This window comes from Drosophila yakuba, chromosome 3R (genome assembly GCF_016746365.2).
Source record: "Drosophila yakuba strain Tai18E2 chromosome 3R, Prin_Dyak_Tai18E2_2.1, whole genome shotgun sequence".
Classification (NCBI taxonomy): Eukaryota; Metazoa; Arthropoda; class Insecta; order Diptera; family Drosophilidae; genus Drosophila; species Drosophila yakuba.
The window spans coordinates 2,935,534-3,076,697 of record NC_052530.2 but is presented as its reverse complement, the minus strand read 5'-3'; the positions used below and the strand labels follow the sequence as shown (position 1 = coordinate 3,076,697).

The following is a 141,164-nucleotide window of genomic DNA, read 5'->3' as shown; positions in this document are numbered from 1 at the left end:
AACGTCGGTCAGATGCCAAATATTGAGCCGATAGCGTTCGGAGCTTTTGTGGCCAAGTTAAATGGTTGTGTCACGCAACTGGAACAGTTCCCCGTTAAGGTACACGACTTTCCTGCCGGCCCTGGAGGAAGGTCCAATCAGAGTGCTTTGCGTTTCTTTAACACCCATCAGCTAAAGGTTAGTATGGGACAATTTATACTAATTACATTTATATTTGCAATGACATTGGTAGTTGTAAATGTAAAACTAAAACAAATGTATGATTTCTAAACAAAATAATTTTTTCCTTAGTGCAACCTGCAACGTCATCCGCAGTGCAGTAATCTACGTCAGTGGAAAGGCGGCACTGTAAAGATCGACCCCTTAGCTATGGTCCAGGCCATCGAGCGTTACTTGGTGGTGCGCGGCTATGGCGGCATCCGTGCAGACTCCGATGACGACAGTGAAGAGGATATGGATGACAATGTGGCAGCAGTGGTGATGACCCAGGCGGGCTTCAGACACAAGCTGCAGTTTACGATCGGGGATCACGTGTTGCCGTATAACATGACGGTCTATCAGGCGGTCAAGCAGTTCTCGCCGCTGGTCAGTGAACAGCCTGAGACCGACAACGAGTCCGAGACTCTTTTAGGAAACGCCACTATATGGGTTCAGCAACATACTATTTACTATCGTCCTGTGGAGGAGGATATGTCTTCGGGAACAGCTGCGGGAGCAGCATCCAGCAGCGGTTTGGGTAGCAGTGGCGTGCAAAAGCAACAAAGTACTTCAAGCTCCGCTTCCAGCTGTGGAAATGCTACCTCCTCGTGCTCCTCATCTTCAGGAGTTACAAGCGGTGGCGGGTCTACAAGGAAGGCTCATAAATCTAGCAGCAAGTTCATGCGCAAGAAGACTGAACTATGGCACGAAGGAATAGCTCCTGGAGTAATTTCAGCTCTAAAGCCTTTCCTTAGCAACTCTCTTCCAGCTGATGTGGTGACGGTACAAGACGCCTCATTGGATGCATTGTGTATGCTGCGAGTTATCCATGCTCTAAATCGTCACTGGGAGCATCTCTACGGTTGTGTGGTGCGCCAAAACATTATCTCCCAGGCGGAGTTTATACATCCTAAAATCATGGCCAAGGCGAATCGACAGCTGCAGGATCCGCTTGTCATCATGACAGGCAATCTACCACAGTGGCTTCCCCAGATAGGCATGGCCTGTCCATTCCTTTTTCCCTTCGAGACTCGTCACCTGCTTTTCTACGCCACCAGCTTTGATCGTGATCGCGCTCTTCAGCGTCTGTTGGACACTACGCCGGATCTTAATGCAGCGGAGTCTTCAGAAAGAGTAGCTCCTCGCCTTGATCGCCGCAAGCGAGCAATTTCCAGGACAGAGATACTTAAGCAGGCAGAGCACATCTTACAGGACTTTGGGCACTCGAAGGCATTGCTAGAAATTCAGTACGAGAATGAGGTGGGAACTGGTCTGGGACCTACACTGGAATTCTACGCATTGGTTTCTGCGGAGCTGCAACGTACTGATCTTGGGCTGTGGAATGGCAGTGATAGCTACAAACAGAACTCTGTAACAATTGTAGACGTAGTCAAGTCCAACAGCACTGTGCTACACATCGAGGATGCTCTTGAGGCAACCACCATGGACCAGAACCCCCCAGCATCAGGAGCGTCGCTTGTGAGCAGCACCACTACTACAACCACAACCACCGCACACCAACACCAGCATCCACCCACCCGCGCTAGTAGCCGTTCGCACGTCTTACGTAGCGGAGCAGGCCAACAGTTGGTGGAGCACAGCTCCTCTAGCCCCGGCGCTAATGAGAATGCTTTAAATATGATTATAGCACAGCAATTTAGTGATATTAATTCTCCTAACCCAGTAGCAATGGAAAATCCTATCAGCACCACTATCGCATCAACGGTTGTAGAACAGAACACCAATACAAATAACTCTAGCATTACCACGGCTACAACCACGACGAGTTATGTGCATGCGGTGCATGGCCTGTTCCCTTTGCCTCTCGGTAAATCTTCGAAGCTTCCACAAATGACCAAGGCCAAGGCCAAATTCAAATTTCTGGGAAAGTTCATGGCAAAGGCAGTGATGGACAGTCGCATGGTATGATAATTTTGCAAAAAAAAAATTAATTCAGTTTGATTGACATTTTTATAATGTTTTAGTTGGACTTGCCTTTTTCTTTGCCATTCTATCGCTGGTTAGTCAGCGAAGAGCATTCAATTGGCTTGGCCGATCTTATGCGTGTGGCCCCAGAGGTCCAAAACACTCTAGTGCGACTCCAAGACTTGGTTCGCCAGCGGGAGTTCATTCTATCCGATCCAAACATCGATGCCATGGAAAAGACTGAAAAGGTAAGTTACTTTTGTACCAAATAAAAAATACATTTAAGTTAATTTTAGTCCGTAAATTGCGTAAATTTATATATCTATTTTTATTTTTTTTTTAAGATTGAACAGCTAGACTTGGATGGCTGCCCAATCGCAGACCTAGGCTTGGACTTCGTATTGCCCGGACATGCCAATATAGAGTTGTGTCGAGGAGGTCGTGACACACCTGTTACTGTCCACAACCTTCACCAATACATCTCCCTGGTCACATACTGGTTCCTTATCGAGGGTGTCCAAAAACAGTTTGAGGCTTTACGTGAAGGTAAGTCGAAGTTCAACACACTAGCTTATTGACCAAATTTGCAGCTTGTATTTTGTGGCTTTTTCTGTTTGCATCTGGAAAATTACTGACAAAATGTGTACTTTTACCTGCAGGTTTTGATTCCGTTTTTCCAATCCAACGGTTGCGAATGTTCTATCCGGAGGAGTTGGAGTGCGTCTTCTGCGGATCGGGCAGCGAGCAACAGCAGTCGCAATGGGAAACGAAAATGCTGCAGGAGAGCTGCCGCACAGATCATGGATTCCACCAGGAATCGGAAGCTATCCAATATCTGTATGAGATCCTGGCCTCTTACAACCGCGACGAACAGCGTGCCTTCTTACAGTTTGTGACTGGATCACCACGCCTTCCGACTGGAGGATTCAAGGCCCTCACACCGCCACTGACAATCGTGCGCAAGACGTTGGATGAGAACCAAAACCCAAACGATTATTTACCGTCTGTGATGACCTGTGTCAACTATCTAAAGTTGCCAGACTACTCCAGTCGTGAGGTGATGCGCCAGAAGCTGAAAGTGGCCGCAAACGAGGGCAGCATGTCCTTCCACCTCTCATAAGGAAGTATCGGACCAAAAGCCAGCCACAACGGAAACTCCAAAAAATAAACATGGAATATATTAATACGGATATATTCCGAGCACTACACAGCTTCTGCAGCATGTATTAATTGGATTGGTCCTATTTGCATTTTTTTCTTTCGAATGTTACTTTCGTCGCGCCCGTTTCCCTAAGCCCCTCAAATTTTTATTTTTGGCAAGCGCGTGTCATGCTAAATTTCAATATGAATATATAATTATAATATATTTTTTATTACCAAGTTTTGCAAAAAAAAAAACAGAAACGGATAACATCGAGAAAGAAACTAATGATGGACCTCTCCCTCAAAATGTTACCTTAAATAAATTGAATAGTAAACATCGATTATTCAATAAATGACCATTTGTCCACCCAACAACGCACAAAGCGGTTAATTGTCGATTAAAGCTTTGCATTCGTTCTAGTTAAATTTGTTTTAGTTTGCTTTTCCCATTCTTATTATTCTCAAGTTAATTCTAATTTCTAATATAATCAAACAAATATTTTATTACGTTTTTTATTTGTTATGTTGATCATATTTCCCTGGCGTTTAACTATGAGTTTAATTAATTTGTAAGCATAAAATGTGCATAAACGCTTATTAGAAAGAAACGTGAATGAAACTACAGTGATGATGAAACATTGGAGGAATAATTCATGTTTTACAAATAGCTCCCGAAATAAATGATCTAAATAAATTAAAACGCCCACCCTTAAAAGTTACATATAAAGATTTAATATATTTATATCACGTAATTATCTATCTTGCATGTCTAAAAGAAAATTAAATGCTTATTTAGCAAGCTGTGTTACATAAAGAAACAAATGCCATCATTGGGTGTGTGTTTAATTAAAGGATGAGAAATAAATTATCGGAAAGCATATAAAACGAAGTTTGTGTTTAGTACACATCCCATTTACATATTCTATGCTATTAATATAAAATTATATAATAATATATATAATAAAAGTTATGTAATGTATATATATAAATATATATATCTTTATTATATATATATATATGTATAATATAATAATATATTTCAACTGTAACATTACATAACTTTTATTGTACTTGATGCATACGAAAATGAACAGAATGCTAGTAAATAAATCAAATAAAAATTGTTTAACATCTAAACTGAAAAGAGAAATCGATCTAACATTAAAACTAGAAACAAATATTTGCAGTACTGAAAAACTGATTACAGAGATGTGGTATATATAAATATAACTTTAAATTCATATATACATAAATATAACTTTAAATTCATATATATATATAAATATAACTTTAAATTCATATATATATAAATATAATTATATTTAACTGAAATCATTGGCTTATGGCGAGATGGTCAAGTTAAAACATAAAACGTTAGAATTAAATTATGAAATAAAAGTAATAACCATGTAGTTACATCAATAAATAAATTTGCTCTACAAAAACAACAAAAAAGTAAGACAATTAAGAAGCAAGCAAATAAAAAAAAATTATATTAAGTTTATGGTAGCACTTTTTGTTATCGTTGGTGGAGTAAAAGGTAAATTACATACATTAAAAAGTAGGTATTAGGTCGACTAAGCGTCTTCGTTTATCCATTGATCATTGATCATCATAATCGCCAAAAAGATCTAGACATGTCCGACTGTCCGTATCAACATCGAGATACCGCGAATAATATATTTTGTTTAAAAACTAGAAAGTTCTTATAACGCCTAGGCAATTCTCCCTTTAAGCTAGAGTTTTGGAAAATTTTTTACTGAAAAGTTAAATATTTCTATAAATGAAAAGTTTATATAAGATGCAGTTTGTTTTTATAGAGTTTTATTTATATAAAACTGAAAACAATCCATATAAATGGGTAAATCAAAATGGGATCATCAGGACAGCGCCCCTTACGATAGTTTAAGTTTGTTCGATTCATTTAAAAATAAATCTGATGATTAACACTTAAAAATTTAAATTAGAATATATTTTAAGGAAATTAATAATAAGTTGATCCTCCTTTGTTTTCAATGACTTCACACATGCATCTGGGAAGTTGGTAGGTAATCCAAAGTAATTGTAGACCAAGTGAGATTTATTCCGGTGATCAATTCTTCTTTAGGGTCATATTGTTTACTACCCTCGTATACCTTCCTAGCCAACCATCCCCACACGTTTTCTATTATATTAAGGTCTGCGAAGTATAGTGGCCATTCCAAAACTTTTACATTATCGCTTTGAATCCCTGTTTTACCGAAAGTGCCGAGTTGAAATGCCTTCTAGAATTCCAAAGTAAGGAATTCCTTTTTAAAGTAAGGAAATGTTCTTAATACACAATTATAATCTTTCGCGTTTATTTTTATTGTTAAATACTGCAATTCCCAGGGGCCATAATAGGATACTGCGCTCCATACCATCACACCTCCAACCCGACTGTGTAAGCGATCCAAAATGTGCTTTACGCAAATCATGATAGTAATTAATATAGCCTCCAGATTAAATTTCTTCTCGTCCGTAAATACGACTTAAATACTTTTTATACACGTTACTCGTAGAGTAAAAGGGTATACTAGATTCGTTGAAAAGTATGTAACAGGCAGAAGGAAACGTTTTCGACCATATAAAGTATATATATTCTTGATCAGGATCAATAGCCGAGTCGATCTGGCCATGTCCGTCTGTCCGTCCGTCTGTCCGTCTGTCTGTCCGTATGAACGCTGAGATCTCAGGAACTACAAAAGCTAGAAAGTTGAGATTAAGCATACAGACTCCAGAGACATAGAAGCAGCGCAAGTTTGTCGATTCATGTTGCCACGCCCACTCTAACGCCCACAAACCGCCCAAAGCTGCCACGCCCACACTTTTGAAAAAGGTTTTGATATTTTTTCATTTTTGTATTAGTCTTGTAAATTTTTATCGATTTTCCAAAACACTTTTTGCCACGCCCACTCTAACGCCCACAAACCTCCAAAAACTGTCAGTGTTGAAATTTCTTCTTCGCACATCCACTAGTTGAGTAACGGGTATCAGATAGTCGGGGAACTCGACTATAGCGTTCTCTCTTGTTAAGATGTTAAATGCTCAGCTTTCTTAGTCACCCTTTGAATCTCGGTTTGATCGCGCTTACACGCGAATTTCAGAAATTCTTGAATTTTGGCGGAGGAGTCGTAAGAATTGGAAGCTATCGAAGTATAGACCTAAGATCTGCCGCGGTAACAACATGGTCTTTGCCACATTTATCGTTTTTTCCATAAGTTTCCTAGTTTTTAAAAAAGGTGGCTATAGTTTTGCGATGTCTGCCGCTTTTTTTCTGTAATTTTATAAAAAGAAAGAAAGCTATAATTTTGGATTTCTCCCGCAATTCTATATCAGGCTGTCAGGCCATCCCACAACTCGCTAAATCGCTTTTAAAATTTGGAATTTTTTAAATTTGAATTTATTTGTTAAACACACAAACCGCCAAAAACTGCCTCGCCCACACTCTATAAATATGTAAAATTTTAAAATATTTAAAATATGTTAATATTTATTTTTTTATTAGTCTCCTAAATTACTATCGACTTGCCAAAAAACGGTTTGTCACGTCCCTTCTAACGCCCACAACCCTAAGCTTTAAATTTTGTTATTTTTTACCCATTGTTCCGTTTGCACTTCCACTAGCTGAGTAAAGGGTATCCGATAGTCGGGGTTATGTAATGCTATAAGCCAGTTACAAATTACATTCCAAAACTGGAACTACGGAACTGTAACCATTAGTGTAGAGGATGTTCTGGGTGGTATCGGTAACTTTAATTAAGATGAGGTAGAGTTGGCCTTGTAATTAAGGGGGGAGGGTTGCTTAATGCCTAACAGCATTAAGAAATCGGGTTTTAGTCTGGCCATGTGATTTTGTTGCAAATAAAAATAAATGAAATTCAATTCAAAAACTACATTTTTTTTGGAGATAAAGATAATGCTGGAAAATAGTAAGGTATAATATAAGGAAAGTCTTAGGAACATCACATTTTAGGAGGGAGTTATAGAAGAGATGGTTACCAGGATTCGCAGATAACATTATATTTCTCATAAAGTTTTTGACGCAGATAATAATTTTCGGCCCAATTTACTAAGCTCTTTTTATTAATTGTTTTGAGAGGTGTTTCTTCTGGGAAATGGATCTGGAGGCTGGATGGTCTATAAAAAATTTAAAGTGTTTTGAACATTTGCCTTTCGTTGCAAAATTGGCTGTTGTAAATGAAACGCTTAAAACGATTTATTCAGGTAACGTCAAGCGATGCTCCAAAAATTGTTTAGTAAATTAAAATGTCTGTATATATGTATATCCCCTCGCAATACTAATAACTGAGAAACGGGTATCTGATAACCCAAGAGCTCGACAATAGCAAGCTATCTTGTAAATTCTTAAAAAAGTTCTTTCCGACCATTTTTTTAACCGGCTTTCCCATGTAACGGCATTTGGTTCTCATTACATTGGACTCTAACTTGCTTAATTTTATTTTTTAAAGAAATTAGTAAGTCTATGAAGTAAGTCTATTTTCATGATTTTCATAAAAAACTGGTTGTTAAGATTTATACCAAAATATTTGTCCTATAGAAGCTCGAAAATATTGATATTTTCAGAGTTGTTACTTTGTTCAATAGAAGTTGCTATGGGTAGCTGGTTGTCTGTCCTGGTTGTCATTGAGACGGAAAGGTGCTTAGGGTGCTCTGAGTTGTTTTCACATTTCAACATCAGAAGCCATAGTCGAGATATCCAATTTAATTCGGCCCAGCTGACAGGCTAATCTCATAACACGATGAATCGCACCGACGACATGAAGAGTGCCTCGCTAAACGACTACAAGCTGGAAGCCATGGCTTCCGTGGGCTGGGCGGTAGACTCGGACATTCCCATGGCGAGTGCCGAGAACTTGGCCATCCTGAAGGAACTGACTGCTCTGAGGGCGTTAAAGCTGGAGCTACAGCAGCACATGAATTCGCTGGACGAGCGCGAGATGGCAGTGGAACGGCATACCCGCAACATTGAGGGCACTATTCAGCAGAACCTGGTAAGCCTTAACTTGCTATACGTTCGCTCTGCTGCTTGTCTTTATTTCGTACCACCATAGACACTGTACAGCTCACTGAAGGATGATGTTATCAAGGAGGCGCACAATGTCCAGCTTGTAATACTGGAGCGCAACAAGATCAAGGAGGATCTGCGGAAGAATAACAAGGAGCTGGAGGAGTACACTGAATACGTCAAAGTCACTGAGCGTAAGTAAAATTTACGCTGTGAACCAAAATGGGACACGTAGAATGCGCCAAATTACAGCCATCTGTTGGAACTAAACCAATTTGCTGCTAATGAGCTCTCTGATACTTATAGCTCCATTTCATTAATTATAATGTTTTAAATATTTGCAAAAATTGGGGCGTTGCAGTGGGCTTGGCGATTTAATTAGTACACTAGAGTTAAGTAGCCGTACCTAAGACCAAGTCTCTAGCTGTTGTATAACATTCAATGATATATTTATATCATATACTGAAGGTAGTCATAATGACTATGCGATATATGCGAGTAAAAAAACCTGTAAATTACTGTTGGTTTCTTATGATATCAGGTAAGATTTGCCAGAGCAAGCGCGAGATTGATGAGCTGACTTCCCGCATCAAGTCGGCCAAGACTACCTTGGTAGAGTGGACAGAGGCCATGGAAGACGGAAACAAGGGCTACCAGCTAATCGAAAAGTACTACCTGGATGACCAGCAGAAGGCCCGGGAGCTGAACACCAAGCGGCAGCTTTTGCAGGCGGACATCGACAAGCGGCGCAAGCAGGTGGTGCTCCTTTATGACGAACAAATGACGTTGGAAAAGAATCTGGAGCGGACTGCTTGTCTCTACAGGTCTGCCCACGCGGAACGCCGCCAGATGGTGGAGACGTGGAAGAGCGCCGTGAACCAGATGACCCAGCGGGAGCACGACATTCAGCGCAGCGAGGTGGAGTATGCGGAGCTGGCCCAGAAAGCACAGCAGACGGCGCAAACCTACAAGGAGCAAGACAACCAGCTTAACGAAGTGATTGAGAACAACCGCCAGGTGGAGCTTGCGATCGAGGCCCTGAACGAGGAAAGCTCCGACATGAAAAACCAGATCCAAGTCCTGATTGATGCCACATTGTTAAAAGAGCGCGAGGTCGATGGCCTGCGTCGGGAACTGGAGAACCTCTCGAACCGGGTACACCTGCAGCGCATGGACAACCGCAGTCAAATGAAAAAGCGCGATGAGAAAGCCAAGGAGTTGGAAAACTTCGCCTCGGTAATGGAGAAGGTTAACGCTCGACTGAAGTCTGTACAGAACAAGGCCCTCAATGCGGAACAGCGGCTGCATATTCTGGAGGAGATGATGCAGGCGGAGGAGATGGCTCTGCGAAACCTGGACAAGGAGCAGGAGAAAGTCAACGAGATGCTGTACCGCACCCAGAGGCAGGTTATCGAGCTGCAGGACGAGGAAAAGGTCCTGAAGGTGCAGAACGACTCGCTTAACTCCAATCTGGCAGCCATCAAGCGCAATCAGCAGCAGGTCAATAACGAACTGAATCGGCAGACGGAGATCCACTACAGCCTGTCCTTTAAGTGCTTGGAGGCGGAGCGGCGTCTCGCCGAGATCAAGGGTCTGGCGGATGACCCCGAGGTGGAGGCTACTAACATGGCCCGGCTTAACGCCCTGGAGCAGGAGTATGAAAAGTTGCAACGCCTTATAGCCACCACAGAAGCGCAGAACAAGAAGCTAAACTACAACATGAACAACCTGGTCGTCCAGTACAACGCCGACGAGAAAGAGCTTGAAATGGTCAGGTTTAAGATTAAGGAGGCTCAGGTCTACTGCGAGGGCACCGTCAAGAGACTGCGCCAGATTCGTTACGAGAATTCCGAGCTTATAGTCGACCTCAACATGGTCAAGATGCGCTGCAGTGACCTCGAGGTTGGGATCGGGGGCTGCGAACAGGGCACCTACGACCTGGAGCAGCACCGCCTTGCCTTCCGTCGCGCCATCAAAGATCGCAACGTAGAGCTTCGCAGCCAAGAGGATGTGCTCCTCCTCAAGAAGAAGCATCTTAACGAGGAGCTCAGCACCTTGCGAGCCGACCTCGGAGAGCGGAAAAAGCAGATTGAGGCGATGAAGGCGCGCTTTGAACTTACCGCCCAATTGCTCGGCAAAAACGAGGACGGCTCTATCATGACCAGTACGCAGTTGAAGGTGGTCAGCGCCCAGGAGCGACAGATGTTGGCCGATGAAGGCGACGCCCTCAACAAGAAGGTTCTCAAGGCTGAGAAGGAAGTGGTCGCCCTGGAGAATACACTGCGCCAGTTCGACAAATCGAACGACAACTACCGCAAAACATTCCGATCTGTGGACGAAAACTCGAAGGGTGAGTAATTTTATTTTTTTGTTAGCACAAAAACAAAATGAAATACTCAATGGAATACTTATGCACGCTAAAACTTCTTCGCTCACTTTGTGGATCTTTTTATACCCGTTACTCTTAGAGTAAGAGGGTATACTAGACTTGTTGTAAAGTATGTATTAGGCAGAAGGAATCGCTTCCGTTTCAGGATCAATAGCCGAGTCGATCTGGCCATGTCCGTCTATCCGTCCGTTAGTGTTGTTAGTGTCTGTTAGTGTTGAAATATCTCCTTCTAGCTGAGTAATGGGTGTCAGATGGTCGGGAAGCTCAACTATATCATTCTCTGTTGTTTTTCTTTAGAAAAAACTAAAGTATACCCAATAAGAACTATTTTGTTTTTCTTTTTCTATTATATACCGTTTCTCGTAAAGTTAAATATTTAATAGGTAGAAAGAAGATGTTCCGAATAGGAGTTATTTGATATATGTAGATATTCTCGTTTAAGATCACTATACGAGTCGATCTGATCATGTTCGCCCGTCAATGAAATGACGTTTAAGCGACAAAATCTCGGAAACTGTAAGAACTAGACAACTGAAATTAAGCATTCATATTCTAGTGACGCATACGCTTTGGAAGTTTTTTCAGAACGTGGGTACGCCCACTCTAATGCCTACAAGCCGGGTGGCCTAGAATCGTGGTACGCCATTGGATATTGGGTGATAGATTTTGTTCTATTCTTTTAAATTCTAGATCGCGAGCGGGCCGAGTTGGAGCTGAAGGAGCTTGAGGCGGCCTACTGCCGCGAGCTTGAAAAACTAAAGGTTCTAAGATGTAAGGCGCAGCACTACCAGCAAAGGCACGCTGAGCAGCGAGCGGAGGAGGAGGACCTGATTATTAAAATAGAAAAGGCGAAGACCAGTCGGGCGGAGCACTCGTCAGTTCTGGAGAAGATTGAGCGCGAACTGGACGACCAACGACTGAAGCTGGATAGGGCGAATCGAGAGATCCGGACGCAATTGAGGGAGATCAAGGCTCGCCCCTTTAGCGAGGAGTATTTGGCGCAGTTCGAGCGCGATCTAAATCTGCAAGAGCTAGAGGCGCGAAACACCAAGGCGCTGAACATGATCACCGATCTGGCGAACAGCGACGAGGCCGGGACGGATATAATTGGAATCCTGTTGCGAAAGGGAATCAAGTTGCCGATGCACCTCAAGCGCACGTGCAGCCGTGTGTCATGGAACAGCAGCTCCTCGGCCAAGTCCTCGCAAGGCAAGGACACCGCCTCCTATCTTCGCGTTAAGGGCAAAAAGTTTCCCTGCGAGGAGGCTAGTGCTCGGTCCTCCGTCTCCGACATGAGCTCGTTGAAGGACGACACCTCTTCCACAGCCTCCCATTCCAGCCTGAGCATCATATCGCTTGAGTTGCCCTTGCCGAAGAAAAAATAATTTATTGTAATATATTTATTTTTTATTCCGTTGGATATCCGATTATTTCAACCCGTATGGCTGTATCTTCACGTGCTGGCCATCGCAGTGTTTACAAATTGACCATCTAAACGATGCAGCGAATAAAATGCGTTGCCAAAGCGGGTCAAAACAAGAGAGCATTGCGGCAATAAAAATAGCTCACAACGATTCCGTGGGGGTACAGCACGGTGTACATACACCAACGAGTGTGTGTCTAGCGGACCGTTAGTTCAGATCGTTGAATAACAAATACTCTACAATAATGCACCACAATATAGCTATCACCTTCGCTTCGGGGCTTTTTCGCTGAAATATTTTTAAGCTTCGTGTTTTCCTAATAAAATGATAAAATTACAATATTTTCGCAGTTCTTTTGTCAGCTTTCTCATTTTAAACAGGGCAATCATTGAATAAAAAGGTTAGAAAAAGAAAATTATCTTGTCTTGAGTAAGTATGTTAACAGTAACTATAATCAAACGGAGAAATCTTCAACAACAGTAGTTACTACAAAAAAAACGAATATTCCAATTAGATATTGGCTGAAAGCCAATTAGCCTGGCCATAATGATGGATCGCTAGAAAAGTCTTCATACATATTAGGCGGATTGGCCCCTAGTCGTCGTGCGTTACAAAGGCTAGAACGTAGGCTATATGGCCGCCACTGCAACATATATCGGCTAAGAATATTTCTACATATAGTATATACCCGTGCTCAGAGCTATATTTCGAAATGAGCTACCCAGAGATACGGAGAAAAGAGACTGCCTTTTTCGAGAGGTGAGTTTTCGGTGCTGTGAGTGTTTCCGAAAGTCTTCTTGGCCAATCGACGATCCGCGCCGGGCATTTCATTCTTTTTCATTATTTCGTTAGCTGGCATCGGTGTCGAAAACACAGATTGCTGGGCCCAAAAGTTTTTAAAAATCTTCACTTGCTGATATTTTTAGAAAACTGTGAATGCAGAAAGACTGTACAGTCTGGCAATGGACTCCTGAATATATGATCACTGACTGAACAGGAGGATTATCCCAATAAGAGGTAAAGAATTTGCATTAGATTCGATTGAGTGCGCTGGCGGGAATGTGTTCCACCTCGTTGCTGTGTCCGCTGTGCGCGGTGCCCAGTTTTGGCAGTATTGATGCGCTGCAGCAGAGGCTGATCAAGGCGGCGAACGGTCCACTTGCCTGTCCCTTTACCAACTGCAAGGAGCTCTTTCTGGGACTGGACAAGCTCACCATCCACCTGTTCTCGCACACCAGCCTGATGGCTCAGGAGAAAAACGGGAGTCCAGCGAATGGCCAACCAGCTTCCCCCTGCGCCTTCGTTGCCGCAGCTGCTCCCAAACGGAGGGCTAAGCGAACAAAGTCCAAGCCCGTCGTCCCACCCCCACAGCCTGTTCCTCCCACTCTTCCCGCCCACTGTGACATTTGCGAATTCGGTTTCCGGAATAGCGAGCTAAGGGACATGCACATCCGCTTAGTCCACGAAAACGCAGAGGGAGTGCCGAAACAAAAGGAGCCCCAACAGAAGGAGCTGGTAAGTATTACCAATGTTTTAATATTTACTGCTATTATCCAAAGAGAAATTTCGTAAAGCTGTTGGATTACGCGTTTTCTCATATCTCACTCATATATTCTATAGTCATTCTATACATTTGATTTAGCGCTGGCTTTAATGCCCACTGGCATTACATCTATACCAAAATCTTTTATACGCTTGCAGTAATTATCTACTTTAAGAACAACATATGTATATGTTCCATTACTTTCAATTAATTTTACTACGGTTCCTATGACAGCTATAGTCGTCCGATTTTGATAACTTTTAAATTGTAAGGTTATAATAAAATTAGTCATAAAGCAAAAAGTGACATCTTTGATAGTTACGAAAATGAAACATTGTGATTGTCGTACATCGATTTTAATAAACGTGTGACATTTAATTAAGTTTACGCGAAAATAAAGTGCATTTTTTTTTAATTTAATGGGCTTTATCCTATTCCTATTGATAAATGAGTAGTTATAAGCGAAATTCCGATTTTTCTTTCATACAGGACCAGGAGCCCTACAAATGTCATCTCTGCTCCAAGACGTTTCGTATGAAGGGCTCCCTTCGAATTCATCTAAAGGTAGTGCACATGATGGGAGTGCCCTTCTCCAATCCCAGTCCCGCGCCCACCACCATTGCAGTTTCGCCAAAGCTGAGCATTTGTGATCGCATTCGACACACAGAGCCTGGAGCCCTTGGCTCCAACTCCATGTGCACCACATCCCAGCCATATGCTCTGAGTGGGGCGCTGAGCATGCTCCAGCAGTCCCCCAGCTCGCCGGAGTCGGGTACGCTCACCCCGAAGCTGTGGGAGTGCGACGTGTGCAGCAAGTCCTTCACCACCAAATACTTTCTAAAGAAGCACAAGCGGCTTCACACCGGCGAAATGCCGTACACGTGCGAAATCTGCGCAAGGACCTTCACTTTCCAGCAGTCGTACCACAAGCATTTGCTCTACCACAGCGAGGTAAAGCCTCATGTCTGCGGGGTTTGTGGACGCGCCTTTAAGGAACTGTCTACTCTCCATAACCACCAGAGGATTCACAGTGGCGAAAAGCCCTTCAAATGCGAAGTCTGCGGTAAGTATTGATCATACTCTTTAATTATGCAGCTACACTTACCTATTGCGATGAAAAAAAGAAAACATTCTTTTTATATCTGTTATTTGGTTAACCAACTTCAAAATAAACATACACCTATGCCAAGTGCACTTTCTTTACCCGGTCACTTTTCTGTATGTCGGACTCATCCACAGGCAAGAGTTTCCGGCAGCGAGTGTCCTTCCTTGTCCACACGCGCATCCACACAGGAGTGATGCCCTACAAGTGCGAGCTTTGCCAGAAGACGTTCAGGTACAAGGTCAGTCAAAGGACCCATCGATGTCCCACTGAGGAGGCCCAGACACCGGAGCAGCTGATAGAGGCGTTCCTCGAGGTCAACGACTCCCCCACTCAGCCCTCCCCAGCTAGCGCCGAAATAACTGCCATCAACAGGAGCTCGATTGCAGATCCGGAACAGGAGGCACTGCTCTCGCAGTCAATCGACGACATTGTAGTGGAGCAGTGCCAGAAGCTGGGCATCTGTGGTGTGGAGACAAGGAAGGAGGGGCAGCTCATACCCCTACAGCCGGTTGCGGTTGTACAATTTAGCGGGAACGGCTCTCCACTGCAGCAACTCCAAAACTTGAGAATCTACTCGCCGCAACAAACGGAGCTACCCAGTTCCGATGGCGAAGTTTTTCAACGCTTTTTGATGGACGCCACGTAGGTGGAACGAAGATATATGTACATTAATACCCTTTCTATCATTTGGATACGCCCGCATACCGCAAATAACTGTTTCTAACAATAACATAGGAATAATTGAAAAGGATATTGATTACAATGTTTGTAAAACATTCTACATTGTTCGCCTATAGGCGATCTAATCAATTTCCTGTTATTATTAATTAATAATTAATTAATATTATTTTAATTAATTAATTACTATTTTTGTGTGGATATTATTTGCTTTATCCCAGACAGTATAGTGTTGAGATGGTAAGGCCAAGTGTAAATCGCCAAGGACCCGACTTGGTTTCATTACAAAACAAGAGAGAACGCTATAGTCGAGTTCCCCGACTATCTGATACCCGTTACTCAGCTAGTGGAAGGGAGAAGGAGAGTCCTAAACACAGTTTTTGCTGGTTTGTAGGCGTTATAGTGGGCGTGGCAGAAAGTTTTTTGGCAAATCGATAGAAGTTTACAAGACCAATACAAAAATGAAAAAATATCAAAACATTTTTCAAAAGTGTGGGCGTAGCAGCTTTGGGCGGTTTGTGGGCGTTAGAGTGGGCGTGGCAAAAAGTTTGTTGGCAAATCGATAGAAATTTACAAGACCAATACAAAAATGAAAAAATATTAAAACATTTTTCAAAAATGTGGGCGTGGCAGTTTTGGGCGGTTTGTGGGCGTTAGAGTGGGCGTGGCAACCTGAATCGACAAACTTGCGCTGCGTCTATGTCCCTGGAGTCTGTATACTTAATCTCAACTTTCTAGCTTTTGTAGTTCCTGAGATCTCGACGTTCATACGGACAGACAGACGGACGGACAGACGGACATGGCCAGATCGACTCGGCTACTGATCCTGATCAAGAATATATATACTTTATATGGTCGGAAACGCTTCCTTCTGCCTGTTACATACTTTTCAACGAATCTAGTATACCCTTTTACTCTACGAGTAACGGGTATAAACATTTAACTTGGAATTATGTTTAACTGCCGATTTTATTTAAAACCACAACAATCCTAACCTCCGAATTGAGGCGAATATTATATTAAATCAAGTTTATTAAATTTTCAAGTGTAGACTTATTTATCTGGAACGGCATTTTTTGTTATTATTTATACTTCTGAACCGCTTCCAGAACTGGATCCTGAACCAGAAGGCGAGCCACTCCGTGATCGGCTGGGCGAATGCGAGCCAGATCTGGAGCCCGAACGGGATCGGGAACCGGACTTGGATCTAGATCGAGAACGCGACCGAGAGCCGGACTTCGAACGGGATCGCGAACGTGATCGCGATTTCGATCCGGACTTCTGGGATCCTGCCGGAGAATTTGTGCGAGATCTGGAGCCGCTACCAGACCGAGAACCAGACTTTGAAAGACTGCTGGCCCGCGAACCGGAGCCAGATCCTGAACCTGAACTGGACCCACTGCGACTTCGTGTCCGAGAACGTGACTGTCGATCGCGGGTTACTTGGGCGGGTGAGTTTTCTCCAGATGCTACCTGTGCAACACCGGCGGTATCCTCGATCTTCTTCTCTGTCTCGCCAATAATTTGAGTCTGCTCCTCGTCTTCCAAAACTTCATCCTCGATCTCCTCCTCTTCCTCGCCGGGAACTTCTAGCTGGCGCTCGCGATAGCGCTGCATACGATGTTCCATGCTGTCTAACGGGCGATGCTTGACAACCTGGAAGAAAACAGGTTAAATAGCCACTTTTCATTTTATAGAAGGACAGACCCGCAAACAGATCGACTAGGCAAGTGATTCTGATCAGTTCCTTTCACCTATCTAGTACCGAACCTAGTACGAGGGTTACTTTTTTTATTTCGGGAATGGACAACCCTAGGGTTTTAATCAGTCGACTAAAAAATCTATCGTACATTCCTGTTTTTTCGGGAAAACTTTACATAAACAACGCACTAATCAGAGAAATCATAAAAAACCAATCGCCAAAGCCGGATCACAATTCACCAATACGACACAGTCCCACACATTGGCTTAAACCACTGCAATTGTGAGCACTTAAAACATCATTCACCGTATAGTCCTGACTTGGCACCGAACTTCTTCTTCCCGACTTTTTTTGATTCCCACACGTAAAAAATAAAATGAGAGGTCAACGTTTTTCGACACCTGAAGACGCGGTTGATGCGTTCAGGTGTTGCATTTGGAGATATCTCAATCAGAGTGGCAAAAGTGCTTTGACACTTGGTAAAAAAACAATTCTAAAATATTCCCGAAATATAAAAGGCAACTCGTACACAATTTTACACTATATGTACTAAAATTGTACCTTATTGGACGATATAGTTCGGTTTCAACATTAATAATACAAAAAATAATAAATTAACATTTTTATAGAACGTAGTGAAAGTTTCGGCTATGGGTTCAGAAAAATAGCAATATAGGAAATATACTTACCAGCTTGGTATTGTTGGGTTGCTGCCCAACCTTAACGCGACGCTTGTTAAGGCGCACACGGGTTTCCAGTTCGTTGTAGTAGATGCCGTCTTGCCGCATTACGAAAAAGTAGTTTTCTTCATAACCCTTGGAAGCTTTAGTCTTTACGTTCCAGTTGTACTCTCGAGCGATCTTGTACTCGTACTCCTCCTCGTCTTTGTAAAGCTCGCCAGCGATGAAGTCGGTGCGGCGTTTCTCCAGAGTCTGCTCTGTGGGCAGGAAGTAGGCGACAAACTGTTCGCCGCTCTCGTCCATCACACCCCGAATCATGGCCTGCGACATTTCCTCTAGCTGGGCAGGCACGTTCTTTCCGACAGGAGCCGGATCACTGTCAAAAATGACCTGGGCGCACGGGTACTTCCAATTAGTGAAGTCGGGGAAGATAGGCAGTACCTCCACTGGTACCACATTGGGCTTGGAATAGTGCTTGGTAATTTCGCTCTTGGTGTCACTGAAGGTTTTTTCGATGGCTTTGATCTGGGCGTCGCGGTCCAGGTAGAGAGTCTCCTCCCTAAGCGACTTCTTGACGTTGTAACCGACCTTGGCCTCAATGTTCTCCAGGTTCTGGGGCTGGAAGCGCGTCTGCTCGGTGGAGATGTACTCGGATTTGCGCAACCATGACACGGTCCTCGAATGCTGACGCGAACGCACAGAGTCTGTGGGAGTCAAGGTCTCCTCCTCCAGCAGTTTTTCATCGGCGGGGTCCAGCATCGTCATGGAGTCGGCCTGATAGAGCTCCCGGTTAATCAGGTCCACCGTGACACCCAAATCGTGCTCCGTAAGAACGTCGTACTTGAAGTTACGCTCTAGCGACGTTGGATTGTACTGCACGAAGCGGTGACTGTCGAAAGGGTACTGCAGGAACTTCAGATCGAAGGGTATATCCGGCAGGTTGTTTCCATACTTCACGCGGCAAATTATCTCGGATCTGCAAGGTAATCGTAGGTCTCGTGTCTGCTTAGGGATCTGTCCACTTACTTGCGCTCCGTTTGCCGCTGGGTTCGCTTTTCGGCGGCACTGCTTACCGCCGAATTGTTAATCGTAGGTGGCATTGTGACTTCCAACAAGTAATTCTGCTTCAGTCCTCTATATTTTGTGTGTGTTTAGTCCATTTACTGACCAAATCTAAAAATCCTCACAATTGCGCTTGGTAGTGTGACCGTACTTGACCGGTAAAATTAGACCTTTCGTTAAAAAAGTACTAGATTTCCGAGGACTTAAAAACAGTAACATCATACCCAACATTCTGCAGTTATGACACAAAATCTATTTTAATTACGATTCCACAACTAAAACAAGAGACAACGCTGTAGTCGTGTTTCCCGACTATCTGATACCCTGTTACCCAGAAATGTTAGCACTGGCAGTCTTTGGCGGTTTGTGGGCGTTAGGGTGGGCGTAACAAAAAGTTTGTTTGCAGATCAATAGAAATTTTAAATACTAATAAAAATATGAAAAACTATTAAAACATTTCCCAAAAGTGTGGGCGTGGCAGCTCTGGGCGGTTTGTGGGCGTGGCAAAAAGATTTTTGGCAAATCGATTAAAATGAAAAAAAATTAAAACCTTTTTCAAAAGTATGGGCGTGTTATCGTCGATAATAATTTACAAGACTAATATAAATATGACTAATAAATTTATGACAAAAAACTGAAATATTTTTAAAAAGTATGGGCGTGATAGTTTTGGGCAGTTTGCGCGCGTTGGAGTAGGCGTAACAAAAAGTTTTATGGCAATTCGATAAAAAAATTACAAGCCTAAAAAAAAAAACAAAAAATTAAACTATTTGTCAAAATTGTGGGCGTGGCAGTTTTTGGGCATTACTTAGCGGGGACTACACTCTTTTTTTCTTGCTAATTTTCATCGATTTCATCCCTGCCGACCATAACGCCCCCAAGCTGCAGAATACTGTCACGCTCTACAATGTAGAATTAGGAAAGTTCGTGGTTTTTATACCCGTTACTTATAGAGTAAAAGAGTACTTGATTCGTTGAAAAGTATGTAACAGGCAGAAGGAAGGGTTTCCGACCATATAAAGTATATATATTCTTGATCAGGATCAATAGACGAGTCGATTTGGCAATCCGTTTGTATGAACGCTGAGATCTCAGGAACAACTAAAGCTAGAAAGTTGAGACTAAGCCACACAGACTCCAGAGACATAGACGCAGCGCAAGTTTGTCGATGCCACAAACCGCCCAAAGCTGCGACGCCCACACTTTTGAAAAATGTTTTGATATTTTTTCATTTTTGTATTAGTTTTGTAAATTTCTATTTATTTGCCAAAAAACTTTTTGCCACGCCCACTTTTACGCCCACAAACCGCCAAAAACTGTCACTGTTGAAGACTCTCCTTCGCACTTTCACTAGCTGAGTAACGGGTATCAGATAGTCGGGGAACTCGACTATAGCGTTATCTCTTGTTTGAATTTACAATTTTGATTTTTTATATCTTCTCGCTGACTAACGGGAACCTAATAGACGGGAAAATCGATTATAGCGAATAGTGATATAGCGACTATATCGAACGGCTACAATAGATTAGAACGATTTGTGTGAATAATTCTATCACAATCTGCGCATCGATCAATATAAAAATGTGCTCAGTGTTTTGAATTATCGCCCCATTAGCCGTAACCTAATTAATTTTCAATAAGTCATAGATCATTATAGCCGTTTATTTTAAATTGTTCAAAACTGTCCGATCTGTCGCTAACCAAACATGTCTAGTTCATTGTTGGCAATTTTCATTTTATTGTTGCTTATGACTGCCAATCTGGTTTCTTCATCTACAGGAATCACCGAAACACACTCAGAGTCTTCTGAAACTGAAACCCCGGTCAAGCAAGGAGGTGAATCACCTAACAGCACGAATAAGGATCAGAAAGATATAAGCTTTGAATCAACTAGCTATACCAAAGGCCTCGAGAAATGGAAAAAGGAGCGAGGTCGGCAGAAGAGATTCATACGGAATCCAAACTATGTGAGGGCTAACAAATTCTTTGATAAGGTCTTTAGAAATGAATTGGTATGGAAACGGTTTAAGGATCTTCCACCGCCTCATCCGGGATTTGGAGAGGAAACAACCGTCAGCCTGAACATATAACCAGTGGAATCTGTGAAATTTTCTTGTTTGCACTTTACATTATACCCCATATAAGGGAGACCATAATGACTGTGAAATTGCCAATGTAAACAACTTCAGCTCCTCGGATTCCCAATGCAAATAAACACAAAGCACAATAAATTGAATTAGCGGCAAATATTATCTCTCTCTTTTTTTGTGGAAAAATATGATTGTCACCTGTTTTGTTGTGGCGTTTGTTTAATAGGTATCACTTAGATGGAAGCTGCGACAATCCGGGCGGGAGTTCAATAACAAGGTTAAGCGCGGCCCACTGGGGACGAAGTGATAGATATTTGCGATTTTCGTAAGTTTATTTACATCGGGAATCAACGCTGAGACGGCTTTGCAACAAATCCGTCAAATAAAATTAGCATACATTTGTTGATTGATAGCATAGCATGGAAAGAAAATTATGAGGATATTGGCCATCGTGAGCATAGATTTTGGGGTATTCAGAAAGTTACCGATGAGTTAAAGAAGAAAAGGTTGTTTCTAGAATTGCTAAATTTTGTACCCTTTTAAAAAGTTTACATTAAATTGCTTAACTGAATCGTTGTTGTCATTACCATGTGCTAGCTTACATATAGCTACTTAATGTACCCTTAAAGAAACGATGAATACATTTCATTTAAACGTCTTATCAATGGAATATGCATCTTAAATAAAAATTGTTTATGATTGAAGAAAGTCTTTGCAATATTTCAAACTGGTGCAGTGCTTTGAGTTTGGAAAATTCAAATCGGGACTGTGAAAACATTTAAAACCACAAGTTTTCTAGAATAATATAAGAACTTATAGAGATATGGTCTTTCATATCGATCGATATACTTTTGTACGTTTTCAGTATTGTTAATATTAATATAAAAAAAAAAAAAACAATCTAAATATCGAATGTCGTAGGTATCTTTTTAAAAGGCATGGGAACTGTTGCCTACGTCATCAAACAATCAGTTTTCGAGGAGTTGGCCAAAAAAACGTGTCACGCTTTTGGCCTTTTGTTTGTTCGGCAATTATTGATTACTGACAATTAGTAATTATTGTTTAATTAATCCATCACATGATGGCGAGGAAAGCTAACTGCTAAACCGATGCCGAACCAGTTAAGCCAAAAGTTATGATGTGAAATTAGCTCGGCAGAACAGCCGGTAAATCAATTTGGCCAAAGCTAGCAAAAAAGCTGCAAATCAATTGAGCATGCGCAGCGTGCCGATATAAAAATTTCCGTGCTCGTTACTACTGTATCTGAGCTTTGTGATATGCGAGAATCGGGATCCGAGTAGTACATATATCTCAATCCGGAGCGAGCGGGCGCGCGACTTCAGTTTGAAAAACGGCTTTCATTTTGCAACAAGCGCTAAATTGGTTGGGCAAACAGCTCGGGCTTCATTCGCAGGTTCACCCAGTTCGCCGTTCGCAGATCTCAGATAGCAGCTTGCCGCTCTTTTGATACATTGTTTATTAGCACACATATTTGCTTAATATATATAATATTTCTGTTTGCCAGTTGGTGACATGTGTCTGTGCGAGTGTGAGTCTGAACTACTAGAGTTTTTGGCACTTTAAGTGAAGTGTGAAAAGAGCAATGGATCTGCCTTCAGATCAGTATCCGTTCAATATTCACAGCGAGTAGGAGCCACAACGACCAGGAGATCCCCAGATTTCATTATCCAGTGAAAAATTTCATTTGAGAATTATGATTACCAGAATAGGAAAGCCCTTTTGTCAGGACGTGTATCTCAAATAGGTGAGTCCGGATCTGCTACAAGATGCAGAGCATTTTTCCATCAATATATTAGTGCAATTGTAAAAAAAATTAAGTGCGGGCCAAAGCTTGTAAAGGCTGAACATAAAGTTTTATCTCAGCAAATATTTTACAGTCCTGCTAAAAAGATAACATCGTGAGTTGGCCAAAGAAAATATTGATTTAATATCCCCATATCGCGCTCAACGAAAATTAAAGGGATTTAAGTAAGGTCAATTTTATAAGTCATAGAATCAGATTGTTATTATAACACAAAGATATTGGAAGCAGTCCATTTCAAAGTATCGTTAAAGACTGTTAGAAAAGAAAAATGTTTTCTTGTTAACAACGACGAATAAGTAATATCATTTTAGAAGAACGCTATTTTAATCAATAAATGATATTAAAACACCACTTCTAACTTAGATCGAGTAGTTTCTAAAAATAATTGAGTGCTCCGTAAAACTAAACGTCATTAAAGATTAGTGCGCGCCGTCGGAAATCGGATTTAAATCGCTACTTTTATTTTCGACATCATAAATTCTGGATTTAACGCTGCTTAGACAGAAGGCACGTGTAATTAAAATTGTGAGAGGGCTGTTGGAAATTACGGAATTACGTATCCCGACTTGAAATTTTTGTTTAGTATTCATAATGCAACTTGAAGTAAATATGCATGGGGTCAGTGGACTACTGCCTAAATATAGTAGGTATTTCAGAATACCTAGTTGTTGGAAAAGTATTACCTCTTAGGGGTTAATCGTCGTAAAACAGCCCAATATTACTATTTAAGGATTGCTCAAGTAATAGCTATGAAACTCGTATTGAAATTATTTCTTCTCCAAAGTAGCCAAAATAGAAAATACAAATATTGCCTGCAGCAAATGCTTTGTACTTAATGGCACATTCTTGTTAAATCGCACTGAAATTACATAGAATTACAGATGAGAATAACCCGCAACGTCACTGGAATTATGACTTTTTCTACCAGGCACTGAGTCAGGCATTCCCATTGAACTACAACAAATTTGCACTCCATTTAAAATGGAAATCAATTAATACCAAGTTGTTCTATACAGAGGAACTTACAATTCATTTCACTTCGATGTGTGGGAAAATTTATAGATGGGATGCGCACAGACTATGTGGCTTTTTTTCTATGCAAATAAGAATTCCAACAGGTTGCGAAGGTTTTCGTGAGAAAATTGTGCGGACATGGAGAAACAAGAAAATGGACATGGACATGCAAGAAAAGTGCCACACTTACATATGTATGTATATTGAATATATAGGGTATGGTTTTACGATAGTATACATGAGAAAGCCAATTTCGCTTGTTTACGGCCCGCCACGTAGTATTCTTGAAGTATTCTTTACTCGTAAAATTTATATTGAACCCTAAGTATATCCTTGTCAGATCAGCTTACAGCTTGATAGCCCCCGTGTCCGGACTTCTGTTTCGGTTGCTAAAAACAACAAGAGAGAACGCTATAGTCGAGTTCCCCGACTATCTGATACCCGTTACTCAGCTAGTGGAAGGGAAAAGGAGAGTCTTAAACACAGTTTTTGGCGGTTTGTAGGCGTTATAGTGGGCGTGGCAGAACTTTTCTTGGCAAATCGATAGAAATTCACAAGACCAATACAAAAGTGAAAAAATTTCAAAACATTTTTCAAAAGTGTGGGCGTGGCAGCTTTGGGCGGTTTGTGGGTGTCAGAGTGGTCAACATGAATCAACAAACTTGCGCTGCTTCTATGTCCCTGGAGTTTGTGTGCTTAATCTCAACTCTCTAGCTTTAGTAGTTCCTGAGATCTCGACGTTCATACGGACGGACAGACATCCTGATCAAGATATATATTTATATGTCGGAACGCTTTTCTGTTACATATCAATCTAGTATTTTATCTAAGTACGGGCTATATCGGTCGACACGATAACAGCGTTTCTCTTGAGTCGTGGCCAAATGCAATAGATAAAAAAAAAAAAAAAAAAAAAAAAAAAAAAAATACAATTAAAAAAAAAAAAAAAAAAAAAAAAAAAAAAAAAACATTTCAAAAGTGGGCGTGAGCTTGGGCGGGTGGGCGTTAGTGGGTGGCAAAAGTTTTTTGCAATCGGACAGGACGGACGGACGGACAGACGGACGGACAGACGGACATGGCCAGATCGACTCGGCTATTGATCCTGATCAAGAATATATATACTTTATATGGTCGGAAACGCTTCCTTCTGCCTGTTACATACTTTTCAACGAATCTAGTATACCCTTTTACTCTACGAGTAACGGGTATAAAAATAAGTAAGACAACAATTAAGCAAATAATATGACAATGATATGGAAAGGAAATAAAAAATAACACTTAAGCAAATACACCTGCAAGCGAAGGCGAAAGCAAAATGAATTGCTTCGTGACGCGTAGAACGAAGACTTTTGGCCGCCTCGCTCATTGGCAAGTGTACAATGGTACAAGATTTCGTGCGTAGCACGATGTGTATGTAGCAGTGAACTCATTTTGTCGCCACTCTCGGCGCCCTGATAAACTTGAACTTGACTTTGGTGAGAGCCAGGAAACATATCTCACAGGTTGGGGACACCCAGTGCAGTTGCCAGAGAATCGACGCGAGTACTGCCACTTGAACACCACACCGACTATTAATAGATACCCTCGCGGCGCTCCTCTTCTTCCTGTTTGAGCGGAATCCGAGCTAACCCAGCAGATTCTGCGCTGCGAATTCTTTCGTAGTTCCAACCTGGCCCTTGCCACCTACACATTCTGCAACTGCGAGAGCTCTTCTCGGTCTGATCTATTGAATCGGGTCGCATCGTAGTCGACCCGTTGGGTTTTACCGTTTTATCCACTTGGATAAAAGTCCATTAAAATCAGCACTTGGGATTTTCCAATTCCCAATTGTTTGCCCGCCAAAAAAGTCGAGAACTTGGTCGATTTGATTTATTAAGAGCCATTGTTCGTCGGTGCCGTGATTATATAAAAAAGAATTGCACAACTAAATCGACGTAGAAGCATGAGATCGCAGCTGAATAGTTCATTTTAAATTACCAGATGCCATAAAAATGCTAAAATGAGCTTTATCCATCCCGATGCTAGTTTAATGGGGTCCAATGGGAACACATCCAGTTCCATGGAGGGATCTGTATCGAAATCGGAGGATGGCACTCGCAAAAGTCCTCTCACTGATCGGCTTGAGATAAAAATCGTTATGCTTAACGTTCAGGTGATTTATGAGAAGTACACCTAATCTAAACTAATCATTGTATATATGTGGTTTGAACAACTAAATTCAAGTGGCCGTAAGACATGAAATGTAGGCAAGGTTTCAACAAATTCAATACCATTAAATTTAAATTTAAATTTTTGTAATATCACTTAATACCTTATTTTAATATCTTAACTGAATAATAATTTGTTTATCTATTTTTTTTTTTAAGTTTCTGAGAATTCCTATTGAAAGTATATAAATATAAACATACTAATGAACGTACAGAAAACTCGCCTATAATTTTCAATTGTTATAATAATATGTTAATATAATAATAATATACAATTTATTATAGTAATATGTATATTATCATTATATTTTTGAAGCATATGCCGCTGGCAAGATAATAGTCAGAAAACCGCAGCATGCTCATTATATTTATACCTTATCTCCCCAAAACTTTTCGAATTGCCAATGTTCTTCGTGCCACACGGCGTAGGCGAAATAAACGCAATATCCCCGCGACAAAAGGGAACTTTCTGGCTAATTTGTTTGCTGCTCGTGCCAATCGCATGCTTTCTTAAAATGAAGGTACACGCGTGCTGAGTGCATCCCCTGCCTCCAAGAATCCCCTTCCAACAATCCATTGTTTATGCCAAATTTTTTTGTAAGCAAACAAGCCAACATTTAGCTCACTTGTGTATTACACCAACTATTTATGCTACTGCTACCAATCGCAGCCTCTTCATGTCCCATTGTAAGAGCTGTAAACGATTTCACAGCTCTGTACTTGGCTAGCAACAGCTTACTAATAGAAAATACTAATAGGATGGGAAAATATAGTTATACGGTTATCATAACAGTTTTAAATTAGAAACAAGAGATACCCGTTACTCAGCTAGTGGACGGTTTGACGGTTTGTGGGCGTTAGAGTGGGCGTGGCAAAAAGTTTTTTTGCAAATCGATAGAAATCTACAAGACCAATACAAAAATGAAAAAATATTAAAACATTTTTCAAAAGTGTGGGCGTTAGAGTGGGCGTGGCAAGATGAATCGACAAACTTGCGCTGCGTCTATGTCTCTGGAGTCTGTGTGCTTAATCTCAACCTTCTAGCTTTAGTAGTTTCTGAGATCTCAGCGTTTATACGGACGGACAGACAGACGGACATGGCCAGATCGACTCGGCTATTGATCCTGATCAAGAATATATATTCTTCATATGGTCGGAAACGCTTCCTTCTGTCTGTTACATACTTTTCAACGAATCTAGTATACCCTTTTACTCTACGAGTAACGGGTATGTTTAATTTATCCCCATTTAACAAGTTTATTTTATATTTTATTTTATTTTATGCTTTTATTACAATTTTTATGGAAAAAACAGTGGGGATAGTGAAAAGCACGCAGTGTCACGTGCGTCAGCACTTTTGCTTATCCTATTATTGTCAGGACTCCAATTAATAAAGTCAATTGGTGGAATATTTATATTTAATTTTCCGAGCGTTTATTGCCTTCCAATTGCGCTAACCAAAATGTATGTATATATATAAGAGGCACATTCGGCTTCGCCTTCCGGAGAGCCCTGTTCACGAGAGGAGAGTCCTTTAGCGGCAGCTTCTTGGCTAAATCGGCTCAGTGGCACCCTGTAGCCAAAGCTCTGGCTCCAGTTTCGTCCGGATCCATTGTGCCTGTGGCCTGTGGCCCAAGGACAACGAAAGTAAAATTGGGCAACACGTGACCGATTCCACTAAATTCCTGCTCGGGAACGAGAAGGCATCAGAGAAAGCTTCTGCTTCTGCTTTCGTTTTCACTTTCACTTCGTGGCTGGGAAAAACGAACTCCAGTCGGAGGAGCTTTCCACCGCATTTCAGCAAATCAGTTGCGCGTTGGGCGAACGCCAGCACCAATCGCCTCAATTTGTATCGCGGACACAGTTTTTTATATTCGTACAAACAATATTCGCATATTTGCATTTCTCGAGCGGGCCGAGACTTGTTAGAGCTATTACTTTGGATTTTATTAAGTTTATCAAACAATCAAAATAGATTTTAAATTAATTACTAAAATCGTATCATTCGACTAAAATGAAAACCCACTTATCATGTACCTACTTATAAATACCTACTTATAGTACCAACTTATAAATAAGCTGAATCCTATTTGATAAAAAATCGGTATAAATTAACCGAATAATACAAACTTAAAGCGGATCTAACCAATAAAGTGTGTAAAGAAGTGAACAAATTGGATTCAATGATCTAAGATTTGTCAAAACAACGCGAGCAACCCCTCGCACATTTCACCGGTTTCAGGCCCATTATGCTCACAAACATTGGCAGCAGTGCAATAACGGGTAATGGAAAGTCCACCAGTGGCCACAATAGTGGCTATGGTCATGTCCTAGTTAGCGGACTTTACTCGAACGACTCCTCCAGCGGAATCAGCAGTGCGAGCAGTAAGAAGTTGGCAACGGGCAGCGATGAGGCCAATGCCCAAAAGACGAGCAGTGCCAAAGGAGATGCCTATGAGGATGGCGACGACGACGACGAAGACGAAGACGATGAAGATGAAGATGAGGACGATGATGAGGATGAAACTACGGTACATGCTCCCAAGCAGTCGAGTGGGCTTTGCTAGGCGTTCTGGCAGCATATGCATGCGTAATTTTATGCTTATAATTAACCCTCTGCCGCAACCAGATATCCTAGAGCAAATTATGCGTGTGACAGCGAGGGGCCGGGCCTTTAGTTAGGGTAGGATAATTTGTAGCGGACGGAAAAAAGCACCATGGGACTTCTTCATGGATATTCTTCTACTATAGTAGCTTTTTCATTCTTGAACTTTAAAACTCGCTAGCTCGTAAAATAGGTTTTCTTTTTTTTGGGTGATATACAACTATAATCTCAAAAACTTTTAGTTCCTTTTTATTAAGGTCACAATTTGATAACGTCATGTATTTGAAACACTTAAGTCTGCGTATTAAATAATATACATATGCCTCTAGACTTAACCTTCTTTCGATAGTTTGAAACCCAAACTTCAAAACCCACACATCCTGTCTAATTTGTCTGCCTGGACTAAAACTGTAGGCGAAGTTCATTTAATTATCGGAGCACTCCGATAAAAAAACACTGACGATTCCTTTGAGTGCGAATATGCATATTAGGGTATAAGGGTATTAGGGTATGCGAGTGAAGGAAAAAATATACAAAGCCACCAAGAAAATGAGGCAAATGGCCATTTTGGATGGTCTTTCTTAAGAAAATAAATTTCCTGCGAATGTTTGCCTTCGAGGCGCTTTGTTTTTGCTGAAAAAGACATCTTTTTGTCGTCATCAGCAGATATTTCACATTTATGGGAGCTGCTCCCCTGGCGATTTCAGTGGCAGGACTTTAATTAAAATCAGCCACCGGCGACTCAAGGCAGTCTGGCTTGTGGAAGTTAAGTTTTCAATCTTAACGTTCTCGTGGGCCTCCAAGTGGCTTTCGCCGGGGACTCTACTCATTAGTGAGTCTGCCACACGTGCGTGCTGACTTTGGGAAAGAAGAAGAAGAAGCTGAATACGGCACTGTTTAGCATGTGAATGCCGATAAACCTGAAAGTCAGAGACGTGTATTTCACATTCTGCCCAGATTATGTACATTTTGTACTTCTTATTTTACTTTCCATACAATACGCTACTCGTGTCAGAAAAATAATACCAAGATATTATTACAGGAGTGTAGTTGATAAATTTATTTATTTCGCCTTAGCATGCTACATTGTGGTTGATTTGAATCATGAAATCAAACTGTTTTTTATTTTCTTAAGGAAAGAAAACTTTGTCATATCATAATCTGTCCGTTAGCAAGCTGGAGCCTCTTTATTCAACCAGACTGGTGCTGTTGTTTGTTTGAATAATTTTTATGTGACCCCACGCCCAACTTGAGTTCTAAACCTTTCCAATTAGCCATACTTATTTCAGGTTATTAGCCAGGTTATTTCTTCCAGGCAGACACGCGAGTTTAGCTGCGGCAATCAGCAGAATTTTCAATTCGTTTTATAAGGTCGAATACAAAGGCGCATGTCTCAATTAGACACATTTTCCCATCCCAGATGCGTTTGGCTTAACTTGCTCAATCGTTTGAAATCCCGCATGTAAGCAAACCAATTTCCATCGAGCTGAGAGATACCTTATTTGCATTTTATCTCTCTGATCTCCTAGCTAATGAACTTTCTACATATCAATTAGAAATGTAATTTTACATACATGCAACTGGTTTTGTCTGCTGATAAAATAAGACAAAAAATAATAAAAATAAATTCACCAGTGTCCTCGTTGTCCGAATAAAACTCCTGATGTAGAGACACAGCATGCCAGAGTAATCGTAAAATTAAGGTGAAGATTTGTCGACAGTCGAGGACCTATGAAGTTCGCCTCATTTCCATGGCGAACCCAATAAATGGGCCTGAGGTGAGTTTGGAAAGCTAAGGTTCTTAGATTCAGTGCAAGGGCACTGAACGCCTTAAAACAAGGGGCAGCTGGCCGAAAAGTGTCATAAGACAAGGGCTGCTCATAAACTTTTCAGGCGCCCAGGGATGAAATAATTGATTTTCACTTTCATCTCCAAAACATTTACTTTTAGTCGCACAATTCTTCCGGCACTTGGTTCATTTTTCTAAGTTTTTTTTGTTATTCGAAATTCTCAATAATCAGTAGTATTGTAGGTCGCATCATTATTTCGAGGGCTCATAGGTATTATCCCACCTTTTGCATATATTTTTCTTTGTCTGGATTGTTTGAGACCACCTAAAAATTCAGAGTCCTTTACTTTTCTGTACGATTTCCTGTGTGTTGTTTGTGTAATTGCAGAACAGTACTCAACGCAATTACTCCCAATATGGGGAAAACACAGCAACGGAAACCAGATGAGTACCCAAAACAATAGACAGTTGCGTAAATACACTAAGGAAATAGCATCACTCACGGGGCGGGTTTGATGGGGGCTGTCCTGATGAGTGGGGCTCTAACGAGTGTGAAAAGAATACTAATTCTCAGTTGGATGGAATTTTGTTCAAGTGCTAAAAATGAAAAGAAAACGTATACATATACATATATATATGTTTTTACATTATGTAGCATACATTTCTACTAGATAGTAATAGATAATATTGGAGTTCTGCAAAATATACCTCAAAAACGGGGTATAATATAGGCTTATTATTCCGCTCGTTTGGCTATCGCTAAACTTTAATTGTGAATGCATTTTGTCATGCAAGGTGAAAATTTAATCTTAATCTTAATCTTAAGTGGCCAAGCAGTTTTCGTCTTTTCTATAGCCACCTACGCCTCATTCCCGTTTTCGATTTTAAGTTTAAGGTTGCCCTGCCTTGCAATATTGCCCCTCACTTTATGAGTTTTGTATCCAATCAAAAAATGTTCAAACAAAACACAGTACCATTGTGAATAATTTAACACACCAATTTTTCATTCGTATGAAAGTCCATCCGAAAGAACACTTTAAACGCTGAATGCTGTTTATTCGTCTGTCATATTCTACTTTTCCCTGTCACCAAGTCATCCACACAAATCTGAACTGAGATGCGTCGTAAAACAATGGAAAGCTTTCATAGCAATAGAAATATTGATGGAATGGAGGAGGAAGTAGAAAATGGAATCAACCCCTCACAACATGTATTCGTATCCTTCATCTAAGCATTCCAAGAATGTGACAAATTCCAGTGAATCAGGGGCAAAAGCCTACAATTCCAGGGATCTTGTGTATGGGATTCGTCATTTATCCCACAGCCAAGGAAGACAGAATTTCAAAGGAAGACGACCCGGCCCACATGCATTCAGTGGAAGAGTTGTCAAATTCAATTGCTGGTACCCATAAAACGGAGACAAAAGTGAAAAGGAAGCAAGTCATAAATCGTGGCCAGAAATTGGTGAGCTGGAAACAGGATCAAGGTCTTGAGCAGGAAGAATTTTATTTACTTTTAGATTCTTGGAGTTTTATATTTCCCAAAAAATTATAGTGTCATATTTGTCTCCTTGAAGTTATCGTCTATTATTGACTCACTTTAAACCTTTTGGACTTACTATTGTTCGGCAATGAATGAAGTTAGAAAGCACTTGATTAAACAGAAGGCGACGCTAACTTAAATAACATTACAACAGTTTATGGACCAGCAATAAACGAAGCAATTAAGCCGATTATCAAAGGGTGGGTGATAAAACTTTGTTGGATACACACTCCCCCAGTTGGCTAGTGGCTTTAGGAGCTCCTTTAATCCTTCAATATGCCATTAGAAAAAATGCCCACGCCTGGGATGTTGGCATAAAAACAATATGCAATACATAACGCATACGCCACGCTGCGCCAAATGGTTTCGATAGTTCGCCATGGAAGGCGTACCTTGCAGGGGAAAGATAGGGATGCCGTGGCCTGGGTTCTGTATTCTATAGGTTTTGGCCCATTCTGGATACTGGCGCAGTCTGCGGGGCCAGCAAAACTCGTCAAATATTTATTCCAGTTTTTGTCTGGGTCTGCGTCTGGTCACAATGTTGTGACACCGCTAACTCGAAAAGGTCATATAGGCTTCAATAGCCCCAATAGCCGCAACAAGTTTGACAGTTCACAACCCTGAAGCTCCTTTGCATGTCTTCATGCCTGAAGATAATGGGACTAGCCATTTCTATTAATTGAGCATCTATTTTCGGGACATTAAGTTACACATTTTTTACGGCGGAGAGCTGCGTTTTCATAACATTTATGTAACAAATTTTGAGCTGTCAACCTTTTGGCTTAGAACTAATTATGTGAGTTCAGTATTTTTCGCTTAGCAAAAATTCGGAAAACGGATTGATTAGGTTATAATCCTTTCTCGGAAGACTTGGTGTCATTATGACATCTGTTTCCTGAAAATTCTTAGGGCAGGCAATTTAGTAATTATTGGTCAAGGGAAGCAACTAATGGTAAAGAAAGCTTCACTTGATGCCTTTGTAACTTAACAATCCTTATCATATCTCGATTCACGTTGAAATGCTCTACCAACTTGTTATCGCAATAACCAGAAAACTTAACTAATTATAAGTTAACTTAACTTATATTTCCGAGAAAAGGAAACTCATCTTTCCAGAATCAAAGCCAAACGAGCCCTCGTTTTTGTTTTAATTACAAAATGTCCTTTCTGGCAAAGAAAATATGTATCCCCTCACCACTCTCATATGTATTTCATACAAGTATATTTATACGCCAGAATACCCATTTTGGCGGGCAGCGTTTTCAATTTAATGGGGAATTGCAATAAATAAGCTATTATAATATTCAGGAGGTGGTAATCCCTCCAGGAGATAAAATAAGATTGGACTGAAAAAAAAACAATTTGCCGACTAGTTGGGCACCTAAGTGCTCCTCATCTAGTAGAAAATTGGGATACGTTGTGGGCAACAAATTGTGCAGTACGAAGCAGATTTCTGGTGGCTGCGGGAAATATCCTTAATTATGTCTGATAGGGCAATTTGGGAGAACTTTGTGCGTTCCATCAGTCATCTTGCAAGGACCAGGCGGAAATTCTTTCTGTGCACAGCGGTGGGGGCTTGTGAAGAAATTATCGCTGGATTTTCTTTCTTATTTATAAATCGATTTTATGACACCGGTCTCTGAATATGAATGATGTTTTTATTGCGTACTGTGTAAAACTAAGGGCTCTTTCAAAACGATGTTAATGATATGCAATCGCTGACCAATTCTATCCAATAATGCGCTGAAAAGCTTAAAAATTTTAGCAATTACCTTGGAAGCGACTTTAATGAACCATTAGTCACGTGACGCTTAAAATTGAGTTTGCCAATACTGATAAAAATATGAGCCTTAAACAATCGGCATTGACCTTAGCGGTATTTGCCCAGCTGCTGGCAGTCAAAAAACAAAAATTAACCGAAAGAGAAAAAAAATAAAGATACAAAATTAATTCATTTAATTGTCGCATAAAACTAGACATACGTCGGTGTGGAGTCCATCGAATTCTTCAGATTTTTAGGAACGGCTGTCGAAGGCTGTTGTTTTGTAAACTCGAATGTATATGCATTATGCATAATCCTTTCCTTGCCTGCCTCGGCTTTTCCATCTGAAGATCACAGTTTTTAATGAACGCTTGAGGACCCTTCTGTCTTTCGATATTTAAACTTTCTTTGGTACGGTCCATGAATATAAAAGGTTTTTTTAAGGATGACAACTCGCGAAAACAAAACTATATGACGACAAACACGGACGGTAAAAAGATGGGCGACAAACCAAAAAACCCACGTATTGTTTGCAATAGTTGAGAATGAACATTTTGCAATTGTTGAGAAAGACCATTTGAATAACATACCCAGTTGGGTTGTTTAGGTGGGATTCGTTGAGAACATTTTTATGGTCTGGATGATATTTGTCATCCAAAAAACTCAACACTAATTGAAAAGTAAAATGGTTAGAGAGAATGTACTTTCCTTTGGTCTGTTTTTTTTTCTGGCCTGGCAAAATACGATACATGATGGCATTTAATAAGGGAAGACTAATTTAAAAGAATAATGGTTAAAAATATATTATGCCAACGGCTTTAAATAAATTTGCTCTAAAAATTAAAATAAAATAAAATAAATAAAATATCTTGTTGGATAATTTAAAAGCTAAGTTCAGCTTCCGTTAAAAACGGTCCTTGTTGTTCCTTAAGACTTTTCATACCCGTATACTAGATTCGTTGAAAAGTACATGTAACAGGCAGAATTAGGCGATTCCGACCAGAGTTCCCCGACGGAGTATAAAAGTTCTACATATTCTTGATCAGGATCAATAGCCGAGAAAAATGTGTAATTTCTTGTTCGCACTTTCTCAAGCTGAGTGACGGGTAACTGATAGTCGGGGAACTAGACTATAGCGTTCTCTATTGTTCTCTATTCTCTATTTTTTATATTTTGGTTAAATTTGAAATGAACAAGAAATCGTACCATAGAACGGTATGCAACTAATTGAAAAATGCCTGTAGGAAGGAACTAAATAAATATAAACAATGGAATTTAATTAGATCCATCTAAAGAACAAGAAGAGCACTCCGATATATAATTCCATAGCAATCCCGCTGCAATTATGTTCATTAAATTCCCAACTGCAGTCCAGTGGAAAAATGTGTGTGGGCATTTTGTGGGAGCCAAAAACATAGGCCCAGCAAATGCTGAACTTAAATTACTTAAGTCTGGCATATGATGCAAAAGAATATTAATGAAATGGCGACACAACGAGAACACATTCGGAATGCATTTATTAAACCAACTTATACTTGGAAACCATAATAATTTGAAACATAATTTTAAACCATTATAATTTGAATTTGAAAATGAATAGCAAAATTTATTTAAAAAAACTGTTTTGGGTATTCTAATTTCAACGCAACTTAGTCATTGTTAGTTGGTCTTAGCCAAAAAAATTCGAATTAATATCTATATCCTATTATATTTTCCTACGCAGGCGGAATACCCTTTACTGCCCCTAAGCGACGGCGCGCCATTGCCCCCTCAAGTCCACAGTTCCTCGTACATATCAGCCAGTAGGTCGCCCCACTTCGGCGCCCTAGCTGGGGACCTTGAACCAAAGTACCTCCCACTACCACCCACTTCCCCGTCCAACGAGAAAGCCAAGTGCGAAGCCAAGGGTCCCAAAGGAGAGACGAACAACAACAACAGCACCAGCAGCAACCACAATCGCGAGGGTACCCATAGGCGCCAGCACGAGTATCAGCTCTATCCCAACGACACCTTCGCTCGACTGGAGGGAAAGTCCCCGAAGCCAAACACCAAGATGCAGACCAAGGTGGATGCGGTGGGGCGGATCACAGGTCCGTGGGGAAAGTGGCAGCTGCGCACGGTGCTACTGATCTTCTTGTGCAAGATTCCATCCTCCTGGTTCATGGCCTGCATCATTTTCACGGCCCCAGCACCGAGACATGGCGAGTTCTTCTGCAAGCCCCCCAACACAATTGAAGCCCAGAATCAAACGCAGTGGATCAAGGTCTCGCATCCGCAAAAGGAGGAGAGCGACGACCAGGAGTTCAGCATTGACTTCTGTAACGTTTACCAGGACGCCCAGGAGCACGCCCATCACTATTACAACTACGAGAACAGTGACCAGGAGCCGCGCGTGTGGGAGAAGCCCCTGAATCGCAACTCCAACGTAATTCCCTGTACGGAGTTCCAGCACGAGTCAGACTACCACTCGGTGGTCACGCAGTACGACTTGGTCTGCTCCCGGGACATTCTCGTTTCCGTCACCCAGTTCTTCCACCTCTTTGGCGTGCTCACCGGCGGCATTCTTGCTAATCAGCTGCTGAAATAGTAAGTAAGGGTTCAATTACCTAATGTCGAATGCGACAGTAGTAAGCATTAAAACTGTTAGTGTTAGTCATTCTAATAGGTGATAGATAGTATAGGAAATATTATCAAAAAAAAAAAACTTAAAATTCAGAAAAATGCATGAAATCTTTATTTGAATCGATAGTAGGATCCATATTAATAAATTTTTGAAGATTATTTTAAGCGAATTTTGACCGTGACTGCGCCTCAGATGGTCCGTCCGCTTAGTACAATTTTTGACATACTCTTTCCAAATTTTCGGCAGTATAAATGTACTGGGTTTGTCTGTAAAGACATGAGCATTAGCATAGCCCTACGAAAAATAGTCATAAAGCGTTAAGTCAAACGATCTTGGCGGCCAATTGACCAATCCCGAACTTGAAATAAAAGGTTTACCGAAATCTCCTCTCAATAAGTCCATTGTTACGCGTGCTGTGTGGCTGACACTGTCTTGTTGCAACAAGAAGTCATGCAAGTCAAGCTGTTGCATTTTGGGCAATATAAAGTTGGATCCTCACACGGAAGCGCTAACCATTCACAGTTACGTTACGATTAATGGCTCATTTTGACTCCAAAGTCGAAACTTATGCTTATTTACGAACCAATTGAGCCAAAAATTATATTTTTCGATTAAAAAAATTGGATCTTTGGCACGCATTTTGATAATAAAATTCAATAATTTGCAAGCGTATCGTGCGTGAGCTGTTTAAACCAGTGTTGCAAAAAGATAATATCAACCTTTACCTCTTTAATGAACATAGTCCACCCTTTTCTTTACTAGTGACGGATATTAATACTATTTATTACTTGATTACGGGAAGACCTCCTCTCTGATGGAGAGCATTTCGAACTAAAAGGCTTTATATTATATAAACTACAAAAATTATATAAAAAGATACTCGTAATAATTAAAATCAAAATTTGTGTTTCAATATTTCTCTTTTCCACATTTAGTTTTAGCCCCCGAAATGTGATGCTCTTCGGCATGATCACACAGATATTTTGTGGTAACCTCACGGGGCACGTGGCCTCCTACGAGCTACATGTGTTCTTCCGGTGTCTCTCCGCCGTATGCTGTGCCCAGATGTACACGGCCGGAGGCCAAATCAGTAAGTGGCATGACTTGGTTTACCTATAAGTGGTAAGTCTAATGGATTTTAAATTGTTTTCTCTTTACAGTGGCCGACATAACAGGGGGAAAGTACCGAACGTGCGTCTCCACGCTGTTTGAGCAGTTCTGGTCTATAGGGGTAATGATGTTGCCCGGAGTAGCCAGCTTTTGGTCCAGCTGGTCCCACCTCTACATGGCCATCTCGTGGCCAACTGTGATACTAATTTATCTGTGGCAGTAAGTAATCAAACGTATAAGTAACGTATTACCTTCTGCCATGAAGGTAGGACTACTAGCCGAGTCGATCTGACCATAGCCGTAATGCCATAGATGGTCCCGTCCACTTTTACGCCCACAATTCTGTTATTTTGGTACATATTCAATTTTTCCATGTGCCAAAAGAAATGTTTTGTATGTGTATATATACCCGTTACTCGTACAGTAAAAGGGTATACTAGATTCGTTGAAAAGTATGTAAAAAGCAGAAGGAAGCGTTTACGACCATATAACATATATTCCTAATCAGGATCAATAGTCGAGTCGATCTGACCATTTCCGCCTTACCGTCCGTGTGAACGTCGAGAAAGACTAAAAATAAATAGAAACAAGATAGAATGCTATAGTCGAGTTCCCCGACTATATGATACCTGTTACTCACCTGTGGAAGTTAAAGGAGAAATTTCCACGCTAACAGTATTTGGCGGCTTGTGGGCGTTAGAGTGGGCGTAACAAAAAAAAATTTTTACCAAATCGAGAGAAATTTACAAGACTATTTAAAATGTGGGAAAATATTAAAACATTTTCCAAATGGCAGTTTTTGGCAATATGTCGATGTATCGATATACATTTTTAAGACTAATAAAAATTAAAAGATATCAAAACTTTTTTTAAAAGTGTGAGCTTTATGCTTTATGCGGCTTGTTGGCAGCAAAAAAAAGACAATAAGTGGAACACATGGCAGTTCCATTCATCATGTACATCAGTGTACATGTAGTATGTACACTCAACATATTGTGGCCCGTACTGACACCTTCATCTTGGATCCTTTTTGCAGGTGGATTCCCGACTCGCCGCGATGGCTGATCGCCCGCGGACGCACTCAGGACGCCAAGAAGATCTTGCTGGAGTGCGTGGAGGTAAATGGGACGGGCTACAACCTGCCGCACGACATAGACCAGCAGCTGGACCTGCAGGCACAGACCGCCATGGACGCTCCTCCGCCGAGTGGGTGGTGGTCCATTTGGAAAGGAGAACGAGCGGTGAGACACATTGTGTGTGTGCACCTGGCCTGGTCGCTATACATTGTGGTCTACTACGGCATGCTGCTCAATATCCGCTCCTTCAGTCGCGACCACCTTTACATAAACACCTTCTTCGCGGGCTTTAGCGAGATGATAGGCACTTTTTTCGGGCTCTTCCTGATTCTTAAGACCACCCGCAAGTGGCTGTGGACAGGACTCTTCAACATCGTGGCAGGCTGCATTGCCTATTGCGGCTGGCTGGTTCCGAAGCCCAGCGTAATTGGACTGGATCCGAATGTAGCCCTGCTGATGTGCTCGGCCATGGTCTCCAAGATGGCCATTTCCACTACGCTCAGTATACTGACAACCTGCACGGTGGAGCTGGTTTCAGATGACAAAAAAAAGATCACTTCCTTCTCCACAATTTGCTGGGCCCGCTTCTGGCTGCTGGGAGCGCCCTTTATTGGATCCACAGTGGTCTTCGGCCAGCTCATTCCCCAGACGGCCTTTGCCTCTCTGGCCATTCTCGGTGGCCTGTGCACGTCTCTGATCAGCAGTCCAAGGACACATCCCATCTTAAGGCCTTCCTCGCCTGCTGCACAGGGAACCCAGAACATGACCTCACAGTTCACAGTTCACAGCATGGACAACAAGGCCTACACGCCCACCTCGAAGACCATCCACTCGAACAGCACCATTTTAAAACTTAACACGCCGCAATCGAATCTACCTCCTCAACTAATGCCCGGCATTTGGACGACCAAGATAATCGAAGATGGCCCACCTATGTGAACAGCTTTCAGAAAGTGTGCATTAAAAAATTAGCCGTGTGATTGGACTTGAGATATAGAAGCATTTCTATAACCCAGGATTGAAGTCTTTATGATAATAAACTAGATGTTAAGGTGAAGAAGCAGATGTTCAAAGTTAAGATAGAGCAGCGTTGGTTCACTTTGGTGGTGCAGTGACTTCTAAACTATAGTCTATAAAATATACCTTTAGCCTGCTTAAGTTAAGAGTTAAGGTTTACTGTAAGGCTACGGTTTTTAAGGGGAAGAATCAAGATAGTAATAGAATTTTCGCACATGTTAGTACTTTATTGGAGTGCTCAAAAAAGAGAAAGCCTTGCGCTTTTGAAAACAAAAGTATCTTACTAAGTAGGCAACCCTTAAGCTTTATGCTATGGAATAGAATATTCGAGCAAACTATTTTAAATGGATATTTACGCTCGCCAACAAAACCCAAAACCCATATATATATATTTCATTGCACCTTAAATTTTATGGCCTAGTTTATTTGAGTCTGAGGTAAGCTTCAGAGCAGCCATAATTAGTAGTCTTTAAAGCAAGTAAGTCAGATGTGGAGCACACCTTGGGAAAATGGGAAAAGTCCAGTATTATGCAGTCTTTATTAAAGCAAATCCTTTTAAAGGCCTGTGGTTCCACATTAAGTGATTGTGTTGTAAACACCTGGAGAGAATTACATGAAAAGACATAAGAGTAGTTACACAATATTTACCTTAACCTTATTGATTATTACTAATTGATTAGCAAAAAAAGTATATTAGTAATATTAGCCTACCCCTTAAATAATTTACTTCGGTTACGTATTACGTATATAATATTAGCCTACCCCTTAAATAATTTACTTCGGTTAGGTATTATATTTATCAATTACCAAGCTAATTTAATATAAATCAATTAGTAGTTTTCAGGCTCTATCATCTAGTAAATACGCTTAGCAACTTGTTGAATGTTTTCTGATATTGGTTACTACATGAATGGTAATGTTATACATGGGAAAAGAGCAATATTTTTCTAATAAAGTATCACCATAAAAACGAATTGATTTATCTTTTATCATGGCTTGGTCGATTTTAAAAGTGAACAAGCGAGAACGCTCGTCTTTTAGATAGCTGTTACATAGCTAGTGATAAGATAATAAAAAAAATAAAATTTAAAATGTCGCGACAGTTTTGGGCGACAAATAATTAAAATTAAAATAGGGGTAAACAAATTTTTTAAAGTTTGACAGTTTTAGTCGACTTGTGTGTCTTAGAGTGGGCGTTCCAGTTATCTGAAAAAGACTTGCACTGCGTTGGAGTAACCAAAATTGCCATGCTTAATCCCGAGATCACAGCGTTTTTACGGACAGGCGGGCAAAAAGACAGACATGGCAGATCGACCGGCTAGTGATACTGAAAGGTAACGCTAAAACTAAAAGGATTGGCTCAGGAGAACAATCGGCGAAAGTGTAACAAGAGAAAACGCTATAGTCGAGTTCCTCGAACATCTGATACCCGTTACTCAGCTAGTGGAAGTGCGAAGCAGAAATTCAAACACTGACAGTTTGGTGGTTTGTGAGCGCTGGGGTGAGCGTGTCAAAAGGAGAGAAATTTACGAGAGCCTATTTATTCAATCCAATAGAAAATAATTTGTTGTCAAAAAAATGTAATGATAACTTTTGAATGTTTACACTTTTAATCATTTTACTTTTAAGTGTGTCAATGTAAATACAGTGGAATCCGGTTATAACGACTCCGCTTATAGCGTCAGTCCGGATATTGCGACGGAAACTCGATGGCTTGATTGGTTCCCATACGAAGTAATAGGAAAGGACCTCCGGTTAGTACGTCCCCGCTTTTAGCGGCAAACCGCTTATACCGACGAGATTTTTCATAATTCAACCGGATATAGTAACGTGCCTAACAAAAAATACAGCAAAATAATACCTCATGCCTATATTCCATGAGAAGTCCCGATATATTTCTAATTTTTTCTGCTTTTTGCTTTTTTAAAACCATGTTAATTTTTAAAATTTATTACATTTTTTCGTTGAATAAAAAATTCATTTGTTTTACGTTAAAACATATTACGAACATGGCAACCATAAAATAAACAAAAAAAATATTTTTTTCCACCTTTCTGTTAGTGCGTCTTCCGGGTAAAACGACGTAAAATCATCGATTCTACTGTATATTTGTGTAAAAGATATACAATATTATTCGTCGAAAAGTATGTAACAGGCAGAAGGAAGCGTTTCCGACCAAATAAAGTATATATGTATGTACATATATATATAGCCATGCCCGTCTGTCCGTCCGTCTGTCCAAAGACATTATAATAATATTATTCTAATGTCTTTGGTCTGTCCGTCCGTATGAACGTCGAGATCTCAGGATTTATAAGAGCTAGAAAGTTGAGATTCAGCATACAGACTCCAGAGACATACACGCAACCACGACCACGCCCTCTCTTACGCCCACAAGCCGGCAACACTTTTGATAAATGTTCTCTTCTTCTCTCTTTTTAGGACTACCACTAGCTGAGTAACGGGTATCAGATAGTCAAGGAACTCGACTATAGCGTTCTCTTCTGTTTCGTAGTCGAAACGTGGTAAACTGCAATGATATGTTAGTAGTTACACGCAATTGCATGTATAAAACAAGAGAGAACGCTATAGTCGAGTTCCCCGACTATCTGATACCCGTTACTCAGCTAGTGAAAGTGTGAAGGAGAGTCTTCAACACTGACAGTTTTTGGCAGTTTGTGGGCGTGAGAGTGGGCGTGGCAAAAAGTTTTTTGGCAAACCGATAGAAATTTACAAGACCAATTCAAAAATGAAAAAATATCAAAACATTTTTCAAAAGTGTGGGCGTGGCAGCTTTGCGCGGTTTGTGGGCGTTAGAGTGGGCGTGGTAGAAAGTTTTTTTGCAAATCGATAGAATATTACAAGACCAATACAAAAAAGAAAAAATATCAAAACAGTTTTCAAAAGTTTGGGCGTGGCAGCTTTAGGCGGTTTGTGGGCAAAAAGTTTTTTTGCAAATCGATATAAATTTACAAGACCAATTCAAAAATGAAAATATATTAAATTATTTTTCAAAAGTGTAGGCGTGGCAGTTTTGGGCGGTTTGTGGGCGTTAGAGTGGGCGTGGTAACACTTGCGCTGCGTCTATGTCTCTGGAGTCTGTATGCCTAATCTCAACTTTCTAGCTTTTATAGTTCCTAAGATCTCGACGTTCATACGGACAGACGGACAGACAGACGGACGGACAGACGGACATTGCCAAATCGACTCGACTATTGATCCTGATCAAGAATATATATACTTTATATGGTCGGAAACGCTTCCTTCTGCCTGTTACATACTTTTTAACGAATCTAGTATACCCCGTTACTCTACGAGTAACGGGTATAATTAAAGTTTTTTTGGTATATTATTTTGGCCTAGTGGTATTTTTCCTTGTCAGCAGTGCAGCCACACTGCCAATTATGCTTCTTCAAATTGTAGCGGCATTTTCGACAAAGGAACGTAGATTATTTGCGTCGCTTATCTGCGATAAATAAGAATATTTCCCGAAACATATAGCTTGTAGAAGAGTGCTCCCTGCCGGGATATACATAAGCCATGGAATTCGACGGCGCAGAGAACGGCCTGGGAATGGAATTTGGCGGTCGCGGCGTTCTGCGGGAGATCAACAAAAACGATGGCGGCATTAAGGTAAGCTAATAGCTGGACATAGGGCGTGCCCCGCCTACCGATCTTGTGCGATGTAACAATGTGCAATACACTTTCGGCATCTACAGACAGGCACTGGCATAATGCAGCTCATGCACTTACATATGTGTGTGTGTGGTTATGTACTTTGTACATATGTATGTACATACGTGTGGGCATGCTGCGATCGCAGGCTGTTCTGCTATTTTCTTTATTCGCAATTGTTCATCGTATATATGTTCATAAGATTTGCCATTATTAGCTGTTATTAGCTTTGTGGCAGCTGTCGCGGGCGAGAGTTCTTCAGTCGATCGTCGTCCGCCGGACATTGTCCATTTCAGGTGTTCAGATTGCCCGCTCTGCCATAGCTATCACGAAAATGGGTAATAAGCCGGGCAAGACAAGGAAATCGGGAGCCTCATCCGACAAAATTCCCATAGAGGTGAACGGCGGACGAGGGAATCTGGTATGCCAAAGGAAAAATGAAAATTTACTTATTCTTGGCGTTTACGCTTTCCAGATGTTGCATTTCAAAACAAAAATGTTAATGTGAATCGCTATAAATCGGCGATAAATCTGATGATGCCTAATGTAGTTTAGAGTGCGATAACCAGCCATGGAAGGATTTTGAGTTTGACTTATTGTCATTCAACTCCATCTCCCTTTTGCCAACAACGCTGCTCGTTATAGAGCATCTACAGATGGTTTCCACCATTTTCCACATTTGTCGCCTATTTTTAGTTTATTTTGTAGTTCGCTTTTCCTCAAGGTTTGATTCTTTTTATTTTCCTGAGTTTTAGTTGCCGTATAAGGTTACTATTACACATCTTTAATTCTAGGAACAGCTGGCCCCTCGCATAATATTAAACAACAATTGCACTGTAAACTTACTCATTTGTGCCAACAAATGTCGAAGTACTGTTTTTCTAGCAAATCTACAGACTTATTCAAAACATATTAGTGAAGTTTCTGGGACTTATGTATCTATTATGTTTTACTCCTTTGTGACCAGTCTCAGATTTGGGGTCCCACTCAATGGTTCAACACATACATTGTTTTTGAATTCTCACTGATCCGGGCGCCGTGTGATATCTTGTCACCTGTCGCGCGCTGCCTAGCTAAGGCTAGAGCCAACATCTAACTATTGCAACCTCGTCATGCCCCATCGTGTGGGATTCCGTTTCAATGCTTACATTTTCTCGCCAAACATGCAAAGTCAGCCGTTGGGCAATGTGGAGCACTTCTACGGTTCGAATTGTCTCGACTGGCAGAAAGTGCGCCATGATGCGCAACAATGGATGTGGGATTGCATGTCATTTCGCACCAACCAGGAGTACACTGGAAACAATGTAATGAACATAACCAACATATGTATATATTACACTGACACTAATGGTATTTGCATTTTGCAAATAATACTTCTGCGAAAATCATGAAAAATTGGAAAATAATGCTAAATACAGAACTTTGTATGTGCACCGAGTTACTCCAGCTGACTTTCGATTAACAGTCGGCGGTTGCCCTATTTACGTATTCCCAGTTTTCTGTCCCCTTCTTTAAGTGCTTCGCCTTATTTGCGGTGTCTTGCATTTTCACTGCTGTCTTTCAGTCTGAATTGCGTCTGTGTCGTGTCTTAGTTTTCCACTGCAGTTCAGTCAAAAAGGTTGTCCACGACCTCGTTCGTTCCCAAAATGTTTTTCATATATTGCAGACACAACTGTGGTCTACCCATTGTCTTTTTAAAGCCCATTCTATTTACTCGAGTAAAAGGGTACCTATTCCAATCAAATACAAATGTAATGTTTATATTTAATTGTTGTTAGAAATATTGCTGCCTACAAATTCAGAGTAGCTTATCAAAACAAAATCAAGCCTATGGATGTTTTTAAAAGAATTGTTCTATTTTGGCAACTCAGTTACACGAATCATATAAAAAAGAATTATTCTTTTAAATAATTAGTGACTGTAGCCGTCGTCTAACATCTGAAAAGTATTTGACAGTATTATATAAGGAAGAGATGACCGTGCTGATAAGAGGAGAACGCCGTGAGAGCTAAAATGATCCAAACATATAGAGAACAAATACATCCGGATCGTTATGTGGATGCCATTCAAACTATTCCTTCTCTCATTCGGTGTGTCGATCCCCCGCACTCTCGCCGTGTTCAAAATATTAGTGTATGTGTGACGCTGAGCAGAGCAAAGCAAATTGAAAAAGAAAATATTTTTAAATTGATTTTAAAGGCAGACATGATCGGGAGGCAGTGAAAAACGCGCACAACAGCGGGTCGTGTGAAACCCGGCGGTATTACCCAATATAATGAAATCACTGTAACAATTTTACCGAGTAGGCGAGTCCAATCTGTGTCACAACGGAAAACCCGAAAGAAAAAAAACATTAAAGATCAACCAAGAAATTCTATAGATCCATTAATTCATGAAACCAAGTGTACCGTATCCCGTCTCAGGAGTTAATCGTGTGTAGAGAGGCATGGACTTCCTCGCAAGTATCATCAAAAGGCCAAAAAGCATCGCTACCACTGGCATCACCACCAACCAACCAATGACAATGGAAGCCTTAAAAGCTGATGGTCCCGCTGATAATTACTCTACACCAAGGGATAAAGAAGGACTTTCACTTGTATCCCAGGACCTGGACACGTTAGTACAGTCCGCCTCTGAGAGTCCGCAACTGAAGGAACCGCACTGTAATCTAATTAAGGAACCTATCTCGAACCCACTCCCAGCCCCCGAGGACATCAGTTGTAGTAGAGAAACAATACAGACATTTTTAAGCGAAATAAACTTCAATCTGAACCAAGTTAGTGATAACGAAATGGAGCACTTGCAAGCCATGAGCGGCGAGGTATGTCTCAAGAAAACTAGGATTATCTTTAGGTATAGTAGTATACATATGTTTTAATGTGCATCCCTGCATGGGGTATTCTGGTATTATACAAACTGCATAAATAAGATGCATTATGCAGTCCCATTTGGTTTCGTAAACTTATTACGTCGCAGACAAAATTTTTATTATTTAAGATGGCGTTGTATCTAGCCATTTGTTTTTGGGTTAATATTTCACTAGAAATGTGCGCATTGCCAAAAAATTAAGACATTTTAATTGTCTACTTAATGTATTTACGAATTGCCAACCGCGGAAAACGTGGCCTTTTTATACCCGTTACTTGTAGAGTAAAAGGGTATACTAGATTCGTTGAAAAGTATGTAACAGGCAGAAGAAAGCGTTTCCGACCATATAAAGTATACATATTCTTGATCAGGATCAATAGCCGAGTCGATCTGGCCATGTCCGCCTGTCCGTCCGTATGAACGTCGAGATCTCAGGAACTTCAAAATCTAGAAAGTTGAGATTAAGCATACAGACTCCAGAGAACATAGAAACAGCGCAAGTTTGTCGATTCATGTTGCCACGCGCACTCTAACGCCCATAAACCGACAAAAACTGCCACGCCCACACTTTTGAAAAATACTTTTTCATTTTTGTATTAGTCTTGTAAATTTTTATCCCATTTTTTAGTGTCCCGTCCATTTTCCGGCCCTTTGTTCTCCGATGACGTTGGCCTTGCAGCACCGATTTTACTATAATGTGCGCTAATTAAATTCCGCGTCTAGAACGATGCTCCCAAACATAAATAGACATAAAACATGACCGCCGACCGCATTAATTCCGCAGCATGGGTATTTCTCACTGCACAAAAGCTAACATCGACCCGGTTCCACGTGCATCTCCCCACCTTTTGCTTCTCAATCCGTTTCCTTGCCTCTTCCCATATACCCGATTTATGTACGTCTCGTTTGACTTTTTAATTAATGACATTTGCTTGCCGACTGACCTTTCAAAAATATGATTTTTTTTGAGAGAATGGAAAGTATCCATTCGATCTACAGATGAAACTCAGATCATAATTTCATAAAAATGTATTCCTCTAACTATTAGAGGCATTATGCCGGACCTATTTCTTTCGATAAAGTCTTGGCAAAGATTTCCCACGTTCTGCCGAAATGCGCTTTCTATTAACAGCGTCGTTTGTATAATGTGTCATCTTTAAAACCCAACCCCATCATCGGTTGTTTACGTTATTCATCTGGCAGTTGTTTGGATTATGCCTATTTTTCTCGAAGAAATTATTTCTTTAAAACTATTTAAATTATAATCGTGATGCCCACCTTGTAAATTATGTTCTTACATTTCGCATCTCTCGTTTGGTAGCTGAGTCCACTGGCGGTGAAGCCCAGTCCCAAGCCGACGAGCATGGAGCAACAGAAGGCAATGGCTGCAGCTCTGGGACATCAGGCGGCAGTAGCCGGTAGCCTTCAGCTAGACGCAGTTAAGGTTCCAAAATTTGGAGGTCTTCCCGAGTTCGATGAAATGCAAATACCGGAACTGGCTCCTTTAAGTACCGATATAGACAGTGAGTAAAACTAGTTTGTGTAACACAGAAATCTCTTCAGGTGGAAATAATATATTATATAATGTACGTAAGAATTCCATACGAAAGAGCGCAATGTTTTCTACCATTTGAATACCAGCATTTATTCATAGGAAAGGTCATAGCTTGGGAAAAGAAAACATTTCCAGGTTTATAGATAGATTTCAGAGTCGGTCTTGTTATGATTTGTCAAATGTATTTTATAAATAATTTTAATATACTTAAGTACCGAATAATTTTTTAAAAATTAATTAATTAATTTGTCGTCCTTATTCCGCACTTAGCTCAATTGAAATGCAACCATTCGGATTCTGATGTTTTTGTCGAGTGTTTATCGCTTCATAGCGAGCGCTATACAGGAGATCGATCGGAGCTAGAGGCCTATTCAAGTGCCCTTAATGATGTTTTGGAGCAGCAGCTGTCTATGACCTCAGCTTCTACACTGGAAGCTGATTTTAAAGATCCTTTGGCGGTTAGCCAGCACAACAACGTCAGCTATGAAGCCATGGATGTGGATGACATAAACGAAACTATGGAAATGTTAAAGGACGTTTTGGACCCGGAAGACCATCAGCTTATGCAAACGCATATTCTCAGCGTATCGCAGCCTAAAACGGAGACTATTTCGGTGCAGTATAATCAAAATCAGGAGCAAAAGAGAATAGAACAAGACCAGTTAGCTAAATACCCGGAATCGAATAGTGATGCAACGAAGCCATCATTATTAGAATCAGTATTCCCTGATCAGCCTGTTACACCATTACTTGAACCGAATCTTAACTTAACTGCCTTAGACTACACGAAAGAGCTAGCTAAGCATCGTGATGAAAACCAAAAGGATACAAAAGATGAACCTCAGAAAGAGGACCACCAACCGATTTGTAGTGCGCAGATGGAGAACGCAAATTCTGAGGAGCCCTTAAATCTCAATGAGGCTACAGAACCCTCCACATATCCAGCAAAAACTCCAAAATGTCTTAATCAAGATATGCCATTTGCAGTGGCAGTAGAATCAATGGAAAAAACATTCACTCCCATCAGCCATGAGCAAAATGCGTCCCCAGCTATGGAGGCAACTGAAGACAGGACTGTGACGGAGCTTGAGCACATGGAAGTGGATGACTTTATGAGAGTGAGTGAGGCTATAGTGCTTACCTCATCTCGGCAGGAGCAGGTTAATGCTCATTCACCCGTTTCAAGAAAATCTTGTTTAAACCTCTGCGGGAAAAATGATATGGACTTTCAAGATAATAAAATGGATCATAAAACTGCAGGCCTGGAAAGTCAATTGAAGATGACTGAAATAGAGCTACCAGCAGCACAGATATCGACGCCCATACCGACACTTCAAACCAGAAGCAAGGAACTGCCCTTTTCTCCGCCCATACCTACACATCGCCCAAAGGCAGCGGAAGAACTAGAGTTCCGGACTCTGAGGGAGTTGCCCTTGCCTGATGATGTTCCGTCGGGAGGGAAGGTGGGAGTAAAGCAGATTTCACACGGCCGCGCGCCCTTTGTGGCAGTCACACCAACGCAGCTGCGATCCACGACACATAATTCTTTGGATCTAGATGGAAAAACAACCTCTGCAATCTCTCCAGAACCCACTTCGCCTAGTTTCCCTATCAGAGGACCCGCTGAAACACAATCCCATTTTCCACGCTCACCCCGTGCTCCGCTCGAGCAAAAAGACATGCCCTATTTGGAAGAAGCTGTGGTAGAACCTTCTTCAGATCGCAACCAAAGCGTCTTCGGAGCTGGTGTCATCGAAAAGTCCGCAATTGTCTTTCAGTTGACACAACCGAGTCCACAGAAGCAGAACCTCAACGAAACCTTACCCATGAGTGAGATGTCTCCCACTTCCTCAAATATGGCATTTGACAGCGAAAACATTTCGGAGAACAAGCCACAAAACGATACAGACACATTCGCCGTAAGTGTGGGATCGGTCGATAATAAACAGCGCCGTACTTTCTCGGTGATTCAGTCTCCGACGGAAGAGGAGGAGTCCAAATCGCGTAGGATTTTCTGCATGGAAAAGGAGAACCCACGCCACACCTTCTGCATTCAGCATAAGGCTTCTCCAGCAGTGGGGGCCACCGAAGATACCGGGGCTGATGACGTTATGGATGTAGATGTCTCCATGAGGGCATATGATGTAGCCGTATTGAAGTCGCCTCAGCAAACTTGGAAGGAACCTCAAGCACCAATTTCAAATTCACCGCCTATTCCTTCCCACCAACATTTAAAGAGACCCCCTATCCATGAGACGAATTCCCCGGTGTCACCCTTGCGTAATGGTACCGTTGCGTTGGAGGAGCAGGCTCTTTCCGCCAAAGAGCAAGCCACGCTAAGCGCCAGTGATGAGAAGGACGATGTTTTCTTAGAACACTTTGGCGCCATTTCGCCAGTTTCGGATGACATGTTCAAGACCATAAGTGGTTCCAACAATCAAGAAAAGATTAGGGTCAATGCTAATAGGGAAATCGAAGGAAAACCCGCTCCTGCGTTGAGCAAACAGAGGGGTGGTGCACCTGGCGAGCTGGAGGCGATCATTGATGCCGAATTCCACGACGGCGCCAGCAACCAAAACCGTAAGTCGATGACCGCTTTTATTGTTTGTAAGGAATATGCCATTACATGTCAAACTTTTTTAACTGCTGTTAGCTGTTTTCATTCATATATTCATGTATATATTTTGTCAATGTTACCGCAAGTTTGAACACCCTTTCCCTTCCAAAGTTGTACAGTACTTTGGTGTTGATTCTATAGGCAGTTATGAAATATACACGTATGTATATACCCTTTGCAGTGGCACTTACAATTTTTTTTTAATTATGTATGAGTATTAATATCATTTAAATCTCACGACTAAATACCATATTTTCAAAGCTTTTCGGATGAAACATACATACACTGGTAGGCACAATTATTTTGACAAAATGTTGTTTCGTGTTTCTCAGTACTCTTTGATCAGCTTGAACTAAAATTCTTGCTATTTTATTTATATGCTATTTATCAACTTTTGCGCACTATTTGAACGCTGCTGATCAAAGAGTACTGAGGAACACGAAAGAACATTTCGTCAAAATAATTGTGCCTACCAGTGTATGCTCATTATCAAAAATTGTTATTATTTGGTAATATTATATTTTTACTCGTAGAGTAAAAGGGAAAAAAGAGAACGCTATAGTCGAGTTCCCCGACTATCTGATACCCGTTACTCTGCTGGTGGAAGTGCGAAGGAGAAACTTCAGCACTGACAGTTTTTGGCGGTTTGTGGGCGTTAGAGTGGGCGTGGCAAAAAGTTTTTTGGCATATCGATAGAAATTTACAAGTCTAATAAAAAATTAAAATATATCAAAACATTTTTCAAAAGTGTGGGCGTGGCAGCTTTGGGCGGTTTGTGGGCGTTAGAGTAGGCGTGGCAAAAAGTTTTTTTTGAAAATCGATAGAAATTTACAAAACCAATACAAAAATGAAAAAATTATCAAATTATTTTTCAAAAGTGTGGGCGTGGCAGTTTTTGTCGGTTTGTGAGCGTTAGAGTGGGCGTGGCAACATGAATCGACAAACTTGCGCTGTTTCTATGTCTTTGGAGTCTGTATGCTTAATCTCAACTTTCTAGCTTTTGTAGTTCCTGAGAGCTCGACGTTCATACGGACGGACAGACGGACGGACAGACGGACATGGCCAGATCGACTCGGCTACTGATCCTGATCAAGAATATATATACTCATTTTTGCATTGGTCTTGTAAATTTCTATCGATTTGCAAAAAAACTTTTTGCCACGCCCACTCTAACGCCCACAAACCGCCCAAAGCTGCCACGCCCACACTTTTGAAAAATGTTTTGATATTTTTTCATTTTTGTATTAGTCTTGTAAACTTCTATCTATTTGCCAAAAAACTTTTGGCCACGCCCTCTCTAACGCCCACAAACCGCCAAAAACTGTCCTTCGCACTTACACTAGCTGAGTAACGGGTATCAGATAGTCGGGGAACTCGACTATAGCGTTCTCTCTTGTTTTATTTTTAATGGCTTTGTCGAGTTCCGAAACTGATTTTTTCCTTGTTTTGTTTGCATGCTCTTATGCTGTTTTCTGATGAAACGTACGGCTCGTTGTTTTTATTTTGCCGCTCTCCTTAATTGGTACTTTCATTTCTCTCTGACATCTCTCTTAATTCCACAGCTATCTGTGTCTCTTCTGACGCCCTAATCTGCAAGAGCGAAATGTAAGAAGAAGAACTTCTATAATTGTGAAGTCACTTTGTTTAATTGAAGAAACACTGTCAGTTTATTATCGTTTATTAACTTCTTTTCGCAAAATATTTTTTGATCAGTATAAAATTTTAAATAGGCAAAACAGTGGCGCCTAAAAGTATCGTTATCGCTGACTTGGAACACTATCTCTAAAGCTAAAACAACCCTACATTGGAGCAACAGCTTAGATGAGAGACTTCCTTTTTTTGCTCTCTTAATTGACAGAAATTGCAGCAGAGCACAGTGTTGAGTCGCTAAAAAATCTTTGTGTTTAAAAGATAAACATATAAAACGATAAAAATATAAATATTTTTTTCAAAGGCTGTTTTTGTCAAATCGACTTAAGTTTACAATACTACAATAAAATTTTTAATTTTTAAAATGTATATTTTTTAAGAAACAATTCGTAGGAAATTAAACATTACAGTGCATTATTGCTATTAGTCAGTTAATAAGTTTCTAGTATCAACGTCTTACTGTTATCTGCCGTCTCCAACTGTTCACACACACTCGAGAGCATGGTATTTAGCTGAGAACTCTCCGTGTTTCATAGTCCCCGTCCCGAAAACGTTGAAGTAGAGCGAAAGAGACAGTCTGTGGTGGCAGTTCGATTCGATGGTAATGGATAGAGGGGGTGGGCATAACTCCAAACAGACAACGTGTACACAGCGCTAGCGCTCCCTGTCTCCCACCTACTCTCTTTGCGCATTTGCTGACTGCTGAATACGGTTCCGCTGTCTCACACTCCAGTCAGAATTCAGACTCGTTCGTTCGCTCGCGTGCGTGCGCTGAGTTTCTTATTGGACTCATAGAGAGAAATGTAAGCAACAAGAAATTCCATTTCAGTTAGTTTCCTACATCTGACGTCGCTTTATCCATCGGTACCGTCCTGCTGTTAAATCTTGGTTTTGCCAGGCTGCTAAATAGGAAAATGTAACTTTTAAAAATGCAAAACTAGCATTTTTTGTTTGTTTACTAAGGCTCACGAGGTTCTCTTTTAAAATAGACCCGCAAGAAGGACTAGAAAAAGAAAATGTAACTAGCAGCTGTGCTACAGAAAAACAACAAATAGGCATAAATAATGCCAGAAGACAGGTCTCTGAATCGCTTAGGAAAAATAGTATGTGAGAGTGAGAGCGTGAAACTTCATTGTGCGGTTATACATATATGTACATATGTACGTGTGGGTGTTATTCGGGTGCCTTGTGGTCACCGTTATTATGTGAGAATCTTAAAAGTGCAAACCTTGCAAGACAGGCAATGAAAATGCAGCGCAGTGAATGGCCGCTCTTTCTCTCTTTCGCTTCTTCGCTCTTTAAGTATACGCTTCTGTTCTCCTTCACTCAACCCACTTTCGGAAACCATTGTCGATTGCATAAAATGACTCAGAAGTCGTCGTTGGCCTTTGTTTTGTTTTGGTTCGGTGTTTTGTAAACTTAGATATGCACAAAACCCGAGCTAGTGAGCGGCCTTAATGGTGACCTAAACATAATATCTGGGTCTGCCTGGGGTTGTCACTACCGCTGGGCTTAGCATTTGTTTATGTGTTCCCCCTTTTATTTCCAAATGCACTGAGAAAAAGGGGTTTCTTCTTGGTTTGTACCCGTTTTATTTGAGTTCTTAAGATTTCAATGATTTCAAATTAAATCCTTTCATTCTTAAGTTTGCTGGGATTGTTGGCTCCAAGAAAGCCTAACGCTTAAACAGATCGCTTTCCCTAAAAATTTCTCAAATTCCTTCGTGTGTTCTGTAAAAGTAACCATGCTGCTTCTATGCAAAACAGACACACCTCAATTTCGTGCCTGGGTTTGGTGTTCAGGGGGCTGAATAAGGAGGGTCTTGAGTCATACATACCATATCTTATTTTATTTTTTCAACGAGTCAAACAGAACGAAATTGTTTTTAAAACAGTTTAAATCAAGCCGGTAAAGGGAAGGAGTAGAATTATTTGGGATAAACAAAAAAAATAATTATGCATAGATTTCTTTAAAAAATTAACATTTACATATCTCCTGAATTATGCTTATACTTGATTATTTCATTTAAAAAAGCTTATTATAGTTATATATATCTTTGAGCAAAACTAATATTGATTTAAGCCAAGCATGTGTCATATCATATGAATTGTATTAATGGTAGTATAATTAGTCCATTGAAGAAATAGGAATGACACTAGTTTCAGCTGTAAATTGGAGATATTGCATTAAAAAAATATAAAGATGAATTTACGAGCATGATACAATAAACGTATACCCAATCCGTTGTATCATATAGCTCAATTTCCAGATTGGGATTTAGGGGGCGTATTACCTTCCCGCTTTTGATTTGGTTTTATGTGGCATAATCTTTGCTTAAATGGTAGAATTTCGAATATAGGGAAAGGTCAAGGGGAAACCCCTTGACGTTGACATTAATTTAAATATAATCTTAAAAACAGCCGGCGCTTGGGACTAACTACTAAATGTCTTTTTTTTCTTCTTTTCTCACAAAACACAAAAATGCACGCGCATGTACTCATGTAAACATAACCATATAAACCAACAGTAATACTGAAATCATCAGATTTTGATTATTTGTACACGAAAGGCAGCAATAATGCGCCTATCGACCGCAGTTCGCTGCTGCTGAAGTTTGATCCCCTCCTTGGAGCCCCTGTTCCCGTTAATCATCCGAATCAGCAGGAGCAGGCGCTGCAGAATATTCTTGGTTCGAACCAGTATCAAAACCGTGTTCTGAGCCCAACATTGGAGGAGCACGAAACAAGTGACGGGAACCAGTCTTTTGGATTAATATCGAGTTGCAAAGATATATCAGTGAAATGGGATTGTAAGCCACCTGTGGATACGTCAAAAGTAAGCTATACACCTTCTGTTTGCGAGTAAACTATAACAGAATTCTCCATGCACAAAGTTAAAATAGTATTATTATTTAATGTCATTTTATTATTACGACTAATATTTACGATTTATTTTCACAGAAGCATGTTAAAATGAGTGTAGACGTCATTGATAACGATTGCAACAAAACCTTCGATAATTTCAAGTAAGTAATAGGTGAATCAGTTTGTGTGTGCAATGTTACTACTAATGCTTTCTTTACATTTAGCGCTAATACGGAGGACAAAACGCACAACTACAACAACATGGATGAACTGGAGAAGAAAATCAAAAATGAAGTGTAAGTAGACCTTATTTACAATAGATGCCAACTAATTTTGTGTTACGATTTAGAACGAGGTCCGAAGACATTGAAAAGAAGCTCAAAGAGGGAGAGCAGCGCGAGGAAGCACTGATCAAGCGTATTACAGAAAAGGACAAAACAAATGCAAAACTAAAGTAAGCCTCCTTGCTATTTGTTTTATGACGAAGGTGATTTTTTAGTTTCTGTAACCTGTAACCTGGATCAACACCACTAGTTGAGCGCTGACGCGACCGGTTCTATTAGCAAAGGAAACCCCGTATCATAGATCTTAAAGGGTTATCTTGTACGCCTTATAATAGGTAGAAAAAAACCGTGGCATTTCATTTTTAAGTTTTTTTTTTTTTTATTTGCCAATACCACAAAAAGATTTAAACGGATTACTATTTGAACAGGTATAATAAGAAAAGACGATATCATTTATTTTGTGTAAACAATCATCAATAGTTTTTTCAAATGTCAAATCAGGAATTGGCATTCGGTAGTCTAGTCACTTGACTATGGCGTTCTTTCTGTTTATAATTTTTTAAATGAATCAAACTTATTGTTTTCATAAGGGCATGTTAATTATTTATTTTTATCTCAATTTTTGCATACAAACAGCAGGGGTTTGTAAATTTTAACTACCCAGCAGCATTTTTTTTATTTATTTATATTTATATTTTTCAGCGGTGTCATCGAGGCATATGAGAAGGCAATTGCGGAGCTCATTAGTGAGAAGGAGCAGCAGGCGCAGCTCCACGAGCGGCAGTTGCAAGAAGTCCAGGCTGACCGGGACGCCAATTACCATCACTTAACGTCACTGGAGACGACATTTTCCGATCTGCATGTGTAAGCAATATCTGATCAGACTTAGTAAAACTAGTTTGGCATTGAACTTACTGTGGTGGTATTGCAGAAAATATGAAAAAAGCAAAGAGATGACCTCGCAGCTTAAAAGCAACGAAGAATCGCTTCTGGCGGAGCGGAAGCAGATGATGGACAATCTGCGGTTGCAGGAACAGCGCTACGACAAGATGAAAAACCATGCCATGCAGCAGCTGGAAATGTGAGCGATTATATTCTTATTAAAAGTATCCTACTGACAATTATTTTCCCCGACGTAGTGCAAACAAAAAGCTGGACACCTACGCGAGGGAGCATGCCGACGAAACGAAAAAACTTAAAGCTTTACTTAAGAAGGAGGAGATTTCTCGGGTTTCGATGACGGAGCAGCTGCAACAAAAATCACGCGAAAACGCCGATCTGCTCAAGATCTGCGAAGAGCTTATCTATGGCAAGGGACAAGGTGGTAGTAGTTAAACCCAACTCGCGGATTGCCCGGAATGTAATTTATATGTGGTAAAATCGAACGCACCCTCATCACAACACTCATTTGGCTCCCCTTGGCTTTCTCGCTAGCAGCATGTCCGTAAATCAGTTACTGCACCACAATCGTCGTCATCTCCACTAGGTTGCGTAGTCTTCACTGATTTAGAAAATGCATATGCACAATTGTATAATTTGCCAACTCTATTTATGTTGAATTTCAAGATTTACACCTAACGTTTCGTCGCATATTATATGTTTTCTAGATTTTTAGTTGACCCGAAAACACTCACACAAATCGCAGGCAATTGTTCCATTTGAGTTCCGCTCGTCTTACGGGTCTAGTTGCCCGGCATATGTTGCTATTTCTGTATCGTATCGAACCTGCCTCCTGATTTACGTTCTATGATATTACTTGGCGGTGAACTGTGCCGGAAAACTGGTGTTTAGCAATTGGGCAGAGAAGCAGAATGCTAGTGTGCAGCGGCAGCTAAATAAACAGGCAAATGAAAATTGTAAGGAACTGCGTTCGCTTGAGGCGCGCTTTTATAATATGTTTAAAAGTACACTTAGTTTATTAAATGAAAAATTTGTAATAGTTGTACTAAAAATATCTCCGTAATACATACTAGTACTAAAACAAGAAAGCGTAAAAAACTTAAAGAGAACATTTTAAATATACGAAAAAATTTATTTATGCATAATACAACACATTGGTTTGCTTTGTTCAACATGAAATTCTTAGTTTGACGAAGAAGTTGCCTTACAAAAAAACAGGTAGTGAGACCGAACCGATATGACCCCACATTTTATAAGTTGAGCTCCTTTAGATGTTTCAAGCAAATCTCTTCTTCTAAAGTTTACATTCTATGAAAGTTTGTAATCTACACAACGGTAAAAAAAATTTCACAATGTTTAATTTATCAACAATATTGGAAAAGACAAAAATCGATTTAAACATCGATAGTAAGAACACAACCCATCACAACGCCAGTGAACTCGTACAGAAGTTTTAATAAATTGAACTTCCAAGTAAGAAAATTATTGTAATCTAAGAAAAAACATTAACTTGTTTATCACCAAGTGGAAAGTGAAAAAAAACGAACTAGAATTGTATACAAATTTGTACCCAGTCCATGTAATCTGATAAACGCTACTTCATATTAACATCATACATATATTTTTCTAAAGTAGGAACCACGGATGAAACACTTGTGCTTTTAGGGAAAGTTTTCGAGAACAGAACCGGAATAACTGTTGTAGTTTGACATTTGAAAAAGAATGAGTTATATATTAATGCGCTGTAAAAACACAAATACTCGTAGTATTACAACATGCCAGCACATATGAACCTCCGATGTGCTAAGCAAGCATGTGATGTACGTAGAGGTGATTGATTGAGATGCATTCAGTGAATAAAATATTTAATTGCATTAAAACCGAAGTACAGTGGAGTTTGCTTTATTTAAAGCCGTTTAAGTTTTGCATGGTACTAAGAAAACATACAGTGCCAAAGGTGTTTGACGTAGCAAGATTTTGGGGATGAAAATTTGTGGTCTTTGCCAAGAAAACGCTGCGTGTTTGGTATTGTAAAATTAAAAATTAGATTATATTGTTGACATAATCGGCTTGCAAAGCCTTTATCATCGACAAAGTTAATCCGATAAAACTCCATCCAACTTCGAAAAAATACCTTTATATTTATCTTTGTAGGGCCTAAAATGTTTGCCCTATACATATTTATACATACTTTTTTGGGCTAACAAACAAAACATCTTTTTATTGGGTTGCTTTCATGTGTATTTTGAAAACTGCAAAAGAGATACAATTTAAACTAAGAACTCCTTAGCAACAGTAAAAGTATTTTTCAGTTTTTTTAATCCCCCAAATGGCATCTGAGATTTCATACAAATGCTATACTTTAGGTATATAAAAATCGTATGATATTAATATTTAGAATTTATTATTCTAAAATTTATTCAAATAATAATACATTTTGTACTACATTGTTTTATTATCAGACATTTGTCCGTATTCACTTTTAGGCAACTCAGAATTCATTAAATGTTTACCTTTTCATTTGTTTGAGTTCCTGTTCTAAGTTGCCATGGTGGGCAAATAAATGTTTAAACTATTCAAGTCCAATTAATATAAATAAATTTATGTAAATACATAGTTTTTTAAAATAGATCATTTATTCAAATTGACGAAGAGAAATACGTTGATTAGGGACTTTAGTTCTCGACTTAAATAACTTTTAATTTGCAGCGCTAAGGACGTGCTACAAAATTGTTCAGTACCGCAAAAATATCTGCCTAAATTCGTCTCGAACTGATGCATAAAATATCGGTTAGAAAAACAGGAAAAACTGAAGGAAAATCATTAGGCCTACTCCATCAGGCGAAAGCACAAAAATACAGTACAAACCTAAAAGTTCCTGATACTCATTGAAAAAACATAAACCTAAGGGACAATTTTTTATAAAGTCGAGCCGGTCAGCTAATTCAACCGTATCAATACCCTTCGGAAACTTAACAGCGCTGCCCAACATCTGGTTTGTGTATATTTACAAATAATTAAAAACATGTATTTGTAGTTTCTGGTTTCGACATGCAATAAATTCTTGTACAAGTAACCTCCATCCATTAAAGACTACAGCGGGGCAAAATGTGACTACTTGCCTTGAGGCTTTAAAACTAAGTAAAAATCAACTCTTTTGCTCGAGGCACACTGTTTTATTTTGGACCAAAAGGAAGGTTTATTTCTAAAAAGTAAGGAAAATGTTGTTATATGTATACTTACTCTATGTATGTCTATCCATGTCCACGGTGTTTCAAATTTAAAGTAAAGTAAAAGTCTCTCCGGCAAAAGATTGGCAAAGCGGTAGAGTTCTTGCATTCTTACTGCAGACATATCGTCACTTTACCCGCAGCTCTTTAGCATTCGCTACGGGTATCTAATAGTCGTGGTGCCTGACTATAGCGATCTCCGCTGTTTTTGGATAAGACTAGGGGTCCGCACCATTTTCTGACGAGCCAAAACCGGGAAAGTATGGGCTTTATGATGAACATTTATAGTATGTTATTATTTTTTTTTGCTCCTCTTAGCGGATCCACGGGTATCTGGTTATCGATGCTAACGCGTTTCTTTTTTATATGACTTGATGACTTCTGCTTTGGCGTACCACAAACATAATTTTGCAAAATACATCCTAAATGGATTCCGTAGTGCGCTAATTTCTGGTATGCTATAATCGATATAACTTGAACTCAGTTCCTCTGTATATAAGCAATGTTCTAAACGAAAAGATTCAGTGTGTAAAATACCTCGCTGCAGAGTATCCAAGTTTCAGCCATGCGGCGGCGAGCTTATCTCTTTTGTTTTTATAAGGGATTGCGATGGAGCGGCGAAGCGCCAGTCGGTCTTCGTTCGTTGCCGAGTTAAGTTCACCGCGATTCCACCTCTGATCTGCGGAGCAGGCATCGGTGTGTGGCAGTTTGTTTCGAATTCCGTGCTGCTGGAGATGGAGCGCTGTGTAAATAAATAAATCGCTAAATAGATGGGCAAACCTAAGTCAATAAACCATTAGGTTTCGAATTGAAGACACTTGCAATCGTGTAACGAACGTTGAGTTTGCATTGAGTGCTGGCTGAGGGCAATTAATTCTTCTTAACCTTAATTAAACCACGTAAAATAAAATATATATTACTAGACCAGGCAGAAGCTAAACCGAATTGGCCAACATGCAGACGGTTATCCAGTAAGTATGGGCACCTCGCCCAAAATTCGATTCCTGTTTTCCCTGAACTCCCAATCTCAATACGAATCCAAAGTAGTGTCGCACAGGCGGTTTCACTATCCATCCTATCCACTTGGCATTCAACCACATATCCGAGGAGGTTGTGTGTAAAAAGAAAGCTGCGCATGATTATTAAAAACTTGTTTTGGGAGGCTTTCAGTGAGACCTTGGCTTATCATTGGAACTGGGCAAACCAAATCCAAAGCACAGAGAGAAAATGCTACACTAAATATAAATGGGCAGAGTCAGAGTCTGTGGCTCCCAAAATATTCTACAGACAGAGTTCCAGTATACGCAGGCCCAAAACTATCTTTTTTTTGGCTATTTAATGTAGTTTGGCTATGACAATTATAAAACGAAGTCCAGCTCCCGACAATGATTCATTTGGCTTTGGATGCCTGGATGGACATTTAAAAACGAGTTTCTGTTGGCCGGGGTTAACTGTTCACTTTTGGGTGAATCGAGTTCAGTCAAACATGTCTTTGGAAAGCTTCACATACGAGCCCAAGAGATTATCTAGTGGTTTTAGAGTCCGATTACTTTGATAAGCAATGTTAAACTTAGGGTAATGGATTTTGCGTGTTTCTGCAGTTGACTAAATAGTACGGTCATTAAAATGTAATCGATTTGTTTCCTATTTTATTATTTTTGTGAATTACCTGTTATTAGTATTTTAGCGCAGGGACGTGTAACCGGAATCGTTTTAGGTACATATGTACGTACTACCGGTTCCCACTGCCCACATCTCATTGTTCTCTGCAGTAGAAAACTTTGGGCAAAAACTTGCTATTGTATTGTTAATTGCACTGAGCATGTTCAATGACTGTGTTTAAGAAGCAAACACAAAATATTTGCTACAGATAAGAAATGCCAGCCAATTTCGGGATTGACTTAACCAAGCATTGTTTACAAGTTCATTAAAACGTCTGCTCTGTGCCAAAACTTTGGATAATCGAATCCGCATAAACACACCGATTCAACATATCAGCTGTTAACATCTTGACCGACCAGGTTTTTTACTTATGTTTATTTCGAGTGTAAACAAAAATGTATTGCTTTCTATTATTATGTATTTATATTCCAGTAGGTGCAGTCGAAAATGAATACACTTTGTTTATGCAAATCTTTCTATGTTAGCTTTGCGTAACTTAAGCTGCTGCCCTTTCCTTAATGGTTCATGGCCTGACCCGCCGTATATGAGTTTCTATCGGTATAAGTCATGCGGATTTAATATTGGACCAAACTTCAATGAAATGCGTTGCAAAGGCAATGCCCGTAAAACAAAGAAAAACCAAACAAAGTCATACCTTTGATAGAATGGCCTATCCGGTTCTACCATTATTTGACTAATACAGAATGTCTTACTTTTGTTCTTGGGTTTTTGTGTTTTTGGGGGATGAAGCAAAAAAGAGCCGAGAATTGCTGACTCTCTTGTTGGACTTGGGCCTATGTTTTTACAGCTCGGCAGCTATTTGCTCAAATTGCATAATTAATTGCACGCAGACCTTAGCGCAACTCCAATTATGGTCAGCACAGTTTTCCTGGCCTTGTGGTTGCGTTTTGTTGGTTTGCCCCGCTGAAGGTGACTTCTGCGGTTAACAGATACTCCATTCCCCTTTGGCATTTACTGGCTTTTCCCCCTTTAACAGCCAAATAAAGTCGTAGGTTACGCAAACGCTGAGCTTTTCTGGACACAAGATCGCCGAATGGGTTTGAAATCGCATCAAGTTGATTCTAAACACAGTTGGTTGGCACTTTCTCTCTGCTTTGATTTTTAATACGACACCCATTATAATCTTTCGGAGAAAGCGGAATTCATTTGGCGAGAGTGTAATTGCGGAGACATATAGACCTATAGGTTTTATTTTTATCGATCGTGGTTGTGATTGCTGTGTAATCTTCTTTACAAAAGCATGATTTTTGGATTAGGATTTTAAATAGGATTTAAAGGTAGCACGACTATAAGATTAAAAGATAGCACCTGTTTTAGAAAACCTGTTGGCAACTGTTTTCCTGACTTGTTCTTAATAAAAAGCCTTAACACGCTTTATAGTGTTCGCACGTTTTGCTAATCAAAACATCCTTATGCCTTTCGCAGTTGTACGAGTACTCTTCGTTAGCAGTTGTTTGTTAGCAATATAGCCAGTAATTTATTGCTCCAGTGGGAGGGTCTGGCTCGTACTGGGTAATTCTTCTGGCTTCCTTATGAGACGTACGTTGTTCGTTAAAAATCAGGTCAGCGACACTCTTAATTCAGGCAAAGGTTCTCCGTAATTCGGGAAGACTTTGGAGCGTGTAGCTCACGTAATGGTAAGGTATTTTATTCGGCTTTCTTCACTTGGGCGTCCTCGTTCTTCTGGCTTTTATTGTTGTTGATGCTGTCTGCGGCTTATTAGTCATTTAGCGCATAATAAAATTATGTAGTATAATTTTTGTACTTGTCATACCGATGATTGATCGTCGCAACTCCGGGACTCTAAATAACTTTGAGTTCAGTTCTTCACGAAATTGAACGTAATTGTTATGCAGTTAATAAGCACAATTAAAATTCGTTTCTTTATTTATTTGCGTACATATTTGCATTAAAAAGTGTTCAATTTTGTTATTGATAAGTCAATACCTAAGGTCAAATCGCGAGTTGAAAATTTCGCCGGCGGCCGTAACGGTTGACGCATATAAAATAAGTAAACTTGGGCCAATTCAATGCTGACTTAGGAAAATTTTAATTTGGTTTGACATGCACGGCACCGTTTGTAGTAACTGCCTTGCGACAGCAGAAAACTACTGCATTCGGCCTTGTCAGTGTATGCACACGGCCAATTGAAGCACCCGCCCTCCAGTGTGACCCCATCGCTCCTCGCAGTCCTCTCAATAAGCGTCCTGCGGTTTGCGGTTTGCCCTGGCTTTGGCTGTGGCGCCTTGCGTTTCCCGCTTTTCCGCGCTCCGCTTTTCCGTTCTTCCGCTTTCCTTCCTGCCCGCAAGCCCTTTGAAGGTAGAAAATTAAATGGCATGGCACTGGGTAAATTGCATTGTCGCTGCTTTTTCTGCCTGCTGTAAATTGCCCTCTTCCTGCTAATAAGTGGGTTTCAACGGTTTGTCGTCGCAGGCTGCAGCTGTTGCTCCATTCCGGGACTCACCGTCGCCCACTTGGCCAAGATCCATCTCCGTGCCGCAACAAATCCACTTAGCTAGCCAAGTTCAAGCCCACGAGATAATGCGATTATTGAAATTTATTGGAGCCCTGCCACTGCAAGACGGCCTATGACGACTAAGAAAATCAAGATTTTTGGGATTTTTGATTGAGTAAAAATATTCTATAGAAGGAAAGTGCGATTTGTTGTGTTTTCATATCATTTTGGACTTTAAAATGAGGGGACAAGTGTTCTTGACAGCATTAGGTCGATCCACTTACTAAATATATCTCAGTGACCTCTTATTGACCACACAAACGCACAGAGGAGAGGACAGTAAGGCTCAGATAAGTGAAATCGCGTATGTGGAAGTTTTTAATTTTCTTTGGGCAATTAAAAGCGCTTATCAACAATTCGGGAAAGAACGCCTGAAACTTAGTCGCCACCGCCATCGCAACCGTATGACTCGCTCAAATTAAAATGTATTAGGTAATTGTGTCTGTGGCACAAATTAACACATGAAAGGCAATTTGTCGTAGCACTTTGCTTGGGCATTACGAAAAGCCCAACAGCCGCAAAAATAGTGACTACGAACCACCCAGTTGCACTGTGTAAGGAACCTCCTAATTGGTCGAATAGGGTTTACTCAGAACATTACATTACATTGAACTGAGTCACTTTGAAAAGCAGTTTTCCTGAGTGATTGGTTCAAAATGGCCATTAGATGGTTACTTTCCCTATTGCCACTGATTTAAGGTGGTCATTTCTGGCTTATTCTTTCTTTGGGAAAAAAAATGGGCTGTGAGCAGTAATTTCATTTCAAATGTAGTTCACCCCACTAGGTGCCTGATCCTGATCCTGATCCATGCCAAATTCTTCAACCAGTTTGACAGAGGGGTGTAGGCCACCTATCATCGACAATTAGGCAAAATACATGGCAAGGTGAATGCTCGTCGATTGGAGAATAGGCTCAAGGGAGAGTATACCCCTTTTTGTGCCAAGAAGGAAGATGATGATACTATAAATTGGTGGCTGTCGATCAGGGCTTGGCATTTTAATGAATACAACGGCAAGGGACACCCAAATAAAATTAAAAACAGTGAAAACAATAAAACCCGAAGTCTAAAAATTGCCAAACGTCATTCACACCACAGGTATTAACTGCGGCGCACATGTGCGTTTTCATGTGTGCATAGTTCGCCTATGTATACGTTTTATTTGTATACCTTTGCAGAGGGTATATTGGTTTCGTCGGAAGATTGCAACGCGTTAAAGGAGACAGGTAGTACATTTTTCGGAAAGGTCTGGATCGTATAACTACATCTTACAGCAGCAAAAGAGATAATCGATAAGTACAGGCAAAGATTATAATGTTATAATTCGTTTTCTTTGAAAATATAAAATTTATTTAATATTCCAATTTCGGACGACCGACCATATTATGTAGTCGAAATATTAAATGATAAGAATAGAAATAAAATCATAGCTTTTTTGTGTTTCGTTATCATAAAGTTATTTGGTATACAAGTTTTCTTTTTCTTTTATTATTAACTGCAAGGGTACGTGGGCTTCGGTCTGCCGGAGTCAAAATCCTCTCATGTTATTCATTCATTTTTCCGAGGAGGGGGTGACTTATAGGTAGATGGCCAGGAGGGCAATGGCGGAGGAACGCCACCTGCACTTGACACATTTATTGGGCAACATAGACAAAGGCAAGGCTTCAAACTGGGCGCCCTGTTGACACGGTCCCCAGTACCACCCGCTCCCTCCTCCACGCCTTTCGCCCACCGCCAACTTGGCCATTACATAACGTTGGCGACACTTGTGCACCCACAGCCGAGAAAGCAAGTGCCCCGCGGCAGCCAATACAGCACGGGTCGAGCACGACCATCGGAATCCGATTTCGAAACGGAACAGAGGTAACCGGAATATGACTATGGTGCGACATTGCGTCAACCGAGCGGAGCTACATACCTCCAATCTGCGTCCCCGGGATTCCGGTGATCCGGCGATCGTGATCTCCGGCTAAAATGCCTCCATGCGCTCACTTAATTGACCAGGAGGATTGTGCTGAGCAACGATCAGTAGTCATATCTCATATTTGGCAGCTCAGAGATTGCGAGTGGGTTATACAACGGAGTGAAAACTTACAAGCTTACTAATTAGTAAGCCGCATTCAATTCGTGTTTATTCCCAGAACAAGAAGAAGCAAATGTAGTTTCTTTCTCCCATATATGTAGATTTTTCATCAATTATATTAATTAAATTTGGCAGCAGTTAAGTTGAGCCTAGCTGTAAAGCACCATAATTATGTCTTTGGATAAACACTTACAAAAGAATGTCATGTGTCTTAGTTTTAAACTCTATTTCCGGGAGCACTGGATAAGCGCGTTATTTGATGTTACTGGAAACAATCTTACATAATTGTTTCTAAATTCGTAATTTGCCCGCTACATCATTACCTCTATATTGCTACCCGTAACAATTAGAAAATATTGCAATGTTCGCATCGTGGTAGGTAATCCAGAACAGTGCACTGAGGTCAGTCTCTCGTGTCGTTCAACTCTGTTAACTCCAAAGCATTACGAGCAATTAATCGCTGGCCAAAATGGTTGAACATATATGGGACTGGTTTGCGATTGACTTCGCTTTAATTTGCGAAATATCGAAATTCGTTCGAGTTTTATCCGGCATGTACACATGTATGTATGTATATATTAGATGGCGCTGACATCGTTCATACACTCCGGGTCAAAATATACAACTTTTATTTAGCCTTTTTTATCAAGTGCTCATTGAAGATGGGTCGCATCCGCTTGGTAAAGTGCAAGTGGCCACAAATGGGAATGGGAATTCTGTGAGGAGTACCTAGAACACACATATTAATCACGAACTGTCCAGTCATTAATATTTTTGGTGCTTGCAATTCTGTGCCATTAGCTTTAGGGGACGTTCAGCTACATTAAACTGAATGATTGATTTAATGTCGGTGACTATAGCGTATTTTTTGGTTAAATACTCAGCTATGACATACTCCGCTGGGTCCTCCCAGCCCGTTTGGTTGTGGAATTCCTCCCCCCAGACCCGCCACTTCCAAATATCTATAAACCTACGAGTATGTATGTATATGTATATTAGGCGGATTAAATTTATACACGGCCTGTGCCTTAATCGCTTGTTTAACGCATCTTCGCCCTGACCCGAAGTACTCGGTTTTAGCTTTATTACGTTACAACTTTTCACAATAATTGAAGCGTGCAAAAACTCATCGCTATGTGTGTATTTTTTTCGCTTCGCCACTGATTTCCCCCAGCTACTAGCTCTTTGACCACGGAAATGGGTGGGCTTTTGAAATTATTTTGCCCGAGGCTTCGTGTGTGCGAAACACTCTCGAATCACATTAAACACAAACGCTCAAATGTGGTAACGAGTTGGACGGCCAAAATGATTTTTCAAACTTGTGTGGGATCATATTATAGTATTAACATTAAACCAGTTAAACGGCGAAATAACAACAATAAAGCTACATATTTCCAAATCAACTACCATTTGGGCTGGTGGGTCCGGGGGAATCGGAAGTTGGTCAACAATTACATGCAGCTGGTAGCAATTTTTGGGTCTAAGAATCCAATCGATCATATGTATATGGAGGATCGCTCTTTCAAATTTAAGTGAGTTCTGACCAAGGGCTCGTAGTAATTTTCATCCTGAATGTTAATGCTTAAAACAAAAACGGGTTCAAGTGAACTCACTATCCTTTATCCTCTTTTTTTTTTTAAATAAACTTTAAATCTAGAAAATTATGCCAAAGACAAGTCTAAATTGAAATAAGTTCAAAGAGCATTTAAAGCTGTGGGTTCATTACTCATAATAATTAAACCTACCGAGATTACTATTTAATTTTACGTTCGTGCTTAGCTCTGATTAACCGAATCAAATTTGTGAAATGCACAGGAACCCCAACTGGTGGCGTCGTCGCAACAAGTTGGAAAGAGGTCTGCTGGTCGCGCTCGGCATCATGTTCGCAGTGATTGCCACCGGGTTCGGGCTCTGGATTAGCGATGCTCTGAGGACGAGCAGTCTCCCGCCGAATCCACAGGCCACTGCCCTCCTCGGTGACAGCACCACTATAAACAAGGTGCCTACGGTCACCGCCTCAAAGGACAAGGCGGGCGCCTCTGGCAACGTGTGTCTCACCCAGGAGTGCATCCACACGGCTTCCACCGTTTTGCGTAAGATGAAGCCGGAGGTGGAGCCGTGCGACAACTTCTACGAGTTCGCCTGCGGCACATACCTCGAGGAGGAGAACATCCCCGACGACAAGGTCTCCATCAGCACCTTCTCCGTGATCTCTGACAAACTGCAGGAGCAGTTGAAGGACATCATCACCGCGGAGCGTCCGAAAACGGAGCCGAAGCACTTCCGACTGCCCAACCTGCTTTACAGGGCCTGCATGAACAAAAGTGAGCCACTTAATAGATCATTCTAATTATCTGCTATTGCGATACTATATTTAAATATTACGCAGCTCTAATCGAGACGCTGGGCCCTGAGCCCATAGCTCGAATGGCCGAGAAGCTGGGCGGCTGGCCGCTAATCAAGGGAGAATCTTGGAACGCGGACGACAGCTGGACCTGGCAGGAACAGGTCAAGAAGTTCCGCACCGCCGGATTCAGCATGGACTACATCATCGACTTTTCGATAGGAGTGGATTTGCAGAACAGCACTAAGCGGCTTATAGATGTGAGTTTGTAATTTGAAGTATGTTAATTTGCAATGTCTTACAGTACACAGTATATAATATGATTACAAAAACACATCTTAACGGGAAAGGTAGAAATGACAAGACATTGCAAATCCAAAAGTATTTGGGATCAAGTGGGGATTATATATAAGCATTTAACTAGCTACAAATATTGAAACCCGATGGGGTTGTTTATATTAACTGCTTGTACATTCCGACGTCTTCTGAAATCGCAGAATATGTAAAGAAAGCTGTCCGATAAAAACCAATTGGTGGCCCTCAGACAAATAATTAAATATCCCTTTTTCTAAAACACTACATTTCGTTGTCGCAAGTTAATCGTATTCAAAATTCTCACGTTTAATTACTCAACCTATTTGTAACAAGTCCTAAAAGAGGGTTTTTGTCAAAAGTAGCACATTTTACTCAAGCTGAAGATCCATATATCATATATTATATCTATGTTTTTTATATATTTAAGTGCTCAGTTAAATTTTAACGTACATTTTGCTCAAATACACTTCTTACCCTTCCTCTCTACTTTTTTAAAATACTACGGTAACATCGGATCATTAGATCTATTTGACCAGTTTTTCCAAACAATATTCCAATATTATTTTACTTTTGCCCCACTCTAAGCGAAGGCTCACTCCTTTGCGATCAAAGTCTTGTGCAAGCCTCTACTAAAATTATTTACCTTATCTCTTAGCTGAATATGTTATCACTCTTCTTTTGCATCACTTTATTAGGTCAATTATATCACCATGTCAACATGGTTTTATGAAACGCAGATCAACAACCACTAAAATTCTGGAGCTAACTTCAAACAGATGCCATTTACACTGACTTTAGTAAAACATTTGACTCTGTTTATCATTCTCTTCTGGTATGGAAACTTGGTTAATCAGGTTTCCCTGTTGATCTTCTAAATTTTATTTAACGGGCTCTTTTAAAAAATTTTCTTTCTTGTATTCTCCGAGTCATATCCGGGGTTCCACAAGGGACCGCTTTTTTTACCTTATTTATTAACGACCTTCCCCTAGTAATAAAACGTTCGCTTTTAGTTAGATCCAAGTAATATTTATATGTATATTTCCCCGTTCCTTTGTTATTTTGTATGAACGTCAAGATATCGTGCACAATAAGCTTCAGAAATGTTTAACATTAATTTATTTGTATTTTCAGAATAAATAATGTAATAAGAATTTTAATAGGATAGATGTTTTAATAGGATATCTCCTTATTTTTAAGCTGGATCAGTCTTCTCTGGCCTTGAGTCGCGAGTACCTCGTGAAGGGATTCAATGAGACCCTGGTAACGGCCTACTACGAGTATATGGTAGACATCGCGGTCCTTTTCGGGGCCAATAGGGATTTGGCCAAGACGGAGTTGCTGAGTTCGTTGGAGTTCGAGATCGCCCTTGCCAATGTAAGTATCTGACAAAGATTGAATTTAGGAGCATCAGCACCTTTTTTCCGTAGATCTCCTGGCCCAACGAGAAGCGTCGCAACTCCTCTGAGCTGTACAATCTAAGGACCACCGCGCAGCTTCAGGCCGCATACCCCTACGTGCAGTGGGTGGACTACATGAACGCCCTGCTGCCGGAGGGGCTGAACGTGGCTGAAGACGAGATGATCAACCTGTCGGTGCCCAGCTTCTTCGAGGAGCTTGGAAAGCTGCTGGGCAGGACGCCAAAGCGTGTCATCGCCAACTATATGTTCTGGCGCATCCACGGCTTCTCTGTGGGATTTCTGAGTGAGGAGTTCCGCAAGCGGCAGCTGGAGTACGCCACTGCCCTGTCCGGGCGCCAGGAACAGGAGGCTAGGTGGAAGGAGTGCGTCGACATCGCCACGAGCAGGTTAGTGGGGGATCCTTACAACCCCTTCCCAGGATTAATGTCATAGGGGGGCTTCTATTTCGTGTCTCGAATCTCTGCCCTGTTTCTGTATTTTTTTTTTGATTTCTTTGTGATTTGCAGCATGGATGAAATATGCGAAGAAGATTTCTATAGGTACTTATTTAGAGAACTGTTTTCTTCAAACAGAACTGTTTTCCTCAAACAGAACTGTTTTCTTCAAAATGACCAATTTACACACATATCATGCATTGTCAAAGAACACTCCAAACCGAACCCGCCTGCTCAAACCGATTATTTACTCTTCATTTGTATAATTCGGTATACGAAAGTTGTTTAAGAACTCATAATTTCGGTTTTAAACTGCAATAGTAGGAAAACTAATCAAAAATAATGATAAACGCCCACAACCGCCTAAAACTGTCCCACAATTTTCAGTGTTGAGTTCATTCGTGTTATTATTTGTTTTTCCAATTTCTGGTGATACGCCAAACCCGAAAGCCGAAAACCACAAAAAAAGAAGATTTCACATTGTATATGTCGAAGTGTCGACTTTCCTTATTGGGTTACCTGTTTCTTTGTTGGCGTTTTCTAGAGTCATTAAGCAAATAAGCCGAAAATGTTGATGTTCATGTGTAATATAAAGGAGTCAGGAGTCTGTAGAGCATCGTAATAATAATGAGCACTTTTTGTTTCACGCACATTGGGTGCAAGTGCCCTCAAGGTCCTAACATTGTTCAAAAGCTCATTGTGCTCGCATCATTGCGACCTATTCCAACCAGAGCCCAATCTCCCGTCCCAATATTGTTATTTGCGTTGTGTACATCCACCATTTTAATAACTGCACACTTCATTCAACAATCTCCAACATCCGACATCACACTGAATCGAAACGCCACCACGCGCCATCTAATCAATCGGTTATCACGTCGAATCCCAGTCTCGGCATTTCCGTGGGATCGCTTTATGTGGGCAAGCACTTCCACAAGGACTCCAAGGCCAACGCCCTGGAGATGGTCAACGAAATCCGCAACGTGTTCAACGACATCCTCGACGAGGTCAATTGGATGGACTCCAAGACAAAGGAGGAGGCCAAGCTAAAGCTGCACAGCATGGCCACCCACATCGGTTATCCAGACGAGATGCTTGACAACGAGAAGCTGGCCGCCTACTACGCCAAGCTCGACATCGATCCCGACAAGTACTTCGAGTCGTTCCTGGGCATGAACATATTCGGCACGGATTACTCCTTCAACAAGCTCCGTTTACCGGTCAACAAGACGGACTGGGTTCGCCACGCCCGCCCGGCGATCGTGAACGCATTCTACTCCTCCTTGGAGAACAGTATTCGTAAGTCCAACTCAAAAATAAATTCGGTGAAGGATTTTCTGAATTTTAAAGAAACAAATTAGTTTGGCCTAGCTACCGTCTTTATTCGCTTTTACAGAGCGTTTTTAAATGTGTCGTTTTTTTGGACCGGTGTAAACTCTTGAAAATCTCATAAAATTTAAATCTTCAATTTGTGTGCCTCCAGCTTTGATACGGTGGTAAAGCTTTTTAAATTTGTTTCTGTAGTCTTAACAACAAACCAGCAACCAGCGACCAGCAATTTCGCTACTACTAATAGTTATATTTTTTTTTAGAATTCCCGGCCGGAATCCTGCAGGGACACTTCTTCAACGCCCAACGTCCGAAGTACATGAACTTTGGCGCAATTGGTTACGTCATTGGTCACGAGATCACCCACGGTTTCGACGACCAGGGTCGCCAGTTCGACGTGAAGGGCAACCTACGGGACTGGTGGCACCCGGACACCCAGAAGGCCTATCTGGCCAAGGCGAAGTGCATCATCGAGCAGTACGGCAACTACACCGAAACGGCCACGGGACTGAACGTAAGTGATTCCGCTCCGGAGGGCAATCCAGGTTCTAACGATCCTTTTCCGGCAGCTGAATGGCATCAACACCCAGGGGGAGAATATCGCCGACAATGGTGGCGTCAAGGAGTCTTACATTGCCTACCGCAGATGGGCTGAGAAGCACGGACCGGAGGCAAAGCTGCCCGGATTGGACTACACCCCGGAGCAGATGTTTTGGGTGGCAGCCGGACAGACTTGGTGCGCTAAATACCGCAAAGGTAAGAACATGCCAAGCAATCGTAATACGTACTCAGGGTATTTAACACAAGGCACCACCTATCATTGGTTTTTATGTAGATCATAATCCATGTTGATCAAATCTGTATTTATTCTTTTAGAATCTCTCAAGATGCGTATTACTACCGGAGTGCATTCGCCATCCGAGTTCCGAGTCCTTGGGTCACTCAGCAACATGAAGGACTTCGCCAAGGACTTCCAGTGTCCGGAGGGCTCACCCATGAATCCGGTCCAAAAGTGCGAAGTTTGGTAGGACCTGCTCCGGCAGTGACTACATGGTATTGTATCCGCCGCGACACTATTTGCTAATCGCAAGTAGGAATACACATACAATACCAAGCGTATTTATGCTAAGTGCGCATTACATATGTAAAAATCGTATTTAATAAAAAATGTGTTTATTTGTAAGAATTTTGACAATATTTACCGCTTTCTGTAATAATTTTTCTCATTTTATTTTCACTTCGCTTTCGGACATAAAAACATTCCTTGGTTATTTTTGTCATAATAGAAACAACAATTGATGATTGTTCGCGTTTCGACAATATCGAAATCAAGATTTAAAGATAAATTTGATTTATAAGACCATATCTATGGTAAGTATGCTGATAGCAAGTTTTAATTCAAGATTGATAAATATTTACTAAAAACACATTTTCGAATACCTTCATTCTAGCGGAATCTCTCTATCTATTCGTCTAATATATCTGCTGCGTTCTCCTAAAAATGTATTTTTGTATCTCCCTATAATAATGTTAGCAGACTTAGGCGATGAGATATTTTCATTTAAGTATCTTGGAGCGGCACAAAACATTGGGCATACCCATTACCCAAACAGACCCCGTGGAACTCCGTATAATAACAGAGCAGATCACCCAAATTGGCCTTTCGAATATTCCTTCCGGTCACCAGGAAACTGAACAATGGATTCGTTTATGGCGACCTGGCAGCCCAGATACTTTAGGAAATTTTGTTAGGTTATTAAAATTAAATTGTTGCTTTGTTTCTTGTCTTGTTACATTTTTTAATTCAATAACAAATTATGTTATTATTTATTAGCTTATCAACTGTACATCTACTTATATTATCTACATTCTCATTTTAATGTTTACTTCCATTACTCGCAGTAAAAGGGTGTTGACATTTCTTTTTGCACTTCCACTTGCTGAGTAAGGGGTATCAGATGGACGGGAAACTCGACTATGCAGTTCTTTCGTGTTTAATTATATTTTCTTAATCAGAATCACTTCAGAATCGATCTGTCGCTGTGATCTTGGTAACTATTAAAGCTAGGAAGTTGAAATTAAGCATGCAAATTCTTGTGAAGCGGACGCAGAACATTACCACGCCCACTTTAACACCCACAAACAGAATAAAAGTCACATTAAAAAATATTTTATTTTGCAGTCCTCTTTTGCCAATTTTTAAATAAACAAACATTTCTTGTTAGAAGCGTTGTGTGAAAACCACACAGGGCAGTTTTGTTTATGACAGTGTAAGGCAGGTTTAACAGGTAGTTAATGATTAAATTCAAATTTAAATAAAATGTTCAATGAACTAACGCTTGCCACCGAATTTCATCGATACATCGTATTGCCGATATCGATAAGCAACCCACGACAGCCGCGATAGCTCCAAAGGCCATCCCCCGACACCCGCACTATCGATAGGTCTTTTTCTTGCATCCCTAAAACATACGCTCAGCGTGGCTAAATAGAAATTTTGACGGAAATTCCTCTTGCAAATCTACGCCAGCAGAAATTACCATGTCGGCCCTCAATCTGACCGTGCGCGTGCACCCGGTGGTGCTCTTCCAGGTGGTGGACGCCTTCGAGCGGCGGAACGCGGACTCGCACCGTGTCATCGGCACCCTGCTCGGTTCTGTGGACAAAGGTGTGGTGGAGGTTACCAACTGTTTTTGTGTGCCGCACAAGGAACACGACGATCAGGTGGAGGCAGAACTGAGCTACGCCTTGGACATGTACGACCTCAACCGCAAGGTGAACTCCAACGAGAGCGTGGTGGGCTGGTGGGCAACCGGTAACGACGTGACCAACCACAGCTCGGTAATCCACGAGTACTACGCCCGCGAATGCAACAACCCGGTGCATCTCACCGTGGACACCTCGCTCCAGGGCGGAAGGATGGGCCTGCGCGCCTACGTCTGCATTCAATTGGGAGTGCCCGGCGGCAAGAGCGGCTGCATGTTCACACCCATTCCTGTCGAGCTGACCAGCTACGAGCCGGAGACATTTGGACTCAAGCTGCTCCAGAAGACCGTCGGCGTTTCGCCCGCCCACCGTCCCAAGACCGTGCCGCCTATGCTAGACCTGGCTCAAATCTCGGAGGCCTCCACAAAACTTCAGTCCCTGCTGGACCTCATTCTCAAGTACGTTGACGACGTGATCGCCCACAAGGTGACGCCCGACAACGCCGTCGGCCGACAGTTGTTAGACCTTATCCACTCCGTGCCGCATATGACCCACGAGCAGTTCACCCAAATGTTCAACGCCAACGTGCGCAACCTCCTGCTGGTCATCACGCTCTCCCAGCTCATCAAAACTCAGCTGCAGCTCAACGAAAAGCTCACCTTCCTGCCCGCCGCCTAGAACGAGGGCTGTTGTTGAATTGGTGATATCTACTAAGGGCGCAATTGTAAATGGACTCTTTTTTATTCATGGGTCTACGTAATAAAGTGCTCGAGTGGGCAAAAAAAAAAAAACTTGTATCGATTAATCTGGTCAGAATGCATTCATACTAGACAAACGTATAATTCAAAGGCAAAATCAGCAAGCAAGTGACACCCCGACGATCAATGAATATGTGGCGTTTATAGGAGCATTTAATTATACGAAAGTCTCTAACACAACAAAAAAAAATAAAATGAAGCAACAAACTGCGCGTAACACAAGATGTTTTTAGATTCTTCGGTTTGACATTACTTTCGTACAAATGTCATGGGCTCGTACATTCGTACAAATGTTTGTGTGGACTCTACCGTTCTATAGGGTTTTTAGGGAGTCGCTTCGGTCCTGTGTTTATTGTGAAAATGGTACACACAGTGGCACAGCTGCGAAAAATAAAATAGCACCACATGCCCAGTAAAACTTTGAATAAGTCTCCTACCTTTAATTTAGGATTTAAAAAGAGCTGAAACACCTTTTTAGAAAGGTTAAACAATTCACTTATTGGGAAATGACAAATAACTACAATTGTTATTTTTATTCATATCCGACCAAGGCTCTCATCTGACCCTAAAAAGATCATCTATTTTTCGCATGTCCAATTTAAATGTTCCTTGACGAACTTCATGCGCTTGGGTATATCTCTCCCATTTAAACGAGGGACTTTTCGTGGACTACAACCTTTTACACCATGTTCCCTTAGACATGTGAGAACTGTAGCGGATATGTTAAGATCCTTTTTCAGTTCGGTAGCAGCGTCACATCACGTTTATCCGAAATGCAAAGCTTTCCCCGTCCCATTTTAATACATTTTTTAAGGTATGTTTAAAAATAATGTTGAAAATAGAAAAAAAAAAGGAATAAAATAGGCGGGGCATCACAAGGAAACAAACATGCGCTGCGTCTGTCTGTGCAATTTACATGCCTATTACCTATTTAAATATATGTGCATAGTTTTTCCGCAATTTAGTTCTCAGAATGCGCAGGTACAAAGGCTTATTTTTCATTTAAATCTATTTGCGCCGGAATGAAGATAGCGGGCGAAGAAAATTGAGAGTATAGTACAAAGAGCATTAACTAGATTACTCTAAGAAGTTATTTAGGAATAATTATAACGCCTAGGAAATAATACAGTTGAGAAGATCAGCGGGGTGTGTCCTCTTCAGACGTCGGAGGGGAAGAGGACTGGCGAGACCACTCGCCAATGAGTTTGTCTGTCTGGGAATCGGCTGCTGTGAAGGTTGATCTAATCACCCATCAGAGTTATCCGGAGATCACTTAGAATAGCGTAAATGGAGACATACAAAGGAAGCCTGAACGCACGCTGAGCAGCTCGTGTTTGAACATTTCTCAGCCTGGATGCCGTTCCCCAAACTTGACTGAAAAAGGTCCATGTACGTTTTATTATCGTCTTGTGAAGTGGGACTTTTGTTGAGAGTAATGCGACAGGATGACAGGTAGAAAGGGACAATTTTTTTTTTAATGGAGCAATAGAATGCTAAAAGGTTGCACTTGATTAAATTTTTAGAAATGGCTTACGGCTTTTTCCAACTTTAAAGAAATATATCTCCGAGTCCTTGCAGTATTACCCCAAAAATATCTTAGATTTACTATATTTTTATTATTTTCGGCCCCCCGCAGATATTGATCATGTTAAAAAAACACTTTTTTCATTGAAATAGTTTAATAAAAAAGTACAAGAAATTAATATATCTTCTTCTTCTACAGAAAAATTATTCATATTTTTTAAAGTTAATTATACAATCCAAGATGTGTATAGAATATACAAATGTATGCGTAATTACAATAAATAAAAATAACTGATATTAGAAATTAAATCTTTCACGTTATTTGCTCCTCTAATGAAGTTTAAAGGTATGTATGTATGTATATAATATATAACCTTATGTGGATGGGTGTTTGTATATAGTTTTAGGTACATTGGATACGTCGTTAGGTATTTTAAGTGGGCAGTAGCGTGTACAATAAGTTAAATTTAGAAACAAGCGAATTCTCGGCACGAAAAGAAATTGGTAGAATGGTACAATTATAAAATTTTAACACTTTAAAGTTTATCTTTTTTTTGTTTTTGTCTTTTTTTTATTTTCAACACACATTTTAATTGAACTGTAAATCTTACTTTGATTATAGAGAGCTTGACTTTTAAACATGTAGAATATGTTGTATAAAATGTTAAAATCTAGCTAAAAACATTAAATCATTTCGTACGGATGCATATAGAAGTGATTAATATTAATCTAAAACATTTTGGATTCGACTTTCCTCTCAACATATGTGGGTATATATGTGAACATACGAATGATCATCTCTATTTAATATCTATGTATTACTAGTACAACAACAACAATCAATGTCGCAAAAGCAACAGAGCAACAACAACACCAATTTTATTTTATAATCAACTTCCGTTTCCTTGGCAAGGACTCAGTTAGACGCAGCTGAACTTAATTCCGTCGTCACTGGAGTAGCAGTTTTGGCAATGCAGCTTGTGGTTTCGCACACGGACATCGGTTCCATTGAGGCCATCTCCCAGCTGGACGTGGCAGACGCAACACTTGAAGCAGTTGATGTGGTAGAACAGCAAAAGCGACTCGATGATCATGGCAGCGCCGCGGCCTGTGGAATTTTTGAAAGGAACATTTAGCATAGTTGCAGGATTGGCAAACATCTAGAGTTAAGCAAATTTATAATTAAAAGCTTGTTCTATTTTGTATAATCTGTGCACAATTGTAACAAAAGTTAAGTGATTGTAAGCCGCGTTACCGTAGAATACAAAAATAAGACAAAATAAAGGCTGTAGCTAACACCACGGCATACATATTATTTAATATACCTAAAATATTTCAAATTGTTTTTCTAGTCTTTTTAAAATTACACCCATACAATATATTTCAGCGCTTTGTGCACCTGCCGACAATTGTCGTGAGTGCAGCCCAGATCTGGCACAGACATGTAAGTGAGATTGAAAACTTATTGATAAAGAGTTTATAACCATGGAAGGAGAAAGCATTAAATGATCGACCGAACACAACCATGAGACACAACCATGAGACATATATAAGATGCTCTCTTGACAACAAGCCTAAAAAATGTTCTCAAAAAATGGACGATGAATAAGAGGGGTACGGGGTTTAAAAGAAAAACTATAACACTCACAACCAACGTAGTAGCAAAGTTTACCTAATTCGTCGCCACAATGGGAGCACTTCTTTTTGCCACTGACGCTTAGTACCTTCTCCTGCCCTTGACTGCTGTTGCCATTGATGCTGCTGCCATTCGTGACATTCTTCACATTCTTCAGCTCCTGCTGCTGCTGGTAGACATTGTTGCCATTTACCTGGCTATAGTGTCCGTTGCTATCGAAGCTATTGGTAAATAAAAATATAATTATTATAAAGAGTATAAAAAAACATAATTTTTACCTAAATGGTAAGCTATCACATTATATCTAAATAATGTCCTTTAGCAATTATTGATCGAAGCTTTAGTTTATAGGGAAGTAGAATTTGCTTTGCCACCTAGATTGTTCTACTCACCGCTTTCGATCGCCGATTCCTTTGCTCTGCACCCGCTCCGTCAAAGTTTGTATAATGGAATCGGGCAACGGTTTGCCCATTGACTTGCCCGCCGGTATAGGTCGCCCATTAAGTTGCTCAATGCGTCGTTGCTCTGCCTCCTGGAGTAGCCAGTGGTTGTTATTGTAGAGGGCTCCGCCGTAGTCCGGCATGGATTTGCGCTTTTGCTGGTGGGACGACAACCATGCCACATCGCTGGTCTGTTGGCTGTCATAACTTCTCCGCTGCTGCACCTGCACCCACCCGTCCGCGTATTTTGGTTTGGGGGTGGCACTTAGAGCGAGCAGTGTGTTTCTGGACATATTGCTCAAGTTTTGTGCCGACTGGTGATGGTAAGCTGTCGCTACCGGCGCTTGGATGGAATACCCTTGACCGGGGAGCCGTGGCGACATTGGTGTTTCAGCGATCTTTACCAGAGAGCCACCGTACGGAGCTGGTTTTTGCCGCTGCCTCGTGCTAACCGCATAATCTGGCTCTAGGCCATGGCCAGTTGCATTCAATTGCATAGCCCTCAAAGGCTTTGTTGGTGGCGTTGGCGGCAACATCAGACAGTTGGAGAACTCGTTTAGATCTGACATGGACTTGCGGTAGTCCGTGTCCATCTGCTGATATGCATGCAGACCCAATTGTTGCTGCTGCTGCGGAACATTGGCGTAAATCTGCTGCGAATGCGGTGGTGGCATTGAAACCTGGTGGTGTTGCGATGGTTGGAAGGCACTTAGCATTCCGTTTCCGATTCCTAGGCCGTGGTGCAGATCCTGCAACGAGCGCCGGTTGTTCGACATCAGCATCTTGGCTCCGTGATGCAACTCTCGTCGAGCAATATTTTCTCGGAGCACAAGATTCTCACGTTGCCGTTTTAGTTCCTCCTGCTGTGAAAGAGTAGAGTTAGACGCAGTGTTCTTTGCTAAGCATACTTTTTTTGTGCCCAAACTTACCGAAAAGTGAAGTAGCTCGCGTTCCACCCGCAACATCTCTCCCTGCTCCCGGATCTTATCCTCAATGGACTGCATCTTGGCATTGGCCGTTGCTGTAGCTTCGCTCAAAGATTGGGTGGCCGCAGCTGCGGCCGTCGCTGATTCTGTCCAGGACTCGGCCGAGTTTCCCCTGACCGTCTGGAGAAGCGGCGTCTGGGCAGCAAGGATGCTCTCATTTTGGTATATAACTTCACCCACTTGGGCGGTCGACGGTGGTGGAGGCAAGGGCGGGGGCGTGGCCTCTGACTGTGTATCGTTCTCCTCAGAGGAGTTTGTGTAGTGTTCACTGCTCTGACGCGAATGGTTTTCAGAAACTCCAGAATCGCGACTTTCGCCTTCGACAGTAATAAGCAAATTATGAGGTTTATATTGGATTAAATTTTTATTATGATATCAGCAGCAAAAGTCAACTATGTACTTATATCTAAGAGCAAAGGAAAGGTCTAACCCTTTGGAACAGATAATTAGTTCCTTCAAAACAAAATTGAGAAAGCATCTCAGTGAAAGCTTTGTCAGCTCCATGAGAGACGCACACTAAACGGCTTTTGTATACTTAACCTCGCGGGGCAAATGGGGCCAGTCGACACCCTTCCAGCTTGTGATTTGCTTATTGCTATCTTCTCTCGTTTATGCCCTGTTGGCTTTTGTTATCGGCTTTCTTTCACACACATCAAAGCTTTTGCAGCTATACAAAAACCTATATCGACTCACCTGTATCAGAACTGTCGCAGAGTCCCGCCTTGATGTACAGCTGCTTCTCCAGTCGCCGCTCCTCCTGCAAGAGCTGCGCCATATCCGGCGGCGGGGCCACCGTGAGCTCGAGATAGGTTTCCATGTCGTCGATATCGCCGTCGGTTTCGATGCCCAGAAAGCTGGAGCGCTTGTTGCGCAACTCCTTCTTGATCCGTTTGGTCGAGTTTATCCGCTTGATAGGCGGAGAGGGCTGGGCAGGTTGTCCCTCAAGGTGCCGGCGAGTGCCGTTCGATATGGTCTCGTAGGTGTTGTCCGATGACCAGGTGTCTGTGTTGTGGCCAAGACTGCTGGCCAGTCCATCCAGGTCGTCTATATGGCCCTCGTCCAACGGAATCGGACTCTCGGTGGGCGGTGGCGGTGGCTTCTCCTTGGGTGGCTCCATCAGCCCTACTGGCGCTCCCACTGATCCCTGACTAATCTCCAGGGCAGAGTACAAGATCTCGACATTTTCGTAGACAGGCACCGGCCTTAAATGCTTAGGGGCATCGTAATAGGGCTCCGTGGTCTTCGGCACTTGGTAGTACGGCTCTGGTTGTTCCCCAGGAGTTGTTGGTGGCACAGGGGTCGCTGCCGATGTTGCTGCTGTGCTGCTCTCTTTTTGATTCCTGCTGTTGTTGGTTTGATTAGGGCTTTGATTATTTTCGTTATTTTTGATGATTTGGTTGTTTGGAATGCTTCTTCTATGACTTCTTAGCGTCGCTTGGATCTGTGTGTTTATCGTCATCGTTGCTATCTGTTCATTATCTACTTCATGCATAGATATAGTCGAGCTGACATTCTCATAGATGGGCTCTCGTCCCCCCTGCATCTGCTTATCCGTTTTATTTGGCATTTCCCCATCCTCGTTATGTAATTCCCCTTGTTTAATGGACTCCTCATCGTGCCGCTCTTCGCCATTTGCCACCTGCTCCTCCGGCTGATCTCTCAACTCCTCCTTCTCTTCCTGCTTCTGTGGATGTTGTGCCTTGTCCATTGGCTTGGTTCTCGCTTCGCGATCAATAGCTTGCAGTGCCAATTCAAGAGCTTCGTTGATCTGTAGGGTGGGATGAAGTGGGCGTGACATGGCGAGCGAGCGAGAAAGCATCAAAAGCGTGCATGACAGAAAGAGAGAAAAATGCGCATGGATCGCATGAGTTTTAGTAGGTTCAAACAGATGCTGTTTGGCTAATTAAACAAAAACAAATTAACATAAAGAAATTAAATTAAAATTTACGCCGCATATTGTATAACCCATAGCTAAAGGGGAAACAGAACAATGCACTTCCCGGAATCAGCACGACAATACACCCAATATATAGGCTGATTACCAACTAGATTATCTGGAACTGGAGCAAAGTCATATAACTATGTGCTTCTACTCGGATTATAATTGGTCGAATAAAATTGGTAGGGTTTTTTATTTAAAAGAGTAAGAAGTCAGTAAGTAAGAAGTCAGTTAATTCAAAAATATGTCGCCTTCGTTGGTCGACTGAAGTGTTCGTAACGTAACCGACAAAAGAAGTGCTTTTGTCCCTTCAAATAATATGTGTGCATGCCATTTTATCACCTTTTTCCGATCCCTATAAACTCGCACGAGATTCCAAGAACCGAAACCATACGCTTACCCCTGGTGTATGATCGATACGATTCAACGAATTGGAGCGCTGCAATCACTTTAGTTGGTATCTGTGGGATGTAGTTTAGGTACTGTCCAATGCGAATAACTCGCGATTGTATTATTACGGTGTGCCGTAAAGATAACACACAGACGCAAGTGTGGGATCAATAATATACGGAACTACCCCGCCAGAACCAATTCCGTGGAAAGCTTTAAGTATACTAAACGTAGGCGCTGCAGCGTCAAATTGGCAATTTGTTTAGATACCAAGGGGTACCAATACCAAACCAGGGCGTACAGACGGGGGTTGGATGCAACTGCACGACCCCCCAAAGTATGCAGCGCCGAACTGAAGCTGAACTGAAACCCCACTAGACGGATGAGTGACTTTGGTCATTTTATACAAGCACTAAGTGGGTAAAACGCAACATGCAATGCAACTTAGAACGAATACAGGCGAGACAACAAAACAAACAGAAATAAAGGGAGAACATTGAAAAGAAGAGTACAAACAGCATAACACAAAAGGCACAAACTAGGGGGAAATGATATTGAGAGACCGCTTACCTCGGAAATTGTATACTTGCAACAACTTTTGCTGGCAGTAAGCATGTAAGCTATGCAACTGCATTAAAAGATAAGTCATATTTAAAAGTTTTTAGCCGAGAAAAGAGGGCAAGGCATGTAAGAGAAATATATACACGAATTATGACAAAAGGTGAATAAGATAGCATGTACAATCAAGCCTTAAACAAAAACCCTCAACCTATGGTATAAGGATGGGAAATCCAGGGGATCGGGAAACGGCATTATGTAGACATGTGGAATATCAGGATCCATTGCTTTGCCCACATCTATTGATTGCTATTTTTTTAAATCATTTTCTCTTTCTCTGTAGTTTGAACTTTGCTAGCAAATTTAAAGTCACTTCACGGAGCCGACGTTAATAACATACGCATAACATCTAAAATCAACTTTACACAAAATAAACATTTAATTTCTACGCCTATTTGATACACTGTTTGCATCTACATAATGATATTCTACACCGCAACTGAACTAACCTGCCAAGCAGTGAAAGCAGTTGAATTTCTAGCAACACGTACATATAATTAAAAGCGGCGTGTAGAAAAATGAATTTAAGTTCGCAATACTGCAGTTTTATCGGCTTGATATAGATTTTAGTTAAAATTTATTAATAAAATAGAACATCAATTATATTTCGATTGTATTATTAATTTTTATAGTTATTTAATTTATTGGGTATGCTTTTGCGGTTTAAATCCTCTTTGTGTATTAGCGCGAAAAGTATACGATCTTCCTTTTATTTTGGTGTGTACGTTTGTGTATAAAATATATAACCATAAAACATATGTTTGACAACTGTTTATATAAAATCAAATTTTCTATTCATATTTAATTTTTGGGTTTAGTATAGTATGTAATTAAATAAAGAAAAAATGTAACTTACGTAGCTTGAGCCCATAACTAAAAGTAAATAAGAACTGAATAATGTCAAAAAGAACGGAAACCGTAGTAAAAATAAATTCGATTAAAATTATCATTCGTTGATTATTATTTTGATTGTAAAATGTTCAAGTACTAATTCGATAAACCTATGTTAATCTGAGAGAGCCATTTATGTCAATGAATAGCTTGGCTATTTTCTAAGCTTCTCTAATGTCGCAAAAGCACTGGAGAGATCACGTACCACTCCGATATCTGGGGAATTCTAAACACCCAATCTTGTAGGTCTGGCGATGTTGGTGACTTTGACACCAGTGTTAAATCTCGAGTTTCAAGATTTCGTCGTCTAGCAAATCGCTTATTTCCTGGGTCAGCGCCTGTTCTGTGGTATTTTCCTCTAAAATCTCATTTGTAGTGATCTTTTTGCGAATCTCAATGTTGACAGGAGCAGGTGACTTGGGCAGAGGAGGTGGCACTAGCTCGACCTCCAGCTCATTTGTCAAATAAAATTTTGAATTGTCTACCCGAATAAACTCATCCGCATTGACCACATCTACGCCACTTTTGGTGCTGGTGAGCACCACTTTTTTCTCAAGGGTCTCATTCAGGGTGGGATGATGCTGCTGGTCTTCCTGGTGCCCAAAGTTTCTACGCAGGAAATCAAATATGTTCTTGGCTTTCTTCTCCTTAGCTGGTGATGCATGTTGCTGAGTCTGTTCCTCTGTCTTGGGGGAACTGGGTGGGGAAATCTCCATGACCTTAATCTTTGTTTCCACCACATGAGTGCGCGCTATTACCGGCTGCTGAACACTTTCCGAGAGGTGTGAGGGTGTAGTTGGTGCATAACCCGCTCTACTTATTGAATCAGTTCCAGATGCCGTAATACAGCAAGGTTTGGGTATGGGAATCTTCGATCTGCGACCTAGGAGAGGCGTCGACGGTTTCTCCACCGACTCCGGCATCGAAGTCTTCATCATCTGACTGCTAGCTTTACGCTCCTCTGCAATGATCTGCTCGCAAGTTTTAATCAAAGCCTTCGAGTGAGCTGCCCTGACATTGCTAATGGGTGAGCTTGGTCTGTTTGTGTATCTATCACACTTTTTCACCTCCTCCTCACTGATGTCCTGGAAGCCAGTGGCCGGTACTGGACCCTTCCTCTCATCAATGCTTTCGCATATAGGCTCCTCAGCTGGTGCCAAGCAGTCTAGTAGGCCTGTACACAGGGCAATGTCTTCCTGGGTGGGTAAGCCGTCTAGCTCCTTTAGTGCTTCGGAATTATCTATGCCATCACATTTGTTCACCAGATCCTTGGTCACAATCTGGACACCAATATTCGGCCGGGGTGATTTGGTCAAATCGATCTTATCACAGTGCATCTCCTTTACAGCAAACTGCTCTATTCTTCTACGGTCTTCTTCTGCCAGTTGGATATTCGTTGGTGCTTTTCTATCCAGGAATTGCTGACACAAAGCCACATCCACCAAAGGCGAGGTGGGTCGTGACGAAGCTAGCTTGAACAAGCTGGATTCATTTGGAAAACAGGCTTTCAAGGAAGGCATTTCGCTGGGCGAAGATGTTTGCATGTACAGTGAGTCGTTGGGTGCTAGGGGATCAAGACTTTCGTTTGCCTGGGCGCCTATTTTGCTAGGGGGCGTGTGTACAATTGCCTTGGTTTGACCAACAACTGGGGCATAATCCCCGGAGCTGCGATCAACCTCGTCAAGCTGAACTCGTTTCGGCTGCATTGGAGAAGAGGATGATGTGATCTGGGTAATGCGATCGGTAGGCAAAGGTTTCTGCGACGAAATGGATGATGTAATCGAATTGCAATCGATCTGGCTAAAGCAATTAGTAAGGGCTTTCACAGTATTTGGTTTAGGCAGCTCGTCGGGTTCAACGATGGTCATAGGAGGACTGCACATTACCACTTTTGGCGAAGGAATCGCTTCTTTAAAAGGATGCTCAGTCCTTACAGTTTTCTTCGGGACAGCTGGTGGCGTGGGCGGCTTATCCAGTTGCCGTGAATTAAAAATCTCCACACGCCCATTGATACTAAAATGGGGGGGTAAAAGCCCAGAGTTGGGGGGCAAACTTTGAGGATTTATTTGTCCCTTAGGGTTGAACGCTAACCTCAATGCCTTGGGCGACATGGGGGGCTTGCCTAGTGGCCGCGGTACCTGGGTGGAAATCGAAGTAGACGGTACTGGTGTAGGTATTGGTATGGGAGAATTACTTGGTTGCTTGGTAAAGTCAATAATCTGCGTAAGCTGACCTGACGGGGTAACCAACTCACAGACCTCTTTCAGATCGTCGTCGTTTTGAAAGGTTTCCTTGAACATTTTAAGCAAATTGCGATGATGGACCATTTCATTGGAGGGCTTTCTACGCAAGTTACAATTGGGAAAAGAGGATACCGAATTTGGAGAGGATGTGGGATTGAGAGTGGGGCCAGATTTGGACACCGACACCGCTGAAGCAGCTACTACATCAACATCACAAGGACTTATCTTAGCGGGATCGATAAAATTGTTAGTATAACTTACACTAAATTCCATATCCCGCAATGGAGGAGCAGCCGCTAGATTGACCGCCTGTGCTGGAACCTGAGCGGCTGTCGGTTGTTGGATTCTTTGTTGGACCGACGGAAGAGCTGGAGATGGTGGCAATGGCGAGGGATACAGATCAGTTAGCTCATCGAACTCCGCTTCAATTTGGTTGACCGCATTGGCTGCCTCCTCTAACTGGCGCTCCTCGAGGGCCAAGGCGACGATGGCTGCGTTGAGTTGCTGTTGCTGGTGCAGTTCATCAGTTGTGTCCTCCTGAATGCCGCTATCATTATTGGTGTCTGCCACCGGCGGTTCCTCTATAATTAGGGCAGGAGGAGCTGACGAAGATGCACAAAAAGTGGTTTGGCTTTGTGGAGTATGCTTATTTTTCAGTTGCTGCTGCTGGCGCATACGCTCCTCTTCTCCCCTCATGATCTCCAGTTGTCTGGCATCGATTAGGGCAACCAACGGTGGCTTCTTCTGCTCCTCTTTGACAACGGACTTCTGTAGGCTATTCAAACGCAGCTTAAGAGGCGGCACCGGCACATCCACACTCTTGCTGGAACTGAACGCCTTTCGCTGCTGTTCCAAACTCTGCATGCGATCTCGAATACTGGAGATGTCACCAGAAAGACGCCTCACCTCCGATGCAGTGGGAGCTGCATTTCCATTGGTAAAACCATCTCGAAGAAGATTTGAGGCAGCAGGAGCACCTCCGTTAGAGACTTCCGCCTTGGCCTGCTCGAAGATCTCCTTGCGTTTGGATATGTCCACCTTGGGCACGTCCACCTTTTGCTTCTCTACACCCTCCTGCGTGTCACTTGGCGATGTCACCTCAAAACCACTTAATCGATCCTCAATTTTAGAGCCTCGCCTTGTGGGATAAGCAACGGGTTCTCCAATCCTCTTGCCGTTGGCATTTTCATTGTCATTGCTGTTGGCCAGATGAACTCTTTGCTTGTAGTCCTGGATGGCTCCCTCGTAGGTGTATTCACAGAGATCCGGAGAACTAGCTCGCGCAGTACTGGCGGACGTGTCGTATCCTGACGAGGAGATGTATTCCCGCCCCGCTGATTTGGAGGAACCCGGCTGGCCAACAGCCACTCTGTTCCTGTGGTTCCCATTGCTGCCGTTGCGGTTTATGTGATTCAGCTGCTCGTCCACGTTTTGGACAGTTTCTCCAGCAACTCCAGAGCTAGATGCTCCAATCGCAATATCCAGCTCCGCCGCATGGTCGCTCTGTGGAGGTAAAACATTTAGAATTTGTACAGAAAATATAGGAAGGTTTATAATGGAAGTTTATTTTTTCCACCTGACGACTAGTTGCACTAGACTTTCTTAAAGCTTTACAGCCTACACAGTCGTGGGCAATAAATGTAACATTCGCTATCCTACCCGCTTTAATCCATCTTCCTCGGTTATCTGATATTCAAGGCACTCTTTTAATATCCCAAGCACAGACAACAGTTTATGTGTCAACCAGTTACTAATTGCTTAAGGAATATCCTATGTTATATGCTGAGGTTTTGAAAATGTTTTGTACAAGCTCCATCGTTCGTAATCTTGTCCCTTCTAAAGCTGTCGATTTAATTGATAATTAATTCGAATTGTATTCTATTTGTGTTTTTAGCCCATGTCACATCACTTCGCTGGCCACACTTTTGCCACTAGAAACACTGAAAGCTAGAGCTTCAGTTGCAGGCAAAATACAAATGAGATATAATTGTTACTATAATCAGGCCAGGCGACAGGGAATACGGGGGGAAACACCCCGATGTGCATCGTTGGTTGCAACTCACCATAACACTGTTATTATCATAGTCCTCGGACAGGCTGCTCTTTCCGCTAGCACTGCTGGTCCCGATCCCCAGATCACTCAGGTCGTTTGTTTCATTCTCGTTGTATACGGCCAGAGAAGCCAGCTTTGCACGTCCTCGAGATCCGCCTCTTCCAGCCCTGTGAGGATATTTATTTTTTAATAGAGTTATATGTTCAGGACGTATGTCACAGGTCTTGAAAGTTAATTTGTATGGTTTAAGGCAACTTTGTAAATAGTTATTTCAATAAACTAAAAGATTACGTTTTAACAAAAAATGTGCAATTTTCAAAACAAAATTTTTGATTGGTCTAAGAAACACTGCAATGTCTATATCACTTGGAAACGTGGTAGGAATTTTGTGGGGAACTGTTCGGTACTGGGACTTGTACTTGCCTCTCCTCCAACATTTCGGTGAATGTTTTCGATTTTCGGCGCAAGCGATCATGCTCCTCCAGTTCGAGTTTCTTTGTTTCCACCGCTCGATCGATGATGTGTTCGACACGTTTTCGTCTTGACGATTTCCAATTGTCAAGGTTCTGTTTGTGTATTTTCCATTTGTTATTAGTAGTTTGTCACCGGGTTGTTTTGTTGGCCATGTTTTGTTTTGAGCAGAAAGGTAGGGAAAGTTTGTAAAGAAAACGAAATGCGCAGACGTGTAAGTGTAAAATGTCATTGTGTTATTCGCACTGTGGAAATGAACGAGCTGGAGTAAGTATCTTTTGATGGCAATTAAAAAGTTTTGACGCGGCTGCGGAACTACGTGACAAAGGTGAAATGTTTCCAAGCCGAGAGTAACTTCGGTCAGTTTCATGGAAGTCGCTACCGCAGTAAAGAATTTATGTTCCATTATGATTATGGTTTTTTTATGAATCAGAGAGATGTGTCGCTGTTCAGATTACGCAGATTTCTTACTCTACGCCTAAAAAACTTGATCTGTTTGGCAAATAATCTTCATATTATATTATCAGGTCATTAAGCAAAAATCCGTTCTTTTGTTTCCTAGATTGACTAACAGTTTAAAGCTTCCGGTCAATTGCGATGGTCTCGATAGATCTGCAGTTCTGATTACTAAATTTAAATTTAAAAGATTTTCGCTACAGACGATTATAGAGCAATTTATACATGAATGCCACTAAGCGGTATTTGATCTTTCTTTCCAAGCTGTGTTGGTCGCCCAGTTCGAAAACACCGTACGCATTTTAATGGATTTCTTCTCTTTTTTATTTGGCGCACATCCGTAACCCAAAGTCTCGTCTGGGAACCTATAAAATTTCGGAAAACCTTATGCCCATGGATCATTGATCAACCGCCAAAAGGCATTTTAAGGCACTTTAAATGGCTTATTAGTTAAGTACAGTCACGTCAAAAGACAACTCTTTGCCGGGGTTATGTCAGCAACAAATTTGCATGTAACACACAACATTGGGCAAAGAAAATAGAAGTGGACAAGCGCAGGTGACGAGAAAAAACTATCAACAAAATGTAATAGTGATTATGCAATGCTATATTTTTTTGTCCGCTAACGGGCGACGTACATTGAAAACTGGAGCGACCATAACGAGCCGTGTGCAATATACCAGCCCAAGTGATTTTGCTTTAGTTTACCGGGGCGATAGGTTTCCAACAGCCAGCCACAAAGCACCAACAACAAAACAAAAAAAGAGAAAGACAAGTTTGGAAGCCGATTCTTGAATTCGGTTTTAGATTAATTTTGTAGATTAGGTAAGATAAATAATTTTAGACGACCTGATGAGTTTTATAGAGGAATTTCCTAAAAAAATACTGTACTAACAGTTTACATAATACTAATACCCTCTCTAATAATGTCGCTGGAATATAAAAGGTCTAAACAGTTGTAGTCTAGCCTTTTTTCAAATCATCAGTGCTTAAATTCACGACTCTTTCATCCGGTAGCCGTACTTTGCTAGATTTGTTGAAAAATATGTAACAGGTAAAATGAAGCGTTTCCGTCCATATAAAGCATAAATATTCTTGACCAGTATCAAAAGCCGGGACGATCTGTCCATGTCCGTCTGTCCGCCCGATGCACAACTCGATCTCATGAACTATATCAGCGTGTGAAGTTTCCAGAGAATCTGTTTCCATATATTGTCATGACCACTGTAACGCCCACAACTGACACGCCCACATTTTTTTGTTAGTCTTGAAAATTTTGTTTTGCTTTGTTTATTAGCATTATTATTAGCTACGCCCACTCTAACGCCCACAAAAAGACTGTCAGTGCTAAAATTTCTCCTTCGCCTTCCACTAGCTGAGTAACGGGTACTAGATAGTCGGGGAACTCGACTAAAGCGTTCACTTTCTTTTTCATTATTCTATTATTTCAATTTCCATCAATATGCCAGAAAAATGTTGAAATTTCTTATTCCCACTTTTACTAGCTAAGTAACGGGTATCTGATAGTCGGGTAACTCGGCTATTGTTTGTATATGTGATATGGACTTACGTTCTGCCACTCCTCTGGCTCCTCCTTCTTCACCTCCTTAAGCTTCTTGACCTCCTCTGCCTTCTTCAGCTGCTCCTGCGCGGTCTGATAAAGATTGCAGGGCTTAATCTGGACGAACTGCATCGGATTCTTCGAAGGAGCGGGAGGCGTAGGCCGCGTCACTCTCTGCTTGGTGACGTACGGTGTGGGATCCGGCGAGGTTACGGACTATATTTAACAACAAGTGCAGTAAATGCAATATTATTTATAATAAGCACGAGTTGGTTCAATTGTGCGTGATTAAGGGGGCATGTCTGCGGACAGATGTCCAGGGTGAGGTGTCATTGAAACTGTTTTCATTAAGGCAGTAGGCTTTATGGCTATAGTTTTTGATCTTAAATTTCATTGAATTGCTTATTAAGCTGTCTTCCTTGACCATTTTTCAGTATTTAGTTGCATAAAGCATTCAGCATATGTTATATGCTTATATCGGGAAAAATTTCGAGATTCTTCTATTCTTTGCTTTTAGTTTTGTTCTAACGAACCCAATAAATTCTTTATGTGTTTCTTCTTTTTTATTTCCGACTGCTTTTTACACTAATATACAAAAAAGTTTGAGAATTGAACTATTTTTGGAGCGATCTTATTCACTCTTAATTATTTAGTTATAAGAAAGAAAAATGTTTAAAAGGGAAATGGAATTCATCCACAACCCATATGGTGGGCAGGTTTACGTTCAAGAAAAAACTTACCAATTTTTTTCCGAAACCATTTGCGTCCCCACCATTTGTGGACGATGTGGCCGATGTAGACATGAGTTCTTCCCTGCCCTCCAGCACGACCTCCTGATCAGTAGCCTCCATTTGGAGGTCCTTGATGATGTATCGTGTCTGCGGATATCTGTCGTTGTCTTTGGTGACTAATCTCTGCTCATATGACAGCGAACTACTACGCGGGTTTATTGGACTCTGATCAATGGCTCACCATGTCCCCGAATTCGATTTAAATGCCATCCACGCACATCGGGAGAGATTTTCGGATGTGGCCAAATTTATTAGCTGAAAGAAAAATGGAACATATTGTGTATAAAAACAAGATAAAAGCAAGATTGCTGTCTGAAATTGGAGGCGTCATCTATGAACCATTACCCCGGTACGGGCATTTAAAGTTGGCAGGTGTCACCATTAGCTGAGCTCATTCCTTGGTGGATCTGCACAAAAACTTACAAGCATTTCCTCAAACGACGCAGCAAGATAACTTAAAAATGCTCGAAAAGTACAGTGCGAATTTTAATTAACAGTCATCAAAGTGCAATTGATTCCCCGACCGCCCCTCTGTCTAAATGGATGACGCTCTGGCCTCGGACCCACACGTTGGTATGCGGGCCAATCTTAGAACTTTTATCACAGCAATCATCGTGCCCCAGCTTATATCTCACATACACCAGCCCAGTAGTCATCCGCATAGTTCTACCCTCTATTAACTCCAAAAGACCCGGTATTTGAAAAACTTTTTGCTACGCTTTTCATTCCGTCCTACTAATTATTAACTATTAGTTTTCTTAATTTTCGCGCCATGTAAACGAACTTGTTTATAAATGCAGCCTAGTATTTCTTGAGTTTTCTTAAAATGTTTCTTCAAAAGGTTCGAAAAGATCGGTCTTTTGTCATCGAGAACAGTTACTGGGTCTGTATATGTATTGCTTATGAGCAAAACATATTGCGTACACTCAAGGTTTACAGTTTTGTGGAGAGCAAACAAATCAAAGCTGACGCCGATAATTAAATAATGCCCCATTAGTCAAATATGTTAAAAATATTTTCCATCATCTGGAATTGTATGTACATATATGATGAAAGCTTTCATTTGCATATTAAAAATGTTCAGCAAGTACAATATGCCTACTTCAGCACCCCGGACTTGCAGACAGACACTTGAGGTGGAGCATTCAACTTAGAAGACTTCACACAAGACACGGCTCACATAATAGTCAAGAAGAAAACACACGCCAACGGCACGAGGCTATACAATCATATAATCTTAAAATAATCATATAATGATTAAGTGCAAGTGCTACAAAGACGAACATAACTTAAAGCAAAACTAAACCATTTTCGCAATTGGCGGTGGGTTGGTATTAACCAAAAGCAACTGCAACATTAAACACAGGACAGAACAAGAGAGAACGCTATAGTCGAGTTCCCCGACTATCTGATACCCGTTACTCAGCTAGTGGAAGAGAGAAGGAGAGTCTTAAACGCAGTTTTTGGCGGTTTGTAGGCGTTATAGTGGGCGTGGCAGAAAGTTTTTTGGCAAATCGATAGAAATTTACAAGACCAATACAAAAATGACAAAATATCAAAACATTTTTCAAAAGTGTGGGCGTAGCAGCTTTGGGCGGTTTGAGGGCGTTAGAGTGGGCGTGGCAACATGAATCGACAAACTTGCGCTGCTTCTATGACCCTGGAGTCTGTATGCTTAATCTCAACTTTCTAGCTTTTGTAGTTCCTGAGATCTCGACGTTCATACGGACGGACAGACGGACGGACAGACGGACATGGCCAGATCGACTCGGCTATTGATCCTGATCAAGAATATATATACTTTATATGGTCGGAAACGCTTCCTTCTGCCTGTTACATACTTTCCAACGAATCTAGTATACCCTTTTACTCTACGAGTAACGGGTATAATAAAAACCTTTTGCAAAAGAATTATACTGTAAACTAAACAAGAGAAAACGCTATAGTCGAGTTCCCCGACTATCTGATACCCGTTACTCAGCTAGTGGAAGTGCGAAGGAAAGACTTCAACTCGGACAGTTTTTGGCGGTTTGTGGGCGTTAGAGTGGGCGTGGCAACATGGGTCAAAATACTTGCGCTGCGTGCATGTCTATGGAGTCTGCATGCTTAATCTAAACTTTCCAGTTCCTTAGATCTCGACGTTCATACGGACGGACGGACAGACGGACATGGCCAGATTGACTGGTCCTGATCAAGAATATATATACTTTATATGGTCGGAAAGAACTTTCTGCCTGTTACATACTTTTTACCGAATTTAGTATACCCTTTTACTCTACGAGTAACGTGTATAATAATTTAAATTTACCAGAAGAAACATGCCAACTTTTGCGATTGCTGCTTTGCTTGCCAGTGTCGACGAATAAACAATACTTATTAGGTCAACAAAATGGCAATTAGATAAATATGGTTACAAAAAAATCAGCATTAAATCGCATCATAGTGACGCCAACTGAGGCACAAGGCGGCCCTTTTTTTCGCCAATTGATTAAAAGTGAAAGAATAAATTATCAATGGCGTCAAGTGAAAGAGTGGGTGTTTATAGGGAGGGAATATTTGTGTTTAAGCATTAAAAAACACCAATAAGTATTTTTCATGACAAAAAAAAGGTACTGATATATTTATTTTGCTAAAAATGATTAGCTACTCCGATTCGGAGCGGTTCAGTTCTAATTAGAACGAATCCTAATAGATGAAACCAGTATAAGTAGTAATATTTAATATAACAAAGAGAGAATTAAAATATGATGTTTTTTCCCGTTCAATATCAAATAGTTTACGTAATTCGTTAACTCTGTTTAGAAGCATAACCTCCTCCCTTGAGATTATTCGGAATCACCAAAATCCCAGGCACTCAATCATGGCGACCATCCTTTTGCTTATTGTTTACCAACAACTAATGCAAAAACAAACTGAGCTGTGAGGCGATCATTTTCTATTTATACCCGTTACACGTAGAGTAAAAGGGTATACTAGATTCGTTGAAGAGTATGTAACAGGCAGAAGGAAGCGTTTCCGACCATATAAAGTATATATATTCTTGATCAGGATCAATAGCCGAGTCGATCTGGCCATGTCCGTCTGTCTGTCCGTATGAACGTCGAGATCTCAGGAACTACAAAAGCTAGAAAGTTGAGATTAAGCATACAGACCGACCAGAGATATAGAAGCAGCGCAAGTTTGTCGATCATGTTGCCACGCCCACTCTAACGCCCACACTTTTGAAAAATGTTTTAATATTTTTTCATTTTTGTATTTGTCTTGTAAGTTTCTATCGATTTGCCAAAAAACTTTCTGCCACGCCCACTATAACGCCTACAAACCGTCCAAAGCTGCCACGTCCACACTTTTAAAAAATGTTTTGATATTTTTTCATTTTTGTATTGGTCTTGTAAATTTCTATCGATTTGCCAAAAAAACATTTTGCCACGCCCACGCTAACGCCCACAAACCGCCAAAAACTGTCAGTGTTGAAGACTCTTCTTCGCACTTCCACTAGCTGAGTAACGGGTATCAGATAGTCGGGGAACTCGACTATAGCGTTCTCTCTTGTTTTCTCTTAAAATACAACAAGCAACCAATAACCGGAACATTTCAACAGCAAAATATCTAATTAAATATTTATTAGAGATTTCGATCTAGAGACGGGCATGCTTTATCAGGCGGTAAAATCAAGATTTCGCAGCAATTTGTCTTAAAACAATGAAAAGGCTTGTGTTTATCTCTGGGAAAACAAATAATAACTGTGGTATTCTTCATAGTGGAAGCTACAAATGCAATCTTTGATATGCTTAACAAAAAAATCACATTTAAATGGAGCCCAAGACACTTTTGAGTATCGCGATTCGATAACAAAGCCAAATATAGAGCTCGTAGAGTTGATTTATAAAGTAGCTTAAACGTACGAAAATCGCTTTCCACTAACCCTAATGACATTCCAATTGTTGCGTGAAAAGAAGCCGTAAAAAGAAAAGAGATCGCTATAGTCGAGAAACTCAGATACCCGATGTTCAGCTAGGGATTTATTTTGAAATTTTTTTCAAATCAAAACGTTTTTGTACATTGTGAGCAGTAGAGTGGGCGTGGTTAAATGACGTTTAATCGAGTCCACTAGCTGAGTAACGGGTATCAGATAGTCGGGGAACTCGACCATAGCGTTCTCTCTTGTTTTTTGAGCAGTATCACTAGCCAAGTCGATCCTGCCTATTATCTGAGTAAAGGGTATCTGTTAGACGTGTTTTTCGATTAAATTTATTGAAATAATATTCAAGAGTGGTAACACGTGTGACGTCTCGAATGGGTTTTTGTTGTTGCTTTTCAATCATAGTAAGGACAATATCGGAATACAAGTACATCGAACAAAGCTGGGCAATTATCACGCTGCGGTGATCTGAGCGTAGATTTTAAAAGCACTCCCAGCGCGAACTGTGTGACAATTCGACACGCAAAATGTTCAGGTCATTAACATTTTTATATCGATAAGTCAGTTTCAATTTGTTTCTATTCGACTGTGATTTGTTGGATTCCGTCTGTCACCGACAAATATGGCTGTCCTTCTCTCGTGGCTGAAAATTGGAACATCATTAGGGAAACTGGGAGAAATAGGCAAATGAAAGGAAAATCAAAACATACACATGTATGTACATCCTTTAGATACGTTAAATTTTAGGCCAGCTGCCGTTTGCCGCTTAAAATAACATGTAAATTGTGTTGTGATGTAATTATATCTGTGATTAAAATATGTACTTTATTTCTTTGGCGTAAATTTTAAGCAGACAGTAATCAATCTTTGTACTTCGATTTGGAACGGTTCCAGTTTCTGGAAGAATCATATCTTCGTTGATATGCGGTTTCGACTAAACGCGGTCACTTTTCTTTTTGGCTGGATCCATTTCGCGTTTCACTTCCACAGTAATTTTATTTTGTTTCATTAAAAAAAGGCGGAGCTCCACAGCCATGGGACCCGCCCCAGAACAAAAAAGTTGCCAAGAACGTTTTTTGGCTAATGTTAAAATTTCATACATGGATAGCAGCTCTATGAATTGAGTTTGTACCAGGGCGTGACAGAATGCTTAATTTACGCAGTCAGCAGTTTACGTAGGGACGAAGGGTGCCACGGTCGTGAGCAACAAATGTAACTACCGACCGACCGGTAACGCCAGTATCCAATCTTAACAACAGCCGCTTACCTAATTAAAAAGCTTTCTTTTACTCAATCTGTTAATTTATTTAATTTAAGGCTAAACTAACGCTTTGTCAGTAGGTTTCACCCGGAACATACAAGTAGAAATATTTAGTAGAGACATAGACACAGTTTTTCGATTCATGTTGCCACGCCCACTCTATCGCCCACAAGCCGCCAAAAACTGCCACGCCCACACTTTTGAAAAATGTTTTGATATTTTTTCATTTTTGAATTGGTCTTGTAAATTTCTATCGATTTGCAAAAAAAACTTTTTGCCACGCCCACGCTAACGCCCACAAACCGCCAAAAACTGTCAGTGTTGAAGACTCTTCTTCGCACTTCCACTAGCTGAGTAACGGGTATCAGATAGTCGGGGAACTCGACTATAGCGTTCTCTCTTGTTTTCATTTTTATGTCATACAACAAAACCCAACGGTTTTGGAGCATGATTTATACTGCTGGAAAAAAAATTATTTTGGGGTCTAATGAATGTATGAATAGTTCCCAGTCCTCCTTTCATGCTATTACATTAAAACAGATGAGGTTTTCATTTTACTTTTCTTTGGTCTAGTAAAATTTTCTAATAAATTATCAGCAAAATATATTCATGTATTCATTTAGCACTGCAAAATAAATGTAGCCTTTTTGTTTTAAGCATACCAAATTAAAAAGCACTTATTATACCATTTTCCAAACTGTATAAGGTAATTTCAAAATGAATCTATGAATAATTGTTATAATTATTCAAGTATTAAATCAAGATAAAATGTTATAATGGAGTTTCTCGACTACTGGATACCCGATAGTCAGCTAGTGGCAGTGCAAGATCGAATTTCAAATTTTGTTTAAAAAATAATACAAAAATCAAATAATTTTGGAAAGAGGATATAAAATGGTTGCCTCTTCATAAAAAATGAGCAATGTACTCTACATGCTTATTTTTAACTTTTTAGCTTTTTCAATGATCCTGGTCAAGAAGATACATACTTCATAGGGTCGGAAAGGCTTCTTTCTACCTGTTAAATACGTTTCATCAAATTTAGTATACCTCTTAACTCTGCGACTACAAATTGCGGTATACAAATTGAGTCATTGGCAAAAACAGTGGTTGAGACTTGTCTAGTAGTCGACAAGATGGGCACCGTTTCAAACGTATTATATTTAGTCCTATATTTCCGTATTGCCCTCGAAATTGGTTCTATCGTAGGTAAATAAAAATAATACATAGTTTGAATACCAACAAATTTGTTTTCTTAAGAATGCTTCCAGATTTAAGTTTACCAACTTTATTTGCGATTCAGTGAATGAATCTTGGCTCTCCGTGCATCAGTGTCGTTTAAAGGCAATTCGAAGGGACACAACGACATTGAGTTTTAATGGAACTGTCCTAAAGACAGTCTCTAAGCTTCGAGTCCATGCTCAAATTTTCAAGCGGGCTAATGGCTTTAAGCCGTGGCTTTACAACATCACCTTTGATGGTTGTCGATTTTTGCGAAAACCCTATGAAGCGCCAGTCGTACTTGTTTTTAATCTGTTCAAATCATTTTCTAATTTCAATTTCACATGTCCCTATATGGTAAAATGCTCACTTTTTAACAATGCATATCAGAAAAATTAATTACGATTTTATATTACAGGGTCCAGTACATATAATGGGATTCCATCTTATGGGAGAACAGATTCCGGTGCCACTCCCAACTGGGGAATACTTAATACAGATAAAGTGGTATATTGGTAAGGTACTTTTCCTATCGACAGGCATATACTTTGCTTTTGAAGAGAACTTGTCATCTTATAAATAGTCTTCCAATAAATTTTCAATTTGTTATCCATGTAATTTAGTGTCTCTGGAGTCTGTATGCTTAATCTCAACTTTCTAGCTTTTGTAGTTCCTGAGATCTCGACATTCATATGGACGGGCAGACGGACATGGCCAGATCGACTCGGCTATTGAATATAATATAATATATATACTTTATATGGTCGGAAACGCTTCCTTCTGCCTGTTACATACTCTTCAACGAATCTAGTATACCCTTTAACTTTACGAATAACGGGTATAAATAGTAGTGTTTCACAGTACGGTTATGCTTTAACATAAGATAATCCGTGTTATTTTAATTATAAAAAGTGCACACGAAATTGCGAAACCCTTGATTTTAGGTAAGTCGATAGTACTAGAAACATTTCGAGATTGGTTCAAAAAAGGAACTTATGGAATGGTTTTAATTTAGTTGTCACTTTAAGGTTTAAAAAAAAACTATAATAAGTTGAATGATTAATACTACAGAGGAGACCCTGCAACCATGAGACCAGCCACAAGAATCAAAAGGAACTGCGTGGCCCAAAGAAAAAGAGCCAACTCGTAAGCCAGCTACCCATTTTAGAAATATGGAGCCAAAAGTGATGGCAAAAGGAACAAGAGTCCGACGAGCGCCCGCTTACAAAATAACATAGATACAGCTACATTTGAGTGATCTCTTTGGCCTCTAGCGTAAGCGGGAGTTCTCGAGGTCAGCCACTTTTGCTATGTGTCAGATTTTCGTATTCTCCATTCTCTGACTCTCTGGGGTCTGGACCAACATTTACTCTCGTTTTAGACCCGACTCTGTCCGGTTTTTCATTTTGCCCGCATTGCATTCGGACCGCATCTGGTGTGGCTGCTTTTGGTGTGTGGCTTTACTTTATTTACTTTACTGTTATGTATTTACTTTCCGCTAGTTAGGCAAGGCAGGCAATCTTCGACGGTGGTTCTTCTGAGCGCAATCGTCGTGTAGTAATACACTTGATCTTTTTGGGTGTGCACTGGCCAAAACCGTTTCATAACCAATTCGCCCACACATATCAAATTCAAGTATACATATAAATACGCTTGGAAATGCCAAAGTTTAATGCCAATCTGATTTTAAAACAAGAGAGAACGCTATAGTCGAGTTCCCCGACTATCTGATACCCGTTACTCAGCTGGTGTAAGTGCGAAGGCCAGTTTTAGGCGGTTTGTGGGCGTTAGAGTGGGCGTGGCAAAAAGTTTTTTTGCAAATCGATAGAAATTTACAAGACCAATACAAAAATGAAAAAATATTAAAACATTTTTCAAAAGGGTGGGCGTGGCAGTTTTGGTTTGTGGGCGTTAGAGTAGGCGTGGCAAAAAGTTTTTTTGCAAATCGATAGAAATTTACAAGACCAATACAAAAATGAAAAAATATTAAAACATTTTTCAAAAGGGTGGGCGTGGCAGTTTTGGGCGGTTTGTGGGCGTTAGAGTGGGCGTGGCAGCATGATTCGACAAACTTGCGCTGCTTCTATGTCCCTGGAGTCTGTATGCCTAATCTCTAGCTTTTGTAGTTCCTGAGATCTCGACGTTCATACGGACAGACGGACATGGCCAAATCGACTCGGCTATTGATCCTGATCAAGAATATATATACTTTATATGGTCGGAAACGCTTCCTTCTGCCTGTTACATACTTTTCAACGAATGTAGTATACCCTTTTACTCTACGAGTAACGGGTATAATAAATGATTTTTGTGTTCTCTTGATTGCCGAGTTATTACTACATTACACGTTTGGTTGTAGTCAAATATTGCAAGGTGTTGTGGGTTCCACGATTACCCAAGCAGTTTTTACCGCCTTTTGACATTATCAACAGAAAAACAAATTAGTGCAGGCTGAAATCAATAACGATTTTTGTTAATGTTTATTGGAGTATAAACAGTATCGTACTGTTTTTATTTTTAATGGAGGGTTGCAGGAGAGCTAACGACCCGACTATAAACAAAGAAGTTTCTACTTTGGCAAAGTTTGCGGTTTATGAAGTTTTATTGCTCTCTCAGTCCCATCTATATCAGTGATTTGGCACAATGTCAGACCTCTTAGTATCGACCTCGAGGATTGCCGGTGACCCAAATATTCGTAAGTCTTTGAAATAGACATAATACTGCAATGCTTCCAATGACGTCGAGTATTATTAGCTTTGTTTGCATTAAGAACACGTCTAAGATAATACCTTAAAAATTAATTAACTAATCGAATATAGAAGTTGCTTTATATGAAGTCTTGGTTGTTGATGCTGTAAAATAAACCAAAAGGTTATGGCCTCCGAAAACTTTGTGTTACACTTTGAAATGCATAGAAGGGAGGCTTTTGAGAACATTAGTATGCTGGAATAATCAGAGACGGATCTCGAAAGGAATAGCGTGCGAAAAGGGGGACAGGCAATCTTGGCCGGGGATAAGACAATAGGCGTAAAGCGTCAACCGATGATAAGTGTCTATTAATATCCGGCAGGAGGCAGGGACGAAGAGGAACCACAGCCCAAAGTAGTAGAAAAACAAAGCCAGCCTAGGGGACCGAGACCTCCGATGCCAGGAAAAAGGATAAGGAACCATAATGACAACATGACATACAAAGTTTTGTCAAAGCCCAGACAGGCAAACACTGTTGCGGATGATGGCAAGGTTGATGATGAGCTTCCCTCACAAACATAAGTGGCCAGTGCGGCTGGATGCGGGCTTCATCAACTAACGGATTGGGACGGATTTTGTCATCATTTTACATTTCTTACGTTTTTGCTCAGCACGTTATATTGAAACTAATTGAGAGCTTGCATTGCAACATGCACGAAAAGTATTCGAGGCGAAAAGCTTTCCATGCACTCTGAGAAAGTCATGGCTTATGTTGGTATGGTAAATTCATGTTTGTGAATTCAAACTGACTGTTGGAATCTGAATTCAAAATCGTTAATCTAATCTAATGGAGTGGTGCCGATTTTCGAAGAAAATTATTTATTGCATACTATAATATTTTAATTTATTATTAATAATTTATAATTTAAAATTATTAATATTTTATTATTAATAATTTATAATTTAAAATTATTTATATTTTTTAATATGTCCTAGTATCCCTTATACCAGTAAAAAAATGTACATAATAGCCCGATGATGATGATGAGGGCGGGCTTTCGTTGCAGAGTTGAGAACCATGACTAGGTATAACAACTAGCTACCAACAAGCAACTACACATTGAAATCTCGGATCCATGAAGAAGTGGAGTAGGACAACATTGGCGAGTTCAGCGTGCGATCTTCGGCTCGACTCTGTGTACTAAACTGGTAGCACATTTCCTTCTTTCATTGTGTTTTGTTTGTTTGCCAGTCCCGGGTTGAGTCATCTCCAAGTCGGCAGCCAACTGCCTGTGTTTTGCATTACGCCAAGTTCGATGACTAAGCGTAGTCGATTTCTGATTCTCCCTTCTCGGCCGGCCGGCATAATTTTAATGTGACCGCGCCCTGAGCTTGATTGCTGACCCGCTAGAACTTGTCCAAGTTGTCATGGCTGCCAAACCTCCTAGTGTGGGACGCACTTGAACTTGGTCGTAGGTTCGGTCAGCGTTTGGGTGGTAGTTCCTCCTAAATTCTACACTAAATTTTTTTGTTTATTATTTATTAAGTGAAGAAATCTTACACTTAATAAATTGTTGGAATTGGATAGCTCTTTTCGAAAATTGAAACTGGAGTGGCAGTTTATAGACGGTTTGTGGGCGTTAGAGTAGGCGAGGCTAAAGTTGGAAACAAACTTGCACTGCGTCTCTGGAATCTGCCTACTTAATCTCAACCTTCTAGCTTTTATAGTACCTAAAATCTCGATGTTTATATGGAGGGAAGGAAAGGAGCACATGGCCTCATCGACTCGGCTAGTGATCCTCAATAAGATTATTGAATATTCTTTATTTGGTGGGAAACGCTTCCTAATTAAGATAAAAGAAGTACAATCTTTCGTTTTCGTTTAATTTTTATTATTTTATTGTTATTATTAATATTTATTTATTTTATTTTATTTTATTTTATTTATTATTATTTTTCAAGAAATCTAGTATACCCTTTTATTCTACGAGTAACGGATAAAAAATTAAGATACAATAAGTACAATCTTTCGGTTTTCGTTTATTATTTATTATTTAAAGCTCATACTTGTAAAGAACTGATTTCATTTACACATACAAATCATAGAAATCACAAAAGTATATATAAATAGTACCAATAAATTGGCAATATTAATTGCCAGAAGTTTGCATGGTAATGTTATTTCATAATTATATTTTTGCTGTGTAGGGAATGTGTAGAAACAGGAGCTCGTCTGGGAAAAGGGGGAGCCGGTAGCTACAGAGTTATTTTTAAATGAAACTCACACACTGAACTGTACCAAAGCCAGAAGCTAGTGTATCTAGCAATGCGTTTGAATCTCTTCGCGATTGGCTCTGGCAGCTAGCACTCTATATTTTTGTCCCTTTATAAGTTTCTCTCCAAATGGGATGACTGTCATTTTGATCTCGCCTGTCTTTTATCTAGTTGCAGTTGGTGTGTTTTGTACTTTCTAGCTGATAAATTCCGCTGCCTACAGTGTGCGCCTATCTTTACACATGTAACTATACAGTTTTGTCGAAAGCAGACAAGTCTCGAGTTTAGTTCAGCCAGTGACTTAGCACAGCTTGCATGTCAAATTTGTTTTACTATATTCACCGATTTCACTGCTGATCTATTACTATCTGTATTTGGTAGGTAACCCAGCTCCCGCATAGTTCACAGCAGCATATCAGTTGATTTAACGTTAGTCAGGTTAGTGATCCGCCGGGTAAGAGAGCAAACTCCCCCGTTTATGTTTATGTCTTTTAATAAGCGACGCTTGGCTAACATTTGTGTGCGATTGAGAAGATGTCCGTTACTGTTTATACCCCGTAGAATTAAAGGGTATACTAGATTCGTTGAAAAGTATGTAACACGTAAAAGGAAGCGCTTTAGACTATATGAAAAATATATATTATTAATCAGGATCAATAGCGGAGTCGATCCGGCCATGTCCGTCTATCCGTCCGTCCCTCCGTCCGTATAAACGTCGAAGTCTCAGGAACTATTAAATATAGAAAGAAATTAGGCATGCAGCTTTCGGAGGCATAAACCTTTGCTACAAAACATTTTGGCCATGCCTCTAGCGCCCACAAGCTATCCATACACTAAACTTTTGAAATTTTTTTTTATTTGTTATTAATATTTTTTTCTTTTTTTTTTCTATTAATTATTAATTCTATTAATAAGTAAAAGAGATTGTTAAATTTTCTCGTTAGCACTTCCACCAGCTGAGTAAGGGGTACCTGAGAGTCGAGGAACTCGACTATATCGTTCGCTCTTGTTTTGTTATATATGTATGTACCTATAAATATACATCAATATGTACATATGTGGGGAAGCTTACCCTTTAAAATTCCCTTTCTGTGTGAGATATTGGTCGATAATTTACTCGTTGGTATCTAGAAAAACAATTATATAAGTATACATTATAGAAAACATTATTTTGAAGTTATAAAGATTCAGAGATGGGGTGTAAGTAGAATTTTACTTGCTAATGGAAGTAATCAGAATTTTTATGAGGGTCATAAAATGTTTTTAATGGGTTGCTCATTAAACAATGATCGTCCAAAACTTCAAATAATAATTTTAAACCCTTTACAAAGAAAATATTTGTTTACAAACCAAATCTTAACTGGACAAGTCTTAACAAGTTTTTATTTCTTTATTAATTAAAATTTCTTTTTCGCAATCACACTAGTTGAGTAACGGGTATCTGATAGTCGGGAAACACGACTATAGCGTTCTCTCTTGTTCAAAAGTGTGGACGTGGCAGCTTTGGGCGATTTGTGGGCGTTAGAGTGGACGTGACTAATTGGGTTAACCAAATTGCGCTGCGTCTATGCCTCTGGAGTCTACATGCTGAATCTCGACCTTGTAGCTTTTATAGTTCCTGCGATCTCCACGCTCATACGGACGGACAGACAGACGGACGGACATATATTTCTATATATTTCTCTTATATAGCTTTTGTGGCGATTTAAAAAATGATTTCAAATTTGACAAATTAAATACAGTAAGTTAAATTTACTTATTTGGTACGCTTTATTCAAATATATGTCCGTCCGTCCGTCGGATTTTCAATAGTACCTCGTCAAAAGGAGTTTTTGTTTGAATGATTTTTATATTTGGCAGATTTGTGTCACATTATCGGATTATTTTTGTTTTTATTACTCATACGCCCCCTTGGCATTGAACTAAACGCCACGCAATAAGAGAGGCACGGAAAAATATATTTCATTCATTTGCCAAAATATATATATGGTTCTTCTCGTATAGGCCAGCCTCGGCCAGACTCGGCGTGGCTTCTTTCTTCTCCATTCTCTGGTCTGAGTAAACCGTTTCGAACTTTTCGTTTCTATTTGAGTTTAATTAATACATTTTGTTTATGTTTTCCCCTACGCATGAATTGTTTACGGCACTGAAATGCTGAGGCGCAATTCTTAATAAGTCTTTTCATACACGCCACAGTAAGGCACATTGCACATTTAATCCAATTGAAAACGGGGAGCCAATGTTTACTTTTCAAGAAAAAAACAAAAGAGAACGCTATAGTCGAGTTCCCCGACTATCTGATACCCGTTACTCAGCTGGTGGAAGTGCGATGGAGAGTCTTAAACACTGAGAGTTTTTGGCCATTTGTGGGCGTTAGGGTGGGCGTGGCAAAAAGTTTTTTTGCAAATCGATAGAAATTTACAATACTAATACAAAAATGAAAAAATATTAAAACATTTTTCAATAATGAGTAAGAGTGGGCGTGGCAACATGAATCGACAAACTTGCGCTGTTTCTATGTCTTGGAAATCTGTATGCTTAATCTCAACTTTCTAGCTTTTGTAGTTCCTGAGATCTCGACGTTCATACGGACAGACAGACGGACGGACAGGCGGACATGGCCAGATCGACTCGGCTATGGATCCTGATCAAGAATATATATACTTTATATGGTCGAAAACGCTTCCTTCTGCCTGTTACATACTTGTCAACGAATCTAGTATACCCTTTTACTCTACAAGTAAAGGGTATAAAAATGTAACAAAATTATTCGGGTAAAATATAAATCCGCGTAAAAGTCAGTCATTTCTGCAACCCGTTTAAACTCAGACTTATTTTACCAAATTCAAAGGCTAACTACTTGTCATTCATTCACTTGGCCAAATAATTTAGGTGTTTTGATAATTTATGAACATGCATAATAAGCCAGGCAAGGTCTATTCAGGATAGTAATTCTCCAGTCTACTTTTTATATTCACCCGAATACTGATCACAATTAGCATTTTTTATTAAATTTCGCAGGGGGCTCAGATTTGTTCGACTGGAAATAACTGGTTATGCTGAGGTACCGACTCAGGCACATTAACTTTATTGCATAATAAAAGACCAAATCCTATGCAAATTATACGCTGTAAAAGCCATAGCAATTCCGCAATGTTCTCGTGCGACATGAATCAGACTGCTTGTTTTATTGGCTTAGCAATCAATGAATGCGGATTGTTTTGGTTGACAGTACACAGCGGCAGCGTATTATGAGCAAAAGTTTTTGCGGTATTTTGTCATCTTCTAAGCATTTCAATGGTTTATTTAATTTTAGCTAGAAGGCACAATTTGCAGGCAGGAACAATACGGCGATGACATAAGCGAGCTTTTTAAATGGTGATTTTTGATTAAAAAGAAATCACGATGTGGCAACCCTTTATTTTTGTATTTTTCTAGTTCTCTGCCTTTGCCGCTGTCTTGTTGCTTTTGTGGCCTTGGCACTAAAAGAAGAAGGCAACATTATTCTTGTTTCGTTATTGATGTATTTTCTGCATTATATTGCAAAATGCAAAACAATTGAAAAGCGCGCACACACGGCAAAAATGATAATTGGAGGCAAGGCACAATTGTTGTTTGCAATTGCAACACTCGAATCGCACGCACAGGTTATGCGCATTTTTAGCTTTGTTTGCTGTTAATTTTCCCTTAATTACACTTTTTTAATTTTATACCTGTTACTCGTAGAGTAAAAGAGTATACTAGATTCGTTAAAAAGTATGTAACAGGCAGAAGGAAGCGTTTCCGACCATATAAAGTATACATATATATTTTTGATCAGGATCAATAGCCGAGTCGATCTGGTCATGTCCGTCTGTCCGTTTGTCGGCCTGTCTGTCCGTCCATATGAACGTCGAGATCTCAGAAACTATAAAAGCTAGAGAGTTGAGATTAAGCGACATAGACGCAACGCAAGTTTGTCAAGTTGCAACGCCCTATCTAACGCCCACAAACCGCCCAAAACTGCCACGCCCACACTTTTAAAAAATGTTCTGAGTTTTTTTCACGTTTTTGTTCGTCTTGTAAATTTAACTATATTTACCAAAAATCTTTTTACACGCCCACTTCAACGCCCACTTTAACTGCCAAAAACGGTCAGTGTTGAAATTTCCCTTCGCACTTTCACTAGCTTTGAAACGAGTATCAGATGGTCGGGGAACTCGACTATAGCGATCTCTCTTGTTTTTGTAATTTCCTGCATTCAGTAATCCAGCCATTTATTGAAATTCGTAATCTCTGCTTTGAGTAAGTTTTATTTATTGCGTATTTAGCGAAATATTGGAATAATTTAAATTTTTGTTTTTGTTTTCTTTGGCCGAAATAATGAAGAAATTATTAATGGTGTTAATGTATAAATAAACCAGAAGTTTGAATTTTACCACTCCCAGTGGAAAATATCAGCTCAGTTCTGAGTGTGGCTCAGACTCGAGTGTGGGCCTATCAGCTAATAGGCAAATACATATATGGTCAGTGTCACCATAGTAAACCGTGTTTACGGCTCTCCTCTCTTCGATGACTTTGCAACTTGCAACAGGTCCGATAAGTCGAATGCTGCAACATTGTTGCTGTTGTGATGATGTTATTGTTATTGTCTTTTCTGTAGTCGCAGTCATTATGGTCGGTTGTTTATTTTCTGCCATCATTGCTTTTTCGGTTGTTTTGACTGCTATGCTATGACCATCAGCACCATCATTCCATCAGCTCGGTGGCTGCACGAACCTCCGCCGAAATAGTGTATTATGAGAGTGTATTATGCTGACGGGTGCATTGAACCCTTTCCTAAAAGTGATTGTTTAAAGTCGAGATGATCACTGAGAGCGGATAGAGGAATGGGTAGAGGAGGAGCAGATGGGAAACGTTAGCCTATGTCGGGGCTTAATGCTTTCCATTGTTAGCTCGCGTTCATCCTGGTCGCATTTGGTGTTGGTTACAAGTCATACTGATAATTAAATTACATACAAAAACCATAGAAATAGCTCTATATACATGCTTTATCTTAGTGTTCTAGCTTTCATAGTTTTCGAAAGTCATACGGACAGCCCAGTGGATTTCTGTATAGAGTCGAGTACGCTTCCATCTGCCTCCATCAAACTTTATATATATACTTTATATAGTATACCTTTTCTGTCTACCAGTAACGGATATAAATTTTTGTTCGAGTACCTTAAAATTTAATATTATCCTAAACTAATAGACTCGCTATATTTCTTTTTTATAAGTTAATTTTTATAGAATCCGTATTCAACTAACTCAACAAAAAATATTTTATTTAGTTTTTGTTTACGTAAAAAAAATTGGGAGAGACCTAAAAAAGTATAAGTGCCCCGAACTAACGAACCGAGCAGAACCCACAATCTAAAACCGGAAGTTTACTTAAATTGACAGTTCGTTTGTGTAGCCATGGCATACACAAAATCAGAAATTTTCTTTTTTATATATAGATTGGCTCAGTGAAATCAGTCAGCCATATAGAACATTGACATATCGAGTAAGATCGCAGTGTGCCACAGCGAAAAAATGTGTTTGGAAAAGGAAGAGGAGCCAAAAAGGAAAGGCATATCGATATGCAAAAACCACACATTTAAAAAAACGCCTTTTTCTCCCCTTTTACCCTTTCTTCGCACAAAAGCGGAACTTGATTGGACGGTAACCTTAGACAACGCAAAGCGAAAGCAGACGTATAGTAGACAAAAGCGCATAAGTTTCCGTTGACCGTTAATTAAACCCACAAAAGACAGAAGCTTGACCTAAAATAAAGTGCTACACTCGTACACGTATTTTAGGTAAAAGGTAGAAAGAACTGTAACTACCCAGGTCACCAGGCTAACCATTCTTCAATCCTGTGGGGAATTTAAGAAATCTCAAAATGGCCCGGCAGCACACGTTTTATTTCGCCCAAAAATCAATAAATGCGGCATCGCCTATTATACGGAGTCGCCGGTAACCGTTTAATTAATGTTCAGTCTTCAAAAAATTGTCATAAATTTAAAACACAACGAACTCCTTTTACCCTATAGTAACACATATTTATACATATCGTCCTATTTTAACTTACACAAATATTAGCGAAACATACTAATTACTTACTACTTGTAAGAAATAACAAGAGAGAACGCTATAGTCGAGTTCCCCGACTATCTGATACCCGTTACTCAGCTAGTGGAAGGGAGAAGGAGAGTCTTAAACACAGTTTTTGGCGATTTGTGGGCGTTAGGGTGGGCGTGGCAAAAAGTTTTTTTGCAAATCGATAGAAATTTACAATACTAATACAAAAATGAAAAAATATTAAAACATTTTTCAATAATGAGTAAGAGTGGGCGTGGCAACATGAATCGACAAACTTGCGCTGTTTCTATGTCTTGGAAATCTGTATGCTTAATCTCAACTTTCTAGCTTTTGTAGTTCCTGAGATCTCGACGTTCATACGGACAGACGGACAGACGGACATGGCCAGATCGACTCGGCTACTGATCCTGATCAAGAATATATATACTTTATATGGTCGGAAACGCTTCCTTCTGCTTGTTACATACTTTTCAACGAATCTAGTATACCATTTTACTCTACGAGTAACGGGTATAAAAATTATTTTGGTCAACACTGACATCCCATTGAAAGTAAAGCTGGTAAAAAGTGCAACCAGAGCGCGGGGATCGATTCTCTCCAGATCGAAAATTTATTTCGATAGGTTATACAAAGCGTTTTGCGGCAAAAGCTGCAAAAAAGAGAGTTGAACATTGAACGTTGAACGCTGGATGCTGTTTCGGCCGCAAGATGTGTCAGCTGCTGAAGCTGCAGCGGTTACTTTACTTTCCTGGGGTATTGTTGGTAGCAACGACCAAGCCCCGGTCTTTGCAACATAACACGCATATGAAGGAGAAATTGGCATATGCCAATTTGTTTGTTGCATTTCTCGCGGCAGCGAAGGTAACCACAAAGCGACGACTGGCAAGCGACAAGAAGTGTCTATATGGCGGTATTATTGATGATGACAGAAAAGTGTCGTTTCTGGAAAAGCATTTTCTATGCGCAGCTGTTCCACAAATGCATTTGAAGCCGTTCACTCTCATGCCATTAACATCCAATCGAGTCCGGAGCCAAAGTCAGACCTCAAGTTTCCCGGTTGTCCAAGACCCATGTTTCCACGAACCACACAGAAAGCAAAAATAGTCTAATTTCTGAGGAATATAACGAAATTGTATTTTGACCACAAAAAATGTTCTTTATACATATGTACATATATGTATGTTCATGCCTAGAATGTGTTGCAAACGCTTGCAACGCAATAAAAGACAATTTCAAACAATTAAATTATATTTGTATACGCTTTCAGTGGGTATATTGATTTCAGATAAAAGTTCACAACGCAGTAAATGAGACTGTAGACCATAGAGGAGAAATAAGAGTTTTCGACTTTTAGATCATTAAATGTTCTTATTCAAAATGATTCAGTACTTTTTTATAATAATAATATTTACAAATAAACTAAATATGTATAATATACATTCAAATATATACTTTTCCAATCGTCTATAATATTCAATAAAATGTTGACAGCCTATCACAGATAAGACAAAAATGTGCTAAAAAAAAAAACATTTATTTTATAATTTTTTTTCTTCTGAACAACTAAAGCAACATGTTGTGATTAGCAAATAGGCCCGTGCGATGTTCTCCTCTTTCTCTTTTTTCGATTGGCAATTATTATGTCATTCATTAATTCGCATGTCTAAAAGAAGTAAGGGCTTTTAGCCGCAATGACCTTGAAAATACATTTTAATCAGTAGAATCTAAAAAAAAAAAAAACAAGAGAAAACGCTATAATCGAGTACCCCAACTATCTCATACACATTACTCAGCTAGTAGAAGTGCGAAGGAGATATTTCAACACTTACAGTATTCGGTGGTGTGTGGGCCAGGTGAAAAAATATTAAAACATTTATCAAAAGTGTTGGCGTGGCAAATTTGGGCGGTCTGTGGGCTTTAGGGTGGGCGTGGCGAAAAGTTTATTTTTGCAAATGGATAAAAATTTACAAGACTAATAAGAAAATGAAAACATATCAAAACATTTTTGAAAAGCGTGGGCGTGGCAGATTTGGGCATTAGAGTGGGAGCGGCAACATGGGTCAACCAACTTGCGCTTCGTGTTCGCATGCTTTCTACCTGACGGACGAGTCTACCAGATCGAGCTATTGATCCTGATCAAGAATATATATATACTTTATATGGTCGGAAACGCTTGATTCTGCCAGTTACATACTTTCCAACGAATCAAGTATACACTTTTACTCTACGAGTAAAGGATATACAAAAAAGACTGGTTTTGTCAGGCATGTTGATCATGATTTGTGACTCATCCGACCAGTCTGCTCAAATTATAGCCGTTAAGATCTTTGCATGTGGAACTGGCGCACAAGGGAGACGACCTAGCATCACTTTGATGGACACAATTGGACCAAAGGGAAAAGAATTTCGTGGTTGTCGCAATGAAAACTATACTATATCAAAACAAGAAATTCTTTGTAAGTCCTCAAAAGCGGAGACTACAGTCGCCGTCAACCGCATAAGAACGACACATCATTCTCACTTTCATCATCGTGATACGGACACAGACTTAGCAATGCGATATAAATAATTTAATAAAAACGCCAACGAGCCAGAAGAGTCCAGGAATGCAATGGCAGAAATATGCACGTCCATTTCCATATTCTTTGAATGCTCAGTTCATTCGCTGTTAATTTGCATTTACAAATTTATAAAATTGTACCGCTATTGGACATACATATGTTTACACCCTTTACTCGTATGTGTACTAGATTTGTTGAAAGGTATCAAGGTTTCGAGTCGATTTTACCATGACCATCCATCCTTCAGCTTCCAGATCTCGGAAGATTTTGAGTGTGAACTGATTTCATTTGATCATCTTTCATCGTTGTCCGAATAAAAGTTTCTTGAAAACCAGCGTCTGGTCACCTTTTCAAGCAAAGTCAAAACGCCAGCAGACTTTAGTACAGCAAGAATGGTGGTTTAAAATACCCAATTCGACGGGGTTTAATTTAAATGGCTTGATGCTACCAAAAACTGCGACGGTAGTAGGGAGGGTAAACTTTCGTTGGAATCGGCTGAATCACAACGCCGAAACCCACACAGATATTTATCGGCTAGCATTTTCCCAATCTTCAAGATAACGCATTTGATTTTCCGGCAAAATCTTAAATAATACCCTTTTTATACCCGTTACTCGTAGAGTACACATTTTTCAAAAGTGTGGGCGTGGCAGTTTTGGGCGGTTTGTGGGCGTTAGAGCGGGCATGGCAAAAAGTTTGTTTGCAAATCGATAGAAATTTAGAAGACCAATACAAAAATGAAAAAATATCAAAACATTTTTTAAAAGTGTGGGCGTGGCAACCTTTTGCGGTTTGTGGGCGTTAGAGTGGGCGTGGCAAAAAGTTTTTTGGCAAATTGATGGAAAATTACAAGACTAATACAAAAGTGAAAAAATATCAAAACATCAAAAGTGTGGGCGTGGCAGCTTTTAGCGGTTTATGGACGTTAGAGTGGGCGTGGCAACATGAATCGAGTCTGGAGTCTCTGGCATTCAGCATGTCAACTTTCTTGCTTTTATAGTACCTGAGATCTCGACGTTCATACGAACGGACAGACGGACATGGCCAGATCGACTCGGCTATTGATCCTGATCAAGAATATATATACTTTATATGATCGGAAACGCTTCCTTCTGCCTGTTACATACTTTTCAACGAATCTAGTATACCCTTTTACTCTAAGAGTAACGGGTATAAAAATACTATAATTTTTATTACAACCACGCTAAGAAATATGCGAGCTCAAAGAAGCTGGGTCCGCAAAAATCGAATTTTTGAAATTTGAAAGTTGGAAACGTTTGCCCATCGTTTGCCCATGTTTGCACACCAATTAGTTTTTTTTGCCCACGTCCAGTTTTCAAGATATGAAATTTCGAAAATTTTCGAACTTTAAAAAGTTGAGTTTTTTGAACTTTTTTTTTTAAATCGCAATAACTTCGTTTGCCCACGTATGCCCACCCTTTAGAAATTTCAAAAAACTTTTAGTTTAGAAAAGATAAGCACTTAAAGAATTAAGCATTTTCCATACCCTAAAACTAAAAATGTTCAAACAAAATCGTTTGCCCACCCCCTAAAAAACCCAGGGTGGGTAAAGGTTTTTTTAAGGGTGGGCAAACGAAAAAAATAATTTTTAAAGGGTGGGCAAACGATAAAAAGCATTTTTAGAGGGTGGGCAAACGATTTTGTTTTAAAATATTTAGTTTTAAGAGGTGGGCAAACGAAAATATATTTTTTAAAGGGTGGGCAAACGATAAATAGCATTTTTAGGGGGTGGGCAAACGATTTTTTTTTAAAAAATATTTAGGTTTAAGAGGTGGGCAAACGTTTTTATTTTTTTTTAAGGGTGGGCAAACGAAAAAAATTATTTTTAAAGGGTGGGCAAACGATAAAAAGCATTTTTAGAGGGTGGGCAAACGATTTTGTTTGAACATTTTTAGTTTTGGGGTATAGAAAATGCTTAATTCTTTAAGTGCTTATATTTTCTAAACTAAAAGTTTTTTCAAAATTCTAAAGGGTGGGCAAACGTGGGCAAACGAAGTTATTGCGATTTAAAAAAAAAAAAGTTCAAAAAACTCAACTTTTTGAAGTTCGAAATTTTTTGAAATATCATATCTTAAAACCTGGACGTGGGCAAAAAAAACTAATTGGTGGGCAAACATGAGCTGTTTTAAAGAATAAAAAAGAGAGAACGCTATAGTCGAGTTCCCCGACTATCTAATATCCGTTACTCAGCTAGTGGAAGGGAGAAGGAGAGTCTTAAACACTGACAGTTTTTGGCGGTTTGTAGGCGTTAGAGTGGACGTGGCAGAAAGTTTTTTGGCAAATCGATAGAAATTTACAAGACTAATACAAAAATGAAAAAATATTAAAACATTTTTTAAAAGTGTGGGCGTAGCAGCTTTGGACGGTTTGTGGTCGTGAGAGTGGGCGTTGCAAAAAGTGTTTTTGCAAACCGATAGAAATTTACAAGACTAATACAAAAATTAAAAAATATAAAAACATTTTTCAAATGTGTGGGCGTGGCAGTTTTTGGCGGTTTGTTGGCGTTAGAGTGGGCGTGGCAACATGAATCGATAAACTTGCACTGCGTCTATGTCTCTGGAGTTTGTATGCTTAGTCTCAACTTTCTAGCATTTGTAGTTTCTGAGATCTCAGCGTTCATACGGACGGACAGACAGACGGACAGACGGACGGACGGACAGACGGACATGGTCATATCGACTCGGCTATTGATCCTGATCAAGAATATATATACTTTATATGGTCGGAAACGCTTCCTTCTGCCTGTTACATACTTTTCAACGAATCTAGTATACCCTTTTTAGTAACGGTATAAAAGAATTTTTAAATGATTGTGATGAGCGTTTATTCAAACATCTAAGATATAAACACAAACGGATAACAATACATTTGTTGCTCTCTCAAATCTTCCTCATGTCCATCAAACTTTTTGAATACCTAATTTCGATTTGACTTTCAAAACACGCGTCACCAAAATCTAAAAATTATTATTATGCGTATCATATTATTCATCCAAGAAACAAAAGAGTAGACCTGTGAACTTGTCGGTTATTTTATGAATAATTTAAAAACATTTAAATGCTCAACTCGTAAATTAATAGAAAGTAAATATTTTTAGTTTGCTTGATCGAAGAGATTGAATCCAGGAAATTGTGGACTTGCTGATCGTTTTACTGTGTTAGAAAGACGTAGTAGGAATCGACTTAAAAGACACATCGACCAAGAGGGATGTATAAACCGAGAATAAACAAGAAAGAGCTATAGTCGAGTTCCCCGACTATCAGATACCCATTACTCAGCAAGAGGAGGTGCAAGCAAGAAATTTTAACCTTTTTCTGGCATATCTATAGAAATTGAGAAAAACCATTTTGTAACAAAATTCATCGAAATAGAACTGAATATCTCCAAAGCATCGATTTATCGCACTTTGAACGAAAATTTGGGCTTGCAAAAGGTGAGTTTCTTACAAATTGACTGACGACCAAAAATTGCTCAGAGTTCCACATTCGAAGGACATAATTAATGAGCAACAAAAGACCCGAACTTTCTTTACAAGATTGTGAATGGTGACGAAACGTGCTATTTTAAATATGATCCCCAAACGAAACGTCAGAGTGCTGAATAGAAGGTGCCCGGCGAGCCGAAACCTAAAAAATTAAGCATGGAGAAGCTAAAAGTGAAGACAATGCAGATTTGTTTTTATGATTCCAAGTGTATTGTCCACAAAGAATTTGTTCCACCCGGCCAAACTGTTAATGCGGTACTCTACTTGGAGTTCTAAAGCGTATGGTGCGCCGTATTCGACGAGTCCGTCCGGAATATCGCGTAGATGCAAGTTCGTAGACTTCTATCTTTTCGGAAAACCGCATTTTCCGATAATAGGAAATCGTTATGCAGACGTGGAGGCCATTGAAAAGGCTTGCGCCGGCATACTGGCCATACCGGGCGAATAGCTTTGTACTCCAGTCAATATTTATCCTAGTTCTGAAATTCTTAATTGAAAATGGGAAGTTTGCTTTTTAGCAAGATCTAAAAATTTGGTTGTCTCATAACATTTGCGTCAGCAGCAAAAAGGAAATACAAAAACAGAATAAAGATGCGTTTTCAAACTGAAAATCAGAAGAAACGGAATAAATTTCTGTTTGACTGAGACAGGGAGCTTTCTACAAATATCTCGGATATGCCTGTGCTTATATATAGCTGCAAATACGTATAGAAAATTATATGGATCGTATTTATATAATTTCTTTCATTTTCAGACACACGCATTGCTCTATTTTTGTGAGGCGCATTTTTAGCGCTGTTTTTGTCGCCGTATTCTTCTTTCTCTAACTAAATTTTCATTGCATTTTCATTTTTGTCTTATATCTATTCGGCTTATTTTCTGTTTTCGTGTTTTATATGCTTTTTATTTACCCTGCTTTTTTTTCTGGGTATATTGTTACTCGTAAAAGGGTATTCTAGATTCGTTGAAAAGTATGTAACAGGCAGAAGGAAGCGTTTCCGACCACATAAAGTATTTATATATGTATATTCTTTATCAGTATCAATAGCCTAGTCGATCTGGCCATGTCCGTATGATCGTCAAGATTTCAGGAACTATAAAATCTAGAAGGTTAAGACTAGGCATACAGATTCTAGAGACATAGACGCAGGGCAAGTTTGTTGACCCATGTTGCCCGTTCTTACGCCCACAAAACGCCCAAAACTGACACGACCACAGTTATTTATGGAAAAAGAAACAATTATCAAACGATAAAATAAATATGCTCGTATATATAATATCATTTTTTATACTAATTATTATTTTAAAAATTTTATTACAAACTGAATAATTGGCACAACCAAAAATGCGTAGCACCCTCGACAGCTAGGAAGCCGATATTTTAATTTCTGCGTAGCCAAAAACTCAAAATTCCTGAAGATCAGCTAGGCAGGGCGAAAAGACACAGAAATAGTTCCTATTTTTGTTATTTTTTTTTAATTTGACAGCTCGACTAAAAAATTACAAAAAATTATGCAGGCATAACACCTAAGAAACGGCGGGATGGTTATCTATCGGCGAATCAATAATCATTCGATGCGTTCTTTGGTTCCTTCTCAAGCAATTAAATTTGGCGACGATCCACAAGATAGAGAATGTCGCAGACCAAGCATAGTCATAGTGATATTCTTGACAAGTCTTCAAAGTTATACAGCAAGTAAATAGTTTTTCGCGGTTTCGATTTCCGTTGGAATGTTGGGGCCGCACGCCATCCAATTTCAAGTCTCCCAAGCCTTTTCATTTAAGATGAATGAAAAGGAACTCGTCGTCATTTCGGGGTGCAAAAATAAACATGTTTATTACCCCCATAGCGCATTAAAAAAAAACAATCGAGAATGCTTTAGTCGAGTTCCCCGACTATTTGATACGTTACTCAGCTAGTGAAAGTGCATTTTTCATTTTGCTAGAAAATGGGAAAAAATAATAACACGTAAAAATATTAAACAACATTTCAAAAGTTTGGGTGTGACAGTATTGGGCGGTTTGCAGGTCCAATTATTTTTGTTATAGAAATGGGAGAGACTCCTTTTTAACAAGCTTGTGGGCGTGGCAAAAAGGTTTTTGTAAATCGATAGAAATTTACAAGACCAATACAAAAATGAAAAAATATCAAAACATTTTTCAAAATTGTGGGCATGGCAGTTTTAGGCGGTTTGTGGGCGTGGCAACATGATTCGACAAACTTGCGTTGCGTCTATGTCTCTGGAATCTGCATGCTTAATCTCAACATTCTAGCTTTTATAGTTCCTGAGATCTCGACATTTATATGGACGGACAGAGCCAGATCGACTCGCCTACTTTATATATATAACTTAACGCTTCCATCTACCTGTTACATATTTTTCAAGAAACCTTGTATAACCTTATACTCTACGAATAACGGGCATTAGAAGGGCCAATTGTTAAGGAGATATTTGTATATACCCTCGTTAATTGACAGAATGAAAAGCGAACTTTCTTTAACCAAAAAACCCAGTTAAGCCACAATTCAATAGCACGTACGTGCTAGGGGAACCTGACCAATATGGTCAGACGTCCAAAGACTTTTTTCGTTTATAAAGCCAAACATTTTCACCAAAAAAATGACAGCAGAACGAACCAATACGTGTTATACTCTATGCTTTATTAATAGCTAATAAAACGTGTGCCAAGGTAGACATAAATACATTTTAGTAGTCTTTATAATAATGCAATTACAACAAAGCAGGGAAAAAACATCGTTACAAAAATGATAATTATTTGTGAGTTAGACGACGGAGACCAATGTTCAAAAGAAAGTTGTTTATGTGGCATTTTCTTAACAGACCTATAAATAAACAAGAGAGAACGCTATAGTCGAGTTCCCCGACTATCTGATACCCGTTACTCAGCTAGTGGAAGGGAAAAGGAGAGTCTTAAACACAGTTTTTGGCGGTTTGTAGGCGTTATAGTGGGCGTGGCAGAACGTTTCTTGGGAAATCGATAGAAATTTACAAGACCAATATAAAAATGAAAAAATATCAAACCATTTTTCAAAAGTGTGGGCGTATCAGCTTTGGGCAGTTTGAGGGCGTTAGAGTGGGCGTGGCAAAAAGTTTTTTGGTAAATCGATAGAAAATTACAAGACTAATAAAAAAGTGAAAAAAATTTCAAAACATTTTTCAAAGGTGTGGGCGTGGCAGTTTTGGGCAGTTTGAGGGCGTTAGAGTGGGCGTGGCAAAAAGTATTTTGGTAAATCGATAGAAAATTACAAGACTAATAAAAAAGTGAAAAAATTTCAAAACATTTTTCAAAGGTGTGGGCGTGGCAGTTTTGGGCGGTTTGAGGGCGTTAGAGTGGGCGTGGCAACATGAATCGACAAACTTGCGCTGCTTCCTTGTCCCTGGAGTTTGTATGCTTAATCTCAACTTTCTAGCTTTAGTAGTTCCTGAGATCTCGACGTTCATACGGACGGACAGACGGACGGACGGACAGACGGACGGACAGACGGACGGACAGACGGACATGGCCAGATCGACTCGGCTATTGATCCTGATCAAGAATATATATACTTTATATGGTCGGAAACGCTTCCTTCTGCCTGTTACATACTTTTCAACGAATCTAGTATACCCTTTTACTCTACGAGTAACGGGTATAACAAAACAAATTTAAGACAATTCAAGCACATCAAGACAAAAGCTGCAAGAACAGACTTGACTTGATGGGAAATGTTTTCTATGCTCTGATTTAGCTTTCCATAATATAATTTACAGCTATACTATTGCATTTCACCATTATTAGTTGATTTAAAAGTTACTCTGCTGATAGAAATTTTCCTGACCTTTCAGTATTTAGGAGCCTACGTGAGTAACATGCTTCTTACTTGATTTTTATGATACCTGTAGCAAACCCCAAAAAATATATATCTTATTTGCGAACTTTTTTAACCAAATTGAAAGAGGAATTTCGACAGATTCTGACAATATGTCCTATTTATAGCCCCTCCTAGTACCTATGTATTTGTGCTATAAAAATTGAACTAATCATTCATTTAGAAAAACAACAACCACTATATCTGCGTTTTAGATACAATACTTAGTGGCTTTTTAAAATTCGTCAACAACAGCAACCATTACAAGCACTCGTGACCAGCTAAGACAACCAATTAGTAATACTTAGTACCACAAAAACTACTCTACGGCGCCTCCCCTTTCACCTAAGGGTCTAACCATAAACCGTGAGTGTTGACTTTATGGATGGGCACTAGTGGAAATTAACGTGACTCAAAGACCTTTGACAGTGTTGGCCAATGCAAGCTGGGGAGTGTTTTCCTCTTTCCCCATTTCATTTGCTCTTGAACGCCGATTATGATCAATGGCTGGTCATTCCATTTTGCAAGCAAAGCGTAAAATGATTGTGATCAAAAGCTGCTAGCTTTGTGAAGACCTCAGCGACTGCCAGCTGCAGTCACTGAACTTGCAACTATGGCAGCAGGATGAGCGAGAATTGGAGAGAGCAGCAGGCAAGAGAGACGTCAAAAGGCCAACAAACGCACGCATACCAAGACCCGCACACATGGCCAAGATTGTCTGGGGGCAACTAATAACAAACAACCGGCTTTCGCAGCGAGGCGCGAACACAGATAGATGTACAGTGAAAACCCACTCGAATTCTACGTATTATAATGTGTAAGTACAAAAAGCACAAGAGAGGTTGCTAAAGTTGTTTCCCGACCAGCAGATAACCGTTACTTAGGAAGTGGGAACAAGAAATTTCAAGATTTTCTGGAATATCGGTAAGAATTGGAAAAAAAAAAAGCATTATTAAAAAAAATTTAAAAATGTTTCAAAAGTGTGGACATGACAGTTTTGGATGTTAGAACAAGACTATCTATAGACAAGACTTTTAGGCGTAGTATTGGGCGGGGCAAACAAGAGTGCGCTGCGTCTATGTCTCCAAAAGCTGCAGGCTCAATCTCAACATTCTAGCTTTTATACTTCCTGAGATCGAGGTCTCGTTACGGACGTACGGACAGTTCGACTCGGCTAATAATCCTAATCAAGAATATATATACTTTATATGTTCGGAAAGACTTTCTTCTGCCTGTTACAAACTTTTTAATGTATGTATCTAGTATACACTATACCATTAACGGGTATAAAACAACTGGGAAAATGAAACATATAAATATCAATATTTTTTAAGAAGTCTAAAATTGTTAAACTCATGCCGACACAACGCTCAGTCTTAGAAGCGCCATTTTCGTTCATTTAATATTTTTAATAGAATTAAAATAAAACCAATTGTATGCAGTATTTGAGGTAAGATAACCTTTTCAATACTAATCTTAAAAAATAAAAGGTAACGCTATAGTCAAGTTCTTTAAGATCCCCAGGCAAACAAACGGACAGTCGGACTTTACAAGTAACGGGTATAATAAAATACACTACAAGATTATCGACCTATGTATGTATGTCGCCCTCTTAATATCTGACCTTGTTTGGAAACACGGGAGCTACTGATACGAAACGTAAGCTGGAAAACTATTGAAATACTTCCAGAAGGAGTTCAAGACAAGTTTGTTTAAATTGGAGGCTTCGATTTTCGACTGCCACAAAACTCGTTGCAGAGCATTCGCTTAAGTCACTCCCAGTTGACGGTTAATGCTGCTGCTGCGCCTGCTGATTTAGCCGCAGCAAATTGCGCGAGTTCCCTGGCAGCCACCAAAGAGCACATCTGTCGTCACATTGGAGCAGTTGTCGCTTGCACCACAGTCCTCCAGCGAGGTGAAGGTCGCTGAAAACTCGAACCGAGCCCCTCACTTTGGACTCTTTAAAGCCAAGTCACCATTATCACAGCAATGAAATTTTAGCAAAGAGCCGAAAGCCAAGAGCGCTCTTGGCCATAACGAATTTGCAATAATGCCCATTCTCAACACTTTATCACCCCTCTGCCCAATCGCCCTTGACTCCACTTAGCTCCAAGTGCATTTTCCGCTTAAATACGATTTCATTTAATTTTCCTCCAACTTATTTTCGTTGCCCTTTGGGGGCTTCACCTTCACGTGGAAGAAGGAAATGCATTTGCGTAGCTTGTGGTATGAATGGCGCAGTTTGCAAGTGAAGTGAAAGAAATAATTGCAAATCATTTGAATAATTATTCCTCTTACTCGTAGAGTAAAAAGATATACTATAATCGCTGAAGAATGTGTAGAAGGTAGAAGATTGTTTTAAAACATTGTCACGTTACTAGAACACTCAAATACATACGTGCCAAAACAGGTATTTTTTGCTTTCCGCTTGCATAGCTCCCTGTGGCACAAAGAGTACCAACTAGTCATGACATTCAATCTATATTGTCCTCATATGAATTACAGAATCAGCGATTTTAGCTAAAACAAATAAACCTTTAAAGAACCACCTTTGTAAACATTTATAATTTAAATTGATTTTAACAATCAGAAAATCTTTCCTATCGGATCATTTTGCTTTTATAAACTTCAGCATGCACATCAGTGGCAGACAATACAACTTCCCTTAATTTTTTCTTATTGGAGTAACTCGGCTATTCGTGCAATAGCTAAGGCAAAAACAACTGCAACAGTTAACAGTAAACGAAAACTATAGAAATAAAAGTGAAACCTTTTCCAGTAAGAGAAATTTTTGCATTCAAGCGAAATAATGCTCAGATAAGTAGGAAAGTGTTCATTTGCGCTCGGAAGAACATAGATAAATAATTAATAACTATACCATGTTAATAATCCGAACCTTCCAGATCGGTCGCTGTTCGTCAAAACAGTTAAGTAATTCGAGTAATTCGTAATTTATCAAAAATTATGAACCCAAGTAAAACAAAAATTTAGTACAAAAAGATATGCTGGGGGTATACACCTCCCCGGTTAACGGTTCCCCCGAATCATTAACATGAGGCTCCCAAGGCCACGCCCCAGTTTGACAATCACAACAGCCAAAAAATACCTAAACCTGAAGTTATAATATTGCGGCCAAGCTCAACGAGCTGGGAACTGTAAAATCAAATTTTTGAAATTTGAAAGATTGCCCACCAATTAGTTTTTTATGCCCACTTCCAGTTTCAAAGATACAAAATTTCAAAAACTTTCAAAAATTAAAAAAATTATTCTTTAAAAGACTTTGTTTATCGTAATAACATTGTTTGCCCACCGTTTAGTATTTGGAAAAAAGGTTAAAATATTATTAATAAAAAACGTTTGCCCATCCGTTAAAAATGTTTTTTATAGTTGGCGTCCGAACTACAGCAAACGTGAGCAAACGTTTTGTATTGAAAATATTTATTTTAAAGATGTGGGCAAACAAAACAAATTACTTTTTTTTAATTATTTTTAAGAGTGGGTAAACGATTTAAACTATTTTTAAAGGGTGGCAAACGTTATTTAATGAAAATATGGATTTTTAAGAGGTGGGCAACCGAAAAAACATGTTAAAGGGTAACGTAAAAATAATTGAAAATCGAAAAAAACGATAAAAACTATTTTTAAAGAGCAGGCAAACGTTATTTAATGGAAATATATATATTTAAGAAGTGGGCAAACAAAATTAATTATTTTTAAGGGTGGTAAACGATAACAACTATTTTTAAATGGTGGGCAAACGTTTATAATGTTTAATTGATAAGATTTCGTTTCACTTAATTATTTTATCGGTTATATTTTCTAAATTAAACCATTTTTTTTAACTCTAAATGGCGAGCAAACTATGTTATTGTTAATGTTATTTAAAAAAAACGTCAACTCTTTGATTTTCGAAAATTTTCAACATTTTGTATCTTAAAAACTGAACGTGGGCAAAATAAACTAATTCCAGCTTTCAAAATTCAAAGATTCGATTTCACTGAGCCCAGCTTCTTATGTATATATGTATGTAGATAGGTAAACGAATCGCGTTACCTTATCGTTGGTGCTGTCAAGATAAATTTCAGTGCCAGCATTTTATATATACAAATGTTTTACTATAAACTAAAATAAAACCCTCTCTACATAAATGCTAAAATGCAACAATGCTTACAAACATACTGATTTGAATTATGCTTAAGCAAATTAACATAACATTTCATTTAGTTAAGCTGTGTCGTTCAAGATTCCTATACGGACTTCGGATAAAACAATTATTTGTAGATCTAAAAAATACGTATTTATTTGATTTAGTCAAGAATCTCCCAAATTTATCATAAAGTCAGATTACTAAACGATTTCAAACCGAAAACAACAGAGCAAAGACTGTACATTTTTAAAACTTTAAAAAATACAGTCATCAAAAATAAGTGCCATAAGTACAATACTTAAACCTAAAGCTGCCATCGTCAATCTACTCTCACCTCGTTAAAGAGGTCCTGTGTTTAATACTATACAAGTCTACAGCTTGTGAATACCTATACCAAACAAGACAGAACGCTAAAGTCGAGTTCCCCGACGTGAGCGTGGCCACATGGGTCAACAAACTTGCGGGGCGTCTATGTCTCTGAAGTCTTTATGCTTTATCTCAACGTTTTAGCATTTGTAGTTCTTGAGATCTCGACGTTCATACAAACGGACAGACGGCCGGACGGACGGACATGGCCAGATCGACTCAGATATTGATCCCGTTTAAGAATATATATCTCATATGGTAACGCTTCCTTCTGCTTGTTACATACTTTTCAACGAACCTAGTATACCTAGTTACTTGACGAGTAACGGGTATAAAAATAAATAGGGACCTAATTGGTTTATGAATGTAAACAGAGTTCTTTTTATTGTACCTGAGAGGGGGGCTATATAAATAGACAACTTGAAATTTCTCTTTTAATCGCTGATAAACGTTGACGCCGCATTATACATATATGGACTCATATGGACTAGTGCCTATACTCCACCTCTGTTGACTCTAATCAAGGCCCTCTTTCGTGGCTTATACAAATATAATCCGATTGCGTCGCAGTTCTAGATGCAATCAGAGCTTTATACTTGCATAAATGGGTCGCTGGACAAGGCTGAGAACGTACGAGTTAAAATTAAGACGCAATTTATGATGATTTTTAACCACACATATTTTTGCAAACGTTTTCCGTCATTATTCGAACAGAATCAACACTTATTCCTGAGTCTAACTCGACGCGCTAAGTCCACAAAAGAAACTAAGCCATTCCGGATCAGAAGGTATTCACAACTGATAACAACTCTATTCCGACCTGAATTTTGGCACACTAGAACAGGAACATTTAAAACAATTTTCATTGATTCCAAAAGTGTCATAGTTGTGGGTTTACATAAAAACACATATATGCACGGCGATACCAAACGAATCCTATTTTATATAGGTCACAAGCTGTCGACTCCATTGCACTCGTTTTTGGGTTCGGGAGCGACGACCCCAAAGAAGCAAACAGCTGCTATATACCACCCCAATCGCACAGTTAACAGCAGCTGTTAGGGGCTAACAGAAGTGGGGTTGGGATAGGTTGCAATTATTCAGAGCTTTACAAAATATATAAGTTAAAAGATATAATATACTTAATACAAATGCCTGCGGCAATAAATTCTGCTAGTGCTAATGGGGCTAGGTCAACAATTTGTACTCCATATAAACTGGAACCAAAATGTTTATATAGGCTGTCGCACAGATATGTATATATATTATGGGAAAGTATTCTTTGATTAGGTGGCTGCTGGAACTTAAGCCGCCCATTTCGTTTTCATCACCGGGGAATTGGGGCACCGATGGTTATGCAAGTTTTAAATAAGTGCACTCTGTTTCTTTCTATTACTCTTGCAACTACACCTTTGACTTATAGTTCTACTGTTCTCTCTGCAATTAAGTCGCTCTGCAATGAATTCAACTCTCGCTTTCGTACTCTTTGCATGCACGGATCGCAGCCAAACTTCGCAAAGGAAAATAAACCAAATCATTTGAATTCGCTAAGAACCATTGTCTTTTTATTTTCGCAAAAATAGCTAATGAAAAAGGTTATTAGCCCAACAGAAACTATTCAAACATTAGCTGAGAATTGCCTACAGTGCGCCTGAAATCACCCGCCGCGGTATTTCTGCTCATTGAGGAAACCAGGAGCGGGACAGACACAGGTAATTGCAGTCCCCATTATCCAGAACTACGTGCGTGAGATAATACATATACATACACATTAATTTAACAGGTATGTTAATAAGCTGGTTGTGCACGCCAATGCGTTCTGAGTGTTTTTCCTAAATACCTTCATTGTTTTAGATTTCCGTTTCGTTTTCGTTTTTGTGAACAAGCTGTCCGAGAGCTCAAGGGTTCTACTACTCACACACTCTCCCTTCTAGGAGTGGACAATAACATTTTGTACAATAATTGCACAAGTGTCACTTGTATTTCTCGGTGAAACAGGTAAGCGTCGAGCCCAAACTGAGCCCATATAGGGGGCACGGCGAAGTGTTTTTGGTTATTATTATAAAAAGAGACCTCCCAGAAACGAAAGAGCCGAAAGAGCCTCGGTGTCAGTCTCAAGAGGCCTTTTAATATATAATTCTGATTTAAATAAGCTACTGTATGATTTATAGGGTTATGCCTTTATAGGTATCAAGAAATTACATGACACATATTTGAATAATTTCTTTCATATTGAAAAATACTTAGTTTATTTGATAAAATTACGAACTAACAAAGAGCAAATTCGCCGTTGGTCAGGGTTTCAGTAAACCGATCAAAAAGCAGTCTGTAAAAGAGACTTACTAATTAGCAAATGAAAATGAAATGAAATTCTTCATGTAATTCTGATTACCAAACAAAATAATCCAGTCAAAAAAACAAAACCGGTTTTTAAATGTGCCTCAATGGGCAGACAAAGCAACTCGAAGAGAAATAGCCATAAAATAAAAATTGCAATTTGGAAATTATGCGGCAAACAAGTATTGAGCAGCGCGGCATTTTGGCAGCAGCGGCGCCAATTTCCACGGCGAGTTTTCAGGAGTGGCGGGGGAAAATGAACAAGCTGCCGGGACACCCTTTTTCCTCAGTTTTCTAGTTGCAGCCACAGCTACTCTTATTTGTACAATTAAGACCGCTTCCGCTTCAGGCAAACTGAAGTCACATAAGCTGACGCACGAGGCGCACAAAAACAATAAGATAGGAAAATTATAAACAAAGCAGCAGCGGCTGAAAAGTTTGTCGAAAAAAAGACGATGAAGAAAATACGCGTTGGAAAAAATTGAAAGTACACTTAAAACAAAAAAATTTTATCGGTTTTTCCTTTTTGTAAAAACAAAAAACAACATCAAATATTCGAGTTCCCCGACTATCTGATACCCGTTACTCAGCTAGTGTAAGTGCGAAGGCCAGTTTTTGGCGATTTGTGGGCGTTAGAGTGGGCGTGGCAAAAAGTTTTTTTGCAAATCGATAGAAATTTACAAGACCAATACAAAAATTAAAAAATATTAAAACATTTTTCAAAAGTGTGGGCGTGGCAGTTTTGGGCGGTTTGTGGGCGTTAGAGTAGGCGTGGCAAAAAGTTTTTTTGCAAATCGATAGAAATTTACAAGACCAATACAAAAATGAAAAAATATTAAAACATTTTTCAAAAGTGTGGGCGTGGCAGTTTTGGGCGGTTTGTGGGCGTTAGAGTGGGCGTGGCACCATGACTTGCGCTGCGTCTATGTCCCTGGAGTCTGTATGCCTAATCTCAACTTTCTAGCTTTTGTAGTTCCTGAGATCTCGACGTTCATACGGACGGACAGACGGACAGACGGACGGACAGACGGACATGGCCAAATCGACTCGGCTATTGATCCTGATCAAGAATATATATACTTTATATGGTCGGAAACGCTTCCTTCTGCCTGTTACATACTTTTCAACGAATCTAGTATACCCTTTTACTCTACGAGTAACGGGTATAATTAGATTTTAAAAAATACGTTTAGATATGGAAAAGTATGAGAGTTGGTGGCGCTGTTTTGATTTGATTTTCATTTGAGAGTACAGAAAAATCACATTTGCTTGGGGAAATTCTCCGGAAATTGTGTAACGCGTAACGACCCGCACTTCTCGCATTCGCCCTGCCAATGGCGGCAAAAAATTGCCAACCACTGTCACACCGAGGAATTTATTACTCCTCTTGTGGGTAGGAGTGAAGGATCTCTTTAAAAGGCCTCCTTCTATCCCTTCACCTTCAGCTCCTCACCAGTGTGGTGTGGTCCCATTAAATCCACCCGACACAATCTAATCCAACGCCCTTGCTGGCGCGATTGCTCCAAAATTCGACTTGAGCCGCTGGAAACCAAATGAAGCATGAAGCCTGAAATAATAGCCAAGTGCACGGCTGGCGAAAAATGCGTCGCCCTGTCGCACAACTAGGCAACACTGGCAGCTACATTCCGCAAATGCAATCAAACCAACTTTCCAATGATGGATTTTTTCTTGCGATTATAATTTAGTCGGTTCCCCGTCTTTTAGCCATTACCTTATTAGCTAAAAACCTGTTGCTCGGGCGACGACGATAATGATGATATCAAATAAATGACTAGGCGCCCGAGTGCTGCAAGTCTGAGCAGTGAGAAAATTGGCATGCAAAGTGAAAATGTTTTGAAAAAAAAACCTATCAAAGCCAACACAGAAACGCATGTCGAGGGTGTGGAAATGTTTTGGAAATACAATTGTCAAACATCAAAGCTGGGAACTAGAGATGCGAAAGCGACCACATCGATAATTGGATCTCGGCAATGTACAACTCAAGCTCAGAAACCTCACTACAAAACACAAGCTTTCACTTACAAGCTCCGCCTGAGCAACAAGATCCAGGTCCCAGAATGCTTCTTGAGGTCATATCACTAGTCCTAGTCATTACAACGGTATTTTGCTGCTACTGTTGCGTCAGATAAATAGATCCCAACGATCCGCAATGGCGACTATACGTTCAATGAGTAAAATCTCCCAGAAAAGTGGTATCAAACCCACTTCAGTTTCCGATGTTTGAAGCACACTCAGAACGTGTCATCAAACTTATTGATTTTGTTTACAAAGTAATATTCCCAATAGAATTAAATGAATAAATATTAGAAATTGAACAAATACTGCCAATAAAGTTATTTATTCTGAATCACAAAATAACTTTCTTCGGTTTCAACCCCAACCAACTACACTGGTAGGCACAATTATTTTGACAAAATGTTCTTTCGTGTTTCTCAGTACTCTTTGATCTTGAGCTTGAACTAAAATTCTTGCTACTTTTTTTATATGCTATTATTAATATGCTATTTATGAACTTTTGCTCACTCTTTGAACGCTGCTGATAAAAGAGTACTGAGGAACACGAAAGAACGTTTTGTCAAAATAATTGTGCCTACCAGTGTAATGTAGTCTTTACTTAAATATGTAAAAATCAACCATATAGTTACAAATGTGCATAAATACAAAAGTACTTCACAAAAAAAATAGACTACCAATTCATTTCATTTATTATGCAGAAACTGAAAACACTCACCAACAAAATTCGATGCTCTGGTCGTTGTAGTTACAGAAGTTTTTTTCAGTTGTGTTATGACCGCGGCTACAGCTGTTTTTCGGCATCCAATTATAAAACCATTTAAACGAAAGGAAAATCTATTGAAGCCATTGCAGAGTTCAATTTTTGTTGTTGTTGTTTGGAGCTGCTTTTCGAGAACAGGCCAAAAATCATTAGAAATTTCTATACTCGAGCGGGCAACACGTACACACGCACACATCGGCGCACCCACACACACACCAGCAAATGCGGGCCAGAAAATAAAACGGAAAACGTGTTTGCCTGTGTCTGTGGTTAGAACTGTTGTTGTTGCAGCTTTTGCTGTTAGACGTTTACAACAGTCGTTGTTGTTGCATTGGTATTTGTTTATACAGGTATTTGTGAGCGAAAGAAACTATTTTTCGCCGCGTTGTAATTGCAATGACTCAGATTGCTGGATACTCTCCATCAAAATCGGAAATAGAAACACACTACCCACACACACTTCCCCATACACCTTCCCCTCGCCATTCTCCCACACAAGCGCCACTGTTGCACCGCGACGGAATTCACGGATTTTTCACTGCACAGGTGCAGTGCTACGCAAAACAAAACGGAAGACAATCGGATCCGAACTCCGTGGCTTTGGGCTTTTCCTGCCTTATTTACCGTGTGCACATATGTACACATGTATTCATTTACCAAGGGGCGATATCACGTCAGAGCGGGGTAGTTGCGTGGCCGAACTTCACTCTTAGCCTCCTGTTTTTAGCCGAGTCGAAAATGTACTGCAGACCGAAGGCATTTCAGGGCTTGAAAATGGGGCGGAGTGTGGCCAACTGCGATGAGTTGAATAAGAATAATTCCGTACTCTCGCAACCTGCGGTATTTTTATCTGTCGGCAGAGAAGGTCTCTCTGCTTCGCTCTTACGTTTTTCGTTACGTTGTTCGGAAAGTCTTCAAAATTAATAAGAACTTTATCGGTTTCAATTAAGACATCGAACGCAGTGGATAATAAATCCTTTAATGAAGAACAATTTTAATTTGACCACTGCATTGTTTTTATAAAGCTAGTTGATGCCAATTAATCCGAATATTCGGCTACGTTTACGTAACGAGATGCCGATGGAGCTCTTCAAAGCTTTAGAATAAATTAATAGGAGGACTTACAACAAAATCTCATACATCGAGAAGGTCTTTAAAGCTGTCCAATTGTTTTGGCAAAGCCCTTTCTTTTAAGCCTTCTTAGAGGCCTGCCTGGGAGTAAGCGTCTTGCCAGCATGCTGTGGTGTCTTTTAAGCCTATCAATATATCTGCCTTGTGTGTGTGTGTGCCTTGCGATCTGCTCTTCCACCGTATGCAGATTCAGGTCCCGATGAAGGGTTGAGCCACAGAGCTTAAAACTAAACCGATTTCAAAATAATTTTTGTTTGCGTTTCCCAAAAGTATGCTACACCCATTCCTATATTCACCATAGGACTCACACGAGAGCTGAACCATTACGAAATTTGGATCACTGGGGCTCCTTATTATATTACACTGAGGACATTTAGAATATGTATCTGGGAAACAAGCTAATGCAAGAAGTTTTAACACACTTCGTGTATATGTACATATATAGTATACATATTGTAAGTAGTCTTCATATGAAGATCTTTTATAGCTCGTTCTATTTATTAATGAGCTGGTTGCTGGTTCTATATTCTTGAGCTCAGTTCGTAAGTCATGGTGTACCAACCTTAGTATCTTAAAAGAAATAGTACTAAGAAAAAGAAACACGGCGTCTTCAGACGAGTCAAATAGGAGATCGAGGTGTTGATTGGTGACGAATAAGTACACTACAGACAGTGTTGCAGTTTGAGAAAAAAGTCATATATTTAAGTTCCTTTTTACCAACATAAGACTCAACATAAAACTTTTATTATAGTAGTTTTCCCGTGCGGTTTTCTGGTCGATTTTCATCGAACCGTAAAACTAAAGTGACTTACATACATCACTTGTTTCATAATTTACATGGCCATTTACGTTCTAACGCTCTAAAATAGCGTTTAAATGCGGTCATATGAAATTCTTTGCTAAAATAGAGTTATTGGTTCTAAATAAGTGAAGATAGCTAATAATTCTAAAACGTGCCTTTTTTGCATAATAAAATAATATAATAAAAGTTAGTACATTATAATTTAGCTGTTACTCAGCTGTTGGGGTGCTAGAAAACTATTTATAATTTGGAAAGACAAAAAGAAATTGCATAAATTGCACAAAAAATGTACTAAAGATTGAGCGTGTCATCCTGAATCCATCGAATCTAGTATATGCATTCAATCTGCGGTTTAAATTGATTTAGTTGTTTTTTGGAAAATAAAACTTAAGAAAAAATTATACTGTTCTTATTAGATGTTTGTCTTTGCACTATTTTTTAATCTGCTGTATTTCGTCAATTAAGTCATTGCCTTCTGTGGTTCAGAAGTTAGTAACATACATCTCTCATCCGTTTTTTTACATTAAAATTTTTTCTCAATAGTATCAATAGTTTAATATCAACGATTATAATATATAGTTTGTTCATTTGCTATTCGCGCTATTCTTTTAAAGTCCGGAGATCCGGATAAAGGGCTCCGGCATCAATAAAATGAGATTTCGATTTTCTTAAGTCTCGTTTATAGTCGCTAACCGCAGCTTCACCGGTTCGTTTGACCATTTTCTTGGCAATGCCCTTCGGAGTAATGTAGTTTACGTTCTGACTGACCACAAAAACGTTGCCCACCGTGTCGAAGGTGCCACTAGCCAGATTTCCCGTCTGCTGACCATATCTGAAATTGTAGATACACATTTATGTAATTATATAAAATATAAAATAAGCCTGCATATTGATATTTTTGTATAGCTAGACTTCGAATTAAGTAATATTACATATTTGTAACTGATTGATCAATTGACTACCAATTTCATCTACTTTTCCTTGACATTTTAAACATATATGAACGGATTGGTATTTGTATTATTTATATGATATTCAGTTTAAGATAGAGTAATATTTCGTAATCCTAGATAATTTGATAACACATCGCCCACATTTTAGAAATGGTGCATTTTATAAGAGTAACTCGTAAGCTATTCACAAGTGACAAATGATCTTCGGATCATTTCAAATAAGGAAAAACGTGTTCAACGTATGTGATTTGTTTTAATTCGGACAAAATTTCGTAACAAAATCTTTTACAAAAATGCATAACCGTTATACCCGTTACTCGTAGAGTAAAAGGGTATACTAGATTCGTTGAAAAGTATGTAACAGGCAGAAGAAAGCGTTTCCAACCATATAAAGTAAATATATTCTTGATCAGGGTTAATAGCCGTCTGTCCGTCCGTATGAACGTCGAGAACGCCAGAGACATAGACGCAGCGCAAGTTTGTCGATCATGTCGCCCACTGTTTTGCCCAAAATGTTTTGATATTTTTCCATTTTTGTATTGGTCTTGTAAATTTCTATCGATTATCCAAAAAACTTTTTGCCACGCCCACTCCAACGCCCATATTCTACAATTATTCTACAAGTAACGGGTATAATTAAGATATTCAACCCACTTGTGTTCGATTATCTTGACGGAGTTTTCACTAAGACTGCAACCCAGGATCTTGGCTGAAGTCTCGAGGCCATCGAATACGGTACTGACTCCTTCCACGGCTCCTGCCGCGATGGTCATGGCGCCCTCCATGGTGCTATTAGCCTTGCTGTTGTCGTAGCCAAATCCCTTCTGCAGCAATTTAGAGCCCTGTTCCTGAATATGAGGAGCCAGGTAGCGACCGACTGCCATTGAGGCAGTGCCAACCTTTCCAGCTATCCATCCTGTCATTCCGGCTGCGGCGTGCGTCACTTTTTGGGCCACCTCAACTATAAGGAAAACAAGGGTAGTACTAGATACATACACCATTCAGAACTTATTATTAATAGAAAAGTGCAATCTAAAAAACACTAAACTTTAATTAAGTTAAGTTAAGTTAAGAATGAAATGTTCCCACCTCTTATAGAGGTGCAAGTGTAGTGGCGATCGCACCTTCAAAACACAAAAAAATCAATATCATCATTAGGTACACTGTTTAATGTACGGAAGCTATATTTCAATTAAAGTATTTTGAAACAAATAGTTATCTGCTATGCGTCACTTTTGCCAAAAAATGATGTAATATGCTTATAATAAAACAAGATTCGCGAAGGAGAGTCTTCAACACTGACAGTTTTTGGCGGTTTGTGGGCGTTAGAGTGGGAGTGGAAAAAAGTTTTTTGGCAAATCGATAGAAATTTACAAGACTAAATGCAATAATGAAAAAATATCAAAACATTTTTCAAAATTGTGGGCATGGCAGTTTTAGGCGGTTTGTGGGCGTTAGAGTGGGCCTGGCAACATGAATCGACAAACTTGCGCTGCGTCTATGTCTCTGGAGTCTGTATGCTTAATCTCAACTTTCTAGCTTTTGTAGTTCCTGAGATCTCGACGTTCATACGGACGGACAGACGGACATGGATCGACTCGGCTATTGATTCGCATCGAGAATATATATATTTAATATGGTCGGAAACGCTTCCTTCTGCTTGTTACATACTTTTCAACGAATCTAGTATACCCTTTTACTCTAAGAGTAACGGGTATAAATGGGTTTTTTCAGCGCTCCATTGTATAAATAAAACTATCTTATTGGTTCTTACTCACCTGAAGTTTGGACAGAGCTGGGCACCTGAGCATCTACGGAGGCTGGCGTCATCTTGGAAATTAGATACGGAGTGCTCGTAAGCATAAACCCTCCCGTATTCTCGGCTCCCCTTACCAGATTACTAGCAATAAAATCAGCCACACTCACAATGTGTCTAGACACCCGCTCCGATCCGGAAACGGTATCTGAAGCGAGGTCAGCACGTTGGGAGGTCGGAGATTTTAACTGCTCCACCGTGCCAGCGAGTACGGCCTCCAATAAGTCAAGGAAGAACTGCTGAAGGTCCTCTAGTTTCATCTCCGAGTGCATGGTCTGTCCCTCTTTCGTTAGCATCAAACCAAACGCATTTTCCGGCTGCTGGCACTCCATATCCGGAAAAATAAAGGCTCCGTACTCTGTTCGGTAGCATTTTGTAATCGAGGGAACCAGTGGGTAGAGCCAAATCCCTGCAGCCCCTTCAGTTGACACGGAGCACTGTATGTAGTAGATTCCACTGAGGTACTTCCATTTGCCACCCACAGTACACATTACCAATGACATAGTGGACGAACCACTCATGGAGGTAACAGTTCCACTGGCTTCGATCCGGTACAATTTTACCTGCGCACGGAAGAGCTCATCCAGCAAGACATGGGAGTTCCGTACAGCTAAGAGCTCCCGCAACCCGGCAGCCAGCTCCCTGTAGGTTTTTGGTGTTCCACTAGCATTGGCTATATCATAATGCGTGGAGGGATTTTTCGACAGCAACGCGCTCTTTGCTCCCAACTCAGTTCGATTTTCCTCCCTAGCCTCCATGGTTTTATCATCAATGGACTGGTTCTGGGATCGCAGTACCTTAAGACGGTATCTCAATTCCGACTCAGCGCTTTTGAGCTTTTGGATCAGCGCACAGGCATCGTTCCACTCCACCTGCACGTTGTCGATCTTATCGGGAAGACCAACTGGAATTCCGAAGGTGTTCTCTATCATACGCAGGGCCAGCTCGTAGGCCTCAATGGCTTGGGCTGGGGAATCCTGCTCCTCGTGACTTACGGCCTGGTCCACCTGAGTCATGGCCGTTTTGTAGGCTGTTTTGATGCCAGCATACGCTTCCAGGAATTCGCTTCTCTCCTCCGCCATCACAGTCTCGATTATCTTAGGAACAACTCACAAACATTAGAAACCGTAAGCAGGCTCAGTAAATTTAAGTCTGGATTTTAAATATTTATGGTTATTTTATGGTTTAGGAAGATTAAATCTGTAGGAAATCCTACTGTCTTTATATTCATGTTTCTCCTTTAGCATATTTTGTAAGTGCACTGTTACGCAGGATTCCAGAGTCCTGGACTGAAAAGATCAATGGAAGGCAAAAGGACACCTGGTAACGAAAGACCCACTCTTCTAAGCCAACAGACAGGAAGTCAAGAGTGCGCCTCGTGAAGAAAGACCTACAATCCTAAGAAATATTCAAGAAGTCTTAAGATGGGTGGCAAGGAGTCGAAGGCCTCCGACAATACAAAGACGAGATCCTAGGCATACAGCAGACCTACAAGCGATCAGTGCAGCGGGGTCGTGACTATCACCAAACACCATACCTCCATACCACACCTCTTCCAGGCAATGCATTTCATTGATAGAAATTAAATGTGTAATATTGGTATAAATAGACGATCGATCTGGCAAGCGCACGCGTAAAGGGGAGAGAATGTTACCAAAAAATTGCCCGATCGCTTAACGATCAAGCGTCAGCTTAGCTTGTGGGGCAGTGAGGACTGCTGACTGACGAACGGTACGAATGTAATTATTTTTACTGACACTTCTAATATTTATTCTCGTTATGTTAGAGAGGTGAGAGGCTAATCCAGATTTCACGATCCAAATACGACGAGCTTACGCTGGCAACCTGGTGCCTGAACATCAGATTCCTCCCCCTCGGCCCTAGTCCTTATCTAGGACACGGGTACTCCGCCGACGTAACAGCATATTACTTTTTTGTTGATAGTCGTATAACTTAACAAACAAACAGAGATTACACAAGCTGCTTTCCAACGCACTTGATGCCAGAGATTTATGCTGACGTGGGGGGCAACAAACTACAAATAAAAGAGTAACCAATATGCGTCACCAAATTGGGCATGGGACGCTTTTTATTCTTATTATTGCTACAAAATAATAAGGTCAGCTGCTCTAATTCTGCCCTTCTAATGTCCATCTACCTGTTGCACTCACCTTTAGCCTTTGGTCTGATTCGCTGGGAAGCTGGAGCGATTGGTCTGCACTTCTAGTCACCTAGTGTTCCAGAAAGAACCGCTGGACCGCTCACTTTTGCGATTTCTTCATAAGTTTTACTACGCGAATTTTCTACCCCTTTTTATTCGTGCACCCGGTTGTCTTTAAACTAAAATTCGTGTTTGCCAAATATAACTTAAATTCGTAAAATATACTATGTCAGAATGATTGTTTTCTATTCGAGCTGTGGAATGTTTCGATTTTTTCCATCTTTGTTTTGATTCGCTTAATTTTCATTTCGAATCGGATCAGCTGCTTAGGAGGCCTTTGCACGTTTACTGCCACCACGTTGCCACCACGATTTTTAAATTAATCTTTAGAGAATTATTATTGAAATGCCATAGCTCCTTATTTCTCTGCCCTGAATAATTCATGAGATATGCCTTTCAGGGCAGGTTAATAACAAAAATCAAGTCAAACAAACTTACATAACATGATGAGCTTGCAGCGATGTTCAAGCACGCGCGAAAGCAATTGTAAAACATAAGCTCATGGCAATTAAAATATTGATTTAAGTGTTATTTATTTCGTTTTTATCATGTTTAAAATACAATAAATGTTATTCCTTTGAATATATTTGTCGATTTGAATGCACAAAATTATATTTCGATTGATTCGGACAACTTTTACATCCTGCTTTTTGCAGAAAGAGGCGGCCGTTCGGGCCGTATATACACACATATGTATAAACATATGAAAAATTGAGTAACGAAAATAATCTATTGGAATTTGTGTGTGATTGGGATGACATTTGGATCTCATCCATACAACATGTCAAATTCTAACGAGGCAGACTTTTGTCTTCGGGAGAAGAGTTTTGATTAAAATCACAATATGTATAGAATTATGTACCCAGATAACTCTATGGTACACATAAATGTATGATGCGTGTATCTATTTGTTGAACATATACTTCATATACTTCCGACGACGATTTCGGTCACATAAAAATAATGATAACGAGTAGCTGAAGCCACCACCCTACCCTCCTTGGCAAGTTCGCCTGGATTGGATTGGGTCTGGGGAGAAGGAGGTGCCATTCCCTAGGCGGAAGCACCGCTCGCCAGCTCCCGGTAGGCATCCTGCAGCGCCTGCTGCTGTTCTGGGCTCAAGGTGCTGGCGCAAGCGGCCATTACTTCTGGATTCGATTCCACCTGCTTGACGATGGTGAGCATACGTGTGCCGGTGGCGTTCTGCGCCTCTAGCACCTTGGTGCAGAAGGCTTCAGCGATGATGGAGACAATGCGCGGCAGATTGCAGTTGTTGGCCCCAAGAATTACCGGATGGTTGCCTTCAATTAAATCGCATAGGTAGCCATAAATGTGAGCGGCTTCTTCTGGATCCTCAGACACCGGCAGCCAAGAGAACCAAGCCGCGATAAGCTCGTCCACATTGGTCAGCGCCGACTTATTGTACTTCAGGATCTTAGCAAACGCCGAGATCGCATTCTCTGTCGCATTAATGTTCTCGATGTCGCGGGCTATGGGATCGTTGATGACCTGCACCAGCAATGGAATGATCTGGGCGCATGTGACCGCAAACTGCTCACCACCGAACTGACCGAGCACTCCGCATCCGTAGGCAGCCGCCTGGCGCACTTCTGGGGATTTATCGCACACGTACTGTAGCAGGGCTGGCGTAAAGATTTGCTGGTATGGAGCACAGGCGGGACCGCAAAATTCTGTAAGTAAAATGAGGGTTTAGAAAAGTCGTTAGTTTAATGGTGGCACAAATTATGAAAACGAATCAAGTATTCTTTTAAAATTATTTTTAAGGTATCGGATCTATTGAAATGCACAATTCAGTGAAGAAAACTCACCAATAAGATCATCGAACACGCATAAGCCCCACTGGCGATCAGCAAGAGGTCGGCTGGGCTCCAGTAGCTTGACAAAGTGCGGGGCCACCTGTTCAAAGGCGGGTAAGAACTGAGTCTTGTTGGTCTGGAAAAGGGCGTGTGTGATGTCAACGATTTTGGAAAGGATGTAAACATCTGTATCGTCCTGCTCGGCCAGCTCCTCCTCCACACCGTCGTCGTAGTCCTCCTCGTTGCGGGCCGCCAAACGTTTATCAGCGCGCTCGAAATGCTCCAGCACATACTTGTTAATAATCTCTAGAACCTGTTTCATTGCATCCTCATTAAGACAATTAGGTCCCAAGGTTTCAATGCATTTGGCCAACGAATTTAGAAGCTCCGACTGCACTTCTGGCTCCGGTTCCGTGACGATTACCTTGAGCAGCTCAGGACAAATGAACAACCACATGCCCTCTAGATATTGTGGGCCCTTTATCTTTGCGCAGTCGAGAAGGTAAGGCAGTGACTCAGCAGCAGCTGTGCGGACACCGTCATGAAAGTAAAACTTAAGCATGGGCAGCATTTGACGCACGACGTCCTCAGCGTATTCGGCAAATCCTTCCTTTAGTTCCCTAGCATAACAAACCAGCATCTCACAGGCCGAAGCCTTGTCGTCCATGCCAGCAGTGCGAATGGCGAAGTTCTGCTGCTCGCCAAGATTAATAAAAGACCAGTCCACATCACCCTCGATGTCCTCCACCTCGTCGTTGTCCAGCATCGCCACTTCAGGCTTCATGGTGGCCGTTCGCATCACGGGTCCCATGACGACGGGTAGATATTGCTCAAATTGCTTGCCAAGGATCTTGCACATACGTGCCCAGGCAGTGATCAGATAGGAGGTCTGCGGATCATCATCAGATAGCTCACCTCCTTCGGTATGATTAACCAGCAGCATATCCATGATCTCTCCGGCATCGCCAATAAACTTCTCCCGGCCCACCGCCAATCCTATCAAGCTCACGCACTCAATTGTCTTGCCGCGAAGCATGCGGAGATCATCCGAGTTTGCATTCTGGATGATGAACTTCAGACATGGCATAAGACGATCATAGTAGGCCACAAATTCCGCTTCGCAGGTATCCGCAACCGATGCAATTGTGGTCACTACCTGCTCCAGAACCAGCTTGTTTCCCTTCTCCACCAGCTCCTTGAACTTCGAGTTCAGAATGGTCTCCAGCTTGGCCATGATCCCGTCCAGATAGCGTGTCAATATATTCTTCGGGCAGTCCTCGCTGAAGTTCACCAGAGCGGCACCGGCATGTGCTTGTACTCGGGGATTTTCCACATCATCCAAAAGAGACAAGAGACCGGGAATCACCTGAAGAAACAAGAGAACATTTTTAAACATTTAAATAATACTAAAATAATAGGAAGAGTCGATAATCAGAATCTGAACTAGATTAGATGTAACTCTATAAAAACTATTAAGTGCAGTTAAAACCAATTCGACAGTAAATAATGCCTTTTCTTTACTTTTTTTTGCAAAAAATTTAATGATGTAATGCGCAGTTTAAAAGGTCTTTACAAAGAAAAATTTTGGCCTTATTGAGACAAGACTTACCTGGCTGTGGAACTTCTTCTCGAAGATCGGTGCAAAGTCGGTGGACATTTGGCCAATGGCGTTGCAAGCGGCGTATCGAACGCGAGGATGAGGATCCCTTAGGAAGTTCAGGACTCCGGTCATTACCTCATCGAGAATGGCCTCCATCTGCTTGTGACAACCCTCACCAATGGCCGAGATGGCCATGAGGGCTGCGAAGCGATGTTTCCAATCGGCATGACCTAACATAGCCGGTAGAGCGTTCATGACGTGCGGCAGCACAACTTTTCCCCCCAAGCCACAGGCAAGGCGATCCAGCGAAGACTCGGCGATTACGTTGTTGTCGCTGTGATCGTCATCATCGACCACATCGGCGGTGGACCAATTTTCGTCATCATCCAAATCCGTCATCATATGCAGAATCAGCGGAATCAGAGCCACGATGTACTTGTCCGCTCGCTTGCGTACCATCGCCGGGGCGTTCTCGGCCAGCGACACCATAACTTCCAGGACTAGGTGACGCCAGCTGTCCTCAAAGTCCTGTGAGCTGAATACCTTCATGCAGACCTCAAAAATAAACTCCAGCTGGGGACGCAGGAACTTCGGGCAGTTCTCGGTCATCTCAATTAGGAGCTTTAGCAGACTCTGGTCATCCTGGGCCTCGATTGTCTCGCCAGTAATGTGGATCATGCGGGGCAGCATATCCGCAAAGTGCTTGTAGATGGCCGTCTCGTTCTCCTTGTCGTGATAGAGGATGAATGCTCCGACTGCTCGCACGGCCTGTACTCGGACCTCCGGATCGGATCCAGCGTCCATGCTCTTGGCCAACATCTGTTTGATCAGATCAATGTACTGAGCTTCCTGGTTTCCAAATATCGAAGGCACACTGGAGAAGATCCGCAGTGCCGATTCCTGCAGCTGGGGCGTAGCCGAGTTGGCGCACTGGAAGAGAAACTGCAAGATGTCGGGCCACTGGTTGTTGCAGTCCTCGTCGATCAGATTCCGTGCCACCTCGGCAACTACCTCGCAAATCTTGCGACGCAACTGCGGTGTCACCTCCTGCTGCACGGCCAAAAGAATCTGCTGAAGCAATTGGTTCTGCGATTCAGCTGGAATCTGAGAGTAAGATAATATCAGAATGATGTTCTGACGGGGATTCTCTGTCCGCTTTTCTGCCTACCCCTTTGTAGAACTCCATAAACTCGGTGGTAAACAGACGGCGCAGCAACACGGCCGCCATCTGTCGAGCCTCCTCCGACTGCTGGCCATTTTGGATATTGCCCAGGAGATGCGTCACCTTCAGTTCTCTTGCAAGGTTGTTGTATGCGTCCTGGAATTAGAAATCAAAACAAACATTATTTAGGTGTCTGGAATTTGTATTGAATTTATGGTTTTGTAATATACATTTAAGAATAGTAATTTAAATATTATTCTGTATATGTAAACAAAATACCACCTTGACAAAATAGGGCTTTGATACAATTTAAAGCGGATCTTAGTTATTTATATTTTTAGGTGAAAATCACAATTAAATAAGTGAAGCTGGAACGGAAACTAAATAGGTATTTTTGGCAACCCAGGTGGAACTTTAGGTGGAAGCGGTACCATGCTACCCAAGGTCATCAGAGTGGGTGGGGTTTGGTGGTTGGTGTGGCGTGGGCGTGGCGGTGCCATGTGGCGCCAGAGCGAGACTTCGAAATCCGAGAGCCTTATCAACTGACAGATTGCACCACTGGGACCGTGTGTCATGGATTTTGCACCTGCTCTTTGTTTCCGTTTTCGGCGGCACTTGGTGTTCCGAATTACCTACTGCGAATTCCAATAGAAAATCATGTGGCGGCTTGCAAATTGCACAATTCGCTTTCATTTTGATTTGTTTGCCTGCTTCGCACCGTCTGTCATCCGTCGCCCTCTCCCTCACACACATGCGAATTTCGGGGCAAAGCGGAGGCGAAAACACGTTTTGTGTGATGAATCAGATTCAACTGAAATTTCGGCCGTTCGATTCGCACACCGACGTACGTACACATGTGCCGGGAGAAGATCTTATAGATGCCAGCTGCTCCGCCGTATATTTCTTCATCATCTGCAACCCACAAATCGCAAATTGCGCATCGAAAATTCGAGGCGACGGCAATACGCTTTTCGAGATCCCCAGCCACGCCGTAAACGAGAATATTGGGACTCACCTCCGCCTGCTGGCGCACATCGTTGTCCGTGGACAAAAGGGACACCAGGAGCTGCTGGAACTGGGCCTGATCGGCTGCCATCTTAGTCTGTCTGGTTTAAATGAATTGAAACACAAGAACTCGTGGAAAACACGATTTTCACTTCAGTCTTCACGCGACGGCTGCCGCCTAGAAAAGAGCAGAACGGAACAACTGGCTGGGTTGCCAAGGGTCGCACATTCGCACACTGCACTTTAGGTCGCTCTTCGCGGTCACCGTGAATCGAAAGATGCCAGTTTTTTGCTGGGTGGCGAATCAGCTGCTGTGCGACTTATCCACCTTTCTTTTACTAATCTTTTTACACAATTTTTAAGGCACAGTCACGCTGAAATCTCGCTAAAGCACCAAGGCAACACTGGCCCCCGTTATCGATAACACACAACTGCTTTTGGCGCGCAAGCGACCGCCCGCACTAGTGATGGCCGATAGCTACGTCGTTTGTAAAATCGGCTGTAGCTCTAGCTAGATTTTAAAATTAAATACCATCTTCTGCTAATGGTCAACTATCGACTTCTATGAATTGTAACAAATTGCGAATCAAAAACAATAAAACATATTTTTAAAATGTACTATTTTTTGCTGAAGACCGTCTGACAATTGTTTGTTTTTTAAATTAAAAGTCTTGGCAACCTAGAGAAAAATTGTCCTTATCTTGTACTATTTTACAAACTAATTGAATTATATATTCTTGAAATTTTTGGCTTAAGTCCCTTAATTTAATAACAGGAGCAAGAGTGCAACAACAACCTCCAGAGGATTGGCCTGAGCCG

General features: G+C 40.4%; 13 protein-coding genes across 46 annotated transcripts in view; 9 read left to right on the top strand and 4 right to left on the bottom strand.

Moving 5' to 3' along the window:
- Positions 1-3,639, top strand: part of LOC6535327 (E3 ubiquitin-protein ligase TRIP12) — a 24,245-nt gene extending 20,606 nt beyond the window's left edge. For all 7 annotated transcript variants that reach the window (XM_015191582.3, XM_002095947.4, XM_015191580.3 and 4 more), the window contains 5 exons: positions 1-177; positions 292-2,121; positions 2,184-2,372; positions 2,469-2,670; positions 2,784-3,639. The exon at positions 1-177 is cut by the window's left edge and continues 806 nt beyond it. In XM_015191582.3, the coding sequence (XP_015047068.1) occupies positions 1-177; positions 292-2,121; positions 2,184-2,372; positions 2,469-2,670; positions 2,784-3,244 (2,859 nt within the window). In that variant the 3' untranslated portion in view covers positions 3,245-3,639. The remainder of the gene's footprint in view (positions 178-291; positions 2,122-2,183; positions 2,373-2,468; positions 2,671-2,783) is intronic.
- Positions 3,640-7,922: 4,283 nt separating this feature from the next.
- On the top strand, positions 7,923-12,266 carry LOC6535326 (coiled-coil domain-containing protein 39). Its single transcript, XM_002095946.3, has 4 exons — positions 7,923-8,300; positions 8,361-8,508; positions 8,856-10,664; positions 11,394-12,266. The coding sequence occupies exons 1-4, from the start codon at positions 8,049-8,051 to the stop codon at positions 12,086-12,088; spliced, it is 2,904 nt and encodes a 967-aa protein (XP_002095982.2). The 5' UTR covers positions 7,923-8,048; the 3' UTR covers positions 12,089-12,266.
- Positions 12,267-12,964: 698 nt separating this feature from the next.
- LOC6535325 (zinc finger protein 2) lies at positions 12,965-15,421 on the top strand. The gene is made up of 3 exons (XM_002095945.4): positions 12,965-13,642; positions 14,160-14,733; positions 14,910-15,421. Exons 1-3 carry the CDS (start codon positions 13,187-13,189, stop codon positions 15,419-15,421), a joined length of 1,542 nt encoding a protein of 513 aa, XP_002095981.1. The 5' UTR covers positions 12,965-13,186.
- A 1,023-nt stretch (positions 15,422-16,444) lies between these two features.
- On the bottom strand, positions 16,445-19,045 carry LOC6535324 (RNA polymerase II-associated factor 1 homolog). The gene is made up of 3 exons (XM_002095944.3): positions 18,862-19,045; positions 17,845-18,811; positions 16,445-17,109 (listed from the first exon to the last, which is right to left on the bottom strand). Exons 1-3 carry the CDS (start codon positions 18,933-18,935, stop codon positions 16,540-16,542), a joined length of 1,611 nt encoding a protein of 536 aa, XP_002095980.1. The 5' UTR covers positions 18,936-19,045; the 3' UTR covers positions 16,445-16,539.
- On the top strand, positions 19,043-21,144 carry LOC6535323 (the record flags this gene model as incomplete). The annotated part of the gene is made up of 2 exons (XM_002095943.3): positions 19,043-19,109; positions 20,677-21,144. Coding segments are annotated over 2 exons (378 nt in total), but the record flags the coding sequence as incomplete, so codon positions are not given.
- Positions 21,145-25,483: 4,339 nt separating this feature from the next.
- Positions 25,484-40,531, top strand: LOC6535322 (solute carrier family 22 member 3). Of its 2 annotated transcripts, none has more exons than XM_015191579.3 (5): positions 25,484-25,978; positions 35,455-36,317; positions 37,290-37,444; positions 37,515-37,683; positions 38,501-40,531. In XM_015191579.3, the coding sequence occupies exons 1-5, from the start codon at positions 25,826-25,828 to the stop codon at positions 39,477-39,479; spliced, it is 2,319 nt and encodes a 772-aa protein (XP_015047065.1). In that variant the 5' UTR covers positions 25,484-25,825; the 3' UTR covers positions 39,480-40,531. The 2 variants fall into 2 exon arrangements, with proteins under 2 accessions (XP_015047065.1, XP_002095978.2); XM_002095942.4 differs by lacking the exon at positions 25,484-25,978 and adding an exon at positions 27,840-28,564.
- Positions 40,532-42,974: 2,443 nt separating this feature from the next.
- LOC6535321 lies at positions 42,975-57,855 on the top strand. Of its 7 annotated transcripts, XM_002095941.4 has the most exons (11): positions 45,167-46,053; positions 47,422-47,623; positions 47,926-50,235; positions 54,450-54,757; positions 54,883-54,947; positions 55,011-55,082; positions 55,136-55,240; positions 55,773-55,934; positions 56,002-56,151; positions 56,210-56,444; positions 56,678-57,855. In XM_002095941.4, exons 1-10 carry the CDS (start codon positions 45,679-45,681, stop codon positions 56,403-56,405), a joined length of 3,945 nt encoding a protein of 1,314 aa, XP_002095977.2. In that variant the 5' UTR covers positions 45,167-45,678; the 3' UTR covers positions 56,406-56,444; positions 56,678-57,855. The 7 variants fall into 7 exon arrangements, with proteins under 7 accessions (XP_039232510.1, XP_015047063.1, XP_039232509.1 ...); XM_039376576.1 differs by lacking the exon at positions 45,167-46,053 and adding an exon at positions 42,975-43,190 and having other exon boundaries at positions 54,492-54,757; positions 56,210-57,855; XM_015191577.3 differs by lacking the exon at positions 45,167-46,053 and adding an exon at positions 42,976-43,190 and having other exon boundaries at positions 56,210-57,855.
- A 1,966-nt stretch (positions 57,856-59,821) lies between these two features.
- On the top strand, positions 59,822-72,537 carry LOC6535320 (neprilysin-2). Of its 2 annotated transcripts, XM_015191575.3 has the most exons (10): positions 59,822-60,171; positions 67,296-67,804; positions 67,870-68,084; positions 69,337-69,513; positions 69,567-69,943; positions 70,064-70,096; positions 70,881-71,290; positions 71,584-71,834; positions 71,890-72,076; positions 72,197-72,537. In XM_015191575.3, exons 1-10 carry the CDS (start codon positions 60,155-60,157, stop codon positions 72,346-72,348), a joined length of 2,328 nt encoding a protein of 775 aa, XP_015047061.1. In that variant the 5' UTR covers positions 59,822-60,154; the 3' UTR covers positions 72,349-72,537. The 2 variants fall into 2 exon arrangements, with proteins under 2 accessions (XP_015047061.1, XP_002095976.1); XM_002095940.4 differs by lacking the exon at positions 70,064-70,096.
- A 1,223-nt stretch (positions 72,538-73,760) lies between these two features.
- Positions 73,761-75,006, top strand: LOC6535319 (eukaryotic translation initiation factor 3 subunit F-1). Its single transcript, XM_002095939.4, has one exon. It carries the CDS (start codon positions 73,862-73,864, stop codon positions 74,702-74,704), a length of 843 nt encoding a protein of 280 aa, XP_002095975.1. The 5' UTR covers positions 73,761-73,861; the 3' UTR covers positions 74,705-75,006.
- Positions 75,007-76,487: 1,481 nt separating this feature from the next.
- On the bottom strand, positions 76,488-128,627 carry LOC6535318 (uncharacterized protein CG43427). Of its 14 annotated transcripts, none has more exons than XM_015191567.3 (13): positions 128,496-128,627; positions 127,794-127,959; positions 103,222-103,276; positions 90,733-91,038; positions 90,002-90,208; positions 87,928-88,070; positions 87,515-87,671; positions 85,713-86,954; positions 80,064-81,138; positions 79,314-79,687; positions 78,337-79,247; positions 77,957-78,165; positions 76,488-77,416 (listed from the first exon to the last, which is right to left on the bottom strand). In XM_015191567.3, the coding sequence occupies exons 4-13, from the start codon at positions 90,841-90,843 to the stop codon at positions 77,229-77,231; spliced, it is 4,617 nt and encodes a 1,538-aa protein (XP_015047053.1). In that variant the 5' UTR covers positions 90,844-91,038; positions 103,222-103,276; positions 127,794-127,959; positions 128,496-128,627; the 3' UTR covers positions 76,488-77,228. The 14 variants fall into 14 exon arrangements, with proteins under 14 accessions (XP_015047053.1, XP_015047057.1, XP_039232504.1 ...); XM_015191571.3 differs by having other exon boundaries at positions 127,794-127,865; positions 128,496-128,616; XM_039376571.2 differs by adding an exon at positions 77,684-77,739 and having other exon boundaries at positions 77,256-77,416; positions 127,794-128,583.
- On the top strand, positions 94,290-97,805 carry LOC6535316. Of its 2 annotated transcripts, XM_002095936.4 has the most exons (3): positions 96,334-97,171; positions 97,227-97,544; positions 97,606-97,805. In XM_002095936.4, exons 1-3 carry the CDS (start codon positions 97,103-97,105, stop codon positions 97,768-97,770), a joined length of 552 nt encoding a protein of 183 aa, XP_002095972.1. In that variant the 5' UTR covers positions 96,334-97,102; the 3' UTR covers positions 97,771-97,805. The 2 variants fall into 2 exon arrangements, 1 of the variants encoding a protein (XP_002095972.1); XR_005561748.2 differs by lacking the exons at positions 96,334-97,171; positions 97,227-97,544 and adding an exon at positions 94,290-95,419.
- Positions 128,628-129,643: 1,016 nt separating the features above from the next.
- Positions 129,644-135,019, bottom strand: LOC6535314 (protein spartin). 6 transcript variants are annotated; one of them, XM_039376580.1, is made up of 5 exons: positions 134,712-135,018; positions 132,618-133,637; positions 132,503-132,554; positions 131,379-131,682; positions 129,644-130,603 (listed from the first exon to the last, which is right to left on the bottom strand). In XM_039376580.1, exons 2-5 carry the CDS (start codon positions 133,620-133,622, stop codon positions 130,372-130,374), a joined length of 1,593 nt encoding a protein of 530 aa, XP_039232514.1. In that variant the 5' UTR covers positions 133,623-133,637; positions 134,712-135,018; the 3' UTR covers positions 129,644-130,371. The 6 variants fall into 6 exon arrangements, with proteins under 6 accessions (XP_039232514.1, XP_039232513.1, XP_039232512.1 ...); XM_039376579.1 differs by having other exon boundaries at positions 131,379-131,685; positions 134,712-135,017; XM_039376578.1 differs by having other exon boundaries at positions 132,503-133,637; positions 134,712-135,017.
- Positions 135,020-135,645: 626 nt separating this feature from the next.
- Positions 135,646-140,701, bottom strand: LOC6535313 (importin-5). The gene is made up of 5 exons (XM_002095933.4): positions 140,356-140,701; positions 139,347-139,496; positions 138,188-139,282; positions 136,591-137,944; positions 135,646-136,452 (listed from the first exon to the last, which is right to left on the bottom strand). Exons 1-5 carry the CDS (start codon positions 140,434-140,436, stop codon positions 135,815-135,817), a joined length of 3,318 nt encoding a protein of 1,105 aa, XP_002095969.1. The 5' UTR covers positions 140,437-140,701; the 3' UTR covers positions 135,646-135,814.
- Positions 140,702-141,164: the final 463 nt, after the last annotated feature.

Bases quoted from the DNA above. Each gene is read 5' to 3' on its own strand.
- LOC6535326 (XM_002095946.3), top strand. From the start codon at position 8,049: ATGAATCGCACCGACGACATGAAGAGTGCCTCGCTAAACGACTACAAG. The intron at 8,509-8,855 runs GTAAGTAAAATT...TTATGATATCAG, and splicing joins ATACGTCAAAGTCACTGAGC to GTAAGATTTGCCAGAGCAAG. The intron at 10,665-11,393 runs GTGAGTAATTTT...TTTAAATTCTAG, and splicing joins TGTGGACGAAAACTCGAAGG to ATCGCGAGCGGGCCGAGTTG.
- LOC6535325 (XM_002095945.4), top strand. From the start codon at position 13,187: ATGTGTTCCACCTCGTTGCTGTGTCCGCTGTGCGCGGTGCCCAGTTTT. The intron at 13,643-14,159 runs GTAAGTATTACC...TCTTTCATACAG, and splicing joins AGCCCCAACAGAAGGAGCTG to GACCAGGAGCCCTACAAATG. The intron at 14,734-14,909 runs GTAAGTATTGAT...ACTCATCCACAG, and splicing joins CTTCAAATGCGAAGTCTGCG to GCAAGAGTTTCCGGCAGCGA.
- LOC6535324 (XM_002095944.3), bottom strand. From the start codon at position 18,935: ATGCCACCTACGATTAACAATTCGGCGGTAAGCAGTGCCGCCGAAAAG. The intron at 18,812-18,861 runs GTAAGTGGACAG...ATTACCTTGCAG, and splicing joins CAGCGGCAAACGGAGCGCAA to ATCCGAGATAATTTGCCGCG. The intron at 17,110-17,844 runs GTAAGTATATTT...GTTTTCTTCCAG, and splicing joins AACCCAACAATACCAAGCTG to GTTGTCAAGCATCGCCCGTT.
- LOC6535322 (XM_002095942.4), top strand. From the start codon at position 28,283: ATGCTCACAAACATTGGCAGCAGTGCAATAACGGGTAATGGAAAGTCC. The intron at 28,565-35,454 runs GTACATGCTCCC...TTTCCTACGCAG, and splicing joins ATGATGAGGATGAAACTACG to GCGGAATACCCTTTACTGCC. The intron at 37,684-38,500 runs GTAAGTAATCAA...TCCTTTTTGCAG, and splicing joins ATACTAATTTATCTGTGGCA to GTGGATTCCCGACTCGCCGC.
- LOC6535321 (XM_002095941.4), top strand. From the start codon at position 45,679: ATGGACTTCCTCGCAAGTATCATCAAAAGGCCAAAAAGCATCGCTACC. The intron at 54,948-55,010 runs GTAAGTAATAGG...CTTTACATTTAG, and splicing joins AAAACCTTCGATAATTTCAA to CGCTAATACGGAGGACAAAA. The intron at 56,152-56,209 runs GTGAGCGATTAT...TCCCCGACGTAG, and splicing joins GCCATGCAGCAGCTGGAAAT to TGCAAACAAAAAGCTGGACA.
- LOC6535320 (XM_015191575.3), top strand. The intron at 71,291-71,583 runs GTAAGTCCAACT...ATTTTTTTTTAG, and splicing joins CTCCTTGGAGAACAGTATTC to AATTCCCGGCCGGAATCCTG. The intron at 71,835-71,889 runs GTAAGTGATTCC...CTTTTCCGGCAG, and splicing joins AAACGGCCACGGGACTGAAC to CTGAATGGCATCAACACCCA.
- LOC6535319 (XM_002095939.4), top strand. From the start codon at position 73,862: ATGTCGGCCCTCAATCTGACCGTGCGCGTGCACCCGGTGGTGCTCTTC.
- LOC6535318 (XM_015191567.3), bottom strand. From the start codon at position 90,843: ATGGAGGCTACTGATCAGGAGGTCGTGCTGGAGGGCAGGGAAGAACTC. The intron at 88,071-90,001 runs GTAAGTCCATAT...ATACACAAACAG, and splicing joins AGCCAGAGGAGTGGCAGAAC to AACCTTGACAATTGGAAATC. The intron at 77,417-77,956 runs GTGAGTGTTATA...AAAATTCCACAG, and splicing joins ACTTTGCTACTACGTTGGTT to GCCGCGGCGCTGCCATGATC.
- LOC6535316 (XM_002095936.4), top strand. From the start codon at position 97,103: ATGGGCACCGTTTCAAACGTATTATATTTAGTCCTATATTTCCGTATT. The intron at 97,172-97,226 runs GTAGGTAAATAA...TGTTTTCTTAAG, and splicing joins CCCTCGAAATTGGTTCTATC to AATGCTTCCAGATTTAAGTT. The intron at 97,545-97,605 runs GTAAAATGCTCA...TTTATATTACAG, and splicing joins ATTTCACATGTCCCTATATG to GGTCCAGTACATATAATGGG.
- LOC6535314 (XM_002095934.3), bottom strand. From the start codon at position 133,622: ATGGCGGAGGAGAGAAGCGAATTCCTGGAAGCGTATGCTGGCATCAAA. The intron at 131,686-132,502 runs GTGAGTAAGAAC...TTTTCCTTATAG, and splicing joins CAGCTCTGTCCAAACTTCAG to TTGAGGTGGCCCAAAAAGTG. The intron at 130,604-131,378 runs GTGGGTTGAATA...CTACAATTTCAG, and splicing joins GTCAAGATAATCGAACACAA to ATATGGTCAGCAGACGGGAA.
- LOC6535313 (XM_002095933.4), bottom strand. From the start codon at position 140,436: ATGGCAGCCGATCAGGCCCAGTTCCAGCAGCTCCTGGTGTCCCTTTTG. The intron at 139,497-140,355 runs GTGAGTCCCAAT...TTCTAATTCCAG, and splicing joins ATGTGCGCCAGCAGGCGGAG to GACGCATACAACAACCTTGC. The intron at 139,283-139,346 runs GTAGGCAGAAAA...TCTTACTCTCAG, and splicing joins TTATGGAGTTCTACAAAGGG to ATTCCAGCTGAATCGCAGAA.